Source organism: Callorhinchus milii, unplaced genomic scaffold (genome assembly GCF_018977255.1).
Source record: "Callorhinchus milii isolate IMCB2004 unplaced genomic scaffold, IMCB_Cmil_1.0 Scaffold30, whole genome shotgun sequence".
In the NCBI taxonomy this organism is placed as follows: Eukaryota; Metazoa; Chordata; class Chondrichthyes; order Chimaeriformes; family Callorhinchidae; genus Callorhinchus; species Callorhinchus milii.
The window spans coordinates 2,246,832-2,391,010 of NW_024704771.1; the positions used below are offsets into that span (position 1 = coordinate 2,246,832).

A 144,179-nucleotide genomic window follows, 5' to 3' on the forward strand; every position below is an offset into this window, starting at 1 on the left:
TGTAACTTCGAGAAAGTGCTGCAAGAAATTTGCTGAAGTTTCCAGTAAGTGCCGGAATCAGTTGGAAATGTACATTAAATTGTTCAAATGTGAACAGCCACTCAGACAACAACACGATTACATTTGTATAGCGCCTTTCACGACGGGAGGACGTCCTGAGGCGCTGGACAGAGTACAGCATTTCAGACCTGAGTGGGGTCGGGGGGGAGGGGGAGGGGGAGGGGAGAGGCCGATGGTGTGGTCGATGAGGAGGGTCTTGAGGCGAGACTTAAAGGAGGCTAAGGAGGGGGCGAGGCGGAGTGATGGGGGATGGATTCCCAGAGGTTCGGGCGGAGTGGCTGAAGGCTCTCCCGCCAATGGTGGGCGGGTGGGTCGGGGGACGTTGAGCAGCCAGAGCCGGCTGAGCGGAATTGAATTGGCTAAAGGGAGTACAATTGCCAAGTTTTAAGTCTGCAGATGATACTAAGCTAAGACAAGCAGTGAACGGAGAGGAGGATAGTAGCAGAATATAAGAGGACGTAGACAGAGTGGTAGAATGGGCAGACATGTGGCACATGAAGTTTAATGTGGAGAAATGCAAAGTGATGTATTTCGGGATGTGGGACCTCATAGTTGGTACAGTAAATCTTTGAAGGTCGCAGGACAGGAAGACAAAGCTATTTAAAAATATATAGGAAATACTTGGCTGTATTAATAGGGGCAAAATTCAGGAAGTGGTACTTTATAAAACACTGGTTAGGCCTCAGCTAGAGTTCTGCAGGGTGCAAAGGAAATTTACCAGGTGACATGATTTATACCTCATCAGAAAAGTATGCAATGCAGAGTGTCATGGGCATATTTTTGTGGGCAGATATCTATCGTTGATGAGCTTAATCCTCAAAATATGAGTATGCACAGTACTCTGCAACAAATCACACTCCCTTCCATATTCTGCAATAACATAGCGAAAGGAGTCCTCCCACTAAGTCCTCCCAACAAGGAATCCTCCCACTGAGTCTTCCTATTGAGTCCTTCCAACAGCCGCCATCCCAAAGGCACATTTTCTTAATCTTAAGGATACCTAAGGGAAGATCAAGCCTTCCAAGGAGAACAAAAATGCCACACAAAGGAGAGAAGTCTGAATAAATGAAACTGAAGAACAAAGAACAGCTCAGTTGGACTTCGACACAGAACGACATGATCTCAAAACCTGTACATCATGTTCGAAGGAGAAACTGTAAATGTCATCTACATGGAAGCTTTGCAATAACTCAAAGACAATCTGGATCACATATAAACTCGTCCGGTTAGCATAGCATTGACAATATCTTTCATTGTTGATGAGCTATGACCCATCGCACATGTATGGGAGTTTTGCTTAAGGTGTACATACAGTGTTCGTGGCATGTTAAATGGTTTGTCAGTGCTATCACTGCAATCTACGTTCCATATCGGATCTTTGTTATTATTATAAATTAGAGTTTAATATTTCTTCAGGAGTTTCAAATATTTTATTTTTCATATATAAACCGAGCTGTCTGGGATAGAAAGATAAAATTATTTAAATAATAATTAAATAATTTTAAACACGACTGTGTGTGGGACATTACTGTGTGCAATTGCCTGCTGCGTTTTGCCCACAAAATACATACGCAATCAACTTTCCATTATATTCTGTGAAGGGCTTTGAGATATCTCGAAGGTGTTATCAGGCCCTATATGAAATGCAAGGATTATTGTTATCATTAATAATCATCTTGTGATTCATTGTTTAATTACATAAACAGATAAAAGGTATTAAAATGAATATAGTCATCAAAAGCAATCACAAAGGGAGACACAAGGATTGATTATTATTAATAAGAAAAAACAAGTAAAGCTCTGTGTAGACAGCGGGTTACGAGTGCTCGAAGGGTCTCAGCACCCATACCCCCTCCTCCCACCCTCCTCCCACAACCTATTACCGTCACCTGTTTAAGGGGAGCTGGGAGGAAAAAGCCCTGAGGAAGACCACAGTCAGTCTCCTCAACGTCCCCAACACATGGGCCCCTCTTGCCCTTCACCTAACTTGTCAACGGCTGCTCGTCTGGACATCATGAGCTCTGATTGGCCGATGGACCTCGGAGTCAGTGGTGAAGAGGGAGGAGAACCCATCTTTGATGATGGCACAGAGATCACATCCGTCTTAAGGGGAACAGTCCCACTCATCTCCCCGAGAATATTTTCACCCACCGCTTATCAATCTAGTGAATGGCTGAGGGTTTTCCATCTTATTAAGCTCTCACTGAGCAGATTGTCAGCGGCTCAGAGTTTCCTCCGTCCTCATTATACCAGGGACTGAACAGAGGATAAAGTTTCTCAGTGAAAGTTTGGGTGAAAGTGTGGAGATGAGCCATGTTGTCAGCGTTGTAAAATGACACCTGTCCCCCCTCATAGTCCAGGAACACTCCGACCTTCCCGGGTCTCTCTCTCGGGGTCAGACAGGTACGATGGGAGGTCAGAGCATAATAGACCACACCCATCAGACACACACACCAGACTCCACCCTCTGTGATGGGTTCTTTTCTGTCCACCGACTCTCTGGCTACTCCCACAATCCAGTCAGTCTTGTTGCCCACCTGCACCTCCCAGTAATGTCCCCCCGACATGTAGCCCTCAGATCCCAGCACAAATGGCCAGTTAATGAACCTCTCCGGGATGTCCGGGAGCTGCTGCTGTTCATCTCCAACTCTCACACTGATCAGGTCGTCAGACAGGATGAGCTGAGGATGGGCTGTGTCAGGATCCAGAGTGACTGTAACTAGAGTGAGAATCAGAACATTACTCAGAACAGTGAACCACACTTACAGCTATAAATAAAATAATCTTTAGCATCACACATTACACACTGTGTAATACATCAACATCTCGTGGTAACAGAATCCAGAAAAAAGGTTCACTGTATGTGTGTGTGTGTGTCAGGGGTGGGGGGTGATGTGAGGGTGTGTTTTGTGTGGGGGTGTAAGTGACGGTGTGTGTGTTGGAGGGGGAGGAAAGCGAAGGCCGCGATGTGGAAATGTTGACATTTACATTTTGGAAAAGTAAACCAGTCCTGGCAGCACAAACCTGTAAATTGTTCTTGTTCATGATTTTAGGATCTTGTATAACCATGGATTAGATTTCCCCGGTTGATGGATTGTGATGAACATGGACTACTTTTTCCAGTTTTCCCATCTCTCTGGAGAAAAATTATATTCCTGCACTTTGCATTTGTTGCTCTGAACATTTCCTCAAATCACAAAGGCAGAGTCTGCCTATTTTCCTCTCACCTTCTGATTGAATTTTCTGATATTTCCACTGACCTGTTTTCCACCCAAGAGTCTTATTTGAAAAATTATAATATATTTAACTCTGCAAGACTTTTATAATAATAATCCTTGTGTTTGATACAGTGCTTATCACATCATCAAACCAGAATATACTCTAAAGTGAATTGACTGTGTGATTTATGGGAGAAACATGGCATCCAGTTTGCACTCAGAAGCGTTGCACCAACAGTCCTGGGGTGAGGGATCAATTTTATTTGGGGGATTTGTTGACCAGGGGAAACTCCCTTCTCTTGTCGAGTTCTGCCACGGGATCTTTAATGGCCACCAGAAGAGGCAGACAGGACCTCGGTTTAACATCTCATCTGAAGGACACCTCTGTCAATACAACACACCCCCAGCACTGAATTGGAGCATCAGCTTAGACGATGTGATTCCAAGATCCGATGTGAGATTCTGACTCAGAGGCGAGAAAGCTCCCACTGAGCCCGGCTGACACATCTTTTATCCCTCCAGGATGACTGTGTTCATTCTACATGTCACTGACCAATCCATATCTTATGGACCACTTTGTAACAGAGTGTAACCGATTGCAGGAGTTCCTTTCAGAGTGGACAGTCCCAGTGTTTGACAATGAACGTGGCAGGTTTATGGGAATATTGTGTTCCCAGGTTACTGAGACTCTTACCTGCGTAGGGGTGAACTTTCTCCGCTCTGGAAACAAGAAGAAAGGAGAATTAATCAGTTTCACAGCTGCCGCACACGCAGATGAGGAGTATGTTCATGTTTGAAGTCAATGTACATGAGTGAGTCCATGGAAAGCCACTGCCCCTCACACTGAGAGCTGCCGCTGTGTTCAGCCAATTCACACCAGCCACAGATTATAATGTGTGAGATGCTGATAACTTAATTAGAGTTTTCTCTATATATTAATTATAATCATTGTAATAATTCTTGCATTTGATATAGAGCTTTACCACGTCATTGAGATGTCTCAAAGCGCATCACAGGATTTACTGCTAAGTGAATTGACTGTATTTTGTGAGCGAAACACAGCAGTCAATTGTGCACAGCAGTGTCACACAAACAGACATGGATTGAGTGACCCAAATTATTATTTTAAAAATAATAATAATAATAATCCTTGCATTTGATATAGTGCTTTTCACGTCTGGAGGACTTCCCAAAGCGCCTCACAGAATACACTGTAAAGTGAATTGATTGTATATTTGTGGGCGAACGCGGCAGCCAATTGCGCACAGCAGTGTCCCACACACAGTCATGGATTGAAAATGACCAATTTATTATTGTTTTGTTTTTTTGGAGGGATTATTATTAGGCTCTGTGTGGATTAAGGGAATTTAACCAAGGTTTCGCCCTCTGCCTGGGATTGAACTCAGGTCTCTCACTTGCAAAGCGACTGCTCTAAATTTTGCTTTTAAAGAGATTATTACACCTGGAAAAGTGAAGATTAATTGACAAACAGCCAGGTTCCCACTTATTGCTGTGTAAACAGAGGCACGTGGAGTAAGGAAACTGGCCTTAGGTTTTTCCCTGTTTAGGAATCAAACCCGTGACCTCTCGCTTGTGAGGCGAATGCTCTAAACACTGAGCTACAGGACTCCATAATTCAAAAGATTAGCCAAATCAGCAAGGCCATAATAATGTGCTTGATAGTATTTACTATAAATAATAATATATATCGTAATGTACTTTATGCTTTATTTTTTTCTAGTAGGTCTGAAATTAAGTTATTTCTGGTTAAGTTTGTAATACATTGGAATTAATTTGGTAGTTTTGATTTACTTTTTCTCAGCTTTCAGTGATCAGAAACCCTCCACATGAGGTGATATCACTGGTATATTTCCTTTATAATTTACTTCAGAAATGTTCAAGATCTGAAACCATTTATCAATAAAAATCTGAATTTAATTCAGTTTCCACACTCCACACGCCTAATAATAATCCCTCAAGAAAAAAAACCATAATAAATTGGTCACTTCAATTTGGTTGCTGCTTTTTGCCCATAAATATACAGAATACACTTTGCAGTATATTCTGTGAAGCACTTTGAGACGTCTAGAAGATGCGAAAAGCATTATATTAAATGTAAGGCTTATGGTCATTATTATTATTATTATTACTGTGATAAAGGACTTGTGAGGCCTGAAAAGTGAAGCTGTTTATAAAATTTGACCAGGATTTTGTGGAACATTTTCCAACAAGGAAGGAGGCAGCCCGAGCACTAACTCTCGGCAATGACGGTTGGTAAGAAAGCTGTGTAAGAGAAGGGGAAGTGTACCAATTAATAACCATAACATAACTCGAATTGATATAGAATATATAGAATATATAGAAATATAGACTGTATCTTACAGCACAGAAGGAGGGCATTCGGCCCATCGTACCCGTGACATGTTTTTGAAATAACTACCAATTAGTCCCATTCTCCTGCTCTTACCCCATAGCTCTGCACATTATTGCTTTCAAAGTAAATCTATCTTTTTGGTTCATGCACTACCTTCATCTCAGTCGATTATTAGTATCTCAGGATAAATATTGGGGTTTGTTAACATTTATCTCTCAGTCCCGAAGATTGTGTGAAACACATTTTATGCAACTATTTGGTGTTGAGGTGATCTAATGTCAATGAGATTTCATCACAACAGAGATTGTTGTATAATTTTGCTTACCCAGTCTTTTCTGAAGGTCTGTTGAATAAAAAATGTAAATTGTTAGTATAGACACATTGTTACTACATTGACAAACTGATTATGTATATTCCTGTAGCTCAGTGGTTAGAGCACTCGCCTCACAAGCGAGAGACCTGGGTTCGATTCCCGGTAGTGCGACATGTTGGGCAAGTTTCCTTACTCCACATGCCTCTGTTTACCCAGCAGTACATAGAGACTGGTTGTTAGTGGATTGGTGTATGGCTTTTCCGGGAGTAATAATTCCTTCCAAAAACTATTAATAATTTGATCACTCAATCCACGACTTTGTTGGCCACTACTGAGCGCAATTGGCTGCAGTGTTTTGCCCACAAAATATACAGTCAAATAAATTTGCAGTATATTCTATGAGGTGCGTTGTGACCTCTCGCAGATGTGAGAAGGCGCTATATCAAATGCAAGGATTATTATTATGATGAATACAGTTTTATGTTGAGGGATAATCTACAGGGTGTTTAGCAACCCCAGGTTTTCTTTCTAAAATTAATTTTTATTTTCTAAAACTACAGAGGAGGTGAAACAAGCTATCAGAGATACATATCAACTTGTTACTCCATCATGGTACAGAAGATGTTGCACCAAACTTGGCAACGGATCATTATCTGCCATGAAAATGGTGGAGCTCACTCACTCTCACCGATCCTCTGGACGTCTAAATACAGTTAAACCTCAGCCTCGCCTCCTTCCTTGCTGCCTGCAAGACCCATGTTAAGAATCTCCTCTTCGACCCTGCTTTCAATCACCCTGATTCCCCATGCCATACACCCTCCCCAATCCCAACCCGCAGCTCGGGTCCAAAACTCTGACTATCTAATGCCTTGGGACGTTATCAAGCTACCGGCCCATCTCCAACCTCCCCTTTCTCTCCAAGGTCCTGGAAAGAGTTGTCGCCTCCCAACTGCGCTCTTTCCTTTCCACCCATTCTCTTTTCAAACCCCTTCAGTCAGGTTTCCGTGCTGCCCATAGCACAGAAACTGCCCTGGTCAAGGTCACCAATGATATCCTGACCATCTGTGACCAGGGCTCCCTCTGCCTCCTCGTCCTCCTCGACCTATCGGCAGCATTCGATACGGTCGACCACGCTATCCTACTCCACCGCTTGTCCTCCCACCTCAACCTTCAAGGCACTGTCCTTTAGTGGTTTAGGTCGTACCTTTCTCACCGTCTTCACTTTGTCTCGACGAATGGCTTCTCCTCCACCCCCCGTACTGTCTCATGTGGAGTCCCTCAGGGCTCTGTCCTCGGTCCCCTCCTCTTCACCCTCTATATGCTCCCCCTTGGTGACATCATCCGCAGACATGGAGTTAACTTCCACATGTATGCGGATGACACCCAACTCTACCTTTCCTCCTCTACTCTCAACTCCACGACCACCGATGTCCTGACAGCTGCCTGTCCGACATCGAGTCCTGGACGAGAGACAACTTTCTTCAGCTCAACGTGCGAAAAACCGAGGCCCTCCTGATTGGTTCGCGTCAGCGCCTCCGCACCTCAGGCGCCGACACCATCAGCATCCAAGGCTGCACTCTCCACCTCTCAAAGCCAGTCAGGAACCTCGGCGTTTTGTTCGACCCTGAGCTGTCCTTTCTCCCTCACATCCGCACCACAACTGGCACCGCCTTCCATCACCTCCGGAACATCGCCAGACTACGGCATTACCTCACCCCTCACGCTGCTGAAACCCTGGTTCACGCCTTTGTCACCTCAAGACTGGACTATGGGAACTCTCTCCTCGCCGGCCTTCCCGCCACCTCCCTCCACAACTGCAGGTCATTCAGAACTCTGCAGCTCGTGTACTGTCCCGCACCAGGCTTCCGGAACACATCACTCCCACCCACGCTGGCCTCCACTGGCTCCCCATCCCCCAGAGGATTGATTTCAATATCCTCATCCTCACCTACAAGGCCATTCACGGCCTTGCTCCCTCCTACCTCTCCAACCTACTATCCCCCTACCTACCTGCCCGTACCCTCCGTTCCTCTGGCTCCGGTCTGCTCCAGGTCCCCCGCCCCAACCGCCCTACCATCGGTGGTCGGGCCTTCAGCCTCTCAGCCCCGAGGCTCTGGAACTCTATCCCCCAGTGCCTTCGCCGCTTCCTCCCTCTCCTCCTTCAAGGCCGGTCTCAAAACCTTTCTCTTTGACCGAGCCTTCAGCTCCCCTCTCGACTCTCTTCCCCCTTCTCGCTCCCTCCCATCCCTCCCCTCACCCTGACCATTTCCCCCCTCCTCGCTCCCTCCCCTCCCCTCACCCTGACCATTTCCCCCCTCCTCGCTCCCTTCCCTCCCCTCACCCTGACCATTTCCCCCCTGCTCGGGTCATGACCCAACTGTGCAGCGCCTTGGGACGTCCTCCTGACGTGAAAGGCGCTTTATAAATGGAATCTTGTTGTTGTTGTTGTCCTCTCAACATGAAAGGAGCTACACACATGTAATTTTGTTCTTATTTCAGTGGTACACAATAAAATTAAGGACTTTGAAATACAATCACAATTAGTGTAACAATTGTTTCATAGAAAGTATTTGTTTCATGAAAACAAACAATGTGTGACTTGTAATGGGAGATGTTACTGGTGGGAACGTACCTTTGATTTCTCGATGCTGTTTTATACTGTAGCCGACAAGAACACTCAGCACCATTATGGCAAGTCCTAAGAGCAGTGAGGAAACCATCAAACTCACTGGCATTTTGGGAAAGAAGTCGTCTGTCAAGAAATGTAAATAGACATTTAAAGAAGTGGTGTGTCAGCCTGGCTCAGTGGTAGCACTCTTCCCTCTGAGTCAGAAGGTTGTGGGTTCAAGTCCCCATATCGGGATTTGGAATCAAATAGTCTAAGCTGAAGCTCCAGTGCATTGCTGGAGGTGTTGCATTGTCGGAGGTGCCGTTCTTTGGATAAGATGATAAACTGAGGTCCCCGAGGTCTACCAACCTGGATGATTCAAGGTTTTTTTTCCATTTGGCTTTTAACACTGAGGAGACCTTCAAAATCCTCCCTGACCATCCAGTTACTGAGTGTTGTTAAGTTAATGAATTGTTATTTTTGTACAATGTGAATTTTATCAAATAAAAATGAGTTGTAAACATTACTGACCAATAACATTCAACTCCATCACTGCCTCTTCATACCATTCAGAGTACTCAACGAAGCACGTGTACTCTCCGTGGTCTGACACCCGCACATCTTCCAGTCTGAGAGACACATTGCCATTGATAAACTCCTCCACAAACAGTTGTGTTCTGCCTCTGTAGGTTTCTTTCTGCTTCTGCAGTTGATGACGTCCCTCCTTGTATAAATGCACTGGGGAGTCATATCTTGTCCTGAACCACTTCACTTCCACACCCTCTAGGGGCAGGTCTGTGGAACACTTACAGTCCAGGACAACATCCGAACCAGCAATGGCTGAGACAGGGAGGGCCGGGCCACTGACTGTGAATTTCTCTGTTTAATAACAAACAATGGATAAGTTAGGAATCAACTGACTCAGACAAACTCTGTAATGCAAGATGTCTCCCTCCCGGGTGAGAGAGCGCATTCCATTCCAACAACCTATCTGTGAAATTTCCATGTCTAGATGGGATGCACGGAAATCTCAGCTTGATTTGGATCCTCTTAAACACGGTAATGGGTTTCTGCATGTGTCAGAATCACGGCTGAGCAAAAAAAAGTCACTGTGATATCAATTAGTTCCGACATAAACAATGATAATAATCCTTGAGGGACGAGTTCAGAATACAACAAGTGAGATTAATGATGGTCTTTGTAACAAGAGGAATGTAAATTGAGGTGCTGTCAGGCCTCAACTGAAGCTATGACTTGAGGCAACCAATGTTGAGAAGCTGATCCATGAATTAATCCCTGGGATGAAATGGTTTAGCTGTGTTGAGAGGCTGTTTAGACTTAGATTATATTCCTCAGCACTGAGGATGTTTAAGGGGTGATCTGATTGAGGTGATTCCAACGGTGAGGAGCTATTGTAGAGCTATTGGAGAAAATTCCCTTCACGATTATAAGTGAACAACCGAGTTCCTAGTTATTGCAAGGTAAACAGAGAAGGGTGGAGAAAAGAAACTTGGCTAAAGTTTAGCCCCACCTGGACTTGAATCTTTGAGGCTTTGCCCAACTCCTGGAACATTAGCAGCTGTCAGTGTGTGAATCACACTCACTCCCAGCCGCCACCTTCAGCAGCTCTCCCTTTACCCTCAGCAATTTAACACCAACAAAATCAAACAGATTCAATGTGTTTCCTTACCAGCCAGTGAGAGGGGAAGCGCAAGCCATAGGACCTGAAGAAAGTGTTTCCAGCTCATCCTCTCGGACCTTCACAATGAGATCAGAACTGGTTACAACACAGCAATTCAGATCATACACACAGAGACTTGTGTTTGTATATCTATCTATATTAATCAAGACAAAATGTTTGTGTGAATTTGTCTGCGTGTCAAGCCAATAATGCTAATAACCAATTAACATTGATTATAAGTCATCAGAAAGGTCTTTCAAGTTGGAGTGTCATGGGCATATTTGTTTTGTGGAACACCTATCACTGATGAGCTACATTTAAAAAATACTTTAATTCAGCCCCACAATTTGAGGTGTGCATCGTATACTGCAACACGGTTTTGACAGAGAAAACACACACCATTCCAGAGAGATACATCTACGCTAATGTATTCTGAAACAAAGTTGCATGAGAGAAAACCAGGGGCATTTTTTGGGTGGATCTCCTATCTTTATATCAAGGCTAATAATGTAATATAAATTAGGATAATATAAATTATAATCATATAATATAAAAGTATAATAATATACTATAAACTGCCAGCTGTGGCTCGAGCACCTCCGCACCTACTGCCTCTCCCCTTCACAGGCCAATCTGACTTTTAATCCAAAGTCATCCTGGAGGCAAACAACAATCCAAAGACGCTGTTATCCACCATCCATATAGAAGGTGCTATAGAAGTACAAGTTGTTGTTGTTATAAAGTACAAAAATCTAATATAAAGTACAATGATCTAATATAAAGTACAGTAAACTAATATGAAATACAATAATATAATATAACATATAATAATACTAAAATCCTCATTCCATATTGGATCCTTTGGTTGCAAGTGCAGCTGCAATAGGTTCAGCCGGTAATTAATAAACATGGAAAACATAATTAATAATTGTGTGATCTTACAACATGTATTTACATTTACATACACAGCAGAACAAACTGCATTCTCTGTTGGAATAGTGATCTGACCTCTTTAATTGTGACAGTGAGGCCCCCGCTGGCCCCGTACTGGGGGTCTCCATGAGGATTATTGGGGTGGAAACGTGTTATGTGTTAACTGCTGTAATGTGCTCCTGCCCTCCCCCTCCTCACAGCCGCTCCTTATTCACCCCAACATGGTGCAGGTCAGAGAGGAGCTCCCATTCCCTCCCTCCTCACTTGCCTCCAATTCTCAGCATTTAAACAACAAACTGGGAATAAACTGACTGCAGAGCTCCCGCTTTACTATTGACACAAACCTGACAATAGAGAACCTCTTTTTCATATTTAAACTCCACATCACCAGAGGTGACGGCAAAACTAATAAATCTATGACTGGAATACAGAATAAAATATTTTTTTTCAATCACAGTCTAATGTCATTTCAGGCAACAATTTCTGACACTTACCTGTTGGTGATTTGCCTCAAAGAGAGGAATCTTCACAGGTAAAACTGTATTGATGTGTGACCGGAATTGCATTTGTCTGACTGTCAAATTGTCTTGTGGGAGTTACATCGCAAAGAATGTACAGCACCTAAATAGGCAACTCGGTCAAACCAGTCTGTGCGGTGATTATATTCCACAGGCGTCTTCACCCATTCCTTACTCCCTGAACATTTTGTTTGTGAAATATCCAGTCAATCCACTTTACAATGTGTTCTATGAAGCAATTTGAGGCATCTCAACAACATGATAAGGCGCTACATCAAATGCAAGGATGAACTGTTTCAACTACTTCTTCAGGCAGAGAGTTCCACAATCTCACTACGCTCTGCGTCAATTATTATATAACACACTACTATATATCACACATATATACACTATACACACATATCCTCCCAATGTGAAAGGCGCCATACAAATGTAAACTTGTTGTTATGACACTGAATAAGGAGAAGGGTAAAACATTCCATAAAACATAGATTATGGAAAAGTCCTGCAATTTTCCTGTTTGTGATGACAATAGCTCATCGCTTGTTGTCAGTAACACAAGATTCCTGATCCAAAACCCCTGGTTACACCTTCACATTTCCCTGGAATAATCTTCAATCCCACAGGAAAGGTCCCCACATGACTGATTTCCCAATTCATAAAACAGATCATTTACTGAGTACAGCATTCTCAGAGGCTTCATACATCTGGTTATCCAATGGGTGTGATAGAGTGTGCGAATGAGTGTGAGAGAATACGTCAGTGTGTGTCTCAGTGTGTGTGTGATACACTGTGTTTTAACAACAATAACAAATTACATTTGCACAGTGCCTTTCACATTGGGAGGATGACCCAAGGTGCTGGACAGTCAGGGCTTTCGTCACAAACTGGAGGTCTGTATCAGGATTGGTGGAGGGCATGGAGGGTGGGGTTGGGAGGGTGACTGAAGGTGCGGTCAACGACGAGGGTACTGAGATATGCCTTGAAGGGAGATAAGGGAGAGAGTGAGGTGACCGAACTCTGGAATGGAGTTCAAAAGTGTTGGGGTGGAGAGGCTGAAGCCTCGACCGCCAATGGTGGTGTAGGCCGGCCGGGGGACATGCAGCAGGCCAGAGGCTGCTGAGCGGGGAGCGTGGACAGGTTGGTAATGGGTCAGCAGGTCACAGAGGTAGGAAGGGGCAAGGCCGTGGAGGGCCTTGATGGAGAGGATGAGGATTTTTAACGTTGTCCTCTGGGGGATGGGAAGCAGTGGAATCAAGTGAGGGTGGGGCTGATAGGATTACGGAGCCTGTTGTGTTTCTGGATGATCTGCATCTTATGGAGGCGTGGTCGAGTCGAGATATAATAAATTCAATGGGTGACAGTGTGTCTCAGTCTGCTTTTGTCTGAGTATGAATAGTGGAGACTTGCTGACGGGCTGTGACACAGACTGAATAGACTGAGTGTCAGGATTAATGATCAGTCTCTGCAAACACAGCATCAACATGGGGCAAATTCACCATATTCCCAAAAGGTGGAGACACAAATTGCCATTCCCGTGTCTGAGTGTAATTCACACTGTCTGTGAATGTTTCTGTCTCCAGTTGTTTGGGGAAAGCCTCAGTCGGCCATCTCAGGGGCTGGGCATCGAGTTACACTTGATTGAAGGAATGTACAGATTTACAAAGAATATACAGCACAGAAACCGCCAAACCAGTCTGTGGCGGTGTTTATACTCCACATCAGTCTCCACCCATTCCTTACGCCCACCCATTCCATTCAATTCTCCTCTCCCTCATGCGAAGGTCTCCTGACTATACTTAAAGGGAGTGTCCCAAACACGTGTGCTCATCCCGTGTGTTGTTAACCAGCCTGAAATCCCCATAAAGAGGAGGGTTTGGGGATAGGTTTAGAGGATCCAACTTCCTCTTAAAAACAACAGTCCTATAGCTGTGTGGTTAGAGCACTCGCCTCACAAGAGAGAGATTCCTGGGTGGGGTGAAACCTTAGGCAAGTTTCCTTATTCCACACACCTCTGTTTACCAAGCAGCAATAATAATAATAATCCTTGCATTTGATATAGCGCTTTTCACGTCTTCTAGACATCCCAAAGCTCTTCACAGAATATACTGTAAAGTGAATTGACTGTATATTTGTGGGCGAATGCAGCCAATTGCGCACAGCAATGTCCCACAAACATTTGTAGATTGTGAATGACCAATTTATTATTGTTTTTGTTTTTGGAGAGATTATTGTTCGTGTGTGGAGTAAGGAATCTTGCCCAAGGTTTCGCCCTTCCTGGAACCTGGTAAGTAGGAACCTGGTTGATAGTTGATTGGTGAATCGCTTTCCGGGGGTAAAAGTCTCTCCCACAAGTTAATTTGGTCACTCAATCCACCATTGTTTGTGGGACACTGCTGTGCACACTTGGCTGCAGCATTTTGCCCAACGAACACACAGTCACTACACGTTACAGTATGTTCTCTAAAGCGTTTTGAGAAGTCTCAGCAAACCCCAAAAATGGAGCAGCCGGTGAGGCTGTAGAGAAGCAACAACCGGATCAGAAACTAACACTGGAGCAGAGAGCAACGAGGGTCAGAGGAGGAGGTGGGCATTCAGTGTCTCAGTGCCGTGTTACTCTGTACAGTAATAATAATAATAATAATCCTTGCATTTGATATAGCGCTTTTCACGTCGGGAGGACGTCCCAAAGCGCTTCACAGAACACACTGTAAAGTGAATTGACTGTATATTTGTGGGCGAACGCGGCAGCCAATTGCGCACAGCAATGTCCCACAAACAGTCGTGGATTGAAAATGACCAATTTATTATTGTTTTTGGTTTTGGAGGGATTATTATTAGGCTCTGTGTGGAGTAAGGAATCTTGCCCAAGGTTTCGCCCTCTGCCTGGAATTGAACTCAGGTCTCCCGCTTGCAAAGCGAGTGCTCTATCACAGTAAGGGGCAGAGTGAGTTAAGACAGCTCAGGGTGTGTGTCAGGGGTTGAGGTTTAATCCAGACGAGCTGTTGCGGTGCTGGTGCTGATTGTGCTGTCTGGCAGCTACAGTGGCTCATTACACTGAACCCCCGGCTCGAGGCCGGACCAATGGGGGAGATCCCGTCTGGAGAGCCGGAATTTCCAGCTGAGTGTCATTACAATGTCTGTCCCGGCATTTACTGCTTTATTGCAAAACGCCAATAAATTGTAATTGTTTGAATCCCAGGAACAGAAGATAGTGTATAAGTGATTCAAACAATCTGAGTGACAGTGGGTATCCGCGGCCCCTGTGAAGGCCAGTGGGGATGGTGAGGCGGCTGAGTGTGACAATCTGACTCAATCTGACTCAGTCAGGTGGATGCACAGCTTTGTCACATCGAGGTAGAATTCCTCAGAGACATTCCTTGTTAATGACAGCCCGTAAACTTTTGCATCAATAAATGTACATCATACATTTCCTTACTCCACAAGCCTAATAATAATCCCTCCAAAAAAAACAATAGTAAACTGGTCATTTTCAAGCCATGACTGTTTGTGGGACGCTGCTGTGCGCAATTGGCTGCCGTGTTCGCCCACAAATATACAGTCAATTCACTCTACAGCATATTGTGTGAAGCGCTTTGGGACGTCTAGAAGACGTGAAAAGCGCTATAACAAATGCAAGGATTATTATTATTATTATTTTATTTATTTATTTTTTGAATAATATTATTGTATAATAATGGGAGCAAGTGGAGCCTGGCAAGGACTAGTGTGATGGGGATACTGGGTTTCATGCGGGTGAGTATCCAGATGGCAGAATTTTGAAGCAATTGTATTTCTGTATGGGGAGCTGGGGAGACCTGCCAGGAGGGCATTAGCGTAGTCCAGCCTGGAAGTGACTAAGGTGTGGATCAGGGTTTCCTATGTGTCGTTTGTGAGATACAGACAGAAGTAGGCAATGTGGCGGAGGTGGAAAAAAGTAGTACTGGTCAGGGAACAAATAGCTGTGTGGCAGAAAGGAAAGCTGGGGATCAAACCTGACACCAAAGTTGGGCATCTGTATCCTCTGGTTACCGACCCACCCGCCAGAAGAAACAGTTTCTCCCTATCTACTCCATCAAAATCCCTCATAATTTGGAACATCTCTATTAAATCAATCCACGTCATTTTAAACCACAGTAACTTTCAGCAAATGATTCTATTCCTCAAATTACACGACAACATCCATCAGGAGAAGCAAGGAAAAGGTGAATCTATTGCTCTGTCTGTAATAGTGTTACTGCAGCAGCAATTTGGCTGCCACATTTCGCCCACAAATATACAGTCAATTCACTTTACACTATATTCTGTGAAGCGCTTTGAGATGTCTAGAAGATGTGAAAAGCTGCATACCAAATACAAGGATTATTATTATTATTATATAAATCTCCCCTTAACCTTCTCTGCTCTAAGTAAATCAATGACACCTTCTCTCGGCTCTCCGCATAACTTAAGTCTCTCATCCCTGATATCATTCTGGTAAATCTCCTCTGAACCCTCTCCAAGGACTCGACATCCTTAAATAAACATATCCGAACTATAGTGGGAACCTTCTCCATATGTTTGGAGGCTGTTCCTGCCCGAGACAATTTGACTTTGTCAGGATTATTATTGTTGGTTTACTCTGAACATTGGGGTCATGTTTCCCAGTACAACACCATTATCTGCCGGCAGTAACGCGGTACTGCAGGTTTATATATTTAACGCTATCTGTGGCCTCACTGTCATGTTAATCTACAGTAACTTTCAGAAAATGATTCTATTCCTCAAATTACACCACAACATCCATCAGGAGAAACAAAGAAAAGGTGAATCTATTGCTCTGTCTGTAATAAAGTGTTACTGCAGCAATTTAAAATATTTCATTTTTCAGTCAATTCACTTTACATTATATTCCTTGAAGCGCTTTGAGACGTCTCAAAGATGTGATGAAGTGATATATCAAATGCGAGGATTATTATCTGTAAATAAACATGAAATATCTGTCTGCCAAAATGCAATAACTGATTGACATGATTTATACTTCATTTTAAAGATCTTGCAATGTGGAGCGCGTTGGGATGTCCTCCTACGTGAAAGGTGCTACACAAATGTAATCTTGTTGTTGCCATGGACATATTTTTTGGGGAATCTCCTATCATTGATGAGCTTAAGCAGCAAAATATGAGGTGTAAATGGTATTCTGCAACAAAACCACACACCATTCTATATTCTGCGACAAAGTAGCAACAGGAGTCCTCCCAACAAGTTGTCCTCCCAACCATGAGTCCTCGCATAGGAGTCCTCCCAACAAGGTCTCCTCCCACTGAGTCTTCTCACTCATTCTTCCCAACAGGAGTCCTCACAATAATATATTTTCTTAACCTTAAAGATGCTTAAGCGAAGAACAAGCCTTTCAAGAACAAATACAAATTCTATGAGAAGAGAGAACGTGAATTAAATGAAACTGAAGAACAAAGAACCACACAGTTGGATTTCGAAGGAGAAAGCCATGATCTCAAAACCTGTACATCATGGTCGAAGAAGGAAATACTGCAAATATCATCTATGTGGAAGCCTTGCAATATCTCGAGGATCTACTGGATCACACAGTAAACCGCTTTGGTTAGCGTAACTTAGATAGGATCTTCTATCATTCATCAGCTATGACCCATTGCACATGTATGGCGGTTTTGCTTAAGGTGTACACACAGTGGTCAAGGCATGTTAAATGATTTGCGAGTGCTATCATTGAAATCTACATTCCGTATTGGATCGCTTGATTGCAAGCAAAGCTGCAATGGGCACACTATTATAAATTAGAGTTTAACATTTTTCAGGAATTTAAAATATTTTATTTTTCATATACACCTGTCCCCTCTCAAAGTTGAGGAACACTCCGATCTTCCTGGGTCTCTCTCTCTCTCTCTGTCTCTCAGGGTCAGGCAGTTATGATGGGAGGTCAGAGCAAAATAGACCACATCCATCAGATGCACACACCAGACTCCACCCTCTGTGACGGATTCCTTTCTGTTGACAGACTCTCTGGCTACTCCCACAATCCAGTCAGTCTTGTTGCCCACCTGCACCTCCCAGTAATGTCCCCCCGACATGTAGCCCTCAGATCCCAGCACAAATGGCCAGTTAATGAACCTCTTCGGGGTGTCTGGGAGCGGAGGATGGGCTGACAGGATGTAACAAACATTTTACAGTCAGGATGAGCTGAGGATGGGCTGTGTCAGGATCCAGAGTGACTGTAACTAGAGTGAGAATCAGAACATTACTCAGAACAGTGAACCACACTTAACAGCTATAAAATAATCTTCAGCATCACACATCACACTCTGTGTAAAACATCAACATCTTGTGGGAACACAATCCAGAAACCCGTGTGTGTGTGCGCCAGGGGTGGGGGGATGATGTGAGGGTGTGTTTTGTTTGGGGGGGTGTGAGGGTGTGTGTGGTGGTAGGAGGGGGGGGGAGTATGTGAGGTAGAAATGTTGACATTTACATTTTGAAACATGAAAACTCTCCTGGCAGCACAAACCTGTAAATGATTCTTTTTCATGATTTTAGGATCTTGTATAAACATGGATTAGATATCCCTAGTTTCTGGATTGTGATAAACATGAATTATTTCTCCCAGTTTTCCCATCTCTCCGGAGGAAATGATATTCCTGCACTTTTTAGTTGTTGCTCTGAACAATTCGTCAATTCACAAAGGCTGTGTCTGCCTGTTTTCCTCTTGCCTTCTGATGGACTTCTCTGATATTTTCACTGATCTGGTTTCAATCAATTGTTTTATTTGAAAAATTATAATATATTTAACTCAGCTAGAGTTTTCTAATAATAATCTGTGTGTTTGATACAGTGCCATATCACGTCATTGAGATATCTCAAACCATGATATGCTGTAAAGTGAATTGACTGTATAATTTGTAGGAGAAGCACGGCATCCAGTTTATATGCGGCAGTGTCACAACAGCCCTGGAGTCAAAAAAAAACATTTATTTGGGAGAGTGGTGACCAGGAGAAACTCTCTTTCCTTTTCAAATTCTGCCACGGGATCTTTAATGGCCATCTAAACAGGAAGACGGGACCTCGATTTAACATCTCATCTGAAGCATGACAACTCTGACAATACAACACCGCCCCAGCTCTGAATTGGAGCATCAGCTTAGACTATGTGATTCCAAGGATCCAATGTGAGGTATTCATAGAATCGTACAGCACATATAGAGACCATTCGGCCCATCGAGTCTCTGCCGGCTCTTTGAAAAGAGCAATGTAACGTCAATCCCACTGCCCAGCCCTTTCCGCATAACTGTGCACAACCATCCTCCTCAAATACCCGTCCAACGCATTTTTGAAAGTACCGCCCTTTCAGGCAATGTGTTCCAGATTCGCACAATTCTCTGCGTGAAAAAATTTCTTCTCACCTCCCCTCGGCTTCTTTTGGAGACTATTTTGAATCTGTGACCTCGAGTCACCGACACACAGTGGAAACAGTTGTTCCCTTTCTAACCTATCAAATTCCCTCATGATTTTGAAGACCTCTATTAGGTCTCCTCGTAACCTTCTCTGATCCAATGAGAATATTCTCAGCCTTTCCTTATAATCACGGTCCCTCATTCCTGGTACCATTCTTGCAAATCTCCTCTGCACCCTTTCCAATGACTTAACAGCCTTCCTATAGTGTGGTGCCCAGAACTGAGAACTGAGGCTTGTAGACTCTTGTAGTCTATGCTCCTATTTATAAAGCCTAGTATCCCATATGCCCTTTTTACAGCTTTATGTACCTGTCCTGCTATCTTCAAGGATTATTTACCTGAACCCCCAGGTTTCTCTGTTCTTTTACCCCCTTTAAGATTCACCTAACCTATATTGCCTCCCCTCATTCTTTCTTCCAAAATGCATTACCTCGCATTTCTCCACATTCAAAATCATCTGCCATGTGCCTGCCCATTTTATCATTCTGTATATATCTTCTTGCAGTTGGCCACTATCCTTCTCACTGTTTACCACCCTACCTAACTTTGTTTTGAACCCAAATCCTACTGACTCAGAGGCGAGAAAGCTCCCACTGAGTCAGGCTGACACATCTTTTATCCCTCCAGTATTACTGTGTTCATTCTACATGTCACTGACCAATCCATATCTTCTGAACCACTTTGTAACAGAGTGTAAATGATTGCAGGAGTTCCTTTCAGAGTGGACAGTCCCAGTGTTTGACAATGAACGTGGCAGATTTATGGGAATATTGTATTCCCAGGTTACTGAGACTCTTACCTGCGTAGGGGGCGAACTTTCTCTGCTCTGGAAACAAGAAGAAAGGAGAATTGATCAGTTTGACAGCTGCCGCACACGCAGATGAGGAGCATGTTCGTGTTTGAAGTCAATGTACAATGAGAAAGTCCATGGAAAGCCACTGCCCCTCACACTGAGAGCTGCCGCTGTGTTCAGCCAATTCACACCAGCCACAGATTATAATGTCTGAGATGCTAATGATGTAATTAGAATTTTCTCTACAAATTAATTATATTAATAATAATGATCCTTACATTTGATATAGAGCTTTACCATGTCGTTGAGATGTCTTAAGGCGCTTCACAGAATATACTGCAATATATAAGTGAATTGACAGTATATTTTGTGGGTAAAACAAAGCAGCCAATTGCACACCGCAGTGTCCACACACAGTCATGGATCGAGTGACACAAATGATTATTTTTCGTTTAAAAAAATTATTACCCCCAGAAAAGCAATAATCAATTGACTAACAACCATGTTCTTATTTACTGCTGGGGAAACAGAGTCATGTGGAATAAGGAAACTGGCCTACGGTAATGCCAATTTGGATTCAATCCCATGTTCACTAGCTTACGAGACAAGGGCTCACGCTACAGGACTCCACATTTCAAAAGGTAAGCAGAATCAACAAGGCCATAATAATGTACTGTGATAAAGGACTTGTGAGGACCAAAAAGTGAAGGTGTTTCTACAATTTGACCAGGACTTTCTGGAACGTTCTCCAAAAAGAAAGGAGACGGCCCTAGCACTAACTCTAGGCAATGACATTTGGAAAGAAAATTGTGTAAGAGAATGGGAATGTGCACCATACAATAACTGTAACATAACTAGAATTGATACAGAATCATTATATCTTACAGCACAGAAGGAGGGCATTCGGCCCATCGTGCCTGTGATATCTCTTTGAAAGAGGTACCAATTTGTCCCATTCCCCTACTCTTACCCCATAGCCCTGCACATTTTTGCTTTCCAAGTAATTATTCAATTCTCTTTTTGCTTCATATACTACCTTCATCCCAGTCCATTACTAGTGTCTCAGGATAAATATTGGGGTTAATTAACATTTATCTGTCGCATGTGTGTGACACATTTTATGCAAGTATTTGGAGTTGAGGTGATCTGATGTCAATGAGCTTTCATCACAACAGAGATTGTTGTATAATTTTGCTTACTCAGTCTTCTCTGAAGGTCTGTTGAATAAAAAAATAAAAATTGTTAGTACAGAAAAATGATTACTACAGTGACAAATTGATTATGAATGGTCCTGTAGCTCAATAGTTAGTGCACTTGCCTCGCAAGCAAGAGACCTGGGTTCGATTCCTGGTAAGTTGAAATATTGGGCAAGTTTGCTTATCCAGCAGCAAGTGGGAACCCGGTTGTTTGTCGGTTGGCGTATCACTTTTCCGGGGGTAATAATTCCTTCCAAAAACAATTTGGTCACTCAATCCATGATTGTTTGTGGGCCATTGCTGAGTGCAATTAGCTACTCTGTGTTGCCCACAAAATATACAGTCAATTAACTTTGCAGTTAATTCTGTAAGGCACTTAGAGATATGATATGATAATAATCCTTGTATTTGATATAGGACTTTTCTCGTCTTCGAGACATCTCAAAGTGCTTCATAGGATAGACTGTAAAGTGAATTGACTGTATATTTGTGGATGAAATGTGGCAGCCAATTGCGCACAGCAGTATCCCACAAACAGTCGTGGATTGAAACAACCAATTTATTATTTTTTTTGAGGGATTATTATCAGGCGTGTGGAGTAAGGAAACTTGCCCAAGGTTTAACCCTGCCAGGAATCGAACCCAGGTCTCTCGTTTGCAAAACGAGTGCTCTAACCACTGAGCTACAGGACTCCAGATGTCTCGCAGACGTGATAAGGCTCTATTCCAAATGCAAGGATTATTATTATGAAGCATTACGTTTTGTGTTGAAGGATAGTCTACAGAGCGGTTGCAAAGTCATGTTAGCCCCACAAGTTTTTTTTCTTACAATGAATTTTTCTTTTCTGAGACTACGGAGAAGCTGAAACAAGTTATCAGAGATATATTTCAACTTGTTACTCCATCATGGTACAGAAGATGTCACCCCGAACTTGGCAACAGATCATTATCTGCCATGAAAATGGTGGAGCTCACTCACTCTCACCGATCCTCTGGACATCTAAATACAGTTAAACCTCAACCTCACCTCCTCGCCGTACATGAAAGGTGCTACATAAGTGTAATTTTGTTGTTTTTGTGGTACAGAATAAAATTACGGACTTCAAAATACATTCACAGTGAACAATTGTTTCATAAAAATAAGTTGTTTCATGAAACAATGTGTGATTTGTAATGGGAGATGTTACTGGTAGGAACGTACCTTTGATCTTTTGGTACTGTTTTATACTGTAGTTGACAAGAACACTCAGCATTATTATGGCAAGTCCTAAGAGCAGTGAGGAAACCAGGAATTCCACTGGCGCTTTGGGAAAGACGTCGTCTGTCAAGAAATGTAAATAGACATTTAAAGAAGCAGAGTGTCAGCCTGGCTCAGTGGCTTTTCCTTCTGAGTCAGAAGGTGTGGTTCAAGTCCCCAAGTCAGGATTTGGAATCAAATAGTTTACAACAACAACAACATTATATTGTGCAGAGTCTTTCACGTTGGGAGAATGTCCCAAGGCATTGGACAGTGTACAGTATTTCAGATCTGAGCTAGATTCAGGTGGGGGAGAAGGGAGGGGAGGGGAAAGAGGGTGGCTGATGGCATGGTCGAAGAGGAGGAGGCGCTCTATAAATGGAATCTTGTTGTTGTTGTTGTTGAGGGTCTTGAGGAGGTACTTGAAGGAGGCTAAGTAGTGGGCGAGACGGAGTGATTGGGGATGGAATTCCAGAGGTTGTGGGCAGAGTGACTGAAGGCTCTCCTGCCAATGGTGGAGCGTGTGAGTCGGGGGACGTTGAGCAGGGCAGAGCCGGCAGAGTGGAGGGAGCGTGCGGGTTGGTAGGGTGTTAGGAGGTCACAGAGATAGGGTGGGGCGAGACCATGGAGGGCTTTGTATGTGAGGACCAGGATCTTGAACTGGATCCTCTGAAGAATAGGGAGCCAATGAATTCGGGCGAGAATGGGGAAGATGGGGGTCACGGAGTTTGGTGCAGGAGAGGACATGGGCTGCAGAATTCTGGATTATCTGCAGCCTGTGGAGGGAGGTGTTATGAAGGCCGACAAGCGGGGAGTTTGCATAGTCGAGCCTGGAGGTGATGAAGGCATGAACAAGAGTTTCAGTGGCCTGAGGGGTGAGGTAGTGGTGGAGTCGGGCGATGTTATGGAGGTGGGGAATGGTAGAGTGGTTCATGGCTTGGATGTGGGTAGAAAAGATAGTTGAGGGTCGAACAAGACACCCAGGTTCCTGACTGGCTGAAGGTTGATGCGGCAAGAGCCTGAGGTGCTGAGCCAATCAGGAGGGCCTCAGTCTTGTTCACATTCAACTGTAGGAAATTTGCCCTCATCCAGGACTTGTTGTCTGACAGGCAGTCTGTCAGGACAGCAGTGGTCCTGGAGTTGAGGGTGGAGGCAGAAAGATGACCCCATGTCTGTGGATGATGTCACCAAGAGGGAGCACGAAGAGTAAGCTGAAGCCACAGTGCATTGCTGGGGGTGTTGTATTGCCGAAGGTGCCATCCTTCAGATAAGATGCTAAACTGAGGTCCTGATGTCTACCAACCAGGCTGGTTGAATGATTTATTTCTATTTGGCTTTTAACACTGAAGTCCTCTCTGACCATCTAGTTACTGAATGTTGTTAAGTTAATGAATTGATAATCTTGTACATTGCAGATTTCATCAAATAAAAATGAGTTCTAAACATTACTAAACAATAACGTTCAACTCCATCACTGCCTCTTTATGCCATCTGGTGTACTCAATGAATCCTGTACTCTCCATTGCCTGACACCCGCACATTTTCCAGTCTGAGAGATAAGAGGAATGTAAATTGTAGACATTATACAAAGTGCTTTTAGGCCTCATCTGAAGCTATGACATGAAGATTGGGAAGAAGCTGATTTACGAGATCTTTAGAAATCTTTAGCTGCTGATTCACAAAGATTAAAACTTGGGAAGAAATGGTTTAGCTGTGTTGAGGATGATTAGACATAAGTTACATTCCTCATCACTGAGGAAATTTAAGGGGTGATTGAGGTGTTTCAAATGGTGAAGGGAATTGTCAAGCTATTGGAGACAATTCCTTCATTATTATGATCGAACAACAACTGCTACGTAAACAGAGGAGGATGGAGAAAGAAAGCTTATGTCAGGTTTAGCTCCGCCCGTACTTGAAACCTTTGAGCCTTTGTTCATCTCCTGGAACATTAGCAGCTCTCAGTGTGTGAATCACATTCATTCCCAGCCACCGCCTTCAGCAGCTCTGCCTTTACCTTTAGCAGTTAAACCCCAACAGAAATCAAAGACATACAATGTGTTTCCTTACCAGCCAGTGAGAGGGGAAGCACAAGCCATAGGACCTGAATACAGTGTTTCCAGCTCATCTTCTCGGAACTTCACAATGAGATCACAACTGGTGATAACACAGCAAATCAGATCATTACACACAGAGATTTGTGTTTGTACATCTGTCTATACTAATAAAGGCAAAATGTCAGTGTGTGTTTGTCTGTCAAGCCATTAACGCAATGACTGATTGACGTAGAGACATAGTTATATAAGGTCTTGAAAGTTGGAGTGGCATGGGCATATTTGTTTTCAGGATTTCATATTGTTGATGAGCTATATTTTNAAAAATGTATTACTTAAGCCCCAAAATATGAGGTATTCACGGTATTCTGCAACAAAATTTTGACTGAGAAAATCACACACCGTTCTAGAGAGATTCATCTATAACTAATATATTTTAAAGTAAATTAGCGACAGAGTAAACCATGGACTTATTCTAGGGGTATCTCCTATCATTATATAAAGTATAATAATATATTATAATGTATAATAATATAATTATATAGTATAATAATATGAAAGTATAATAATATACTAAAAACTGTCAGCTGTAGCTCGAGCACCTCTGCACCTACAGCCTCTGCTTTCAAAGGCCCAAACTGACTTACTTCAAAGGCATCCTGGAGGCAAACAACACTTCAAGATGCTGTTTTCCACCATCCATCACCAACTCTGTGCACCCCCTCAAGTCCCCTCTATCCTCACATCAAATGCCAAGTGGAATAAGGTCCTAGACTTCTTTGCTTCAAAAATTGAAAACATCCATTTGTTTGCATTGGCCTGCGTCCTCGCCAATCCCCCAACATGTCCCCTTCCACCTCACCCAGACCATCCACACTGTCTCCTTCCTTTGCCACAGCTCCTGCCACTCCCCCTTCCTTACACTCCTTTGCCCCCATTTCTACCCCCTCCCTCTCAACCACAATCACCCAGATGAAGTTCACCATCTGCTGCCTCAAACCCTCTCCATCCAGCTGCTGGTTACTCAACTCCCCCTTCTCTCATCCTGCTGGCAACATGGTCAACCAGTCTCATTCCTCAGGCTGTGTTCCACTCTCCCTAAAAAGGCACTGTTATCCCCTCCCCCCCAAAAATCCTGAATCTCTCTCGTCTTTCATACTGCTGTCTGATCTACAACCTACCCTTCCCTGCCGAAGTCCGGGAATGCATTGTTATAGGTCAAATTCGGTCAAACCTTTCCCCCCCATTCACTCTACGATCCTGCAGTCTGGTTTCCGCCCTGCACACAGCACAGAGACAGCGCTTGTCAAAATCACAAAAGACATTCTCTCTATCTGTGACCAGGGCTCTCTCTGCCTCCTCGTCCTCCTGGATCTCTCTGTCACATTTGACACAGTCAACCATGCCATTCTCCTCCACCATCTCTCCTCTCTCATCTACCTTAGAGACCACACTTGCAAGGTTTGAGTCCTACATAATGAACTGCCTCCATTTCATCTCAGCAAATTGATTCACGTCCCACCCCTGCTCAGTCACCTGTGGGATACCCCATTGCTGCATTCTTTCATTACCTATATGCTCCCTCTGGGCAATGCCATCCACTGACATAGGGTAAACGTCCACACTTATGCAATGATAAACAAATTTACTTTGCCTCTTCCAGTACCAACTCCAACTCCAGCTTGTTTGGCACACAGTAAAGCCTGGATGAGGGTAAACTTCCTGCAGCTAAATATGAACAAAATGGAAGTCATACTCCATGGTGCCCATCAACGCCTTCACTCCTGTGGATCTAAGCTTCTCAACCTCTCTGAGCTCTCCCTCAGACTCATTGAACCAGTGCACAATCTTGGTGTTCAGTTTGACCCCAACTATCCGTCCTCACCCACATCTGATCCCTGACCAGGACCAACTTCTACCTCAGCCACATTACCCACCTTTGGACCATACCTTAATAATAAAAAAAATCCTTGCATTTGATAAAGTGCTTTTCATGTCTTCTTGATGTCTCAAAGTGCTTCACAGAACAGACTGTAAAGTGAATTGACTGTATATTTGTGGGCGAAATGCAGCAGCCAATTGTGTCCCACAAACAGTCGTGGATTGAAAATGACCAATTTATAATTGTTTTATTTTGGAGGGATTATTATTAGGCTTTGTGTGGAGTAAGGAAACTTGCCCAAGGTTTCGCCCTCTGCCTGGAATTGAGTCCAGGTGTTGCGTTTGCAAGACAAGTGCTCTAACCACTGAGCTACAGGACTTAACCGAAATGCAGCTGAAAAACTTGTGCATTCGTTTGCCAAATCCAGCTTGGATTACTCCAAAATACTCCACATCGGTCTCCCCAGCTCCACCATTCAAAAGATCCAGCTCATTCTTCCGAATGCCGCCTGCATTCTGACCTGGACCAAAGTCTATATCAACATCTTACCAGTTCTGGCCAGGCTCCACTGACTCCCCATCACTGAATAGATCAACTTCAAGAGACTCACACTCATATTCAAACTCATTCACTCCGAGCACCTCCTTACTTCTCCGGCCTCCTCACTGCCCAATCCACCACCCGGTGTCTCCGCCTGACTGGCACTGGTCTCTTGCTCATCCATCGCACCCTTCGCCCCACAATCGGAGGTCGCACTATTGGCTACTACTCTATGAAGCTCTGGAACACCCTCCCTCAATCCCTCCATCTTGACCATTCCCCTTTTTCAAGTCCTGCCTGAAAATGTTCTTCTCTTACCGTGCTTATGGCCAGCTACCATCCCCACCAACCACCAGTTTGGAGTCAGGCGTCGCCACTGTTAAGCGCTATGAGATGCTACCCAGTGTGAAGGGCACTATATAAGTGCAAGTTGTTGTTGCTATAAAGTATAATAATCTAACACAAAATATAATAATATAATATAAAGTATAATAATACTGAAATCTACATTCCATATTGGATCCTTTGATTGCAAGTGTAGTTGTAACAGGTACAGCCGGTAATTAATAAAAGCGGAAAATATAATTAATGATTCTGTGATCTTATAACATGTACTTTGCATTTACACCCACAGCAGAACAAACTGCCTTCTCTGTTGGAATAGTGATTGGGATCTTTAACTGTGATAGTGAGGCCCCCCCTGGCTCCGCAGTGGGGGTCTCCATGAGGTGGTTTGGGGAAGAAACATGTTATGTGTAACTGCTGTAATGTGCTCCTGCCCTCCCTCTCCTCATAGCCGCTCCTTATTCACCCCAACATGGTGCAGGTCAGAGAGGGGCTCCCATTCCCTCCCTCCTCACTTGCCTCCAATCCTCAGCGTTTAAACAACAAACTGGGAATAAACTGACTGCAGAGTTCCCGCTTTACTACTGACACAAACCTGACAATAGAGAACATTTATTTCACACTATCTGTACCCATTGCAGCTTCGCTTGCAACCAAAGGATCCAATTTGGAATATATATTTCAGTGTTACCATCACATTTAAAATGCCATAAACCTTATGTGCACACCTTAAGCAAAACTGCCATACATATGTGATGAGATTGTTCAGGTCATAGCTCATCAACGATAGGAGAACCCCCCCCCGCCCCAAAAGAATATACCCATTCCAGTTTCTCTGGATCTACATTCTTCCATGCAAGACCTTTCCGATGAGGTATAAATCTTGTCTATACGTCAATGACTTATTGGCAGACAGATACACAAGACATTATTATTATCACAGACAGACGTTTCGTCTTCATTAGAATGTATTTCTCCAGAAGGGTGTGCGATTTCCACTGTCGCTTCTTTGTTGTAGAATACCATGCATACCTCATATTTTGTGGCTTATTTAAAGCTTTTTTCAATATAGCTCAATGCGAGGAGTTGCCTCCCCAAAAATATGTAATGACACTGCCCCATGCAAGACCTTTGCAATAAGGTATAAATCATGCCTCATCGTCAATCATTTATTGTGTTCTTGGTGGATACACAGACAGACATTTTGTCTTTATTGGTATAGAATTTAACTCCACACCATCACACATAAAACTGAAACCAGTGAACTGTATAACGCGAATAAGAGTAAAGTTATGTAATTATTTTAATGATAAAATAATATTTAATTTCAGGAAGCAATTTCTGACACTTACCTGTTTAAGTTTGGCATTGAAAGACAAGAATCTACACTCTTAAAAGTAAACAAAACATGTGTCTGTGATGGCGATGTCCAGAGTCTAATCTTGCTTTCAGTTTCTGTGGGAATCACATTTTAGACACGCAAGCAGGGAAAGCGCAGTTCAAATTTTACCTATAAAATAGAGTGAAGAAACATCCTGTGATCTTCACGTTAATGTTGATTGTTGTTCATCATTTGCTATCAGAAAGTAATATTCCTGCTCTGAGACCCTGGTTACACCCTCACGTTTCCCTGAAATAATCTTCAATCCACAGAAAAAGTGATTGATTTCAGGTTAATGTGTAACAGATCTGTATGGTTGGAGGTGTTTGCTGAGGTTGGGAGGGGAGAGACCGAGGAGAGCTTTCAAGGTGAAACAATGATCTGAAACTCAATCAGCTGAGGGTGGGGATGGGGATCTGAGCTGAGATAGAGTGATAGGTTGGCGGAGCCTGGAGTGAGAGAGGATACAGGTGCCGGTATTAACAACACCGTGACCATCTCTGTATGATCAAGACAGAATCGAAAACCTCGATCTATTAAAACAGCACTTGATGTTGTCGCAGAAACAGAATTTTAAAAACAGAATATAATCTATTGTAAACATAACATAACAAACTCACAATTCCTGTTTCAAAGCACTTTATTTACAGGCACAGTTACACTGTGTCCCCGCTCTGGCAGCCTGTATCTACAGGATGATGAGTTGATACCTATATTGGGGCGTGAGCCTCAGCTGTTCCCCCAGATTCCACATATCGTACACATACATATACACAACAACAATAACTCGATATAGCGACCTTCATGGAGTGTAGCATCCCAGAGCACTGCACAGTGGTGGAGTCTGACAATAAGCCACGGGAGAAAGAGAGGGGAGGCGACTGTAAGCACGATCAAAATGGGGAGGTCATTGGGTGGGATTTCAAGGAGGGGAGTGAGGGAACTAAGTGGAGGGATTGAGGGAAGGAGTTCCAGAGGCTCAGAGTGTAATGGCTAAAAGCACGGCCACCAATGGTGAGTGGAGGTCATGAGGGACAGATAGGCTGGGGCCAGCTGAGTGGAGGCAGTGGGTGGTGGAGTGAGGGGTAAGCAGGTTGGATAGGTAGGGAGGTGCGAGGGAATGATGTAATTTGAAATGCATGAGAGGATCTTGATGTTGATCTGTTCAATGAATGGGAGCCAGTGGAGTCTGGCAAGGACTGGTGTTTCATTTGGGTGAGTGTCCGGAGCGGGCAGCGGACGGAGTTTTTATTTAATTGAATTTTGCGTAGGGTGGAGATGGCAAAACCAGCGAGGAGGGCATTGAAACAGTCCAGCTAAGAAGTGAAGAAGGTGTGGATGAGGGTTTCAGCTGCATCAGTGAAGTATGGACGGCAGTGGGCAATATGGCGGAGGTGGAATAAATGGGTCCTGTTCAGGGAATGAATGTGTGGTAGAAAGGAAATACAGATACAATACTGTCTGGTATCAGACACCACCTCATCTTTGTACTGGGTGTAGGTGGTAATATAATAATAACCTTTGTATTTGATAAAACAACAAGCAGTGGGAAAGCTCGGCAAGCTTTGCCTGAAAGGATGGTTTAAGCTGATTCAATAACAATGTTTAAGAGAAAAGTAGGGAGGACAAATATGCAGGGCTATCAGGAGAGAGCGGGGGGTGCGATTGATTTGGAAGCTCTTTTCAAAGAGCTGACACAATGGGCCAAATAGCCTCCTCCTGTGCTGTATAATGTATGATTCTATAGCTATGCAGTTTTATCTATTTAAACTCCAGCAGTTATCCCAATGCACATTCTGGGTTCCCCCGGCCTTGGTTCTTGCCAACCTGAGCCTAATACTTTCCGGAATTAGGTAAATAGGATGTGTCCCTCCAAGGAGAGAGTTCACATTGCATTCCAACAATCTATCTCTGGGATTTCCATGTGTAGATGGGATGCAAGAAAATCCCAGCTTGGTTTGGTCACTCTTAAGCCTCTCAGCCTGAAATGATCTTCCAGGATTCCTGCACTGATAATCTCCAGTGCCCAAAGCTGGGAAGGTGCGTGTGTGGATGTTGTGCTGTTTGTCACAGCCTTTGTGCTTCTTCTCTGCCCAGTTTTCCTCCTTCAGCTGCTCCGAACAGTACGTGAAGTGTGTGGTGTTGGTGTCGAGTCAGACTGTGTGTGTGTGTGTGTTTGGCTTCACCGAAGAGCAGAAATGTGCGTGAGCAAGAATCACAATGACATCTACACCCCCCCCACAACTGGTAAGAGAATCTATACTAAGGACACCATACTATAGGAAGGATATTAAGGCATTGGAAAGGGTGCAGAGGAGATTTACGAGGATGGCACAAGGATGGTACCAGGAATGAGGGACCGTGATTATGAGGAAAGGTGAGAGGTTAGGATTATTCTCATTGGAGCAGAGAAGGTTACGAGGACCTAATAGAGGTCTTTAAAATCATGAGGGCATTTGATAGGTTAGAAAGGGAAAAACTGTTTCCACTGGTGGGTGTGTCGGTGACTCGAGGTCATATATTCAAAATTGTTTCTAAAAGAAGCCGAGGGGAGGTGAGAATTTTTTTTCATGCAGCGAGTTGTTCGAATCTGGAACGCATTGCCTGAAAGGGATGTCGAGGCCGATTTGTAACTACGTTTAAACGCGGTGGACGGGTATTTGAGGAGGACGGGTGTGCAGGGTTATGTACCCCATGGGGTCGAGGAGAGAGTGAAGGCAGGGAGGGCAGTGGGAGAGAAGGACAGAGGGGGGATAGCGGATAGAGGGGGTTGGGAGCAGAGGCATAGAAGGGGGTGGGAGGAGAGACATTTAGAATGGAGGGTGAGGCTTGGGTTGGGCGGCAGCAAAAACGTACACACAGAGACCGGGAGTGAGCGACCAGGGGGACGGCATCAGCCCTCAGGCTTAGCCTCCCAGGTCATGGCTGGGATGGCAGTGGCAGCGGCTGCCAGGCCATTGCCGTTGTTGGTCATTATTTTTTAACTGTGACGTCACGCCGGTGTCACTTTGTGAATCGTGCCCCCTCTCCTCACTTACCTTCCCACCGTGCTCTCCCGACTCCTCACTCCCCGCGCTCTCCTGACTCCGCTCCCGATTGAGTGGCTCCTCACCTCGCTGGGCTTTATACCTGCAGCTCGGCCTCGGGTCCGCCCCACGCTCCGCTGAATCCACTCCCGACAAAGGATGTACAGCACAGAAACCGCCAAACCAGTCTGTGACGGTGTTTATGCTCCACATCAGTCTCCACCCATTCCTTACTCCCTCCCATTCCATTCAATCCTCCTCTCCCTCATGCGAAGGTCTCCTGACTGTGCTTAAAGGGAGTGTCCCAAACACGTGTGCTCATCCCGTGTGTTGTTAACCAGCCTGAAAGCCCCATAAAGGGGAGGGTTTGGGGGATAGGTTTAGAGGATCCAACTTCCTCTTGACAACAACACAGTCCTATAGCTGTGTGGTTTGAGCACTCGCCTCACAAGAGAGAGATTCCTGGGTGGGGTGAAACCTTAGGCAAGTTTCCTTATTCCACATACCTGTTTAAGTAAGTACGAACCTGGTTGATAGTTGATTGATGGATCGCTTTCCGGGTGTGATAATCTCTCCGACATGGTTAATTGGGTCACTCAATCCAGCACCGTTCGTGGGACACTGCCCTGCACACTTGGCTGTAACATTTCACCCACAGAACACAGTCACTGCACATTACAGTATGTTCTCTGAAGTGTTTTAAAACGTATCAGCAAACCCCAAACATGGAGCAGCCGGTGAGGCTGTAGAGAGAAGCAACAACCGGATCAGAAACAAACACTGGAGCAGAGAGTAATGAGGGTCAGAGGAGGAGTTGGGCATTCGGTGTCTCAGCGCTGTGTTACCTGTGTGGTCTCTGTACAGTAAGGGGGAGAGTGGGTTAAGACAGCTCAGGGTGTGTCAGGGGTTGAAGGTTAGGGATGTGTGTATCAGAGGGTGAGGGGTGTGTGCAGATTCTGTGTAATGATTGGACGTAAAATAATAGCATCACATGATTTATTGTAAATTGAGGCAGTATTTTGCAAGTTAATCCAATATTTTGGACAATAATATCCACTTGAACAGACACAGACGTGACCTCGGCTTAATGAAGATACAGCTTCTTGGGTGACTGTTAGTGAATGAGAAATGTTACAGATTATAAAAGCTGTCACTGAAAATATACATTGTTTATACACAGTGAGACGCGGCTGCTCACTGGACAACACAGCACCTGTTTATAGATATAAAAGTGATTTGGGAGATTTCAGTGAGATTCTGAGCACAGCCCCGACTGTGAGACTGGGCATTGCTGGAGAGAAAGATATCAGCGATATATATCCCTGTCTCAGAGCGTGTGAGTCACACACTGGATGGCAAGTCAGATTCTCTCAACACGAGCACAGAGACGAGCTGGCGATGAGCTTTACACAGATGGCTGCAGAGAGGACCGCAGAAATTTTAAAGATATCTATTTTGGTGTCAGACTCAGTCCGGCTGGTTGTGAATCCAGGATACCCGGAGTCCTGTTAGTGGGGTTTACTGTATTGATGCTGGAATGTGCAGTTGCCGTGTTGTGGCTGCTCAGTGACGATGGCCACAGATGGCTTTCCCGGCACAGGATACAATGTGGAGCTGACGTCTCCCAGGGAGACCCCACTCAGCTCCACCCTTCACTTCCCGTCACAATCTCAGCTCAAAACTGGAGCAACAGCACAGAATCAAACACTCGGCACCATCCAAACCTCATGGAAAAAACAGTCAAATTTTCCTCCTCATTAACCTGTCACCGGCAGATTGTCAGAGGCTCAGAATCAAACATGGGATGTAAAAGAGGATAAAGTTTCTCAGTGAAAGTTTGGGTGAAAGTGTGGAGATGAGACATGTTGTCAGCGTTGTAAAATGACACCTGTCCCCCCTCATAGTCCAGGTAAACCCCGACCTTCCCGGGTCCCACTGTCAGGGACAGGCGGGTACGAGGAGACGTCAGAGCCTCATAGGTGCCGCTCCCCAGCTCCACCCCACAGACCCCACCCTCTGGTGTCCATGTGATTGGTTGTTTCCTGTTGACAGACTCTGTGGCCAATCCCACAATCCACATTGTCTTGTTGCCCACCTGCACCTCCCAGTAATGTCTCCCTGATGTGAAGCCCTCAGATCCCAGGACACAGCGAGATCCATTAAACCTCTTCGGGGAGTCAGGGAGCGGCTGCTGTTTGCCTCCGTATCTCACACTGGTCCGGTCCTCAGACAGGATGAGCAGGGGATGGGCTGTGTCAGGATCCAGAGTGACTGTAACTAGAGAGAGAATCAGACCATTAATGTCAGACACATTTACAATTATAAATAAGATTATCTTCAGCGTTGTCACCGGGAGAGAAGCCTTTGTGTAAATCATCGACATCTTCTGGGAATAGAATCCAGCATAAAGTCTCACAAAGTGTGTGTGTGTGGATGGGACGGGATATGAGGGTGTGTGGTGGGGCTTGATGGTGTGTGTGTGTGTGCAGGATGTGTGTGGAGGGGGTGCGGGTGTGTGTGGTTTTGAGGATGTGTGTGGGGGGGATGTGAGAGTGTTTGGGGGGGAATGTGTGGGTGTTTGGGAAGATGTTAGAGCATATATGTTGGGTGGTTGTGAGGGTGTGTCTGTGGGGGAATTTGACGGTGTGTTTGGGGGGGGATGTGAGGATGTGTATGGGGAGGGGAGGCTATTGAAATATATTGACTATCATCTCTGCATAAATTGCTATACTTCAAACAGCAACCGAATGTTCCAGAAGGTTTGATAGTTAAATGGTTAAAGGTAGCTTTTCGGGGCCGGTTAAGGTCAGCTGCTGATTAAACGGCTGCAGTCTTAATACCTACCTCTCTCAAGGCTGAGAAGCAAGGAGACTGTGAAAGGCTGGACAGAAGTTGTCCATATCTTTCTCCTTATCAGATATTTTCTTATGCGAAAGAGCTTACACAAAGATCGCTAGCAGTCTGTGAAGGCCATGGGGTCTGTCTCGGTGACCAGGGGAGGTGAAGTTAGAAACACATAATAATAATAATAATCGTTGCATTTGATATAGCGCTTTTCACGTCAGGAGGACGTCCCAAAGCGCTTCACAGAACACACTGTAAAGTGAATTGACTGTATATTTGTGGGCGAACGCGGCAGCCAATTGCACACAGCAATGTCCCACAAACAGTCATGGATTGGAAATGACCAATTTATTATTGTTTTTGGTTTTGGAGGGATTATTATTAGGCTCTGTGTGGAGTAAGGAAACTTGCCCAAGGTTTCGCCCTCTGCCTGGAATTGAACTCAGGTCTCTCGCTTGCAAAGCGAGTGCTCTAACCACTGAGCTACAGGACTCCACATAGTTGGAGTACTGTAGAGGGTTAGCCAGTGCAACCGGTATTAATTCTATTGTATCTATGTATGTGTCCAGGGGACAGGGCATTTACCTCCAGTAAGAAAGTGAAAGAGGAGGAGTGGTCGACAGCAGCCAGAGGGAAGACAAGGATAGAGATCAGATGGTCGTTGTCCAGAGTCATCGGAATGGGTAATATACTTTGATTCTGTAAATACTTATATTTGACTAATTCTACAATAAAACTTTGTTACACCATTTTGGATTGTTGAGTCATATTTCGAACTCAGGAAATCCCAATGTGAGAGTGTGTGTGTGGGGGGGGGATGTGAGAGAGTTGTGTGTGTGGGGGGTGAGTGTGTGTGTGGGGGGGGGATGTGAGAGAGTTGTGTGTGGGGGGTTGAGTGTGTGTGTGGGGGGGATGTGAGAGAGTTGTGTGTGGGGTGATATGAGGGTGTTTGGTGGGAGATGTGAAGATAAGTGTGAAGGGGCATGTGAGGGTATGTGGGGGTGTATGTGAGGGTTTGTGGAGGATGTGAGTGTTTTTGGAGGAGTTTGCACATGTATTTGTGGGGGAATGTGAGGGTGTGTGTGGGGGGATGTGAGGTGGGTGGGAATGTGAGGGTGTGTGGGGAAAGGATGTGAAGACTGAGTGTGGAGGATGTGAGTGTGTGGGGAATTGATGTGAGGGTGTGTGTGAGGGAGGTAAGTGAGTGTGTGGGAGGGAGGTGAGTGAGTGTGTGTATGAGGGAGGTGAGTGTGTGGGGGGGGGGTGAGGTGAGGGTGTGTGTGTGGATTTGTGCGACTGTGTGGGGGGAATATGTGGTTGTGTGTGGGGGTAATGTAAGGTTGTTTGTGTGGGGAAGTTTTGAGGTGTGTGTGGAGAGCTTAGTGAGGGTGAATGTGGGTTTTTGTGAGGGTGTGCAGGGAGGGATGAGAAGTTATGGGTGGGGGGCATGTGAGGTTGTTTGTGTGGGGGAGTTGTGAGGGTGTGTGTGAGGGATAGTGAGGTTGTGTCTGGGGTAATGTGAGGGTTTTTTGTGGGGGAGGGAAATGAGTGTGTATGGGGTGGGGGGATGCGATGGTTTGTGTGGGGGATTGATAGTGTGTGTGGGGGGGTGTGAGTGTGTGTGGGGAGTTGTGAGAGTGTGTGGGGGTGTATGAGGATGTGTGGGTTGCGTGATATTGTATGTGTGGGGGATGTGAGGCTGTGGGTGGGATGAGGGATGTGAGGGTATGTGGGGGGATGAGAGGGTGTGAGAGTATGTGGAGTGGGGATGTGAGGTTGTGTTTGTGTGTGGATGGGATGTGAGTGTGTGCGGGTGTGTTGGATGTGAGGGTGATGTGAAAGTGTGTGGGGAGGTTTGTGTGAATTTGTGTTTGTGTGTGGAGTATGTGAGGGTGTTGGGGGATATAAAGGCGGGTGTGAGTGTTTTGGGGAAGTGTGCGGCTTCTGTGTGAGGTTGTATGTATGGGGAACGTGAGCCTGGGATAGTGGAGAGTGGAGATGAGGGTATATTGGGGAGATGTGAGTATGTGCGCATCGGGGTTGTGAGTGTGTGAGGTGGGGATATGAGAGTTTGTGAGTGGGGGGATGTGAGGTTGTGTGAGGATGTGTGTGTTGGTGAGTGTGGGGGTGTATGGGGTGTGTGTGTGGGTGTGCAGGGATATGAGGATGTTTGTGGGGGATTGGCTGTGATGGTTTGTGTGTGAGGGGATGTGAGGGTGTGTGTAAGATGATGTAAGGGTGTGTGTGGGGGGTTGTGAGGGGTATGTGTGTGAGGGTCTGTATGTTGTGGGGGGTGATGTGATTGTGTGTGGGGTGGTGGGAGTCACTGTGTTGGATGTTGGTTGTTTGATCACTCAGACTCTTACCTGCACACTTGCAAATCCTTTTCAAACCTGGAACCAAGAAGAAAGAAGTGATCAGACCTTTGGCAGTTCCTAACAAAGTCACACTCCCTCCCTCTCTAACTCCCTTTGTCTCCCGATGCCTCCCTCTCTCACTCACTCTCTCTATCTCTCTCCCCTCCCTCCCTCCTCCTCTCACTCTCTCCCTCATTCCCTCCTCCTCTCACCTCCCTCCCTCTCTCAATCCCGTTCTCACTCCCTCCCCCTCTCACTCCCTCCCTCCTCCTCCTCCTCTCACTCCCTCCCTGCCTCTTCCTCACTCCCTCTTCCTCTCACTCCCTCTCTCATTCCCTCCTCCTCTCCCCACCTCGCTCCCTCCCTCCCTACCTGCCTCATTGATACTCGCTCATTCTCTCTCCTACATGTGTGTATATCCATAAGCCAATGTTGTCTGGGGGAAGACAAGGGAAAGCTAAAGCTGTGAAATAGACCAATGTTTGGAGTTAAACAGCCTGTAATAATTCATGGATTAGATTATTGAAATTTACAGCGCACAAGGAGACCAATCACCGTCCAGTCTATATGGGCTCTCAGAGCAAAGTGTTCATACAACAGCTGCCCTGCCCATACAACAGCTGCCCTGCCCATACAACAGCTGCCCTGCCCATACAACAGCTGCCCTGCCCATACATCAGCTGCCCTGCCCATACAACAGCTGCCCTGCCCATACAACAGCTGCCCTGCCCATACAACAGCTGCCCTGCCCATACAACAGCTGCCCTGCCCTTCAAGCCTCTATCCCTCATATACCTGTCTACCTCTTTTTCTACTTCCCCTCCGCTCCACCATTGGAAATCGTGCATTCAGGCACAATACCCCGAAACTCTGGAACATTCTCCCTCAGTCCCTCTGCCTTGCCCCCTCACTCCCTTTTTACAAGTCCCACCTGAAAACCTTCCTTTTCGACCGTGGTCACCGCCCACCAACCCCGCCACCACACCGGCTCGGAATCAGACTCCACCTCTGTTAAGCGCTCTGAGAAACTGCCCTGAGTGGAGGGAACTATATATGTGCAAGTTATTGTTGTCCTATAATAATAATCCTCGTATTAGATTTAGCTCCTCATAAGCATTTTACTGGATTTACTGGAGAGTGTAGTGACTGTATGTTTTGTTGGCAAACTATGTCTCCTTTGTGTGCAGCTTGTGAATGAGATTAATCACAATGTGAGATTGTTATTTTATTCTGATGACTTACCCACTCTCTTTTCAAGATCTAGAGGATAAAAAACAAAACCATTAGAAACCAATCCCAAACCAGTATTATTTAATGGTCAGTCTAAATGTTTACAACATTAACAGTTAGAGACTCCACAAAGTGCAGCTCAGCACAATTACAAGAGGTTCGAATTACAATAAAATTGACATTTACACAGCACCTTCCACAGCGGAGGACATCCCAAAGTACTGACAATGGGGTCTGAGGTCTGAGCTGGGGGTGGGGGCCGGGATGGGGGCGCGGGGCGTGGAAGAAGAGGAAACTTAACTGAAAATGCAGAATGCAGTAGGTCATGAGATGGGCCTTGAAAGAGGTGAGGGAGGGAGCGTGGGGTGGGGGATGGGAAGGATTTTTGGATTGAATTCCAGAGAGTGGAGGCAGAGAGGCTGAAAGCCTGAGCTGCTGACGGTGGGCAAGATAGGATGGTGACATGAAACAGGCATTCAGGTCACTGAGTGAAGGGAAGGGCCAACTGCTTTATAGAACTTGTACATTTGTACACAAACAGTAACAAGTGTTGTGATGGGAACGTACCATTGATCTCTCGGCGCTGTTTTACACTGTAGCCGACAAGAACACTCAACACCATTATGGCAAGTCCTAAGAGCAGTGAGGAAACCACCAAACCCACTGGCACTTTGGGAAAGAACTCGTCTGTCAAGAAATGTAAATAGACATTTAAACATCTATTCTCATATCAAACAACAATTACCTTCATTTACCCCAAAGTGACTGTATTACACACAATAGCTCAGTATCTGTCACAGGCTTGAGTCAAAGTGAAGTCCTGGTAGTGTATTGGATGGAGCACTCGCTTCACATCCGGGTTAGATTCCTGAACAGGGTGAAACATTAGACAAGTTTCCTTAATCCATATGTCTCTGTGTACCTAGCAGTAAATAGGAACCTGCTTGTTCGTTGATTGGCAGATCGCTTCCGGAGCTATTCCATAAAAAAAACAATAATAATTTGGTCACTCAATCTGCGGCTGTTTGTGGGACACTGCTGTGTGCAATTGGCTGCTGAGTTTCCTCCACAAAATACACATTCAATTCACTTTATCTTATATTCTGTGAAGCACTTTGAGATGACTCAGATACGTTATAATGCGCTATATGAAATACAAGGATTATTATGTACTTTTACTGGGGAGAGAAATGTCCAGGTGCTGTGAGCAGAGAGGAAACCAGTTTGGAGAAAGTTATACAGGAAATTATGTGAGAGGAAGCAATGGAGCTTCGAGGATACAATTCATCCCAGCACTTTGGAGAGGAAATGCAGGTTGGAAATGGCGCAACAGCTAGAGATTTTGTGAGGAGTTCAGTGAAAGTTTAATTGAAGAGAATAAATGGCAGCATTTCTGAAAGAGAAATACCATGCCAGAGGAAAGGAAATCATTCCTAATATCTATTTTATTTCAGTTTACAATTGTGATTTCTGGAAGAACCTCTAACCTTTATTGTCTAGTAACAGAAATCAGAGACCCCAAAGAGAAGTGGAAAAGGACATTGGAACAAATGTGAAGCATAATCCCAACACATTCTTCCAATGTTATAGCAACAAGAGGGTAATCGGGGAACAAGATAAATCCAGAGGATCCAAAGTGTACTGAAGGGGCTGAACAGGAGATACTGAATGTATTAAATGACTACATTTTGTTGTTACTCAAACAGGAAGGTTCTGTCCAACAGAGCTGTGATGACAGAGCCATACCTGGCAACTCATGAACATAAGTGAATGGAAAATTGATGAAAACAATAAATAGCAGAAATAGTTGGAAGATGACCCCAGTGTAAATGTCTGTGTTAAACCCGACCTTCAGAACGCTGAACTTGTGTCCTCTTGTCCTGCTGCCTCCATGTGGAAGTCCTATAACTATGTCCTATTCCCCAGCTCAGATCCAAATTCCTGATGGTAAAGCACCTTGGGATGTTCTCTCAGTATGAAAGACGCTTTACAAATGTCATTTGTTGTTGTTGTTGTTGTTGTCCTGTAGCTTCTCAGCTCTTAAGTTGGAGTCTTCCCTTCACTGTGAGGTGGATCAGGCAATATTTGTTTCTTCTGAAGCAATGTTGGCTGTGAGTTATGAAGTACGACAACAACAAGAACTTGGATTTATATAGCACCTTCCATACCGGACGGCGTCTCAGAATGCTTTACAGTTACGGATCCCGGGACTGAGCCATGGGGAGTGGGGGGGGGAAAGGTGACCAAAGGCGCGGTCGAAAAGAAAGTGTCTCTTCAGCAGAGACCTGAAAACGGGAAGGGAGGGATTGAGACAAAGGGAGTGAGGAAGGCAGTTCCAGAGCTTGGGGCATAGTGGCTGACGGCACGGCCATTGAGGGTGGAGCGGAGGACTCGGGGGACGAAAAGGAGGCCAGACGCGGAGGAATGAAGGCATGAAGTATTGACTCATTCACAAGATAATCAGCAGTTTGAAAGGTTAGCAGGAAGGGTGGGTGAGCTGAGGTCATTTCAGAATTGATTTCAGTTTGTAATGAAGATTAATTTCCTTCAAAGCCCTCAAAGCTTTTCCCTATCTCTGTGATCAGCTAACTCCATATTTCTGCTCCAATTCTGTGAAACACCATTCACATTCCCTCCATCTCGCTCAGTTGCTTTACCTCCTTCAAGACCAACCTTCTTTGACCGTGCCCTCAGTCACCCTCCTACTTCCACTCTCCCTGCCCTCCACCCATCATGATCCCAAACCCCAGCTCGGGTACAAATCCTTGATTGTCCAGCACCTTTGTTAGCGCCTCTGACGTTCGGACATCCTCCCAACATGAAAGGCAATTTACAAATGTAATTTGTTGTTATTGTTGAAGATGGTGAGTTTGGTATTTTGAAAGGATGAACTCAGATGGACTGTATCATCCAGACTGAGGTAATTTTCACCTCATGTGTTGTACAAATCTGCATCATATTTATCAGACTATTGATAATAATTCAGTGTATTTACTGACCTGAGATTTGGAGTTTTGCTTCTTGTTCATTTTCTGAATTGTGAATCAGACACCTGATCTTGTTGGTTGAATGGATTATTTCTATTTGGCTTTTAACACTGTAGAGACCTTTAGAATCCTCTCTGACAGTCCAATTACTGAGTGTTGTTAAGTTGTTTCCCTGATCATCAAACCATAGAACCTCTGGTGCTGGGAACCATCCACTGGATTCACACAGCAGCCTCACACCATCACTGTGCTGCCCATCAACGTGAATCCAAGGCTGTCTGCCAAGAACTGGAAGAGACAGTAGACGTGAATCAGGCAATATTTATATCCGGGACATTACAGAGCAGTGACCGCACTGAAGGCCTGTTCACAACATTCTGAATACATTTACACCAATGATAACTTGTTCTTGTTTCTATAAAGTATTGTATTTTGAACATAACATTAACAAATACTGAATTTTGTACACACAGATTATATGAAATAAAATGAATTGTAAACATTACTGACCTGTAACTTTCAACTCTATCAGTACATCTTGATATGATCCGGCGTACTCAACAAAACATGTGTATTCTCCATTATCTGACACCCGCACATCTTCCAGTCTGAGAGACACATTGCCATTGATAAACTCCTCTACAAACAGTTGTGTTCTATGTCTGTAGGCTTCATCCTGTTTTCTCAGTTGATGTCGTCCCTCCTTGTATAAGTACACAGGGGAATCGTAACTTGTCCTGAACCATCTCACCTCCACACCCTCTCGAGGCAGGTCTGTGGAACACTTACAGTCCAGGACAACATCTGAACCAGCAATGGCTGGGACAGGGAGGGCCGGGCCACTGACTGTGAATCTCTCTGTTCAATAACAAACAATGGATTGTTACAGTTAGGATTTTCAGTCACACTTACTCAGACAAACTCTGTCAATAGACACTCACTGAGATAATAATAATGCTTGCATTTGATATAGCTTATAGATAATTATTTGGGAAGCACAAGTTTGCAGAGCTATGGGGAGAGAACAGGGGACTGGGATTGATTTGGATAGCTCTTTTAAAAGAGCTGGCACCCTGGGCTGAATGTCCTCCTTCTGTGCTTTATATCTCTATAATTCTATGATGAATCTATGGTTAGCACGTTGCCAAGAAGTCTCAAAGATCTTCATAGGATATATGGTAAAGTACTGTGACTGTGTATTTTGTGGATGAAAGGTGGCAACCAGTTTTCGCACATGATTGTCCCACAACTAATCATGAATTGAGTGACCCATTTTTGTATTTTGGAGTAGTGACAGCATGGATGAGTTTTTCAGCAGCCTGTGAGGAGAGATAAGAGGTGGAACTGGGCAATATTGTAGACGCGGGAAAGGCAAAATGGGTAATGGCATGAATGTGGGGTATAAAAGACAGTTGAGGGTGAAACAGGATACCAAGTTGCTGTACTGGAAGTGGAGAGTACATCCATGAATAGTGATGCTGTGAGTGCCTGAGGTGCAGAGATGCTGACGGGAACCAAGGAGGAGAGCCTCGGTCTTGTCGACATTCAACTGTACGAAATTGGCTCTCATCCAGGCCTTGTCTGACAGATTATCCATCAGGACAGCAGAACTGGAATCGAGGGTGTAGGCAGAAAGATAGAGTTGGATGTCATCCGTGTACGTGTGGAATTTAACCCCATTTGTGTGGATGATATCCGTAAGCAAGAGCATGTAAATATTAAAGAGGAGAGGATGAAGAAAAGAGCCCTGAGGAGCATCACATGTGACAGTGCGAGAGTTAGAGGAGAAGTCATTGGTGGAAACAAAGTGGAGACGATGGGAAAGGTAAGAATGGAACCAGGCAAGGGCAGAGCGGTGATGGTGGAGCTGAGAGGAGAGGCACTGGGAAAGAATAAGAGTGGTCAACACTGTCAAAAATAGCGGAGAGATCAAGAAGGATAGAGAGCCCTGGTCACATATAGACAGAATGTCAGTTGTAACTGTGACCCTGTACCATGGACAGAAACCAGATTGGAGAGATTCTCCCTTTACCTTCAGCAATTTAACACCCACAGAAATCAAACACATGTAATATTCTCACAAGACTCTGTGAAGAAATAATAATAATAATCCTTGCATTTGATATAGCGCTTTTCACGTCGGAAGGACGTCCCAAAGCGCTTCACAGAACACACTGTAAAGTGAATTGACTGTATATTTGTGGGCGAACCCGGCAGCCAATTGCGCACAGCAATGTCCCACAAACAGTCATAGATTGAAAATGACTAATTTTATTATTGTTTGTTTGCTGATCTCACTTATAACCAGGTTAGCTACAATTTCAGATTTTATGTTCCTTTGTTTTCCAAGAAGGAAATGTTGTCCACTATTTAGCTTGACAATTCCCTTCACTATTTAAGCATCTCAATCAGATCCCCCTTCAACCTAATCAGCTCTGAGGAATATAACCGATGTCTAACCAGCCTCTCAACACAGTTAAAACATTTCATCCCAGGTATTAATCTCATGAATCATTTTAAGAATAGCGGAACTCCCTTCTCACAGAATCATACAATAACACAGCACAGAAGGACATTCGGCCCAGCGAGTCCATGCCGGTCTTTGAAAGAGCTAATGTCTTAAAATCTCAGAGCTTTTAAAAAAAGCATTTGGTCACTCAATCCAAAACTGTTTATGGGGCACTACTGTGCAAAATTGGCTGCCACAAATCTGCCCACAAAATTTTCCTCAATTCTGTGAAATGCTTTGAGATGTCTCAGCAATGAGATGAGGCACTATATCAAATGCAAATATGATTGTTACATAAATTCCTCACTTTTATATTCCTCTTTATAAAGACCATCATTAGTTTCACTAATTACTTTATCAACCCAAAAACAAGATTTCAGTGATTTATGTATTTGGAACCTAAATGCCTTTGCTCATCTCCTGGAACATTAGCAGCTCTCAGTGTGTGAATCACACTCACTCCCAACCACCACCTTCAGCAGCTCTCCCTTCTTCAGCAATTTAACACCAACAGAAATCAAACAGATTCAATGTGTTTCCTTACCAGTCAGTGAGAGGGGAAGCACAAGCCATAGGACCTGAACAAAGTGTTTCCAGCTCATCCTCTAGGACCTTCACAATGAGATCAGAACTGGTTACAACACAGCAAATCAGATCGTTACACACAGAGATTTGTGATCAAATATAATTGATAAAATATAAAACATAATTAATAATTCTGTGATCTTACAACATGTTCTTTGAATTTACACCCACAGCAGAACAAACTGCCTTCTCTGTTGGAATAGTGATTGGGATCTTTAACTGTGATAGTGAGGCCCCCCCTGGTCCCGCACTGGGGGTCTCCATGAGGTGGTTTGGGGAAGAAACATGTTATGTGTAACTGCTGTAATGTGCTCCTCCCCCTCCCCCTCCTCAGAGCCGCTCCTTATTCACCCCAACAAGGTGCAGGTCAGAGAGGGGCTCCCATTCCCTCCCTCCTCACTTGCCTCCAATTCTCAGCGTTTAAACAACAAACTGGGAATAAACTCACTGCAGCAGCTCCCGCATTACTATTGACACAAACCTGACAATACAGAACATTTAACTCACACTAACTGTACCTGTTGCAGCTTTGCTTGCAACCAAAGGAGCCAATCTGGAATGTAGATTTCAGTAATAGCGCTGACAAACTTTTTAACATGCCATAAACACCTTAAGCAAAACTGCCATATATGTGTGTTTAGGTCTTAGTTCCTGTGACCTAAACACATCAATGTAGAAGCTCACCGTCGAAAAAAGATATCCTCATAACACTTCCCTTGGCAAGACCTTTCTGATCAGGTATAAATCATATCTTTATTTCAATGCGTTATTGGCAGACAGACCCACAGACATTTTGTCTTTATTAATATAGAAAGATGTATTTCTCTTGAAGGCTGTGTGAATTCCTCTGTCACTACTTTGTTGCAGAATACCATGCATACCTCATATTTTGAGGCTTAATTAAAGCATTTTTAACATAGTTCATCAATAGAATATTTCCCCAAAATATGCCCATGACACTCCCCCTTGAAAGTCCTTTCCAATGAGGTATAAATCGTGTCTCTACGTCAATCGATTATTGTGTTCTTGGTGGACACACAGACAGACTGACGGACATTCTGTCTTTATTAGTGATTTTTTAAACTCCAGATCAGCGCACTTAATAGTGAAACCAATGAATTATATACTGGAATAACAGTAAAGTTAAGTCATTATTTTAATGGTAAAATAATATATCATTTCAGGACACAATTTCTGACACTTACCTGTTTAAATTTGGCATTGAAAGACAAGAATCTGCACTCTTAAAAATAAATGAAATGTGTGTTCGGGATGGCGATGTCCAGAGTCTAATGCTGCTTTCGGTTTCTGTGGGAATCACATTATAGTCACACAAACAGGGAAAGGGCAGTTCAAATTTTACCTACAATAGAGAGTGAGGAATAATCGTATGGTTTTCATGTTAGTGTTGATTGTTGCTCATCACTTGCTGTCAGTAACTAACATTCCTGCTCTGAGACCCTGGTTACACCCTCACGTTTCCCTGGAATAATCTTCAGTCCCACAGAAGACATCCCACGTGATTGATTTCCAGGTTAATGTGTAACAGATCTGTATGGTTGAAGGAGATTGCTGAGGTTGGGAGGGGAGAGACTGAGGTGAAACCATGATCTGGAACTCAATCAGCTGGGGGTGGGGAGCCAGGGAGCTGAGCTGAGATAGAGTGATAGGTTGGCGGAGTCTGGAGTGGGGAGGGCACGGTTGCAGTTATAACACCGTGACTATCTCTATATGATCAAGGTTGAATTGAAAACCTAGATCTATTAACACACCATTTATTTACAGGCACAGTTACACTGTGTCCCCATTCTGCCAGCCTGTATCTACAGGATGTTTAGCTGATAAAACAGATGTGATTGGGGCAGGGAGTTTCATTTGGGTGAGTGTCCGGGCAGCGGGCGGAGTTAATAATAATAATAATTGTTATTAATTAACTGAATTTTGAGTTTGGTGGAGATGGCGAAACCAGCGACGAGTTCATTTAAATAGTCCAGCTGGGAAGTGAAGAAGGTGTCGATGAAGATTTCAGCTGTGTCAGTGATGTACGGACAGTGATGGGCAATGTGGCGGAGGTGGAATAAAGGGGTCCTGGTTAGGGAATGGATGTGTGGTAGCAAGGAAATACAGATACGATGCCGGCTGGGGTCAGACACCACCTCACCTTTGTACTGGGTGCAGGTGGTAATATAATAATAACCTTTGTATTTGATAAAGCAACAAGCAGCGGGAAAGCTCGGGAAATCTTTGCCTGAAAGGATGGTTTAAGTTGATTCAATAACAATGTTTAAGAGAAAAGTAGATAATTATTTGGGGAGAATGAATTTGTAGGGCTACGGGGAGAGAGCGGGGAATAGGATTGATTTGGAAGCTCTTTTCAAAGAGCCGACACAGACACAATGGGCCAAATAGCCTCCTTCTGTGCTATATAATTTATGATTCTATAGCTGTGCTGTTTTATCTGCTTAGACTCCAGCAGTTACCCCAATGCACAATCTGGGGACCCCCGGCCTTGGTTCTTGCCAACCTGAGCCTAGTGAGAGATCTTCCAGGATTCCTGCACTGATAAACTCCAGTGCCCAAAGCTGGGAAGGTGTGTGTGTGGATGTTGTGCTGTTTGTCACAGCCTTTGTGCTTCTTCTCTGCCCAGTTTCCCACCTTCAGCTGCTCCGAACAGTATGTGAAGTGTGTGGTGTTGCTGTCCAGTCAGATTGTGTGTGTGTGTGTGAGTTTGGCTTCACCGAAGAGCAGAAAAGCGCTCAAGTGAGGGGCACAGCGACATCTATAACCCCCCCTAACTGATAAGAGAATCTATACTAAGATACTACGAAATGTCTATGTAAGTGTCTGTCTGTCAGTGTATCCGACAATCACACAATAACCAAATAACGTAGAGACATGATTTATACCTCATTGGAAAGGTCTTGCTTCTGGCAGTGCCATGGGCATATTTTTTTTGGGGAGCCATCAATATAAAATAATCACCGATAAATCAAATAGGGAAGTCAGAAGAAACCTCTTTACCCAGAGAGCTGTGGGAATGTGGAACTTGCTACCACAAGGAGTAGTTGAGGCGAACAGCATAGACGCATTTAAGGGGAATCTAAATAAGTGCATGAGAGAGAGAGCAATAGAAGGTTATGCTGATAGGCTTACCTGAGGAAGGGCAGGTCATGTGGACAATAAACATTGCATAGACTAGTTGGGCCGAATGGCCTGTTTCTGTGCTGTATGATCGATGTAATTCCATGTAATTATCTGTAACAATAAATAACAAACAATAAATATCAAAGTTGATTTCTACACTACACCTGTATTCCTCACAACACCACATGCACGCAGACATTAACTCCAGATGGTTAGGTGTGCTTGAAGACCTAAAGATCTTTACTTTCGATCGTGCTTTCGGTCAACTCTCCCCTCTCCCCTTCTGGCTCGGGATCAGACTCCAGCACTGTCAAGCGCTCCGGGATGCATGACCCCGAGTTACACAGATTATAAAAGATTACACTGAAAATATACATTGTTTATACACAGTGAGACGCGACTGTTCACTGGAGAACAACATGTCACCTTGTTTATAGATATAAAAGTGATTTGGGAGATTTCAGTGAGATTCTGAGCACAGCCCCGACTGTGAGACTGGGCATTGCTGGAGAGAAAGAGATCAGCGATATATATCCCTGTCTCAGAGCGTGTGAGCTCACACACTGGATGGCAAGTCAGATTCGCTCAACACGAGCACAGAGACGAGCTGGCGATGAGCTTTACAAAGATGGCTCACGTTTTGCTCCCACACATTGGGTGTCAGGTTCCTCTGATGCTCTGAATGATGTTAATCCAGACGAGCTGTTGCGGTGCTGGTGCTGATTGTGCTGTCTGGCGGCTACAGTGGCTCATTACACTGAACCCCCGGCTCGAGGCCGGACCAATGGGGGAGATCCCGTCTGGAGAGCCGGAATTTCCAGCTGAGTGTCATTACAATGTCGGTCCCGGCATTTACTGCTTTATTGTAAAACGCCAATAAATTGTAATGTTTGAATCCCAGGAACAGAAGATAGTGTATAAGTGATTCAAACAACAGTGACAGTGGGTATCCCCGGCCCCTGTGAAGGCCAGTGGGGATGGTGAGGCTGCTCAGTGTGAGAGGAGAGCTGAGCCTGTGTGAGGCTACACAGCGAAGACCATCAAAAATTTAAAAAATATCTATTTTGGTGTCAGATTCAGTCCGGCTGGTTGTGAAACCCGGATGCTGTTAGCGGGGGTACCGTATTGATACTAGAATGTGCAGATGCCACGTTGTGGCTGTGTTTACACTGAGCATCAGCCACTGAACCAGTCCCGACAAATAGAGCAAATATTGTATAAAACAAGTAACAGAAACTGCCGTTAATCCTCACACCTCCTCCAGTGAGGAAATGTGCACAAATCTCACCATTAACAGTGAGACCACCAGTCACTGCCCCCAACACAGGCACCGAGACACGGGGCAGAGCAGAGCCCCGGCAATGCCGACACTGACAGATCCCACAAATACAGAGAGACAGAATCCTGATATATTCAGACCAAATAAAACATGTAGAAAGAAGAGTGTTCCCACAAAAAGAAATGTGACAAGAAAGAATGGAATGTTTTGTGTCAGGAAACAGGGAAAGGAAGATCTTGGAGTCAGTGTTATATTGAGTTGACTGTTGTACAAACATACATACATACATACATACATAAATAAAGCCATCTCACTGTAACAAACAAGCTGATCTCATTGTACAGAACAAACTAAACTCATTATATTTTTTAAGAACGATCTGAAACAGAAAAACCCTGCAATTTTACTTACTGTCTCACACCACAGGCCACCGAAACCCTCATACACTCCTTCATTACATCGAGGCTCGATTTTCCAAACTCTCTGCTTGTTGGTCTCCCCAACTCCTCCCTCCATAGACTACAGATCATCCAGACCTCTGCAGCCCGTGTCCTCTCCTGCACTCGGCTCCGTGACGCTATCAACCCCATCCTCGCCCGACTCCATTGGCTTCCCATCACACAGAGGATACAGCTCAAGATCCTGATCCTCACCTTCAAAGCCCTCCATGGCCTTGCTCCCCCCCTACCTCTCTGACCTTCTAACCCCCTCCCATCCTGTTCGCTCCCCCTGCTCAGTGGGCTCTGGCCTGCTTCACGTCCCCCGCCTCGCTCACCCCACTATCGGGGGGGGGGGCCTTTCACCACTCTGCCCCCACCCTCTGGAACTCCATCCCGCAGTCCCTCCTTCTCACCCCCTCCCTCACCCCCTCCAAGACTCACCTCAAGACCCTCTTCGTCAACGTAGGTTTTGATCTCCTTGCTTTGCCCCCTGCCCTCCACTCTCCACCCCGCCCCCCTGGATCCCCAGCTCGAGTCCATAACTCTGTCTGTCCAGCGTCTTGGGACGTCCTCCCCACGTGAAAGGCGCTTTACAAATGTAATTTTGTTGTTGTGATTGTCACAGTGAATTCAAGTCATTGGCGTATTTCCTACCTGGAGTCTATTGGTGGATCAAGTGGGCGCAGGGCCCGGGGGAGAGTCAGGCAGAGAGGGGAGAGTTAGGGACAGTGGGGGAGTCAGGGACGAGGGGAGAGTTAGGGACGAGGGGAGGAGTCAGGGACGAGGGGAGAGTTAGGGACGGGGGGAGAGTTAGGGACGGGGGGGGGGGGAGTCGGGGGCAGAGAGGTGTTCAGTAGAGTCTAAAGACACACTGAGACCTTCTGCAAAGTTATAGCAGCAGATTTTTCGGTTTATTTCCTGCAAGAACCGCGGAAAGAGGGTAAGAGAGGTGGGGGCTGCGGCTGAGCTCTTACATGTGCTTTTCTGTCGCTTTCTCACGGTTTCCTGATCCAATAAATGTTCTCTTTCACATCTCACAACCTATGGATTTATCCTAACTATCCATCCGCAGGAGCGCGGGTTACATTTTACTTTCTCTCTCACACAGTAACATTTTACTTCCTCTTTCACACACAGTTACACTTTACTTTCTCTCTCACACACAGTGGTAAATTTTAGACTGTCGTACAAACATATACTTTCAAATAAATATATCTATTCAAAAATAAAGCCATCTCACTGTAATAAACAAACTGATCTCATTGTACACAACAAACTAAACAGATTATATATATTTTTAAAAATGATCTGAAACCGAAAAACGCTGCAATTTTACTTACTGCGTATGTGAGCCTCGATGACGGATCAGCAGTTTCTGCCCCTAATTCCGCCCACAGCCAATGGGTGACTTTTATTTTGTTTAAAGTCCCCTCGTTTCTGCGGTCAGAGCTGTGACTCATCTCTGTTGTGACTGTCAGTGGGAGGTAACAACCAGAGTTTGTTTCAACTGAAGAATTATGAAACCTCACACAGTGACTGAGCTCAGTCACTAACCTCACACAGTCACTGAGCTCAGTTACTAATCTCACACAGAGACTGAGCTGAGTTACTATCCTCAGTCTGGTGATTTGGAAGGACATCGCAAAGGTACGAAAATTGTTGGAATTGGGCCAAATGTCCCCACTTCTAACACAGCGTTAAACAGCAGTTTATTAGCCCTTCATTCTAAGTTTACCACTCCCAGTTTTACCATGACAATTTCCTGGTCAACAATTTAGCTGTTGTTGGGAAATTGTTGTGCGCTAATTGGATTCACAAGGGCACTCTGGATATATCCCTGGTACCCGTGTACCCAGTCCACCCCTGACCAAGGACCCATCGGTGCCTATTCAGATGGGTGTTAAAGAACCTATAACACTGTTCGAAAATCAAGGAAGTTGCTCTTGGTGTTCTGGCCAACAATCCCACAGACAGAGTTATTCACTCCATTGTGGTTTGTCAAACATCACTGTGCACACGTTGGCTCCTGTGTTCACTTACAAAACACACTTCACTGTGAATCCTGTGAAGTGCTTTGCGATGTTCTCCTGACATGAAAGGCACTTCTCAAATGTAAGGTTATTATTGTTGTTTTACTGTGAACATTGGAGTGAAGTTTCCATGTACAACACCACTATCTGCCGGCAGTAACACGGTACTGGAGGTTTATATATTTAACACTATATGTGGCGTAACTGTCATTTTAATCCACAGTAACTTTCAACAAATGATTCTATTCCTCAAATTACACCACAACATCCATCAGGAAAGACGAGGAAATGTTTAATCTATTTCTCTGTCTGTAATAAAGTGTTACCGCAGGAGTTTAAAATACTTGATTTTTCATACTTTTACCAGAATATATACAACTATACCGGGAAGGTCTTCAATTATGTGGAGAGACTATAGAGGCTGGACTTTTCTCCTTAGAGCAGAGAAGTGGAAATTTAATTGAGATGTTGAAAATTATGAAGGGTTCTGATAGAATAGGGAGAAACTGTTTCCTCTAGTGGGTGGTTTGGTAACCAGAGAACATAGATTAATAATAATTAACAAAAGAACTAGAGGGAAGATGAGTAGAATTTTTCAAGCTTTCCCACTGCTTTTTCAGCTAGGACAACAACAGCAACAACAAATTACATTTGCACAGTTGCATCCTTCACGTCGGGCGAACGTCCCAAGGTGCAAGACAGTCAGGGAGTTGGACCTGAAGAGGGTGTTGGGATCAGGAGTGATGGAGGGCAGAGAGAAGAGGGAGGAAGTGGAGGGAGGAATGAGAGGGCCCGAAGAGGGAGGTGGGGAGGGAGTGGTTTTAGGAAGGACCGAGTTAGCAGATTGTAATGAAGAGGTGTATGAGTGTTTTGGCCGCCTGAGATGTGAGGCAGTGGTAGACTCGGGCAAAGTTGCGGAGGTGGGGTAAGTCAGAGCGGGTCATGACACAGATGTGGGGGAGAAAGGACAGTTGAGTCGATGAAGGTGCCTCAGTTCCTGACTGGCTTGGTGAGGTGGAGTGTGCTTGGATAATGTTGCTGTCAGTGCCTGAGGTGTGGAGGCATTGGAGTGAGCCAATCAGTAGAGCCTTGTTCGTGCTGACGATCAACTGCAGAAAGTTGGCGCTCTTCCAGGACTTGGTGTCCGACAGGCAGTCTGTCAGGACATCATAGACCTGGGATTGAGGGTGGAGGCTGAGAGATAGAATTGGGTGTCATCCACATACATGTGGTATGATGTAAAGTGAAACTGGGTGTTGTGGCTTCGGAGAGGGGGGACGGTGATCCAATTTTTGGTGACGAAGAGGATGTCAATGTATTTGACGACAATTAGTTCATGGATGTTAAGTGCTTTACTGGAGAGGGATCGGACATTTTGTAGGGTGTTTGGAGGGGACAGATTGCCGAGGAGTTTGAAGGATTGCGTGGTGGGGGAAAGGAGGAGAATTAACAGGAAGAGAGGGAATGTGAATTGAGAGATTAAAATCCGTGATCTGGGACCCACAGACCTTGTAGGGAAAGTGGGGGGATGGGGCTGTCAGGGTGACTGCTGGACAGCCAACGGCTTGTACCATAATGAGCCCGGTGGAGAATTCCCTGGAGCACAGGGAAGCTGTGGGATGGGCCTGGATGGAGAGGAAGCCGTGTGGGCGATAGGAAAATAGAAGCGAGCGGGAGTAACGCAGGATGTGCGACAGGGATGGGGGCATTTTGGGGATGGCAGCTCAGGTCAGGGAGCGGATCCGGGGCGTTGGGAACAGCGCTCATTGTTGGAAAGACAATTATGAGAAGGTTTGATAGAGAGAGAGGAGAGAGGACTGGAAAGGGAAGGATCGCTGTGAAGAGGGTGGAGTCGATTCCCACATTTCGTTGCAAAAGGCACCTCCACCTCTTGGAGCAGCTCAGCCCAGGTCCCAGACACAAAGTGCAGCCAGTGACAGAGGCTCAGGTGGGTAACAATGGCGGGGGCTGGGAGCCACAATGCATCGCGCCAGAGAAAGCCCTCTATCTCAAGCGCTGGGCATCTCCACGCATGCGCTGCTCCGGCTCTGCAGCGCTCGGCAAAGGAACGGGCAGTGCGCGTGCGCGGAGCCATGCAGAGATAGAGCGCTTTCATCCGCGCAGTGCATTGTGGCTCCCGGGCACCGCCATTGCTGCTGTCCATTCCGGTCAGTGTCAGCAACACAAACCCCCGCACAGGCGGCGCTTCCTCTTGTCCCCGTCTCACACCCTCCCTCTGTGGAAATGTCATGACTATTATTATTATTACCTTCTGATCCAGGCCCAGGGGGAAGATCACAGCCACAAAACTCCCAAACAAGCATTCTGCTGAATTCTGGGTCTGGACACAGCCCCAAAGCCTGAGAGTGACAGCGGTTTGTGGGAGTGAGCGGTGGAGGGGGACATGGCCGGCAGAGAGCAGGACCAGAGCTTAGCAGAGGATCTCACTTGCCCCGTTTGCCTTGACCTGTTCAACGATCCGGTTTCTCTGGTTTGCGGCCACTATTTCTGCCGCTCGTGTATCGCAGGCTGTTGGGAGAGGCAGGAGGCTCATTCTGCCCGGAGTGTCGTCGGGCGTGTCCGGGAAGGGAGCTGAGAGCCAGTCGACCTCTGGCTAATCTGTCCGAAAGAGCTAGAAATCTGTCTGGATCCGAAACGGGGAGAAAGGGAACATTGTTGTGGTGATCATCGGGAAGAGCTGAAGCTGTTTGGTGAAACAGATAAGAAATTGATCTGTTTGATGTGTTTCTTTTCTCCCGAGAGACAGAATCACAAATCGCACAGCGTCATGTCGGTAGACAAAGCTGCTGAGATCTACAAGGTAAACAAGGAACAGAGTCTATAACTTGACTGCTGTTCTCTCTTTCTTTCACCAGCCGAGTGTCTGAAACACACTGAAGCCCATTGCTGAGCTTAAGAGAATCCTGAATATTGCCGTGTGTCCCCAGAGCGATGCACCCTGCTACAAATTCTGTAGAATATTAGGCATTAGTTGGCAAGAGCTAAGGCTTTGGTATCCCAGAGTATATGTCGAGATAGCTACTTAAGTTTAACCAGGTAAACGGCGTCACTGGTCATTGGGAGCGCTGTCTGACAGGCTGCCCCCTGCGTGTTCTCTCTGCTCACACTGATACAGTTAGAGATGTGTTGATTTCCATTTTGATTGCAGGAAAAACTGAAATCATCTTTCAATTTGGTTCTGAAGAGAAAAGACGCTGTTCTTCGAGCTGAATTTGAGCAAAAAGAGAGGATTTCTGCCGTGAAAGTAAGTTGCTGTGTGATAGGAGTCGTCCGCAGTCTCACCTCTGAGTTGGAAAGTTGTGGCATTTATCCCCACTACGGGCTCTCAGTCGTGTTTCTCTCTTTACCGTGTGATGTCTGGGCTCTCAGTCGTGTTTCTCTCTTTACCGTGTGATGTCTGGGCTCTCAGTCGTGTTTCTGTCTTTACTGAGTGATGTCTGGGCTCTCAGTTGTCTCTGCCTTTACTGTGTGATGTCTGGGCTCTCAGTCGTGTCTCTCTCTTTACTGTGGCCCGTTGTGATGTCTGACGCTTCATTTTACAGAAACAGGCGAGCAGTCTGCAGAACAACGTCACGGCTGAGTTTGTTAAAATGCATCAGAGCCTCAAAGACACAGAGCAGCGTGTAATGCGAGAGTTCAGAGAGCGAGAAGAGGAGATTTTACAGCGAATGGAGGAAGCTTTCTCAGGGTTTGAAGAGCAGTTAAAATCTATTGACCGAGAATTAGCAATGTTACAGAACCGAATGGATGAACATGACTCGGGATCCTTTCTGAGGGTACGAAAAAGAGATTATAATATGATAATAATTCTTGCATTTTATACGGCACCTTTGACCTCTGGAGAAGTTCTCAAAGCGATTCACAGAATCCACTGTAAAGTGTAGTGACTGGACTTTGTAGGCAAATGCAACAGCCAATTTCCGCAGCAAAACAGTCCCCAAAACAGCCTTGAAGTGAACGACCAACTATATTTGGGAGAAAATCCCTTCACATTTCCAATCGTTTCTAGGATCTTTAACATCCACCTGAACAGGTGCAGACAGCACCTCGGGTTTATGTCTCATCCAAAATACATCTGACAATGCTGTGCACCTCCCAACTCTGTAAAACTAACAACGTAACAGAGTGAATTTCAGCTCAGCCCTTACATTCACCTACAAAACACACATTCCCTACACTTTGTGGTAAATCCCATGAAGCGCTTTGAGACGTCCTCCTGACGTGAAAGGCTCTGTACCAAATGCAAAGCTCCTTCTTCTTATCTTGGGTAAAGCTCCCCGAGCGAGCCACCGTGTGGAGATTATTCCACACGCTGAGGGTTACCTGGCTGTGAACTCTGACCTCTCTGTATTTTGTTTCACTTCAGGAGGAAGCTTCTCGGAAGATCAGGTCTGACCTAATATTTCACTCATTAATGTCAAAGCAGTAACCACGAGATATTCATGTTAATCTGTTATCTTTGCAGCATCAGTGAAGTCTGAATTGAGCCGTCAGTGGTACAAGGAGATCTGACTTTGGCAATACCCAAAGGGCTTTTGCAGCTCACAGTGTGGAGAGAAATGATCAACATGACCAGCCTTGGTAAGCAGATCCTACATCATCCCGCACCGTAAAGCCCTCACTGGGCGGCAGATGCAGAGTTGATTTGATCAGCAGTCGTGTGTCTATCACATGTTTAAACCCATCACCGCGCTTCAGAGTCTCCAAACCAGACTGAGTTCCGCAAACGTATGTCACCTTTGCATGGAAGTTTCCCTGTATCTGGAATGGAAACTATTAGTCAGAGGCTTGTAAGAGCCAAGGCTTGGGGACCCCTGATAGGGTGTATTGGTTGGGATAACTGCTGATGTTTAGCAGCAGTGCAGGCGCAAAGGGCCGAAAGGTCCATTTCCACCCAACACTAGATTTGAAGGTCTGGAGATCCGCTGAACTTCAGCATTGCTCACCATGTTCACCAGTGTCCTGACTGCAGGTCTCCAGGAGCTCATACACAGACAGAGAGAGACACAGGGACAGGGAGAGTCAAACACACGGACAGAGACACACACACACACACACACGGATACAGTGAGACACACATAGGGACACAGAAAGACACACACACACAGGTAGAGAAAATCACGCACACCGACAGAGACACAAACACACAGACAAAGAGAGAGAGACACACACTCGGGGACAGAGAGAGACGCACTTTTTCACAGTGAATGACTTTCTATTGGCCCGGCCCAGGAGCCAGGGTGGCTGGCCTGCCATCAGCAGCCACTTTTGCAAAAGGAAAATTATTCAGTGTTTATATTAATCTCTCCACAATCAACAATCGCTCACTGTGTTATTTCTCTCTCTCAGCTCCGGCCTCTCTGACGCTGGATCCTGACACAGCTCATCCCTGCCTCGTCCTGTCTGAGGACCTGACCGGCGTGAGAGTCGGAGATAAACCGCAGCAGCTCCCTGACTCTTCGAAGAGGTTTAGTAAATATCTCTTTGTCCTGGGATCTAAGGGCTTCACATCAGGGAGACATTACTGGGAGGTGCAGGTGGTCAACAAGAATGTGTGGACAGTTGGAGTGGCCAGAGAGTCTATCAACAGGAAACAACGAACCACATGGTCACCAGAGGGTGGGGTCTGGGCTGTGGAGCTCGGGGGCAAGGGTTTTGAGGCTTTGGCCTCACCTCCCACCCACCTGCTTCTGACAGTGATACCTGGGAAGATTGGAGTTTACCTGGACTATGAGGGGGGTCAGGTGTCGTTTTACAACGCTGACAACATGTCTCATCTCCACACTTTCACTAACACTTTCACTGAGAAACTTTATCCTCTGCTCAATCCTGGGTATTATATTTCAGGGAAAAATTCTGAGCCTCTGATAATCTGCCGGTCTCAGGATAAACCTGTCTCAGCCTGGCTCAGTCAGTAGTGCTCTGGCCTCTGAGTCTGATGGTTGTAGGTTCAAGCCACATGTTGGGGACTTTACACTCATTGCGCTCCAGTGCATTTGTGATGGTATTAGTGGGGCCTGGATGGGTCGGTTCAACAACAGCGACTTGCATTTACGTAGCGCGCGCTCACTCTGGGCAGTCGGTATCTTGTCTTGCCTGGCGTTCCACTCTCTGAATTATTCCCGCATTTTTCATGAGCGGCAGCGCACGCGACCAAAGGTATAAACACTGGGTGATTGAGGCAGGCACAGCTGTATCCTGGTTATAAATTACACAACTAATAATATAAAAGCCACCAGCTAACCCTCCCAGCTCAACCTGCTGGGCAGGAAAGCACTGACTGCACTGTATAACTGGCAGCCAAACAAAGTAAATATACTTTACTGAATTCTGTGAGTGTTTTAATGTTAACCGGTCAGTGAACATTGCTTCAAGTGAAACAGCATTATCAGGTATTATTATAAGGTGTCGGTGAGCTGCTCCGCTCGGCAGGAATGGTGTTCGGGTAACCTGGGACACCTCTTATATTGGACAAAATGTCCAACCAGCAGCCACCCTCCCCACCCACCAACTGGTCCATCTGATAACCAGCTTCCACTGTAATTGTATTCAATTCTGTTGATACCTATTTATACCCATTGACTGTTCAACAACATTTCCTTTTACTACTCAAACCCAAATAATCTTCAAATACTATTGACACTATTGACATCCAATCGTCACCACAGATAACCGACGCCATCTCCTCCTCCTCGTGTGAAGCTCTTCCTGCGGGAGGTAAGACAGCAGCTGCCGGGACTCGCTCCTCGAGCACTGTCCGCCCTTCCCGCACTTGTGTGGTGTGTGCGGTAAACCAGTGACCCCCAGGACCCGCTGTGTGTGGCGGCCACTGTGTCCCTTCACACACTTCCCGCCTGTGGCAGGTGGTCAGACCGCGGCTCTCAGGCCCAGAGCCGTGTCCGGAGCCACTGCCTCCCGTTCCCGCTGTGTGTGTCAGTCTGTGTGAGGGGCGGTGACGGCTCCGCTGTCCTGTCACAGCCTTTGTGCGGCTTCTCTTCCCCGTTTCCCGCCTTCAGCGGCTCCCACCGGTGTGTGGAGTGTGTGGTGTCGGTGTGCGGTCACTGTGTGTGTGTGTTGGGGTCCGGGGGGGGAGCGCGGGGTCGGTCCTCCGCTCCTCACTTACCGACTCTCGCGCTCTTCTCGGGTCCTGACCCCCAAAGCGCTGTCACGCGGTGTCGGCACATGCGCACTGTTCCCGCCGCTCTCCGTCTCTCGCGGCCCCGCCTTCCCGCGCGTGCGCGCTGTGTCCCGTCTCCAACCGTCACTCGTTCCCGCGCTCCCGCGCTTTCCCGCCCGGGACCAGACTCGGGAAGGTGCGCATGCGCGGGGGGAGGGCGGGAACATTCCAGAAGCGCCGAAGGGCAGAAAAGTGCTCGAGCGACGGTCCCTCTGACACCTCCGCCCCAACTGGTGAGAATATGGTATAAAGTCACTATAGTCAACAGCAATGGCACATATACTGTTATATATATTACATATTCAGTGGGAAATCCTTTCATAGAAGATCAAATCACTTATTGTATTTAATGACATTAAATACATTATTATTATCTGTGACTATCAACAGCTTCACATCAAAGGGGTTTTCTACACCAACACCGAGATTCCCAACTCGGCGGCCGTGTGGCCATGAGCCCCGGGGGGGGGGGGGGGTCAGGGGGTGAGGGTCAGGGGGTGAGGGTCAGGGGTGTGTGTGTGGGGGTGAGGGTCAGGGGTGAGTGTGTCAGGGGGTGAGGGTCGGGGTGAGGGTTAGCGGTGTGTGTCGGGGTGAGGGTCAGGGGTGTGTGGGTCGGGGGGTGAGGGTTAGGGGTGTGTGTGTCGGGGGGTGAGGGTCAGGGGGGTGTGTTTCAGGGGTGAGGGTCAGGGGTGTGTGTCAGGGTGTGAGGGTTAGGGGTGTGTGTGTGTCAGGGGGTGAGGGTTAGGGTTGTGTGTATTAGGGAGGACTGGGGGGGGGGTTCTGCTCAGCTTGAACTTGTCCAGGAGGTTTTGGTCCTTGGTCACGGCTCTCTCGCCCTCGTGCACTTCCACCAATATGCCGGGCTGGTTGTCAGAGTAGGTGATGAAGACCTGGGTCTGTTTGGTGAGGACGGTGGAGTTCCTCTTCATGAGGGTAGTCATCATGCCTGGCATTTGATATATTGCCTTATGTCTTCGAGTCATCTGAAAGCACTTGACAGGATATACTGTAAAGTGAATTGACTTTGTGTTTCGTGAGAGAAATGCAGCAGCCAATTGTGCACAGCAGTGTCCACAAACAGTCATGGATTCAGTGACCAAATTACTATCATTTTATTACCACCAGAAAGTGGTCTGCCAATCGACTACTTAATGCTTGGTTAGCAATCACTTGGAGAAAGGAAATCTGCCCGCCTTTTGCCCTGCCCAATAATCGATCCAAGGTCCTCTCCCTTGCAAGGCGAGTGCTCTAACCACTGAACTGCAGGACACCNAAAAAACTCTTATTGCCTTATCATGTTGTCAAGATGTCTCAAAGCGCCTCACAGAATATATTGCAAAGTGAATTGACTGTATACTTTGAGGGTGAAACACAGCAGCCAACTGTATACAGCATCGTCCCACAAACAGTTGTGGACTGAGCAATCAAATTATTCTTTTATTTATTTATTTTTTGAATAATATAATTGTATAATCATGGGAGCAAGTGGAGCCTGGCAAGAACTGGTGCGATGGGGGACTGAGTTTCCTATGGGTGAGTATCCGGATGGCAGAAATTTTAATTAATTTTATTTCTGTATGGGGGAGATGGGGAGACCTGCGAGGACTTGACATCCTTAAATAAATATATCTGAACTACACTGGAACCTTCTCCATATGTTTGGAGGCTGTTCCTGCCTGAGACAATTTGTCTTTGTCAAGATTATTATTGTCGGTTTACTGTGAACATTGGGGTGAAGTTTCCCAGTTAAAAACACTATCTGCCGGCAGTAACGCGGTACTGCAGGTTTATACATTTAACGCTATCTGTGGCCCCACTGTCATGGTAATCTACAGTAACTTTCAGCAAATGATTCTATTCCTCAAATTACACCACAACATCCATCAGGATAAATGAGTGAAAGGTAAATCTATTTTTCTGTCTGTAATAAAGTGTTTTATTTTTCAGTCAATTCACTTTACATAATATTCTGTGAAGCGCTTTGAGGATAAAATTCAAAATCCTTATCCTTACTTTCAAAGCCCTCCACGCAAAATATATATGCAAACAACTTTACAATATATTCTGTGTTGTGCTGAGACGGCAGGTGGTGAGGCCTAGAGGATCTCACGCCCCCCTCCAATCTATTACCATCACCTGTTTAAGAGGAGCTGGAAAGTGCAAGCCCTGATCCCTTAGGAGGACCACAGACAGTCCTCCCAAACGCCCCAACAGACAGGCCCCTCTTGCTCATGAGTCAGTGAGAGCCGGGCCTCAGGAAACAGTGGAAGATGTAAGCGGGGATGCCCGAAGGTTCGGTCGATGAAAGTTGGGCGAGGTTGGTTACAGACGGGCACTGGCAGGGCAAGAAATTTCAAACCTCCCGCCAGTACATCAGGTGCGAGAGAGGCCATGGGCGGATGAATAAGTGGCGGTGAGTGACCGGTGAGGCGAACGTTCAGCAGATTCAGGCGCGGAGGCGCCATTTCAAATTCCCCACTGAAACGCGGCCGAACTCGCTGACAGACATCACATCCAGGTGCCATTTTCAAATCAATCCGTGTAACCCGCTGTCATTACACCCCCCCTCAAAAACCGCCCTCCATCCCTCTAATCTCTCACAAACATACCACTCCGCCCTCACCTCCGCCAAATCGTTCTTCTACTCCAAGATAATCTTGGAAGAGAATGAAAACCCCAGGCTCCTGTTCATCAACACCAACTGGCTCCTCCACCTGCCCTCCCACACCTCGCCCATTCTCTCCTCAAGCTCTGACTGAGAAGCGATGCTGGATTTCCTCAAATCAAAAATCCAGGGATCCATTCAGCTGCCTCCACCTTCCCAACTGCCCTCCCTCCCCTTCTCCCCCACGCGCCCACACACTCTGACCCCTACCTAAAAGCTCCTTCCACATTTTGTGAACCTGTCTCCCCCGCCTCTCTCATCACCAACATATCCAGCTTGAAACACATTAACTTGACCCCCCATCCGCATACTTCTCTTTATCTTCCAGTTCCACTTCCTCGCTCCTCGACACTCCAACACCATCAATTGCTCCCTATCATCTGGCACTGATCCCATCCTCCAAAAAACAGCTACAATCACCGCCATCCTGAACAAACCTTCCCTGGACCCATCCCTGCTTTCTAACTACCGGCCCATCTACAACCTTCCTTTTCTTTCCAAGGTACTTGAAAGTGTTGTTGCTTCCCAGCTTCGTCCTCTCCTTGCCTACCAGTCACTTCACGACCCCCTCCAATTGGGTTTCCATGCTATTAGGAGCACAGAAACTCTTCTGGTCAAGCTGACAAACAGTATTTTGTCTGTCTGTGACCAGGGCTCCCTCTGCCTCTTCATCCTCCTTGACTTCTCTACTGTCTTCGATACCATGAACCACTCCATCTTCCTCCACCCCCTCTCCGCTCACCTCAAAATTCAAGGTTCTCCCCTTGAATGGTTCAGTGCTTATCTCTCACATGATCTTCAATTTGTCTCCGCCAAAGGTTTCACTTCCAGCCCCCGCACAGTCTCATGCTGTGTTCCTCAGGTCCCCACCTGTTCAATTTCTATGTGCTGGCACATCATCCACATGTATGGGGTCAACTTCCACATGTATATAGATGACATCCAACTGTATCTCTCTGCCTCCACCATCGATTCCAGGACAACTGATGTCCTGACAGATTGTCAAACATCAAGTCCTGGATGAGAGCCAGCTTTCTCCAGCTGAATGTCAGTAAGATCAAGACCCTGCTGAATGGATTGCTCCAGGACCTCCGCACCTCAGGCACTGGCAGCATCAGCATCCAAGGATGCACACTCCACCTCACCAAGTCAGTCAGGATAGCTGTGTGCCTTCTTCAACCCTCAACAGTCTTTTGCCCCCCATATACATGCAATGATCCGCTCTGTCTTTCCCCCACCTCTGCAACATTGCTTGACTCCGCAACTACCTCAACCATCAGGCCACCAAAACCCTCATACATGCATTTGTTACCTCAAGGCTCGACTACAGAATCTTGTCACCCTCCTCCACAAGCTGCAGATCATTCAGACCTCTGTAGCTCGTGTCCTCTCCCGCGCCAGGCTCCCTGACCCCATCAACCCCACCCTTGGCCAGCTCCATTTGTTCCTCATCCCTCAGAGGATAGAATTCAAAATCCTCATTCTCAGTTTCAAGACCCTTCACGGCCTTGGCCTGTCCTATATCTCTGACCTGTTGACTCCCAAGCTGTCTGCTCCCTCTACTGATCCAGTTGTTACCTCTCTCTCCAGCCTCACAAGCTGCTCCATGTTTAAGGTTTTCTCTGTGGAGTCTCATTGATTTCCCATCTCCAACCTACCTTCTTTGCCAAAGTCCTGCAACACAACAACAACAAGATTCCATCTATAGAGCGCCTTTCAAATCGGGAGGACGTCCCAAGGCACTGGACAGTTGGGTCAGGACCCGAGCAGGGGGGAAATGGTCAGGGTGAGGGGAGGGAGTGAGGAGGGGGTAGAGAGTCGAGAGGGGAGCTGAAGGCACAGTCAAAGAGAAAGGTCTTAAGACCGGCCTTGAAGGAGGAAAGGGAGAAAGCGGCGAAGGCACTGGGGGATAGACTTCCAGAGCTTAGGGGCTGAGAGACTGAAGATCTGGCCACCGATGGAAGGGCGGTTGGGGCGGGGGATGTGGAGCAGACTGGAGCCAGAGCAACGGAGGGTACGGGCAGGTAGGTAGGGGGATAGTAGGTCGGAGAGGTAGGAGGGAGCAAGTCTATGAATGGCCTTGTAGGTGAGGATGAAGATCTTGAATTCGATCCTCTGGGGGATGGGGAGCCAGTGGAGGCGAGCGAGGGTGGGAGTGATGTGGTCGCGGTGTCTGGTGCGGGACAGTACACGAGCTGCAGAGTTCTGAATGACCTGCAGTGTGGAGGGAGGGCCGGGAAGGCCGGCGAGGAGAGAGTTCCCATAGTCCAGCCTTGAGGTGATAAAGGCGTGGACCAGAGTTTCAGCCGCGTGAGGGGTGAGGTAGTGCCATAGTCTGGCGATGTTTTGGAGGTGATGGAAGGCGGTGCCAGTTGTGGTGCGGATATGAGGAAGAAAGGACAGCTCAGGGTCGAACAGAACCCCGAGGTTCCTGAATGGCTTTGAGAGGTGGAGAGTGCAGCCTTGGATGCTGATGTGGTCAGCGCCTGAGGTGCGGAGGCTCTGACGTGAGCCAATCAGGAGGGCCTCAGTTTTGCACACGTTGAACTAAAGAAAGTTGTCTCTCGTCCAGACTCGATGACAGACAGGCAGCTGTTAGGACATCGGTGGTCGTGGAGTTGAGGGTAGAGGAGGAAAGGTAGAGTTGGGTGTCATCCAAATACATGTGGAAGTTAACCCCATGTCTGCGGATGATGTCACCAAGGGGGAGCATATAGAGGGTGAAGAGGAGGGGACCGAGCACAGAGCCCTGAGGGACACCACACGAGACAGTGCGAGAGGTGGAGGAAAAGCCGTTTGTGGAAACAAAATGAAAACGGTGGGAGAGGTACGACCTAAACCACTCAAGGACAGGGCCTTGAAGGTTGAGGTGGGAGGACAAGCAGTGGAGGAGGATAGCGTGGTCGACCGTATCGAATGTTGCCGATAGGTCGAGGAGGACGAGGAGGCAGAGGGAGCCCTGGTCGTAGATGGTCAGGATGTCATTGGTGACCTTGACCAGGGCAGTTTCTGTGCTACAGGCAGCACGGAAACCCGACTGAAGGGGTTCGAATAATGAATGGGTGGAAGTTGGAGGGGGAGTGACCGCGTAGCGGATTGCCTTGATTTTGGATTCAAGGAAATCCAGCATCTCCTTGCAGTGAAGGTTGGAGGAGATGACCTGCGTGGGGTGGCGGGGGCGACGTAGGAGTCAGGATGTGGTAGAAAACAGAAGCCTGGGGTTGTTCTTCGCCTCCAGGATTTTGAGGAGGTCCAGCCAGATTTGTCGGTGGACCGTTAGGCCAGATTTGAGGCAGGTGCGTTCAGCGGCCTGCACCTGGCTCTTCAGTGAGCGGAGGTGGGTGGTGAACCAGGGGGAAGAGCGAGAGTAGGAGACAGTACGGGAGGTGATGGGGGCAAGAGTGTCGAGTGTGGAGGAGAGGGTGTTGTGGAGGAGGGTGAGAGCAGAAGAGGGGTCAGTGAGGGTTGAAGGCCAGAGGAAGAGGTGTTCAGAGGACTCCAAGGCAGCGGTTAGGGATTGTGGGGGTAACTTCTTCCAGGGGCGGTAGAAGATGGTGGTGGGTCTGGTGGACGTGGGGAGGGGGGTGGAGGTGGTGAAGGAGATGAAGTGGTGATTCATTGCTGCAGATCAACTTCAGTCACACCTCTCCCTCCATTTCCTCTTTGAGCCCCTGCAGTCTGGTTTTTGACCTGCCCAATCTTATCTTAGCAAATGGTTTCTCCTCCCGCCCAGAAACGCGGGTACCCCAGGAGTCCATCCTTGGCCTTTTTCTTTTCCTTGTCCATATGCTCTCTCTGGGCGATGTCATCCACAGAATGGGGTAAACGTCTACATGTATGCCGATGAGACACAAGTCTACTTGCCTCCTCCAGTACCAACTCCAGGTCCCCCGATGTTTTATCAGCTTGTCTGACAGACATCAGTCCTGCGCGTCTGAACTCCTCAACCTCTCTGGGTTCTCCCTCAGACTCTCTGAACAGTGTGTAATCTGGGCGACTGGTTCAATCCCCAGCTGTCCTTCCTCCCCCACAGCTGGTCACTGATCAGGACGGCCTGATTTCACCTTCGCCACATTGCCTGCCTTCAACTGTACCCTATCACAAATGCATCCAAACCCCTCGTGCATACGTTTTTCATCTCCCGCTTGGATTACTCAAATGCACTGCTCGCCGGTCTCCTCAGCTCCACTATTCAAATGATTCAGCTCATTCAGAACTCTTGCCACCCGCATCCTGACCCAGACCAAACTCTGCACCAATGTCTCACCAGTTCTGGCCAGGCTCCACTGACTCCCCATCACTGAACGGATCAATTTCAAGATCCTCACACTTGAGTTCAAATCACTTCACCCTCTGGCACATACCTGCCTCTCCGACCTCCTCAACTCATCAAACCACCACTCAGCACTTACGTTCGACTGGCACAGGCTTCCTGCTCGTCCCTCGCATCCTGCGCTCCACCATCGGAGGTCGCGCTTTCAACCACTATGCCTGGAAACTGTGGGTCGCTCACCCTCAGTCTCTCCGCCTTGCCCCCTCTCTACCCTTTTTCTAGTCCCCACTGAAAACCTTCCTTTTTGACTGTGCTTACAGATCTTCCCCCACCTCAACCCGACACCAACACCTAACCCCACCCTCCGACCCCCCTCCCCCCCCTCCCCCGGCTTGGAGTGAGTCAGGCTCTGACACTCTTCCATACCATGACACCTTTGCCTTTCTCCCCATCATTAGCCAACTCTGCCACTGTCTTTCACCGCAGGCCACTGAAACCCTCATCCAGGCTCAACTGTGCAAACTCCCTGCTTTTTGGCCTCCCCTACTCCACTCTCCACAGGTTGCAGATCATTCAGAACTCTGCAGCGCACGTTCTCTCCCGCATCAGGCTCCGCGAGCCGATCACCCCCATCCTCGCCCGGCTCCACTGGCTTCCCATCCTCAGAGGATACAAGTTCAGCATCCTGGTCCTCAACATCAAACCCTCCCTGGCCTCGCTCCTCTCTACCTCTGTGACCTCCTAACCTCCACAAATCTGTCTGCTCCCTCCGCTCAGCAGGCTCTGGCCTGCTCTATGTCCACCTTGTCCGTCCCACCATTGACGCATGGGCTTCAGCCTCTCTGCTTGCACACTCTTGAACTCCATCCCTCAGTCCCTCCACCTCACCCCCTCCCTTGCCACCTTCAAAACACTCCTCTTCCACCTTTCCTTCAATTAACCTTTGATGCCTTCCCTCTCTGCCCTCCACCCCTCCTTATCCCAACCACCAGCTCGGGTGGGCAGCCCTAACATTACAGCTCCTTGAAACTTGCTGACGTGAAAGGTGCTGCGTAAATGTAGTTCGTTGTTCTTTGGTGTATCAAAGGGTTAGGGTTAGGGTATGTGTATCAGAGGGTGAGGAGTGTGTGTAGATTGTGTTTCATCATTGGACATAAAATGACACAACATGATTTGTAAATTGATCCAATATTTTGCAAGTGAAAGACAATAGTTTGGATATTAATATTCAGTTGAACAGATACAGACGGGACCTCGGTTTAGTGAGGATTAAAGATCTCGCTTCTTGGGTGATTGTTACAGTGAATGAGAAATGTTACAGATTATAAAAGCTGTCACTGAAAATACACGGTGTTTATACACAGTGAGACACGGCTGCTCACTGGGGAACAACATGTCACCTTGTTTATAGATCCCAAAGTGATTTGGGAGATTTTAATGAGATGCCGTCAGAGCCTCATCGACCCCATACCACACCCCAGACCCCACTCTCTGGTGACAATGTGACAATGGGAGATGTGAGGGTGTGTGTGAGAGGGATGTGAGAGTTTGTGTGGGGAAATGTGTGGATTGTGTGTGGGGGGATGTGAGGGTGTGTGTTGGGAGGATACGAGTGTGTGGGTGGATGAGAGGCTCTTTCGACCACATTAACCTGTCACTGGGCAGATTGTCAGAGGCTCAGAATTATACCAGGGATTGAACAGAGGATAAAGTTTCTCAGTGAAAGTTTGTGTGAAAGTGTGGAGATGAGACATGTTGTCAACGTTATAAAATGATATCTGTCCCTCTTCATAGTCCAGATAAACTCCGACCTTCCCGAGTCTCACTGTCAGGGGCAGGCGGGTGGGAGGTGAAGACAGAGCATCATAGCTCTTGCCCCTCAGCCTCACCCCCAGACCCCACCCTCTGCTGACCAAGTGATTCGTTGATTCTTGTTGACAGACTCTGTGGCCAATCCCATAATCCACCATGACTTGTTGCCCACCTGCACCTCCCAGTAATGTTTCCCTGATGTGAAGCCCTCAGATCCCAGGACAATGGGATACAAACTAAACCTCTTCGGGGAGTCAGGGAGCGACTGCTGTTTGTCTCCGAGTCTCACACTGGTCCGGTCCTCAGACAGGATGAGCAGGGGATGGGCTGTGTCAGGATCCAGAGTGACTGTAACTGGAGGGAGAATCAGACCATTAATGTCGGACACATTTACAATTATAAATAAGATGATCTTCAGCGTCGTCACCGGGAGAGAAGCCTTTGTGTAAAACATTGACATCTCCCGAGAACAGAATCCAGCAGAAAGGCTGACAGTCTGTGTGTGTGTGTGTGTGTGAAGGGGGATGTGAGAATGTGTGTGTGGGTGGGGATGTGGGGGTGTGTGGAGGGGTTGAGTGTGTGTGGGGGAGGGGATGTGATGTTGTGTGGGTGATGTGAAGTTGTGTGGGTGATGTGAGGGTGTGTGTGGGGGGATGTGAGGTTTTGTTGGCAGAGATGCAAGGATGTGTGTGGGGGCATGTGATGGTGTATGTGTTGGAGGTGTTGAGGGTGTTGCGGAGGTTTGAGTGTGTGTCTGTTGGGGCGATGTGAGCTTGTGTTTGGGGCATGTGAGGGTATGTGTGATGGGGGAGGATGTGATGGTGTGTGGGAGCTTGATGGTGTTTTGGGGATTGGTGGGATGTGAGCGGGAGATGTGGGTGTGGTGAGGGTATTTGTGGGGGTGTGTATGGGTGTGTATGAAGGTGTGTGGAGTGTTTGATGTTGTATGTGTGGGGATGTGAGGTTGTGAATGGGAGGGGGGGATGTGAATGTGTGAGAGGTTGTGTTTGTGAGGGTGTGTGGGAGGATATAAGGGTGTGTGTGAGGGAACTTGGAGGTATGAGTTTGAGTGCATATGAGAGTGTGTGGGGTGTATGTGATGTTATATGTGTGGCGGATGTGAGGCTCTGAGTGGGATTGGGGATGTGAGGATATGTCGGGGAGGTGTGAGGATGTGTGAGGTGAGGATATGAAGGTGTGTGGGGGGAATGTGAGGGTGTGAGTGAGGCGGGTGATGAGCATGTGTGTATGTGGGTGAATGTGAGCGTGTGTGAGGTTTTGTATGTGGGGTGGATGTGAGGTTGTGTGGGTTTGCGAGGGTGTGTGTAATGGTGTGTGGGGTGGGGGGGGTTGTGATTTGAGGGAGACTGTATGGGTGGGATGTGTGTAAGTGTGACGCGGAGTGTGAGCGTGTGAGTTTGGGGTGATATGTGGGTGGTTGAGGGTGCGCCCGGGGATGTGAGGGTGTGTGTGAGGTAAATATGAATGTATGTGTTGGGGGGGGTGTGAGTGGGGGGAATGTGTTAAGGTGTGTGTGGGGGGAATGTGGGTGTGTGTGGGGGATGTGGGTGTGTGGGGGGATATGAGTGCGTGTGGGGGTGGAAATAGGTGTGTGTTTGGGGGGGATGTGAAGTTGCGTGTGGGGCGATGTGGGGAATGTGAGGCTGTGTGTGTGGAGGTGTGAGGGTGTGTGGATGTGACAGTGTGTGCGGGTGATGTGAGGGTATGTGGGGGGTGATGTGAGGGCGTGTGTGTGAGGCTGGACGTGAGGCGGTATGTGTGGGAGGGATGTTGAGGGTTTTATGGTGGGGTTGAGTATGGGTGGGGGAGGGGATGTGATGTGTGGGGAACGTGAGGGTGTGTGGGGGAATGTGAGGGTGTCTGGTGGCGATGTGAGGGTGTGTGTGTATCGGGCAATGTGAAGCTGTGGGTGGGGGAGATGTGAGGGTGTGTGTGAGGGTCTGTGTGTGGGGTGGATGTGAGTTTGTGTGGGTGTGTGTGAGAGTGTTTGTAATGGTGTGGGGGGGGAGGTGATTTGAGGGAGACTGTGTGGGTGGGATGTGTGTGAGTGTGAGGCGGAGTGTGAGCCCGTGTGTTTGGGGTGATGTGTGGGTGTTTGTGTGGGGGGGTGTGTTTGCTTGTGTGGGGTTTGTGTGAGGATGTGTGTGTTAGTGAGTGTGAGGGTGTATGCTGTGTATGTTCGGGGATATGAGGATGTTTGTGGGGGATGGGCTGTGATGGTGTGTGTGAGGGGATGTAAGGGTTGTGTGAGGGGATGTGAGGTTATATGCGTGTGGGGGGATGTGTGCGTGTGGGGGATTTGTGCGTGTGGGGGGATGTGTGCGTGTGGGGGTTGTGTACATGTGGGGGGATGTGTGCGTGTGGGGGGATGTGTGCGTGTGGGGGGTTGTGCATGTGGAGGTGATGTGTGCATAGAGAGGTGATGTGTGTGAGGAGGGTTGATGTGTACGAGGGGATTTGATGTGTGCGAGGGGGATTGATGCGTGTGGGGGGGTTGATGTGTACGTGGGGGGGAATGTGTGCGCCGGGGGGAATGTGTGCGCCGGGGGGAATATATGTGTGAGGGACGTGGGTATGAAAGTCTATTTTTTTGGGGGGGGGCAGGGTGATGTGACTGTGTATGGGGTGGTGGGGAGTCAGTGTGTTGGATGTTGGTGGTTCGGTCACTCAGACTCTTACCTGCACACCTGCGAATCCTTTTCAACACTGGAACCAAGAAGAAATAAGTGATCAGATCTTTGGCAGCTCCTAACCAAGTCACACTGCCTCCCTCCCTCTCCCTCACTCTCTCTAACTCACTCCCTCCGTCTCTCACTCCCTCTCTCACTCCCTCCGTCTCTCCTTTCCTCTGTCCCTCTCTCCTTCTCGCTCCCTCCATCTCACTCCTCTCACTCCCTCTCTCTCCCCCATCATCTCTCTCTCCCTCCTTGTCTCACTCCCTCCATCCCTCCTCTTCTCACACCCTCCTCCTCTTATTCCCTCCTGCTATCATGCCCTCCCTCTCTCACGCCCTCCCTCTCACACCCTTCCTCTCTCAAGCCCTCCCTCTTTCTCTCCCTCTTTTTCTCCCTCCCTCCCTCCCTCCCTCATTGAAGCTCACTCATTTTTTTTCCCTTTTAATGTGTGTATGTTCACAAGCCAATGTTGTCTTCGGGAAGAGAAGGGAAAGTTCAAGATGTGAAATAGACCAATGGTTGGAGTTAAACAGCCTGTAATAATTCATGGAATAGAATCATTGAAATTTACAGCCCAGAAGGAGGCCATTCACCATCGAGTCTATATGGGCTCTCAGATCAAAGTGTTCATACAACAGCTGCCCTGCCCTACAACTAAACCCCTTCAAGCCTCTATCCCTCATGCACGTACTTATCTACTTCTCTGTCTACTTCCCCTCTGTTCCACCATTGGAAATCATGTATACAGCCACTTCGCCCTTAAATTCTGGAATACTGTCACTCAATCCCGTTGCCTTGTCCCCTCTCTCCCCCTTTTCAAGTCCCAACTGAAAAGCTTCCTTTTCGATCGTGTTTACAGTCACCTCCCACCCAGCCCCCCCCCCGAAAAAAAGGCTCTTTATAATACACAATATAATAATAATCCTTGCATTTGATATCTGCCACTATTAAGCACTCTGAGACGTTATCCTGAAAGCTGGGTGCTGTATAAGTGCAAGTTGTTGTCCTATAATAATAGAGTTTTCTGGAGAGTGCAGTGAGTGGGTATTTTGTTAGCAAACAAATACAACAACAACAACAAGATTCCATTTATAAAGCGCCTTTCACGTCAGGAGGACGTCCCAAGGCGCTGCACAGTTGGGTCATGACCCGAGCAGGGGGGAAATGGTCAGGGGAGGGGAGGGAGCGAGGAGGGGGGAAATGGTCAGGGTGAGGGGAGGGAAGGGAGGGAGCGAGGAGGGGGCAGAGAGTCGAGAGGGGAGCTGAAGGCTCGGTCAAAGAGAAAGGTTTTGAGACCGGCCTTGAAGGAGGAAAGGGAGGAAGCGGCGAAGGCACTGGGGGATGGAGTTCCAGAGCCTGGGGGCTGAGAGGCTGAAGGCCCGACCACCGATGGTAGGGCGGTTGGGGCGGGGACGTGGAGCAGACCGGAGCCAGAGGAACGGAGGGTACGGGCAGGTAGGTAGGGGGATAGTAGGTTGGAGAGGTAGGAGGGAGCAAGGCCGTGAATGGCCTTGTAGGTGAGGATGAGGATCTTGAATTCGATCCTCTGGGGGATGGGGAGCAGTGGAGGCGAGCGAGGGTGGGAGTGATGTGGTCGCGGTGTCTGGTGCGGGACAGTACACGAGCTGCAGAGTTCTGAATGACCTGCAGTGTGGAGGGAGGGCCGGGAAGGCCGGCGAGGAGAGAGTTCCCATAGTCCAGCCTTGAGGTGACAAAGGCGTGAACCAGGGTTTCAGCCGCGTGAGGGGTGAGGTAATGCCGTAGTCTGGCGATGTTCCGGAGGTGATGGAAGGCGGTGCCAGTTGTGGTGCGGATGTGAGGGAGAAAGGACAGCTCAGGGTCGAACAAAACGCTGAGGTTCCTGACTGGCTTTGAGATGCACTTTTACTGCACCTCAATGTCCTTATGTCTGTTTTGTGTGAAGCATGTGAATGAAAGATATCACATTTAAAATTGTTATTTTATTTTGATAACTTACCCACTCTCTTCTCAAGATCTAGAGGATACAAAACAGAACTGTTAGAAACTGATTTCTGAATCCAGTATAGTTTAATGGTCAGTCTACATGTTTACAACATTAACAGATGTTAAAGTGCAGCTCAGCACAATTATAGGAGGTTTGAATTACAATAAAATTTACATTTACACAGCACCTTCCACAGCGGGGGACATCCCAAAGCACTGACAATGCTGGGGTCTGAGCTGCAGGTGGGAGCCGGGGTGGAGGGTCAGCAGAGGGAGATGGGAATATTAACTAAAAAAGCAGAATAAATAGGTCATGAGATGGGCCTTGAACGAGGTGAGGGAGGGGCCGAGACAGAAGGATTCTTGGATTGAGTTGCAGAGAGTGGCGGCAGAGAGGCTGAAAGCCTGAGCTGCTGATGGTGGGGAGGATCGGGTGGTGACATGAAACCGGGGTCACTGAGTGAAGGGAGAGACCAATTGTTTTATAGAACTTACACATTCATACAGTAACAGTGTTGTGATGAGAGATGTTACTGATGGGAACGTACCTTTGATCTCTCGATGCTGTTTTACACTGTAGCCGACCAGAACACTCAGCATCATTATGGCAAGTCCTAAGAGCAGTGAGGAAACCACCAAACCCACTGGCACTTTGGGAAAGAACTCGTCTGTCAAGAAATGTAAATAGACATTTAAGTATATATTATGATGTCAAAACAATAAATATCTTTATTTACCCTCAAGTGACTGTATTACACACAATAGCTCAGTAGCTGTCACGGGCTTCACTCAAAGTGAAGTCCTGGTAGTGTATTGGATAAAACGCTCGCCTCGCATGTGAGAAGACACGGGTTAGATTCCCAGGCAGAGAGAAACATTAGACAAGTTTCCTTACTCCACATGCCTCTGTTTACTTAGCAGTTAAGTAGGAACCCGCTTGTTCATTGTTTGGAAGATCGCTTTCCAGGGCTAATAATCCCATCAAAAAATACAATATAATAATTGGGTCACTCATCCGTGACTGTTTGTGGGACACTGCTGTGTGCAATTGGCTGCCGTGTATCACCCACAAAATATACAGTCAATTCACTTAGAGTATAGTCTGTGAAGCTCTTTATGATGTTTCATTCAAACACGTGATAATGCACTGTATCAAATCCTACAATTATTATTATGTACTTTTCCTGGGCAGAGAATTGGGGTCTTGGAGCTGAAGTGGCACTAAAGGGATGTGGTTGTTAAGGGAATGTCAGAATAAAATCCATTCTTTGTGGCCGTCCCGTTAGTCCAGTCCCTGAGAGCCAGACTCCAAGGGTGAATGTATGGATAAGGAAAAGAAAAGGAACAAAGATGGAGCTTTGAGGAACCCCCTCTGTGAATATACTGGGCAGATGTGAAGCCATTGGTAAGATAAAGTGGAGATGCTGGGAGAGACAGGCATGAAACCAGCAAAGTACAGAGGATGTGAGGTGAATCAGGGAGGAGAAGTGGACAAGTGTGAAAGGTGATAGAGCGATAGAGAAGGACAAAGAGACACAGGGAGCCCTAGTCATCAACAGAGAGAACATCTGGTGTGACTTTGTCCAGGGCTCTCTTGGTGCTGTGGGCAGGGAGGAAGCCAGTTTGGAGAGAATTTTACAGGAAATGATGGGAAAGGAAGGAATGAATCTTCAAGGCTACAACTCATCCCAGCACCTTGGAGAGGAAGGGCAGGTTGGAAATGGGGCAACGGCTAGAGAGACTGTAAGGAATTCAGTGAAAGTTTAAGTTGAAGAGCGTAAATGGCAGCATTTGTGAAAGAGAATTGCCATGCCAGAGGAAAGGAAACCATTCCTAATATCTATTTTATTTTAGTTTTCAAATGTGATTTCTGGAGGAACTTCTAACCTTCAATGTCAAGTAAATAGAAATTGGAGACCCCAAAGAGAACATTGGAACAAATGTAAAACAGAATCCCAACACATTCTTCCATAAAAATAGCAAATAGAGGGTAATCGGGAACAAGATAAATCCATAGGGATACAAAGTGAATTGAAGAGAAGGCTGAACAGGAGATAGTGATGTATTAAATGACCACATTTGTTGGTAATCAAACAGACAGTCACTAACAATGTGCTGTCCAATATAACAGTGATGACAGAGCAATACCTGGCAACTCATGAACCCGAGTGAATGGAAAATTCATGTAAACCATAAATAGAAGCAAATAATTGGAAGATGACCTCAATGTATATGTCTGCCTTAAACCTGACCTTCAGAATGCTGAACCTGTGTCCTCTTGTCCTGCTGCCTCCATGTGGATGTCCTATAATTATGTCCTATTCCCCAGCTCAGGTCCATTTCCCTGACAGCCCAGCACCTTCGCACATCCTCCCAATTTGAAAGATGTTTTACAAATGTCTTTTGTTGTTGTCCTGTAGCTTCTCAGCTCTTAACCTGTAGTCTTCCCTTCACTGTGAGGTGGATCAGGCAACTTTTGCCTCTTCTGAAGCAATGGTGGCTGTGAGTTACGAAGTGTTGATTAATTCACAAGATAATCAGCAGTTTGAATAGGTTAGCAGGAAGGATGGGTGAGCTGGAGTACTGAAATCAGAATTGATTTCAGTTTGTAATGAGAATATTCATTGGCTTCAAAACCCTCCATGGCCCTGCTTCTCCTGATCTTTGTGATAAGCTAACTCTGTTTCTGCCCCAGTTCTGTAGAATTCCATCCACAGACCCTCCATTCGCTCAGTCACTTGTCTCCTTCAAGATCCACCTCTTTCACCGAGCTTTCATTCATTCATTCCTACTGCCACCTACCCTGCCCTCCATCCCTCCTGACCCCAAACTTCAGATAGGGTCCAACATGGGGTGGACCTTTGTATAGTGTGTCTCACACTGGGACATCCTCCTGGCATGAAAGGCACTTTACAAATGTAATTTGTTGTTCTCAAACCACATGCTGAGTTTGGTATTTTGAAAGGATGAACTCAAGTGGACCGTATCATCCAGACTGATCGAGTTTTCACTTCATGTGCTATACAAATCTGCATCATATTTAACAAACAATCATTAATATTTCCTTCTTGTTCATTTACTGACCTGAGATTTGGAGTTTTGCTTCTTGTTCATTTTCTGAATTGTGAATCAGACACCTGATCTTGTTGGTTGAATAGATTATTTCTATTTGGCTTTTAACACTGTAGAGACCTTTAGAATCCTCTCTGACAGTCCAATTACTGAGTGTTGTTAAGTTGTTTCCCTGATCATCAAACCATAGAACCTCTGGTGCTGGGAACCATCCACTGGATTCACACCGCAGCCTCACACCATCACTGTGCTCATCAACGTGAATCCAAAGCTGACTGCCAAGCCCTGGAAGAGACAGGAGACGTGAATCAGACAATATTTATACCCGGGACATTAAAGACCAGTAACTTTACTGAAAACACGTTTACAACATTCTGAATAAATTGACACTAATGAATTGTTCTTGTCAATATAAATTATTGCTTTTGGACATAACATAAACAAATAATGAAAATTTGTATACAGAGATTACATTAAATAAAATGAATTGTAAATGTTACTGACCTATAACATTCAACTTTATCAATACATCTTGATATGATCCGGCGTACTCAACAAAGCATGTGTACTCTCCGTTATCTGACACCCGCACATCTCCCAGTCTGAGAGACACGTTGCCATTGATAAACTCCTTTACAAACAGTTGTGTTCTATGTCTGTAGGCTTCATCCTGTTTCCTCAGTTGATGTCGTCTCTCCTTGTATAAGTGCACAGGGGAATCGTAACTTGTCCTGAACCATCTCACCTCCACACCCTCTCGTGGCAGGTCTGTGGAACACTTACAGTCCAGGACAACATCTGAACCAGCAATGGCTGGGACAGGGAGGGCCGGGCCACTGACTGTGAATCTCTCTGTTCAATAACAAACAATGGATAGTTAGGATTTTCAGTCACACTGACTCGGACAAACTCTGCCAATAGACAGTCACTGTCCTTGCAATAATCCTTGCACTTGATATATCTTATAGATAATTATTTGGGGAGGACAAGTTTTCTCAGCTATGGGGAGAACGTGGGAGTGGGATTGATTTGGATAGCTGCTTTGAAAAGTGGGCAGGAACACAATGGGTCAAAGGTCCTCCTGTGTTGTATAATTCTATGATTCTCTGAGGATTTTTTTCAATTTCAATGGATAGAGTTAGGATTTTCAGTCCCACTGGCTCAGACAAACTTGTCAACAGACGTCACTTAGATATCAATTTGTTTCTGATATAAAGTAGAAGTCACACTTTTACAGCTGCAATAGAACTGACATTGGCAGTAAATTCATCTGGATCTTATAAATAATAATAATAATCCTTGCATTTGATATAGTACCTTATCATGTCTTCTCAAAAGCGCTTCGCAGAATATATTGTAGAGGGAATTAACTATATTTCATGGGTAAAAAGTGGTTGCCAATTGCACAGAGTGGTATCCCACAAGCAATCGTGGATTGAGTGACCAATTTATTATTTATGTTATTTTAAGGAATTATTACCCCGGAAACCCGATCCATCAATTGACTAACAACCAGGTTCCTACTTAGGGGAGCACAGCTTTGCCTGGTTCCAATCCTACTTTTCCCACCGTTTGCACTTCATTTTCATCAACAGCTTCACCTCTAGTCCCCGCGCTGTCATGTGTGGCATCACTCACAGCCCTGTCCTTGGTCCCCTCCTCTTCAATCTATACATACTCCCTCTCGGTGATGTCATCCTCAGGCAAAGGATCAATTTTCACGTGTATGTGGATGAAATCCAACTCTATCTCACCACCTCCACCATTGACTTACAGGACCGTTGATGTCCTGGCTAATGATCTGTCTGACATCAAGTCCTGGACAAGAGCCAATTTCCTCCAGCTCAATGGAAGACAGAGGCTCTCTTGCTTGGCTCCTGCAGCAGTTCCTCACTTCATCTAATAATAATAAATAATCCTTGCATTTGATATAGCGCTTTTCACGTCGGGAGGACGTCCCAAAGCGCTTCACAGAATAGACTGTAAAGTGAATTGACTGTATATTTGTGGGCGAACGCGGCAGCCAATTGCGCACAGCAATGTCCCACAAACAGTCGTAGATTGAAAATGACCAATTTATTATTGCTTTGTTTTGGAGGGATTATTATTAGGTGTGTGGAGTAAGGAAACTTGCCCAAGGTTTCGCCCTCTGCCTGGAATTGAACTCAGGTCTCTCACTTGCAAAGCGAGTGCTCTAACCACTGAGCTACAGGACTCCACATCTGTTGAACATTATCACTATTCATGGCTGATTCACATCTCGGCTTGACTATGCCAACTGCCTGCTCACCGGACTTCCCAGCTCTTCCCTCCACAAGCTACAGATTATTCAGAACTCTGCAGCTTGTGTCCTCTCCCACACCAGCCTCTGGGAATTTATCATCCCAGTTCTTGCCCAGCTTCACTGGCACCCCATCCCTCAGAGAATCAAGTACAAAATCCTCGTTCTCATCTTTAAGTCCTTCCAGAGTCTTGCTCCCCCCTACCTTTCTGACCACCAAATCCTATATCAGCCTGTCGGCTCCCTCCGCTCAGTGAACACTGGCCTGCTTCAGGTCGCCCGCACTTCCAGCACCACCATTGCCAATCAGGCATTCAGCATCTCTGCCCCCACACTCTGGAATTTTGTCCAACAATCCCTCCACCTCATACCCTCTCTTGCCTCCTTCAAGTGTCCCTTCTAAAGATCTTGCTCCTCAATTGTATCTTTGGGCACCTTCCCACCCACATCCCCTGCCGTCCACCTCTCCTGACCCGACTCCCAGCTCGGGTCTAAAAACCCCTGACTGCCTAGCGCTCTGGGACATTTTTCCGATGTGAGGGGCACTGTACAAGTGTAATTTGTTTTTGTTATTGTTGTTGCATTGTCAGAAGTGCTGTCCTTCTGATGAGCCATTAATTTGAGGTCCTGTCTGCCTGTTTATGTGTCAGTAAACATCCAGTGGCTCTACTCGAAAAGAGAAGGGAGTTTGCTACGTTCACCTGCACTTCACAGTGAGAAATGCTTTGAAATGTTTTGATTCTATATTCTCACAAGACTCTGTGAAGAAATGTTTGCTGATCTCACTTATAACCAGGTTAGCTACAATTTCAGATTTTATGTTCCTTTGTTTTCCAAGAAGGAAGTGTTGTCCACTATTTAGCTTGACAATTCACTTCACTATTTAAGCATCTCAATCAGATTCCCCTTCAACCTAATCAGCTCTGAGGAATATAACCGATGTCTAACCAGCCTCTCAACACAGTTAAAACATTTCATCCCAGGTATTAATCTCATGAATCATTTTAAGATTAGTGGAACTCCCTTCTCACAGAATCATACAATAACACAGCACAGAAGGACATTCGGCCCAGCGAGTCCATGCCGGCTCTTTGAAAGAGCTAATGTCTTAAAATCTCAGAGCTTTTAAAAAAAGCAATTTGGTCACTCAATCCAAAACTGTTTATGGGGCACTACTGTGCAAAATTGGCTGCCACAAATCTGCCCACAAAATTTTCCACAATTCTGTGAAATGCTTTGAGACGTCTCAGCAATGAGATGAGGCACTATATCAAATGCAAATATGATTGTTATATAAATTCCTCACTTTTATATTCCTCTTTATAAAGACCATCATTAGTTTCACTAATTACTTTATCAACCCAAAAACAAGATTTCAGTGATTTATGTATTTGGAACCTAAATGCCTTTGCTCATCTCCTGGAACATTAGCAGCTCTCAGTGTGTGAATCACACTCACTCCCAACCGCCGCCTTCAGCAGCTCTCCCTTTACCTTCAGCAATTTAACACCAACAGAAATCAAACAGATTCAATGTGTTTCCTTACCAGTCAGTGAGAGGGGAAGCACAAGCCATAGGACCTGAATACCGTGTTTCCAGCTCATCCTCTAGGACCTTCACAATGAGATCAGAACACAGCAAATCAGATCATTACACACAGAGATTTGTGATCAAATATAATTGATAAAATATAAAACATAATTAATAATTCTGTGATCTTACAACATGTTCTTTGAATTTACACCCACAGCAGAACAAACTGCCTTCTCTGTTGGAATAGTGATTGGGATCTTTAACTGTGACAGTGAGGCCCCCTATGGCCCCGCACTGGGGGTCTCCATGAGGTGGTTTGGGGAAGAAACATGTTATGTGTAACTGCTGTAATGTGCTCCTCCCCCTCCCCCTCCTCAGAGCCGCTCCTTATTCACCCCAACAAGGTGCAGGTCAGAGAGGAGCTCCCATTCCCTCCCTCCTCACTTGCCTCCAATTCTCAGCGTTTAAACAACAAATTGGGAATAAACTGACTGCAGCAGCTCCCGCATTACTATTGACACAAACCTGACAATACAGAACATTTAACTCACACTAACTGTACCTGTTGCAGCTTTGCTTGCAACCAAAGGAGCCAATCTGGAATGTAGATTTCAGTAATAGCGCTGACAAACTTTTTAACATGCCATAAACACCTTAAGCAAAACTGCCATATATGTGTGTTTAGGTCTTAGTTCCTGTGACCTAAACACATCAATGTAGAAGCTCACCGTCGAAAAAAGATATCCTCATAACACTTCCCTTGGCAAGACCTTTCTGATCAGGTATAAATCATATCTTTATTTCAATGCGTTATTGGCAGACAGACCCACAGACATTTTGTCTTTATTAATATAGAAAGATGTATTTCTCTTGAAGGCTGTGTGAATTCCTCTGTCACTACTTTGTTGCAGAATACCATGCATACCTCATATTTTGAGGCTTAAATAAAGCATTTTTAACATAGTTCATCAATAGAATATTTCCCCAAAATATGCCCATGACACTCCCCCTTGAAAGTCCTTTCCAATGAGGTATAAATCGTGTCTCTACGTCAATCGATTATTGCGTTCTTGGAGGACACACAGACAGACTGACGGACATTCTGTCTTTATTAGTGATTTTTTAAACTCCAGATCAGCGCACTTAATAGTGAAACCAATGAATTATATACTGGAATAACAGTAATGTTAAGGCATTATTTTAACGGTAAAATAATATATCATTTCAGGACACAATTTCTGACACTTACCTGTTTAAATTTGGCATTGAAAGACAAGAATCTGCACTCTTAAAAATAAATGAAATGTGTGTTCGGGATGGCGATGTCCAGAGTCTAATGCTGCTTTCGGTTTCTGTGGGAATCACATTATAGTCACACAAACAGGGAAAGGGCAGTTCAAATTTTACCTACAATAGAGAGTGAGGAATAATCGTATGGTTTTCATGTTAGTGTTGATTGTTGCTCATCACTTGCTGTCAGTAACTAACATTCCTGCTCTGAGACCCTGGTTACACCCTCACGTTTCCCTGGAATAATCTTCAGTGCCACAGAAAACGTCCCACGTGATTGATTTCCAGGTTAATGTGTAACAGATCTGTATGGTTGAAGGAGATTGCTGAGGTTGGGAGGGGAGAGACTGAGGTGAAACCATGATCTGGAACTCAATCAGCTGGGGGTGGGGAGCCAGGGAGCTGAGCTGAGATAGAGTGATAGGTTGGCGGAGTCTGGAGTGGGGAGGGCACGGTTGCAGTTATAACACCGTGACTATCTCTATATGATCAAGGTTGAATTGAAAACCTAGATCTATTAAAACACCATTTATTTACAGGCACAGTTACACTGTGTCCCCATTCTGCCAGCCTGTATCTACAGGATGTTTAGCTGATAAAACAGATGTGATTGGGGCATGGAGTTTCATTTGGGTGAGTGTCCGGGCAGCGGGCGGAGTTAATAATAATAATAATTGTTATTAATTAACTGAATTTTGAGTTTGGTGGAGATGGCGAAACCAGCGACGAGTTCATTTAAATAGTCCAGCTGGGAAGTGAAGAAGGTGTCGATGAAGATTTCAGCTGTGTCAGTGATGTACGGACAGTGATGGGCAATGTGGCGGAGGTGGAATAAAGGGGTCCTGGTTAGGGAATGGATGTGTGGTAGCAATGAAATACAGATACGATGCCCGGCTGGGGTCAGACACCACCTCACCTTTGTACTGGGTGCAGGTGGTAATATAATAATAACCTTTGTATTTGATAAAGCAACAAACAGCGGGAAAGCTCTGCAAACTTTGCCTGAAAGGATGGTTTAAGTTGATTCAATAACAATGTTTAAGAGAAAAGTAGATAATTATTTGGGGAGAATGAATTTGCAGGGCTCTGGGGAGAGAGCGGGGAATAGGATTGATTTGGAAGCTCTTTTCAAAGAGCCGACACAGACACAATGGGCCAAATAGCCTCCTTCTGTGCTGTATAATTTATGATTCTATAGCTGTGCTGTTTTATCTGCTGAGACTCCAGCAGTTACCCCAATGCACAATCTGGGGACCCCCGGCCTTGGTTCTTGCCAACCTGAGCCTAGTGAGAGATCTTCCAGGATTCCTGCACTGATAATCTCCAGTGCCCAAAGCTGGGAAGGTGCGTGTGTGGATGTTGTGCTGTTTGTCACAGCCTTTTTGCTTCTTCTCTGCCCAGTTTCCCGCCTTCAGCTGCTCCGAACAGTATGTGAAGTGTGTGGTGTTGGTGTCCAGTCAGATTGTGTGTGTGTGTGTTTGGCTTTGCTGAAGACCAGAAAAGCGCTCAAGTGAGGGGCACAGTGACACACCTACAACTGTCCCCTCCTCCCCGCCTCCCTAATTGGTAAGAGAATCTGTACTAAGTCTGTGTGAGTGTCTGTCTGTCAGTGTATCCGACAATCACACAATAACCAAATGACATAGAGTCATGATTTATACCTCATTGGATAAGTCTTGCAGCTGGCAGTGTCATAGGCATATTTTTTTGCCCATCGTTAATTAGCTATATTAAAAAATGCTTTAATTAAGCCTTATATATGAAGTATCCATCGTATTCTGCAACTACATAGCGACAGACGAAAGCACAAACTGTTCAGAGAGATACATCTATACTCTGCAACAAATGTATGGCTTTCTTCTGGTAGTCGTGGGAGCCGTGTCCTCCCATGTGGGACAGACAACAACAACAAGAACAAGATTGCATTTATAGAGGGCCTTTCACGTCGGGAGGACGTCCCAAGGTGCTGGACAGTTGGGTCGGGACCCGAGCAGTGGGGGAAATGGTCAGGGTGAGGGGAGGGAAGGGAGGGAGCGAGGAGGGGGTAGAGAGTCGAGAGGGGAGCTGAAGGCTCGGTCAAAGAGAAAGGTCTTGAGACAGAGAGACTGAGGGAGAGACAGAGAGAGAATCTGAGAGCAACAGCGAAATAGACAGAGACTGAAATAGTGAAAGGGATAGAAAGAGAAACAGAGAGAGAGAGACACTGAGATAGACTGAGATAGTGAGAGACAGAGAGAGAGAGTGAAACTGGGAGTGAGAGATTTGGAGAGAGACTGAGCGACAGACAGGGAGACTGAGAGAGGGAGACAGAGAGAGACCGTGAGACAAAATATATTAAAGGAGTCCTCCAACAGGAGTCCTCCCAGATGAGTATAAATAAAGATTAAATATCTGTCTGTGTGACTGTCTGTATGTCAATCTGCATTCCATATGGGATCATTTGGTTTCAAATAAAGCAGCAACAGGTACAGCTAGTATAATATAAAGACAAAAAATCAAATATACACTATATGATATATATTACATATAAAGCAGGGAATCCTTTAATTAAAGAATAAATCACTTATTGTATAATAAATGACAATGAAACACATTATTATTATACTCCGGGTTCAAATATTATTGGACTCTGGGATCAAAAGTACAATTTCTTAATTTCTTGGATGACACCACATTGGGGGCTGCATTTAATACTAAGGAGGACCGCAACAAATTACAAGACATTAATAAACTTGCTGAATGGGCATTTAATTGGCAAATTCATTTCAATATAGATAAGTGTGCGGTGTTACATTTTGTTAGGAGGAATAAGGAGGTCATATACTGCCTGAAAAATAAGAAACTGAATGGGGTTGAGGAGCAAAGGGATCTCGGGGTACAGACACACAAATTGCTAAAAGTAGCGACGCAGGTTAACAAGATCATAAAAAAAGCAAACCAGACATTGGGGTTCATATCTAGAGGTATAGAAATGGAAGCAGGGAAGTCATGTTAAACTTATATCAAACCTTACTTAGACCACACTTGGAATACTGTATACAGTTCTGGTCCCCGTATTATAGAAAGGATGTAGAGGCACCGGAGAGGGTGCAAAGGAGATATACAAGGATGATTCCAGAACTGTAAGGTTATAGCTATCAGGAAAGGTTGGACAAGCTGGACTCTTCTCTGGTAAAGAGAAGGGTGAGGGGTGACCTAAAAGAGGTCTTTAAAATAATGGAAGATTTTGATAGGATAGACCTAGAGAAGATGTTTCCACTTGAGGGGAGACCAAAACCAGGGGCCATTGATATAAAATAGTCACCAATAAATTAAATAGGCAAGTCAGAAGAAACTTCTTTACCCAGAGAGCGGTGGGAATGTGGAACTTGCTACCACAAGGAGCAGTTGAGGCTGATTGCAAAGATGGATTTAAGGGGAAGCTGGATAAATACTTGAGGGGGAAAGCAGTAGAAAGTTACACTGATAGGCTTAGTTGAGGAAGGGCAGGAGGAGGGTCATGTGGAGCATAAGCACTGACATAGGCCAATTGGGCCGAATGGCCTACTTCTGTGCTGTACGTTCAATGTAATTCTATGTCATTATCTGTAACAATAAATAGGTTTATATCAAAGTTGTATTCTACACTACACCTGTATTCGTCACAACACCACATACATGTAGACGTTTTCCTTAAGACTAAAGATCTATAGTTTTGATTCGGGTTTCGGTCACCTCTCCCCTCCCTCTCCCCCTGTATCAGGATCAGACTCCAACATTGTCAAGTGCTGCGGGACACTGCGCCATGTGAAGGGCTATATAAATGCAAGTTGTTGTTGTTTGTGTGTATTGGGGAGCGTAGATTGGTATAATGATTGGACATAAACTAATGATATCACATGACTTATTGCAAATTGAGGCAGTATTTTGCACGTGAATGTCAATATTTTGGATACTAATATCCAGTTGAACAGACACAGAGTGGCCCTCGGTTTAACGTCTCCAATACATGGCACTTCTTGTGTGATTGTTACAGTGAATGAGAAATGCTACAGATTATAAAAGATGACACTGAAAATACACATTGTTCATACACAGTGAGACGCGGCTGTTCACTGGAGAACAACATGTCTCCTTGTTTATAGATATAAAAGTGATTTGGGAGATTTCAGTGAAATTCTGAGCACAGCCCCGACTGTGAGACTGGGCATTGCTGGAGAGAAAGATATCAGCGATATCCCTGTTTCAGAGCGTGTGAGCTCACACACCGGATGGAAATTCAAAGAGTCTCTCAACATAAGCACAGAGACGAGCTGACAATGAATTTTAATAATAATAATAATCCTTGCATTTGATATCCCCCTTATCATGTCTTTGAGACATCTCAAAGCGCTTCACAGAATATACTATAAAGTGGATTGACTATATTTTGTAGGCGAAATGCAGCATCCAATTGACGCAGCAGGATCCCACAAACAGTCATGGAATGAGCGACCAAATTATTGGTGGTACTTTTTTGAAGGAATTATTATCCCTGGAAAAGCGATCCCCCAATCGATGAGATGGTAAAGGGATTTATAGGGTAGTTACAGAGACGTTATTACCCCTGGTGTTGTCACGTCTCGCCAATCAGAGAACGTTTCCTTTATCCCTACCCGTTGTTTCCTGCCTCTCAACCAATTACCAAGCCATGTCACAAGTTTATCTCTGACACCGTGTGCTTCCATTTTGACTAATATCAAATGCCTTCTGCAATCCACATAAACAACATCCATAGACACTCTTATCCACCATTTTAGTGACTTCCTAAAAATGTTAACTGAATTAATCAGACACAACCCACCCTTCCTTCACAAACCCATGCTGAATCTCTATTACTAGCTCATATCTGTTCAAGTGTTCAGTCACTCTATCCCTGATGATGGATTCCAGTATTTTTCCTATAACTGATGTTAAGCTGACAGGTCTGTAGTTTCCTGGTTTTTCTCTCCCTCCCTTCTTAAATAAAGGAGTGACATTCACAATTTTTCAATCTAAGGGCACAATTCCTGAATCTAGTGAGCTTTGGAAAATTATGACGAATGCATTTCCAATTTTCTCTCCTTTTTCCTTTAACATCCTGGGGCGGAAACTACCAGTTCCCAGAGATTTGTCTATCTTGAGTCTCTTTAGTTTCTCCAATACCATTGTTTTATTGATATTAATTTTATTAAGTATTTTTGTTTCACTTATTTTTAGGTTCCCCTCTATGGCTGGTATTTTATCCTCATTCTCTTCTGTAAAAATGGTAGCAAAGTATTAATTTAACAAGTAAGCCATTTCCTTATTTCTATTATAGTCTATTATAGTCTTTAACGGACCCGTATTCCACTTGACCATTCTCTTTCTTTTAATATATTTATAAAATCTTTTACTATTGCTTTTAATAATCATTTTTTCATACTTCCTTTTTGCTCCTCTTATTGCTTTCTTCCATAGAATTATACTGCACAGAAGGAGGCCATTCAGCCCATTGTTTCTGTGTTGGTTCTTTGAAAAGAGCTATCCAATTCAATCCCAATTCAACTTGACTCACATAGAGTAGCATCTCAGAGTGCTTGAATTCCAGGCTTCTGGTCTTGGATCAGTATTGTTCACAGTCAGAGGGTCAGTTGGGAATTTGAGAAAATGCCAAACAAAAAGCAAATCTCCACAATTCAAAAAATAATAAAAAATGGAATGGGTGACATAAATTTATCTTTCCAATCGATGTGTAAAGGAACTAATTGTCAATGGTTCAGAGTTTTTTCCATCCAGATTAAACCAGGGACTGAAGAAAGGATAAAGTTTCTCAGTGGAAGTGTGGGTGAAAGTGTGGAGATGAGACATGTTATCAGCGTTGTAAAATGTCACCTGTCCCCCCTCATAGTCCAGGAAAACTCCGATCTTCCTGACTTTCACTTTTAGAGGCAGGCGGGTCCAAGGTGAGGTACCAGCCCAGTATTCATTTCCATTTCTCAATATCACAGTCCAGTATCCAGTCTGTGGTGTGGCTGTGATGTCTCCTTTCCTGTTGACAGACTCTCTGGCCACTCCAACATTCCACGCAGTCTTGTTGCCCACCTGCACTTCCCAGTAATGTCTCCCTGATGTTAATCCCTCAGATCCCAGGACACAGACCCAGCGATCAAACCTCTCTGGAGTGTCTGGGAGTGGCTGCATTTGGCCTCCAAGTCTCACACTGGTCAGGTCCTCAGACAGGATGAGATTAGGATGGGCTGTGTCAGGATCCAGAGTGACTCGAACTTTAAAAAAATAGAAAATGTGAATCAAGCTTACATAAAAAATTACATTAAGAATTTATATTGGGAATTATAAGTTCAGCCAAAAGTTTTAGAGTTGAACAAATTGAATAAAATTGAATATCTCAATTAAAAAAATCCCCAAATACAATTAAGCTTTAATAAACTGAAAAAAAACCAAAAAACAAGCTGATAATTCACAACAAAACATTGGCATTTTCTGTCCATTGTGTCCATGTCACTGCTGCCTCTTTTCCTAAAGCATCCTTTCTTTTATTAATTCCACTTTCAAACTCTCCCCATAATTTTAAATATTTTTAATATTCAGGTAATTATTCATTTCCCTTTTAATATTGATTCAGGATCAACAGTAGCTTTAGTAATGAATTCCAAACCCCTATAACTTGTTGAGAGAAAAATCCATCACAAACTCTCCCATACATTTTTTGTTGACAATCCTGAAACTGTGGCCTTTGAGCCTGATACTCCAACTAAAGGAAATAGCTTTCCCCTATCAACTCTGTTATGTCCCTTCACTCTATTACATTCCTTTTGAATTGCATGTCCTCTACTCCAGAAGAAAACAAACACATTTGACTATTTTCTCTTCACAGAGACCAGTCACTGGCGGTAGAGATTCCTCCCACTCAAGTTCCTGTTAACCCTGTAAGCCAAAGCCCTAGTAGGGTGGTCCTAGCTGGGCAAGCAGACAGCAATATCAATGGCAAGCTACGCGGTTTTAGCTGATTAGACTCCAGCAGTTACCCCAACACACACTATTGGGTCCCCAAGCCTTAGCTCTTGCCAACCTATGCCTGATACTTTCCAGAATTAGGTAAGAGGGATGCATCCCTCCAAGGAGAGAGAGGTCAATCCATACAAACAAATATCTCTGTGGAATGGATGGAATTCTCAGGTTGGTTTGGACACTCTTATACACAATGATGGGGTTCCACATGCATCAGACACGCAGCTGACCAAAAAAAATCATTATTTAAATGTGTGTGTTCTGAGGCTTCTCTCATTGAATTGATTCACAAATTATTTTTGAAATGAACAGATTACTTGGGAGAAAGAAAAGGATCTGAGTTTGTAATTGCAGATCAGTGACTCTCATTTGCAGCTGGGTTGAATTTGGTGTAAAGTGTGAATCACCAAAGAGAGATGGAGATTTGAATTGCTTGTGACTGAAGTCGGAGCAGCAAACCCTCAGTGGATTGAAGCAAGTCTGGCATCTGGCACCTCCCCATAGAGGAACCTTCTGCCTTGTGTTATCGACAGCTGTAAACGGGGTCTCTGTGGGGCTGAACTGGCTCCATGGTGACATGTTTGTCAACAGAATGTCGGGAATCGAGGCTGTGACGTCTCTAGTTCAGTTCCTGAGCCAGGTGCAGCCGCAGTATTCCAGGTCACTGCTGATAACAGCACATTGGCAGGACTTGGAAGGGCAGACCAGTCACTGGGGGCAGGGAGTCATCCCACTGAGCTCCTGTTAACCCTGCAGCCAAAGCCCTAATGGTCAGGGTGGTCCTAGCTGGACTAGCAGCAGGAGGCAAGCCAGACGGTGCTCTCAAAGGCAAACTATGTGACTTAGCTGGTTGTGAGGTGAGGGGGAAAAGGAGGAGTGGGGGAAACACATGGTGTATAAACATAGACTGGCTGAGCGGAATGATGTGTGTCTGTGCCTCTCACTCTATATAATTACCTGCACAACGGGAAAGCCTTTTCATCTCTGAAAAGAAAAAGGAAAGGTTTTTGAAAACGCTCAGCATCACTGTGAATGTTTAGATGAACATCATTCAGCAAAACTGGCTCAGTCTGTAACTCTCGTCTCTCAGTCATAACAATGACTCAGAGCTCCACATCAGTTACTCTGAGCTCGAAGACTGGGCTGACCATCCATTGCAGCGCTGTAGGAGTGTTTCATTGTCGGAAGTGCTGTCCTTCAGGTGAGACGTTAAACCGAGTTTCAGTCTTCCTGTTCAAGTGGGTGTTAAAGATCCTTTGGCACTATTTGAAAGTGAAGGGAGTTGCTCTCTCCTGGTGTTCTGGCTGACAAACCTCCAGAAAAAATTGGTCATTCATTAGTCACTAAAAATTAGTCACTTCTTGGTTATTTATGGGTCATTGCTGTGTGAAATTGGGCTAATTTGTTTACCTGCAGCCACAGTCATTCCAATTAACTGTATTCTGTGAAGCACTTTCACATCACTTCCTCCTGATGTGAAAGGTGCTGTACCAAATGTAAGAATTTTATTATTAATAATAGCCATAATCACATAATAATATGCACAGATAATTGGATAATAACTAACAACTCAGGGAGACAATTCAAAGGGGATTGAATTGATACTGTAAGCTTCAACATAATAACTACACATGAAATATAACCTTGTCAGATATAGAACTGAGAATTTGCTGAGTTGTCAGCAAATGATATCATGTAAATTGAGTTTCAGTTGATTATTAGACCTATATTCACTTTCCCAACTTTATTTAGTTCATAACAACAGCCTCTAAGCGCTTTGGGATGTCCTCCCGACGTGAAAAGCGCTATATCAAATGCAAGGATTATTATTATTATTATGCAGCGCCTTTCATGTAGGAAGAGCATCTTGAAGCACTTTTAATAAGTTGGGATGGAATGGCAAAACCACAATGTGACAATTATCACTGGTAACATAAGATAACATACAACAATAACAACAAGATTCCATTTATAGAGCGCCTTTCACGTCGGGAGGACGTCCCAAGGCGCTGGACAGTTGGGTTGGGACCTGAGCAGTGGGGAAATGGTGAGGGGAGGGAAGGGAGGGAGCGAGGAGGGGGTAGAGAGTCGAGAGGGGAGCTGAAGGCACGGTTGAAGAGAAGTGGATGTTCAGCCACATAACATAACATGTTCAGCCACATAACATAACATGTAGGAGCAGGAGTAGGCCATTCAGCCCTTCGAGCCTGCCCCGCCATTCAATCAGGGGTGATCTTCCAATCTAACTCCAGATAATAACATAACCCTGCATTATTCCCATATCTCTTAATCCATTTTGCAATAATAAATCTATCTATCTATCTCAGTCTTGAATATATTCAAGGACTGAGCAAAAACAGCCCTTTGGGGTAGTGAGTTCCATACATTCACCACCTTTTGAGTGAAGAAGTTCTTCCTCAACTCAGTGTGAAAGGGCTGCCTCTGGTTTTAAGGTTGTGACCCCTGGTTTTAGTTTCTCCAACCGGGGGACACAATCTCCCACTCTCTACTCTATCATGCCTTTTGATGATCTTATAGGTTTCTATAAGGTTCCCCTCTAATTCTTCTATATTCTAGAGAATATAGACCCAAATTGTTCAGCCTATCCTCGTAACTTATCCCCTTCATCCCTGGTACTAACCTAGTAAATCTGCGCTGCACCCCCTCCAAGGCAAGTACATCCTTCCTTAAATGAGGAGACCAAAACTGCACACAGTATTCCAGGTGTGGTCTCACCAGAGCCCTATACAGTTGCAGCAAGACTTCCCTACTCTTATACTCTAATCCTTTCATAATGAATACTAACATACCGTTCGCCTTCCTAATTGCTGCTGCACCTGCAGACTAACTTTCTGTGATTGGTGTACAAGGACACCCAAGTCCCTCTGGACGCTAACACATTCCAATCTCTCCCCTTCTAAAAAAATAACCGGCTCTACTGTTTTTGCTACCGAGGTGGATGACTTCGCACTTCCCTACATTATACTTCATCTGCCACTTACCTGCCCAGTCACCTAACCTATCTATGTCTCGCTGTATTTTTGTAATGTCATCCTCTGTGTTTACACTTCCTTCTAGTTTTGTGTCATCTGTGAATTTAGATATACTAGCTTTGATATCTTCATCTAGTCGTTGATGTAGATGGTAAATAGCTGAGGCCCAAGGACTGATCCTTGTGGCACTCCACTAGTCACATCCCGACAATCCGAAAAGGATCTGTTTATCCCTACTCTTTCTTTCCTGCCCATTAACCATTCCCCAATCTACGTTAATATGCTCCCCCCAATTCCATGGGCCCTTAACTTTTGGACTAACCTTTTATGCAGCACCTTATCGAATGTTTTCTGGAAGTCCAAATAGACCACATCCACTGATTCACCCTCATCTAGTTTACTCGAAATATCTTCAAAAAACTCTTATGAGATTTGTCAATCATGACTTCCCTTTTGTAAAGCCATGTTGACTTGGCCTAATTATATTGTGCCCTAAATACCGCACTACCACATCCTTAATCAATGATTCTAAAAATTTTTCTATAACTGATGTGAGACTAATTGGCCTATCATTCCCCATCTTTTCCTTTCCACCTTTGTGTGACATTTGCGATCTTCCAATCCATGGGGACTGTTCCAGAATCCAAGGAATTTTGGAAGATCGGACATAAGGCCTCCACTATTTCATAAGCTCCTCTTTTAAAACCCTGGGATGTAAGCCATCCGGACCAGGGGATTTGTCGCTTTTTAGTGCTAACAGTTTCCCAGCACCAATTCTCTACTAATGAAAATTTCCCTAAGTTGCTCCCTGTCCTTATCCCTTTGGTGCATCTCTATTGTTGGTAGACTTGTTGTGTCTTCTCGGGTGAAGACAGATGCAAAGTACCCATTCAGGGACTCTGCCATATCCTTATCCCCGTTACAACTTCTCCCGTCTCTGACTGTAGTGGACCTACATTTACCCTCACGAGCTTATTCCTCTTAATATATTTCTAAAAGCTTTTACAATCAGACTGAATGTTCCTCGCTCGCTTACCCTCATACTCTTTTTTCTCGCTCTTAATGAGTTTTTTAGTTTTTTTTTTGCTGGTTTCTAAAACTCTCCCAATCTTCAGATTTGCTGTTTTTCTTAGCAGTTTTATAAGCTTATTCTTTTAATTTGATGCTTTCCCTAACTCCTCTAGTTAGCCACGGATGAATTGCTTTCCCTCTTATTCCGCAAGGGATTATGTAACCGTTGAGAATTTTGCACTACATCCTTAAATATTTACCACTGTTGGTGGTACATTTTTACCTCTTAATCTTATTCTCCAGTCTATTTTACCTAAATCTTTCCTGATACCTACAAAATTAGCCCTATTTAAGTTTAGAATACTTGCCTCGGATTTAACTATATCCCTCTCTAACTTAATGCCGAATTCAATCATATTGTGGTCACTCTGCCCGAGAGGATTCGTAATACCTACACTGCCAACTTGCCCTGTTTCGTTACACAGAACAAAGTCTTGGATGGCTTGTCCCCTAGTTGGTTCCTTGGCGCGCTGCTCTAGAAAGTTATCGCTCAACATGCAATGAACTCTTCTTCTGACCTACTTTTGCCGATTTGGGTTTCCCAATCTATGTGGAGATTCGAATCACCCACTATTATCGTTTTACCTTTCCTACATGCTCTACTGATTTCTTGATTAATATCCTGTGCTATATTGTGATCACTGTTTGGGGGTCTATAAACCAAATGAATGAACCACAATGAATATCGCACTTTACCATCATGTTAACATATTTGACAGTACAAGCAAATATTTATAAAGTTGGTGGTCGGAGATGAAATGTGTTGGTTATCATTTAATCACAACATTCAAATGTTATTTAATTTTGCTGACTTACCCAGTCTTTTCTGGAGATCTATTGGATACAAATAAAATTATTAGGATAATCTCAAACGTATTCTTAATACTATATTATTTTGAAAGAAGTTCTGCATATTTACAATTTTAACCAAACCTGTGAGAAATACAGATCAATAAAATCATAGAATTGTACAGCACAGAAGGAGGCAATTTGGCCCATCATCTCTGTGACAGCTCTTTGAAAAGAGCTATCCAATCAGTCTCACTCTCCCGCTCTCTCCCCATAGCCCTGCAACCTTATTCTCCCCAAATAATGATCTACTTCTCTCTTAAAAGTTGTTATCGAATCGGCTTCCACCACACTTTCAGACAATGGATTCCATATCCGAACAACTCGCAGTTGAAAATTTTTTTCCTCACCTCCCCTGTGTTGCTTTTAACAACTATTTTAAATCTTTGTTCTCGGGTTACCGACCCACCCTCTAGTGGAAATAATTTCTCCCTGTTCACCTTATCGAATCCCCTCATAATATTGAAAACCTCTATTATGTCACCTCTAAACCTTCTCGCTCCAAGGAGAATAATCCTAGCTTCTCTAGCCTTTGCTGATAACTGATGTCCTTCAATCCTTGTACCATCCCAGTAAATCTCCTTTGCACCCTCTCCATTGCCTTGACATCCTTCCTAAAGTGTGGTACCCAGAACTGAACACAGTACTCCAGGCCTAACCAGTGTTTTATAAAGGTTCATCATAACTTCCTGACTTCTGTATTCTATGCCCCTATGTATAAAGCTTAATATTCCGTATACTTTTTGAACAGCTTTATCTTCCTATCCTGTTACCTTCAAAGAGTTACTTATATGAACCCCCTGATCTCTCTGTTCCTTCACTCCATTTAAGATTGTACCATCAGCTTATATTGCCTCTCCTCATTCTTCCTCCCAAAATGCATCACTACATATTTATCCACATTAAACTTCATCTGGCATGTGTCTGCTCACCAGTCTGTTTATCTCCTCTTGCAGTCACTGTTTATTGCTTTTCCTGGCTTAGTGTCATCTGCAAACTTGGAAATTGTACTCTCTATACTGAATTCCAGGTTATTTATATAGATCAAAAACAGCAGTGGTCCCAATACTGTCCCCTGGAGGACACCACTGCACACTTCCTTCTAGTCAGAAAAACAACCGTTCACCATCATTCTCTGCTTTCTGTCCACCAGTTAGATCTGCATCCATGCTGCCACTGTCCCTTTAATATCGTGGGCTTCTATTTTGCTTACAAGTCTCTTAAATTGCCTTTTTATCAAACACCTTTTGAAAATCCATATAAACTACATCAACTGCCCTATCTTCAACCACCTTCTCTGTTACTTCATCAAAAAACCGTATCAGGTTTGTTAGACACAATGTGCCTTTAACAAATTGACTGATGGCTATCCTTTATTAACCCATATTTTTCTAAGTGAAAATTTATTTCTCCCAAATTATAGTCTCTAGAAGTTTCGCCACTACTGACGTTAGGCTGACTGACCTGTAGTTCCCGGGTTTACCCTTCTGCCCCTTCTTTTACAGGGGACTAATATTTGGCAACACCTCGGTGTCCAAGAAGAATTGAAAGATTGTGGCCAGAGCCTCCGCTATTCCAATACTTACTTCCCTCAGTAATCTAGGATGCATCCCATCTGGATCATCTAACTTGGTCCCAAATTGTCCCCACCCTAACTTTGACTAATCTTTAACTCTTTATTTGTTTACAAAATACCTTAGGGTTACCTTTGATGTTACCCACTAACCTTTGTTCATATAATCTCTTTGCTCCTCTTATTTCCTTTTGCAATTCTCCTCTGTACTTTCTATATTCTATTCGATTATCTTCTGTATTTTGTTCATGATATTTATCATCAGGCTCCTTTTTCTGTTTTACGTTAATCCCAATCTCCTTAGTCATCCAGGGAGGTTTGGATGCCCTAACTTTCCCATTTTTGGGAATGTATTTGTTCTACCTCTGAACCAGCTCTTCATGAAGATTTCCCATTGTCCTTTAGCTGATTTATCTGCCGATCTTTCTTTCCAGTCCACCTTGGCTAAGTCCCTCTTTAACTCACTGAAATTAGCCTCTTCCAGTTGAGTATCTTCACCTTTGATTGTTCCTTGTTCCTTTCCATAAGTGCTCTAAACCTAATGATGCTGTGATCACTGTTGTCCAGATGCTTTCCTACCGAATCCTGGTCCACTTGCTCCACTTCATTCCCCAGAACTAGAGCCAGTATTAATATCTTCCTTGTTGGGCTGGAAACATACTGATCCAGAATGTTATGCTGCACACATTTCAGGAATCCTTCCACCTCCTTGCCCTTTACCCTCTTATTGTGCCAGTCTACGTTAGTATAATTGAAGTCCCCCATTATTACTACTCTACTGCTTTTTCATCTTTCTGAAATCTGCTTGCAGATTTACTCATCTATCCCCTTCCCACTATTTGGTGGTCTATAGTATACACAATACAATTACACAAATTTTGCACTGTAAGTTTGTAATCACATTTCTTTGAAAAATACTTTGTTATTGGTTTTCAACAAATTAGCTGTGATATCTGAAGTAAGAATTTCTCTGAAAAATGCTGCTTACTTCAGAATGATTTCTATCATGTCTTACAATCTCTGGCACCAAACTAATACTATGAGAATTGCCTTCACATAGTTATCCTAAAATAAATATCAGTATAACAGCTGTGTATTATAGATCACCGAATGGTTCCCACATTCATCTAAAACTACTGCACATTTTATTCATAAATCTTGCATGAAGTATATTGCATTTCACATGAAACCACATGAGTTTTATCATTTGTGATCTTTTTGTTATCAGTACATACCTTTAATCTCTCTGTGCTGCTTTATATTGTAAGGCAAAACAAAACTCAGAGCCACTGTGACAAGTCCTAAAAGCACTGAGGAAACCACCAAATTCACTGGCACTTTGGGAAAGAACTCATCTGTCAAGAAATGTAAATAGATGTTCATTGATAATGATAATAATAATCTACACATTTGATATTACTTTGGTGTTACATCTCTAAGTGCTTTACAGAGTAAAGTGCAGGACTCTATTTTGTGGGCAAAACATGGCAGCCAGTTGCGCACAGCAGTGTCACACAAACAGTCATGGATTGAGTAACCAAATTTTCGGGGGGACAGATTATTACTCCCAGAAAACGATCCTCCAATTGACCAACAATCGTATTCCTACTTAATGATAGGTAAGCAGAGGCATTTGTGTGGAGTAAGGAAACTTGCCTAAGGTTTCTTCATGCCTGGGAATTGAACCCAGGTCCTCCTGCTTGTGAGGCCACTACACTAAGGAAATCCTTTCATTCTGATATCAAACAACAAATCGCCTTCAATTCATTACTCAACACTCTTTGCTGAGATCTTGTAAGTTACAGAAATCTGTATCATATTTATCAGACTATCATTAGTAATTCAGTGTAAATACTGACCTGATATATGCAGTTTCCCTTCTTGTTCATTTTCTTCATTGTGAATTAGACACCTGATCTTGTTCGTTGAATGGATTATTTCTATTTGGCTTTTAACACTGTAGAGACCTTTAGAATCCTCTCTGACCGTCCAGTTACTGAACGTTGTTAAGTTGTTTCCCTGATCATCCAACCATAGAACCTCTGGTGCTGGGAACCATCCACTGGATTCACACAGCAGCCTCACACCATCACTGTGCTGCCCATCAACGTGAATCCAAGGCTGACTGCCAAGGCCTGGAAGAGACAGGAGTCGTGAATCAGACAATATTTATCCCCAGGATATTACAGTGCAGTAACTTTAATGAAAACACATTGACAACATTCTGAATAGATGATATTAAATTACATTCATTTATAATAATAATAAACCTTGCATTTCATATAGCGCTTTTCACGTCGGGAGGACGTCCCAAAGCGCTTCACAGAACACACTGTAAAGTGCATTGACTGTATATTTGTGGGCGAACGCGGCAGCCAATTGCACACAGCAATGTCCCACAAACAGTCATAGATTGAAAATGACCAATTTATTATTGCTTTTGGTTTTGGAGGGATTATTATTAGGCTCTGTGTGGAGTAAGGAAACTTGCCCAAGGTTTCGCCCTCTGCCTGGAATTGAACTCAGGTCTCTCACTTGCAAAACGAGTGCTCTAACCACTGAGCTACAGGACTCCACGGCACTTTATGTTATTAAAACACATGTAGTTTCACCCACAAAATACACAGACAACTACACAGTGAATTCACTTCACAGTACATTCTGTGAAGCACTTTAAGATGTCTCAAAGATGCGATAAGGCGTCATATCAATTGGAAAGATTATTATCATTATCATTACTTTGGAATGTAATTATCATTAAAGTGGAGTCCTGTAGCTCAGTGGTTAGAGCACTCGCCTTGGAAGCGAGACACCTGGGTTCAATTCCAGGCAGAGGGCGAAACCTTGGGCAAGTTTCCTTACTCCACACAGAGCCTAATAATAATCCCTAAAACAAAACAATAATAAATTGATAATTTTCATTCAATGACAGTTTGTGGGACACTGCAATGCTCAATTGACTGCCGCGTTTCGTCCACAAATATACGGTCAATTCACTTTACATCATGTTCTGTGAAGCGCTTTGAGCTGTCGAGAAGACATGAAAAGCACTATATTAAATGCAAGATTGTTTACAGACTTTTCTTTGTTTATAATGTATTTCAAACACAGAATAACATAACGATTGTATTTACACACCATTACCCCCCAAAAAAATGAGTTGTAAACATTTCAAACCTATAACTTTCAACTCCATCACTGCCTCTTCATACCATCCAGCGTAGTCAATGAAACATCTGTAGGTGCCATTATCTGAGCCCCATACATCTTTGAGTTTGAGAGATACATTGCCATGAATGAATTCCTTTTTAAAAAGTTCTGTTCTGTGTTTGTAGGCTTCTTCCTGCTCGCCTGTCTGATCGCGCCCCTCACTGTATAAGTGCACAAGGGAGTCAAATCTTGTCCTGAACCATCTCACCTCCACACCCTCCAGGGGAAGGTCTGTGGAACACTTACAGTCCAGCACAACATCCGAACCAGCAATGGCTGGGACTGGGAGGGCCGGGCCACTGACTGTGAATCTCTCTGTTTAATTACAAAAGAAAGGGGAAAAAAGTTAGGATTTGCAGAATGGCACTGGTACAACTTCCTGTAACTCAGTGGTTAGAGCGCTCGCCTCGCAAGAGAGAGGACCTGGGTTTGATTCCCATGCAGAGCGGTATGTTCGGCAAGTTTCCTTACTCGACACGCCTCTGGTTACCTTGCAGTGAATAGGAACTTGGTTGTTAGTCAATTGGCTGACCGCATTTCCGAGGGTAATAATCCCTCCAATAAATAAATAAATGAAATTGTAATAATTTAATCACTCACACCATGACTGTTTTGGGAATTGGCTGCCTCATTCCAACCACAAAATATACAGTCAACTTACTTTGTAGTATATTCTGTGAAATGCTTTGAGACATCTTAAAGATGTTATAAGGCGTTATATCAAATGCAGGATTTATTATAAATATTAAGGTAGAACATCAGCAGCTGTCAGTGCGTGAATTTCGCTCACTCCCAGCCACGGTCTTCAGCAGCTCCCCCTTTACCTTCAGCAATTTAACACCAACAGAAATCAAAGACATAAATGTGTTTCCTTACCAGTCAGTGAGAGGGGAAGCACAAGCCATAGGACCTGAATACCGTGTTTCCAGCTCATCTTCTCGGATCTGCACAATGAGATCACAACTGGTTACAACACAGAAAATCAGATCGTTACACACAGAGATTTGTGATTATGGATACTAATAAAGTAGCAGATACTTTGAAGTTACAGAGACACAAAGAAGCCTCAGCGTAGGCCAGATGGCAGGCCTGAGGTTTGGTAGTGCAGTGGTGGGGTTTGGTGGGGAGATTCTGAGGTCGCATCCATGTATGAGGCACGCAGGACACTGAGCGCCATCCAAGGTGCCTACAGCCTCCACGATTGCATTATTTTAGGTCGCAGTGATCAACCTATGGCCTGTGGGCTAGAAATGTCTCATGGGGCCTTCAAGAAGCAGCCCTCTGAACTCCACACTCCCATCACCCCAGTCCTTGCCAGGATCCACTGGCTCCGTCACAGAACAGATCAATTTCAAGATCCTCTCACTCTACAGATCCCTTCAAACCCTGGCACTTCCTTGCCTCTCCAACCTGCTTTTCTCGCAATGCCACAACCCATCACCTCCACCGGGCTGGGTCCAGCCTCCTGCTTGTCCCTTGTGCCCTCCATTCCACCATAGGCAGCTGTGTATTCAGCCACTGCACCCCCCAACTCTGGAACTCTCTCCCTCAGTCCCTCCACCTTGCCTCCTCTTTCCCCATTTACAGACCAGCTCTGAAGACCTTCCTCTTCTGCTGTTCCAACGGTCCCCTCCCCCCGGCTTGGTGTCAGGCTCCACCACTGTTAAGCTTTCCGATAGCTACCCTACTTGAACTCCGAGCTATAAATGCAAGTTGTTGTTGTCGACATCGGTCCATGTTTGATGGTAATGTGTTTTCATTTCTTTCTTATTTTGTTCACCAACCATAAAGGATTGTGGATTGTTGTTGTTCAGTTGTTCTCTTGAGAGAATAAATTTGTGTATCCTCAACTGTGTCTGTGTGCCCACATCAGCCTGGCTTGCGGGCTTCCTGGTTGCAGTATCTTGTGATCTTGTGACTCATCTTTCACTTCCCTTCCCAACCGCCCACCCACAGTTTGGAAGATGTTGTAATCACCCAAGAATGGGTCCATGTCATGCAAGCGTTTACAGTCACAGCTTCTTCCTCAACTGGAAAGCACAAAAACACAATTCCAAAGCTGAATAACAAGAAAAAATGTTCAACAGAAAACAAGAAATCACAGAGTGATTGCAGAATAACAGCAATTTACAAGTAAAAGTACATTTCACACTGGGCCATTGACCCCCATTAAGCACGTGCTCTGAATAATCATTGCAAGTGGAACCTATCCACTCACTGGCAAACTAGAACAGAAATAAAATATGACTGGGGATTTGTCAGCTAAATGAACATTTCCAGATTGAAAGTAAAAAGCACAAACTCTGATGATGCACTGGCTTGGAATGAAGAGGCCGATCGTGAGGTGAGTGAAGCCAAGAGAGAACACCCCCTTCTCCCAGCAAGGTACAGCCCTCCCACACACAGTGTGATCTGAAAGTCTCTCTTACCTTCCTTTCCAGTCAGGATCAAGTTGAAAGATGTTTCTATGGCAATTGGCTGCCGCGTTCGCCCACAAATATACAGTCAATTCACTTTACAGTGTGTTCTGTGAAGCGCTTTGGGACGTCCTCCTGACGTGAAAAGCGCTATATCAAATGCAAGGATTATTATTATTATTATTATTATTATTGAGACAAAGTGGTGGAAGCAGCCACAAGAGGAAATATATACACAGGATTTCACTTTTCAGTATGTCAGTGCCAGTGTAGTGACAGATGATAATAATAATCCTTGCATTGATATAGCACCCTATCACATCTTTGAGACATCTCAAAGTGTTTCACAGAATATACTGTAAAGTCAAGTGTCTATATATTCTGTGGGTGAACTGCAGCAGCCAATTGCACACAGCAGTGCCCACAAATAATAATAATAATAATAATAATCCTTGCATTTGATATAGCACTTTTCACGTCGGGAGGACGTCCCAAAGCACAGTCTGGATTGAAGTGACCAATTTTTTTAAAGGAATAAATTATGTGCAAATTGATTAACAACAGGGTTCCTACTTACGGCTACGTAAACAGAGGCATGTGGAGTAAGGAATTTGTCCAACATTTCTCCCTGCCAGAATCAAACCCAGGTCTCTCGCTTGCGAGGCGAGTGCTCAAACCACTGAGCTACAGGATTCCATTAATTCCAGTCTTTGTGCATTACCTGATGGAGACCCAACATCCAGTCAGCAAGAGACTGCACGGAGAGTGTGAGAGAGAGAGAGAGAGACTGCATATAATAAATGACGCCATTTCACTTTGGAAAATCATAATAGAGTTCATGCAAAATAAAATAGTTTCAAAGGATTGTGATAACCTTATAGTTCCCTCGTACATAAAACTGAATTGAAATAACTAACTCTACAGACAACAAATTGCATTTATATAATAAATAATAATATAATACAATAATCCTTGCATTTGATGTAATAATAATAATAATCCTTGCATTTGATATAGCACTTTTCACGTCGGGAGGACGTCCCAAAGCGCTTCACAGAACACACTGTAAAATGAATTGACTGTATGTTTGTGGGCGAACGCGGCAGCCAATTGCGCACAGCAATGTCCCACAAACAGTCGTAGATTGAAAATGACCAATTTATTATTGTTTTTGGTTTTGGAGGGATTATTATTAGGCTCTGTGTGGAGTAAGGAAACTTGCCCAAGGTTTGGCCCTCTGCCTGGAATTGAACTCAGGTCTCTCGCTTGCAAAGCGAGTGCTCTAACCACTGAGCTACAGGACTCCACGATCGCTGGGTTGGGGGTGGAGGAGGGAAGATAACTGAAAGCACAGTCAAAAAGGAAGGTCTTGAGATGGGCCTTGAAGGAGACAAGGGAGAGGGTGAGATGGAAAGGCTCCAGGATAGAGTTCCAGTGGATGGGAGCAGAGAGAATGAAGGCCACTGAAGGTAAAGCAGACGGTCCTGGGGATGTGGAATAGGCCAGTATTGGCTGAGCGGAGGGAGCGGACAGGCTGATTACATTTTAATAGATCACAGAGGTGGGAAGGAGCAAGACCGCGGAGGGCTTTAAATGTGAGGATCAGGATTTTGAACTCTATCCTCTGGGGGATAGAGTTCGAAATGGAGGCAGTGGAGCTGCACAAGGGCGGGGACGATGGGGTCATGGAGCCTGGTGCAGGAGAGGGCATGAGCTGCAGAGTTCTGAATAGTTGAGGGTCAAACAAGATGCCCAGGTTCTGGACTGGCTTACGGAGCTGCAGTGTGTATCCGTGAACAGCGATTCTGTCAGCGCCTGAGGTGTGGAGGTGCTGATGGGGACCGAACAGGAGAGCCTCGATCTTGTCGACAGTCAAGTTAGCTCTCATCCAAGAATTGATGTCTGACATTCTGCCAGGAAAGCTGTGGTCCTGTGGTTGAGCGCAGAAAGTGACAGGAAGAGAGGGGGAGTGGGTGGTAGTCGCCCCTTTACCTCCGCCGCTGCTGTATAGTTTTTGAAGGGAAGGGCTCTTACCGTGAATTGGGTGCGGAAGCATTTTACATTCCAGTGGGGTTTAATATGCTGTTTGGGTGAATTGGGCAAAAGGGTCTTTACATTCTCCTCTAGAAAGACACGTTCAGGTGTGAGGCAATAAAATCATTTATTGGTAACAAAATCACTGGTTGCAATATTTATTAAATATTTACAGGGAATATTACATAGAATTGCACAGACTGTGCAAAAGAAAACAGGCCATTACGATTAACTCCTGCAGTGGGTGATTGTTTTTATAGTCCTCAGGAATTCTCTCTCTCCCATATCCCTCTATTCCCTTCTCCCTCATGTATGTAAATATGAGAAAGGTCAAACTGAATTAAAACAATGCAGTAAACCAAAAATATGATACTAAAAATATATATATTCTAATCCTTGCATTTGGTTTAGCATTGTATCACATCATCAAGATGTCTTAAAGTACTTCACAAGGTGTAGGCGAAACAAAATACACCGTGTTTACATAAAGTAATACAAAGATGCACAGCAGCTGTACTGTACTGGATTATTAATTCAACTAGTATTACTCTTTGCATTGATACAGTGCTAATTATCTCAAAATATCTCAAAGTGTTTCCAAGATGTTTTACTATCAAGTTGCTGGAACACACTCTCTCTATCCCTCAGCCCCTTGCCCCAACATCCTTTTTGAGTGTCACCTCCCCCCACCTCGGCACCACCAGCTCGGAGTCAGACTCCGCCACTGGGAAGTGCTCTGAGATGCTACCCTGTGTGGAGGATGCTATATAATGGCAAGTTGTTATTGTGTCTTACATTTAAAATGTTCTGATTCAAATTGATATCCTTGAAATCGTTTTACTTGACAGGAATATGCTTGAAGTCATCCATACTTTATGAATGGTTTCAGGTCCCGGGTGTCAGCCTGAGAGCTGGGAGCACTCTCACTTCTTGGTAGGTTCAAGGTCCAAGTCAGGAAATTTTAGCTCATAATCCAGGCTAACTGACACTCCAACGTAGTGTTGGGGGGAAATGCTATATTGTCGGATATGCCTTCATTTGATGCCCTCCCTACTCCTGTTCCTATGTTCCTATATTCCTATGAGACATTAAACTAAAGTCCCATCTCCCTATTAAGGTGAAGGTTAAAGATCCCATGGCTCTAGTCAAAAAGAGAAGAGCTTTTTCCAATGTCCGAGCCAACGCTCCCCTAGATAAAATTGGTCACTCACCCCATGGTTGTCCATAACTTGGCTGCCAACTTGCCCCCAATTAAATAGTCACTACATTTTGTAGTAAATCCTATGAAGCACTTTGAGACATTGATAACGTGATAAATGCAAGGGATTATGTTTCTAGAATCATAGAATCTTACAGCACAGAAGAAGGCCATTCGGCCCATCGTGTCACCTCCTTGAAAGAACCACCAACTAGTCCCACTCCCCCATTCTAACCCCATAGCCCTGCAAATGTTTCATTTATCAAATACTGATATAATTCCTTTTTGAAAACCTGCTGTCGAATCTGCTTCCACAGACTTTCAGACAGTGCATTCCAGATCATAACAACATCTCCTTAGCTTTACATTGCAACAAACACAGCTTGTTTAGCTTCCTATACTAATGATTGTAGTGACGTGTTCCCCAAAGTTACTGGTATAATAACTCAATTTGATTCAGACAATTGCACACAATTTCTTCTGTCAACTCCGACCACTTTACATTTCTCTGTATTAAGCTGTGTCTGTGTCTCTCTGGTTATTGCTGATTAAGCTGTCTGCACAGTGACAGAATGATTAATGCTACAATGCAGGTCCAATGATGAAAATAACACCAAACAATCTGAGTGTTGACCAATATTATGAATGGGACATTCAGTTTGAGTCGATGGAATTTTCTTCCTTATTATACTGTCATCGCACAGATTGTCAGTGGCTTGGAGTTTTTCCCATCAACATTAAACCAGGGACTGAAGTAAGGATAAAGTTTCTCAGTGAAAGTGTGGGTGAAAGTGTGGAGATGAGACATGTTATCAGCATTGTAAAATGTCACCTGTCCCCCCTCATAGTCGAGGAAAATTCCGATCTTCCTGGGTCTCTCGCTCAGAGGGCAGGGAGTAGGAGGTGACGTACCAGCCTCATATTCATTCCCATTTCTCATAGTCATTCTCCAGTATCCAGCCTCTGGTGCCAGTATGATTACCCCCTTTCTATTGATGGACTCCCTGGCCACTCCCACATCCCAGTCAGTCTTGTTGCCCACCTGTACCTCCCAATAATGTCTCCCTGATGTGAAGCCCTCAGATCCCAGGACACTGACACAGGAATCAAACCTCTCTGGGGTGTCAGGGAGCAACTTCTGTTGGGCCCCCAGTCTTACACTTTTCAGGTCCTCAGACAGGATGAGCCGGGGATGGGCTGTGTCAGGATCCAGAGTGACTGTAACTGGAATCAAAAACACACATAATCCTAATCCAACACTGATTTACATTTTTAAACATAGATTTATTCATAGATTCATAGAATGTTATGACACAGAAGGAGGCCAGTTGGCCCACCGAGTCTGTGCCGGTTCTTTGACAGAGCATCACTTTCACTAACCCCAATTACCAGCTTTCTCCCCATAACTCTGCAAACCCGTCTTCTCCAGATACCTATCCAGTTCTCTCTTAAAAGCTGTTATCGAATCGGACTCCACTGCCCTTTCGGGCAGATCATTCCAAATTCGAACAACTCGCTGAGTGAAAAAATTTCTTCTAACCTCCCCTCTGCTTCTTTTGGTAGATATCTTAAGACTGTAACCATGAGTCACAGTTACACCTAACAACGGAAACAGCTTTTCTCTATCTCGCCTGTCGAAACCTTTCATGATCTTGAAGACCTCAATCAGGTCCCCGTGTAACCTTCTCTGCTCTAAAGGGAAAAGTCCTAACTTCTCCACTGTCCACATAGCTAAGGTTCCCCATTCCTGGTATCATTCTTGTGATCTCCTCTGCACCCTTTCCAGTGCCTTAATGTCCTTCCTGAGGTAAGGTGCCCAGAACTGGACGCAGTACTCCAGCTGAGGCCTAACCAGTGTTTTGTATAGATTAACCATAACCCCTACTCTTATACTCTAAGCCCCTACTAATGAAGCTCAGTACACCAAATGCCATTTTTACTGCCTTATCTACCTGCCCCGCTACCTTTAATGATTCGCTTACTACAACACCCAGATCTCTCTGTACGCTCACCCCCCTTAAGATTGAGCTACCAAGTCTATATTGCCTCCTATCATTTTTCCTACCTAAGTGTATCACCTCACACTTACCCATATTGAAATCCATCTGCCAATGTCAGCCCATTCCACCATTCTGTGTATGTCTGCTTGCAGTTAGTACAGTCCTCCTCACTATTTACTACCCGACCTAACTTTGTATCATTTGCAAACTTGGAAATAGTGCTCTCTGTGCCCAAGTCCAGATCATTAATATATATTAGAAAGAGCAGTGGTCCCAATACCGATCCCTGGGGGACACCGCTGCACACCTCCTTCCATTTCGAGAAGCACCCATTAACCACCAACCTCTTTCTGTCACTGTCACTGAGACAGTTCTTAATCCAAACTGCCACTTAATACCGTGGGCCTCTAATTTTTGTATTAATCTCTTATGCGGTACTGTGTCAAAAGCCTTTTTGAAATCCATGTAAATAACGTCCACCGCATTTCCCTCATCAACCCTCGCAGTTGTTAGAATTTACACTTTTTATATAATGTTAGAATCATAATAGATGTTGTGAATGGGTTAATTTTAAGTTAAGTGTGGGCAGTCATGGGATAGGACACATCTGGTTTTCTCTGTTTTTGAAAGAATAACATACAGGGGCAGGGGGTCGCCTCTTATCAGTAAATGACAACAAGCCCACAGAGCTAACGGTCCAAGGTACCAGTCGACACAGGATCTCGACTGAGCAATAAGTCGCTAGATTCTGACAGGGCCAACCGACAGAAGGCAACCCCCAAGAATAGCAATTAATGAGCAAGTTGCTTAAACTAGAGGGCCTTGGTACCATCCCGGGATACTGATAAGAAATAACCAGTCACTTAAAAGGAATGTACTAATGATCCCACACCACAAAATAATGAGCACCAGATACAGTGCTAAACTGATCAATCCTCTATCTTAGACAATTAGATCAGATAACGGGGGTCTTAAGGACAATGTATATGTGTGCTGAGGCACGTACACCCCATGAGATGTTCACGTGAACCCAGCATGATCTTGGCCAGGTGACCTAATGTCCGCACCATGATTGGATGGACACAAGCTTAAGACACTGTGCCAGACCAAGATCAGTGCGCGCCCAGGACAGTACCCACCGTGGATGGAAGACTGAGAGCTAGAAGACAGAAGTAGACGACCACGAGGAGGAATTATGCGGTAGTATTGTTCTGTTAGTAAATTGATTGATTGTGCTTACTTGCCCACGCCCATCGGGAACTTGGACGGATCCTGGAGTTTAATAAACACTACTCTGGTTGCAAACAGTGATTGTGTTTGATTGGAACTCGAAAAGAAGATTTTATTTTCTAACACAGTCACCTCTTCAAAAAATTCTATTAGATTTGTTAGGCAAGATTTGTCTTTAACAATCCATGGTGGCGGTCTCTAATTACCTCATGTTCCTCTAAGTAGAGATTTATTTTGTCCTGGATTACAGTCTCCAGTAGCTTTCCTATTACCGAAGTTAGGCTGACTGGCCTGTAATGTCCGGGCTTGTCTTTCTGCCCCTTTTTGTAGAGTGGGGTAACATTAGCCACTCTCCAGTCTCTTGGCACCACTCCTGTGTCCAATGAAGATTGAAGTATAATAGCCAAAGCCTCCGCTATTTGAACCCGTATCTCCCACAGCAACCTTGGGTCAAACCCATCTGGTCCTGGTGACTTATCAATTTTGAGCCCAGTCAATCTTTTCGGAACTTCCTCTCTGTCTATAGTAATCTGATCTATGTCCTCTACCCTCTCATCCAATACTGTGGCATTTGGGGCATCCATTTCTGTTGTGAAGACAGATGTAAAGTACCCGTTCAGTACATCAGCCCTGTCCTCTGCCTCCACAACAAGATGGCCGTCATTGTCTTTGATTGGCCCCACCCTACCTTTAACTAACGTTTTTTCCTTTATGTGCTCGTAAAATATTTTAGGATTCCCCTTTATGTTACCCGCTAACCTCTTCTCATGTGATCTTTTTGCCTGTCTTATCACTCTTTTATGATCACTCCTGCAGTCTCTATAGTATCTTGCGTCTTCCAATTGTCATACGCCGTCTTCTTCTTTTTCATCCTAGACAGAATATCCCTGGTCATCCAGGATGGCTTGGTTGTCGCACATTTCCCTTTTGTGTGAATATATCTATTTAGACCTTGAGCTTTCATATCTTTGAAGATCTCCCATTGCTCATGAGTCATTTTACCTGCTCATCTTACTTGCCAGTCCACCAACTCTTAGTCCCTTTTTAGCCCATCAAAATTAGTTCATCCTTAACTGTACTTTGTCCCTGTTCATGAGTAATCTAAATCTAATAATATTATGGTCACTGTTACCTAGATGCTCCCTTACCGAAATCTGTTCAACCCCTATTTCATTCCCCAGGACTAGATCCAGCAATGCTTCCTTCCTTGTAGGACTGGAGACATACTGCTCATGAAAATTTTCCTGTACCCAGTCTATGAATCTTTCTCCTGCCTTGCCCTTAGCGCTGGTATTTTGCCAATCTATATTGGGATAATTGAAATCCCCCATTATCACAACTCTGTTCGCCTTACATCTGTCCGTGATCTGGTTGCAGATCTGCTCCTCTATCTCCTTCCTACTATCTGGTGGTCTATAGTAAACCCCTATCAGTGTAACCACTCCTTTCTCATTTCTTATCTCTAACCAGATGGATTCTGTTGTTGGACCCTACAGAGCCGCATTCCTTTCTACAGCTATAATTGTATCCTTAACTAATATTGTCACCCCTCCTCCTTTTCTTCCTTCTCTATCCTTCCTGAACACATTATTTCCTGGAATATTTAACTCCCATTCCTGTCCTGGCTTGAGTCATGTCTCGGTTACTGCCACCACATCGTAAGCCCCTACGCCAGTTGAACCTGGTGCTCATCAACCTTATTCCCTCAGCTACGTGCATTTAGGTACATGCATTTGAGGAAATTGTCCGCTTGTACCTGCTCTACACTTCCCACTTGTCTTTTTCCTCTAATCTCTAATCCATTGTTTATCTTTGGATATCCATCCCCCCTCAACACTAGTTTATTTCCATCCCTACAGCATTTGATAATCTCTTGGCAAGGAAGCTCACCCCTGCCTTGCTTAAGTGCCGCCCATCCTCAAGGTAAAGATCCCACCTCCCCCAGTCATGGTCCCAATTGTCCAGAAAACGGAAACCTTCTTTTGCGGAACATTTCTCCAGCCAATCGTTCATGCGCCTGATCCTTTCACTGTGGTGTCCCGTTGCCCGAGGTACCAGGAGCAACCCAGAGATCACCACCTTGGATGTTCTGGACTTGAGTTTGCTCCCCAGCTTTTGATACTCGTCCTGAAGCATCTCAGCCCTCTTCTTACCAATGTCGTGGGTCCCCACATGGACCACGACTTCTGGACATTCTCCTCCCCCCCCCCGAAAAATCTTGTCCATGTGCTCTGTGAAGTCCTCTACCCTTTCACCAGGAAGGCAGCAAACTATCCTTGCCTCACGATTCTGATTGCAGAAGATCCTGTCAGTGCCTCTTACTATATAATCCCCTATCACAACTGTATTGCCCTTGTGAACCATGCCCTTGTCCTGTTGGACAGAATGTCCACTGCTGTGCTCACGAGAGGCTTCCACGCTCTCGATAGCTAATGTTGAGTACCGATTAGAGACTGGTACTCTGTTGGGGGTGCTCTGCCTTGAACAAGCCCTCTTCTTGCCCCATCACACTGTCACCCAATCACTCTTAGCATGAATGAAGGGTGGCTGTGTGTTGGGCTCCCCTGGGAGTGGTCCTTTTCTTGAAGTCTGACCTCCCGATAGCTCCAGTACCCTTCTCTCATTGCCCCTATACAGCGATGGGCTGCTATAACTGAGTCCTAGGGGAATGAGAGTCTCCACCATGCTGTCCAGGAAACTCTCACTGTCCCTGATGGAGCACAGTGTCTGCACCTGAGACTCCAGCTCAGCTATTCTAAGTTGGAGCTTGCTCAGTTGCAGACATTTGCTGCAGATGAAGTCACCCGGGCTCAGGTTGCCCTCCATCAACTCCCACATACCACATTCCTCGCACATCACCTGCCAGGCCATTATCTATCTCCTCTTACTTCCCCTTAGGAACCAGCACCTAATTCCCACTCTCACCAAATTCCTGCACGCTCTGGCCTCACCTCACTCCAGACATAGCTCACTCTCGGTTCTCTGCTCGAGTGAGGCTCTTGCAGCTATCTCCTATTTATATTCTCTGGGTGCAACCAGTTTCTGATTGCTCAACAGTAATTTGGAATTAACACCTAATCAAGTGATTAATCAATAAGTTACTTGTTATTGGCTCGGCCTAGTTAGCCCCAGCTGCTCATATGTTTACTTGATTTGAAACAAATAAAACACAATAATTCGGCCCCTTTCATTTCAATTTTTTTTACAAACAGATTTGTTTTAAACTTAATGGAACTGAAAGCAACAATTGTGAGTCATTGGAAAAATCTGAAAGTTCCCCATTTGTTAGTTTGTTCCTATATCTGAGTCTGAAGGTTGTGGGTTAAAGCCCGGCGAGTAAGGAATTTGAGCTCATAATCTACTCCAGTCCAGTGCTGGGCATATTCTCCATTGTTGGAGGCTCATCTGTAATCATTAGAATATACAGAAACAGACCATTTGGCCCAACTGGCTATGCCGGTGTTTATGCTCCACATGAGCCTCCTCATCCCCTTCCTCAACTAAGCCTTCAAGCATAACCTTCTTTTCCTTTCTCCCTCATGTACATATCTAGCTTTTCCTTAAATACATATATGCTATTTGCCTCAACTCCTTGCGGTAGCATGTTCCACATTCCCACTTCTCTCTGCGTGAAGAAATTTCTTCTAACTTCCTTTTTTGATCCATTTGAAACCATTTTATATTGATTGCTTATATTGTCAGCTTTGACTATGTAATTCCACGTTCCCAAATAAGGCTGGAACCCACATTTCTGACTCAAGAGCTGAGAGTTCTCCCTCTGCACCAGGCTGACACACGCTAACTCAAAGCTCAATCTGTGTCTGTTCAGATGAAGTTGAAAGATTCTAACTTTCTATTTGAAAAGAGAAGGGACTAAACCGATACACGTACAGCCTCTGGAACAAGAGAATGGGCTACTCTTCACACACAGCACTGGCCCCCGAATTCTTCCATCTCTAAAAAACCTCACCGTCTGGAACACCATGCCACAATCCCTTTGCCTCGTTCCCTCCTTTGCCACCTTAAGACCCTCCTCTTCAAACATGCCTTCAGCCAGCATCGTACCTCTACCCACTCTGCCCTCCACCCTCCCTAATCCCAACCGCCCCCTTCCCCATCCTCCCACCAATGCTCGTATCCTAATCCCTGACTGTTCAGCACCTTGGGACGTCTTCCCGATGTGAAAGACGCGCTATAAATGTAATTTTTTTGTTGTTGTTCAGTGCCTTGGGACATCTTCCCGACATGAAAGGCACTTTATAAATGTAATTTTGTATTTTGTTGTATAATTATATGAAACTTAATCTGCATTTTGTTTCCAGTCATTTTTATTGATTTCCAATATAGGAACCTTATATCTCGCTTCTTTCATTTTTCAAACTAAGCATTTGGAAATCTGCTTCCAATTCTGAAATCTGGGATGATCAACAAGAATGACCCATGTAAAGCTCATATTTTTAAATTCATTTTCACTTAGTTATACAATGTTGAATAGAATCATAGAATTATACAGCACAGAAGGAGGCCATGAAATTATTCCCACTCCACCACTCTCTCCCCATAACCCTGAAAACTTGTCCTCCCCAAATAATTATCAACTTCTCTCTTAAAAGTTGTTATGGAATTGGACTGTCGATCAGGGAGGGGGCGGAGGAACGGGGAAGAAAGGGAGGAGTCAAATCATGATTGATTGACAACCTGGAGCCGCTTGTGGTTGGGTGGAGCCTATCCATTCACAAGCAGCTCTAGGCTGTCAATCACCTCGGAGCTGCTGCTGATTGGTTCACTTCCTGTCCAATGGACATGGCAATGGGAGGGAGGAGGGGCCAATGGTGTTCCTCTGCTGGGTGGGAAGAAGTAAGGTAACTTCGGTTAACCTCAGGCACCTCATAAGATGGACAAAATGGCCAGCCCCAGTTTAAGCCGCTTCCACTGTATTTAATTGTCTACACCTTTACCAACTAAGCTACCTGGGGCCTTTGGATAATTTTTATCATGTCACTTTATTCCGATTTATGGATCGTATTTATGAATTTTAAAATTGATGAGATAATTTTGTAAGTTTAGGGAGTAAGAAGCTTTTTGCAGTTATTTCCACTGTGAGCCATTAATACAGGGACTCTTACCTGCACAAATAAGCATCCATTCCCACTCTGAAGAAAAAGGAGAAAGGGACAGATGATTAAATCTTCAGGAGGAATCAAGAACAAAGTTTCAGGACAAGTCATTCAGCCCATTGTACTCATTCCCGCATTTTACAAAACCATTTAATTTATTTTTCTCTTTGCTTTTCTCGATTTCCCTTAAATACACTTCTGCCGAAGGATCCTTATATTTCCCTTTTAAGCATAATATAACAATTCTGTATCTAAGACCTTCTAGTACTCTGTGTTTTGCTTTCTTACAAGTCTCTATGTAAAGAAATGTTTTCTGATTTCACTTCTAATTGGAACAGAACTAATTTTTGGACTATGTCCCCAGAGTAACTAGAAATCCCCCTATCTATCTGGCCTATTATTTTGAATAACTCAATCAGATCACCACTTAATATACACTTAATCTATTAATCACCGCAGATACTACGTGCCAGTTACCTTAATATCAGTAGTAATAATAATGATATTCCTTATTTGATAGAGGGTCTTATTCTGTATTCAGGAGATCTCAAAGCGCTTCACTGAATATACTGTAAAGTGAATTGACTGTATAATTTTTTGGATGGGACGAAGCCGCCAAATGCGCACAGCAGTGTCCCACAAACAGTCATAGATTGAGGTGACAAATTTATTATTCAGTGGTTAGAGTACTTGATTGATTCCCAGTAGGGCGAAACATTAGGCAAGTTTCCTTATTCCACACGATTGTTAGTCAATTGGCAGATCGTTTTTCCCGGGAGTAATAATTCCTTCAAAAATTATTAATAATGATATATCTCTAACACGTGATAAGGCGCTATATCAAATGCAAGGATTATTATATTATTGTTTTCAGGTGGGTGTTAAAAAACGAACCCATGACATATTCAAACAGAAGAGATTCTCTTGGCCAACAATCCCCCAAATAAACACTTTCGGATGTTCGCATGACATAAAAAGTTCTGTATCAAACATATTGCTATTATTATTAAACAAGCTGATGAACAGAAGGAGCCATTATTGGCTCCTTCTTAAGCTTAACTTACCCACTGTTTTCTGAAGGCCTATTGGAGAAATATAAAATGAAGGTAGCATTAGGTGCATTGCTTCCCAATCTATTTGCTGGTACAATTGGGCAAAAGAATACAGGCAGAAGACAAAAACAAAATAGATACAAGATTTTCCAAAGAGAAGCAACCAAGATTAATTTCATGCACGTGAACTGCATATTTTAAATTCATATTAAAATTAAATACATATTAAAATCCACTTAAACCGAGTAATGGTGTGAAAGAAACCCAACATTTTTAATATGTATTGTAATACCCAAACCAGGGAAAATGGAACTGGAGGTAACCATTTTTTTTTGGTCAGCTGGTTGTCTGACACATGCGGAAACCCATCACCATGCTTAGGGTATCCAAACGAAGCTGAGAAATGTAATTGCATCCCAATTACACATGGAAATCCCAGAGACAGATTGTTGGGATGGAATGCACACACTCCCTGGAGGGACACATCCTGTTTACCTAATTCCAAACAGTATTAGGTGCAGATTGGCAAGAACCAGGGAGTGGAGTCCTGTAGCTCAGTGGTTAGAGCACTCGCTTTGCAAGTGAGAGACCTGAGTTCAATTCCAGGCAGAGGGCGAAACCTTGGGCAAGTTTCCTTACTCCACACAGAGCCTAATAATAATCCCTCCAAAACCAAAAACAATAATAAATCGGTCATTTTCAATCCATGACTGTTTGTGGGACATTGCTGTGCGCAATTGGCTGCCGCGTTCGCCCACAAATATACAGTCAATTCACTTTACAGTATATTCTGTAAAGCGCTTTGGGACGTCTAGAAGACGTGAAAAGCACTATATCAAATGCAAGGATTATTATTTTATTATTAACCACGGTTTGGGGGACCCCAGAGGGTGCGTTGGGGTAACTGCTGGAGTCTAACCAGCTAAAACCCCATAGCTTGCCATTGATATCGCTGTCTGGCAAGCTTTCCTGCTGCTTGTCCAGCTAGGTCCTTTGGCTTGCAGGGTTAACAGGAGGTTTCCTGCCCCCAGTGACTGCTCTGCCTTTGCAGGTCCTGCCAATGAGCCACGCGGGCTGTGCTGTCATATGTCATATGTCATATGTGGAATACTGTGGACCTACCTGGGTCAGGAAATAGTCTCGAGACTGCCACAGATCACTGGCTCAATACCAACATTCTGTTGCCAGGCAAGTCACCTTGGAGCCAGTTTAGCTCTAAGGAGACCCCATTTACCTCCTATCCATAAAGGATAGGAGGTAATTGGGTAAGTAATTAAATAGCAGACAACTAATGGCACACATAATAATATTCCTTGCAATTCAGTGTCTTATCAAGTCAAAATGTCTTAAATTGCTTCACAAGATTTCTTCTGTGAAGTAAACTAACTATGTAATTGTACAAAATTGAGATTAATCTACCTGTGCATGTTAGGTCATTAAACTGTTTACTTGGATACAATGGTGTCCATTCTTCGGATGGTTTTGCCTATAACATATACAGTCAATTCACTTTACAGTATATTCTGTGAAGCGATTTGAGATGTCTCAAAGACATGATAAGGCGCTATATCAAATGAAGAATTATTATTATTTATATTTCTCACAGCGATTGGAACATACCTTTGATCTTGTTGCGTTGTTGCATATTGCAGTATAAGCTCAGAACAAAAACTACTGTGAAAATGGTGAAGAGCATCAAAGAAACCACCAACCACAAGAGATCCTGGGAAATACATCATCTGAAAAGTAAAAATTCAGCGAATAAATTTTGAGTTTGACATTAAATCCAAACAAATGTGATTAATTTCTCAACTAGAATTATCCAGGTAGATTTTAGATAGTTCTTATTCCACTTTCAGCTGATGACTTCGGGTAACTATGTACTGTTAATGAAATGAATGGAAATATGCCTAATTTTAGTTAGATTTTATGAATGTAAGTGGTGGTGGTGGATGGAATCGTCCAACCAGCAGTTGGACCATGTTCCCAACATGGAAGGTACTATATCAATTCAACTTGCTGTGGAATGTGCTAACACATGTACAGAGAAGCATCATTCATTCTCCACATTCTACACTACACACAAGTATTCTGCCAATACAACAGGTTGTAGTTAGAAAGAGATATCAATCTACCAGTTTATAACACAAGTGAACTTTCGTCACCTTTAAAGCTGAGTATTAAATATTGGTTACAGATTAATTTCTTGGTTCAGCTAACAGCAGAATGATTTACATGTCGACACACCTGCGATTTGGATTCTTCCTTCCTTTTCTTTCTTCATTAGACTATTGCTGATCAGACACTTAAACCTGTTGCTGGAATCTTTTGTGATATTGAGGGAGGTTCGGACATTCACAAAACCTTCAGGATTCTTTTCTTCTTTCGTTTGACTTTGTGCCGTCAAATTGACTCCGTTTCCATCCAGCCACAGAATGTCTGGCTCAGGAAACCATCCCTCGGACTCGCACACAAGACGTATACCTCCACTGTAGTATCCTTGCATAAAAACCCAAGGCTGACTGCCAAGAACTGTGAGATGAAATACACGAAACCACTCTAAATCACAATGAAAAGCATTCAAAGTAAGTTCTTTTTTGGGGATCACTTTGCCTAAGGTTCTCCAAACCAGACTGAGAATTCCATGTGTGTTTGCTGCCTACACATAGAGATTTCCAGACATTCTTCAGTCCATTTAAACATATAGTGTAACCAAATATGCTTCTTTATCACGTGAATTTGGTTACAATGCAATGTAATGGTCCCCATTCACTACACACATCAAACAGCATGAAGTGACATTGGAGGCAACCTGATAACTTGGAAGTCAGTCATTTTTCGTTTAGTTCAGGAGTTGAGCTGAGAGGCTGCTGAATGGACAGTGAAACCAGCAATTGATCGATCACACCTTGCTGTAGCACAGGCTGGGATTTCAGGGCTCCCAACCATCTTGCTATAAATGGAGAACCACTCTAACACCTAAACTTTCGGGATGAGAAATTATAAGTGAGGAGAAACACTCAGTCGGCGCTTTTTCCACTGAAGCAGAAGAGATTGAGAGAGAACATGAAAGAGTAAGATTTGAAGAGGCATAAGACAGGTAGAGAGGGAAAAACATTCCCATCAACACAAACAACAACAAATTACATTTGCCTAGCACTTTTCACATCAGGAGAACATCCCAAAGCATTGGACAGTCAGGGATTTCCACCCAAGCTGGTGGTTGGGATCAGGAGCGGTGGATGTCAGGGGATAGGGATAGATGGGTGATTGAAGACACGGTTGTAGAGGAGCAACGTGAGACAGGTTTTGAAGTAGGCAAGTGAGGAGGAGAGGCTGTGGGATGGAGTTCCAGAGGGTGGGGGTAGAAGGGCTGAAGCTCCACTCGCCAATGGTAGTGTGTACGAGGCGGGGGTGTGAAGCAGGCTGTAGCCCACTGAGCAGAGGGAACGGACAGGTCATTAAGGGGTTAGGAGGTCACAGAGGTAGGAGGTGGATCAAGGCTGTAGAAGATTTAGTGACAAGATGTCACAGTTTCAGGGGAATCAGAAGACAAGTTACAGGTTAGAAGGAATTTCTTCACTCAGAAAGCTGTTGGGGTTTGGAATTCTTTCCTTATACTGAGGTTGGGCCTGAGTTCACGCGCTCTGGGATGCTCCCCTGTGTGAGGGACTATATAAATGCAAGTTATTGTTGTTCTTGGGTCAGTTGAAAGGAGAAATGAAGAGCAAAGGAATGAAAATGGAATTAATAAAGAAAAAAAGAGACAAAAAGAATAAATTGCATGTATACAGTAGAGCACCTTTCAGGTTGGAAGGACCTCCCAAAGCATTTCAAACACTGATTGGGAGCCAGAATTTGGGGAGGGGGATTTGGAGCATATCCAAACGAGCTGTAGAAGAGACAGATCCTAAGGCACAGAGGGAGGAGTTATGGAGGAACAACTGCAGATGGAATTCCAGAGGGTGGACCATGATCTGATGGTTGGGGGGGGAGGGGGGGGGTTTGTGCAGGAAACATGAATATGGGGAAGTCACGGAGATAGGTACAGAGATTAACACGTTTAGGTTTGGCCTGGGATAATAGTGCATATCACAAGTGAAAGAACAATACAGATGAGATTGTTGAATAATGAGTGAATAATAATAATATTTATTATTAATATTATTTTAATTAATGGCAGGATGTTACAGATTGAATTTATTCTTTAGTTCATTTGTGATGAATCAATAGCTCAGAGGTCATTTAAAAATGATTTTTCTGAGCCAGAGAGTCAGCAAAACTAGCAACAAATAGTAACTGTTCTGCTAAAAATTTCATTAGAAAACAGAGTGACAATAATGAGTGGACTGGAAGATAGGAATTGACAGGAGAAGGATGTTGCATCTACTGTTAGATACAAACCTTCTTTAATGAACAGTATCAAAGGGAATGGTTTGAAAGGCTGCAAATGTTACCATCATTGAGGAGAAATTCCACCTGGATCTAGATTTCCTCTATTCATGAAGTATTTTAGAGCATTTGCCAATTGTTGAATTCAGTTTTAACCTTGGGAAGAATTTTCTGTCATTTCTTAAAAGAAACGTACAATCTGCAACACTGCATCAATACAATAAGTCTTGATCCAGGGAGATTTTCTCTTATACAGTCTAAAGTCAGGAGGAAAAGAACACTTTGAAGGGACATTTATAAATGTTACTTACCCAGAACTTGCAATTGAATCTTTGCCTCTTCATACCATCCCTCATAATTGATAAAACATGTGTATATTCCGTTATCTGCCACCTGTACATCTTCCAGTCTGAGGGACATGTTGCCATTTATAAACTCTTCTACAAATAGCTGTGTTCTGTCTCTGTAGGCTGTATCTTGTTCCGCTGTCTGATCTCGTCCCTCACTGTATAAGTGGACAGGTGATCCGAATCTCGTCCTGAACCATCTCACCTCCATACCCTCTCGTGGCAGGTCTGTGGAACACTTACAGTCCAGGACAACATCCGAACCAGCAATGGCTGGGACAGGGAGGGCCGGGCCACTGACTGTGAATCTCTCTGTTTAATAACAAAAAAGGGAAAAAGTTAGAATTTGCAGAATGACACTGACACAGTTTCCTTTAGCTCAGTGGTTAGAGCACTCGCCTCGCAAGTGAAAGGACCCGGACTTGATTCCCAGGCAGAGCAAAACGTTGGGCAAATTTCCTTACTCCACGTGCCTCTGTTTGCCTGACAGTAAGTAGGAACCCGGTTGTTAGTCGATTGGCAGATCCTTTTCTCAGGGATAATAATCCCTCCAACAAATAAATAAATTAAACGATTTTCAGTATCACATTGACTTAGACTACAGAAACTCACTGGGATCATGGAATCACAGAATATTACTTAAATAGATATTTGGGGAGGACAAGTTTGCAGGGATATGGGGAGAGCGCGGGGAGTGGGATTGACTTGGACAGCTCTTTCAAAGAGCTGGCATGGATATGATGGGCCAAATGGCCTCCTTCTGTACTGTATAATTCTATGATTCTATGATTACAGCACAGAAGGAGGCCATTTGGCCCATCAGCCTATGCCGGCTCTTTGAAAAAGTTACCCAATTAGTCCCACTGGCCTCTTAACCCACATCATTGCATATTTTTCCTTTTCAAGGACTTACCCAATTCCCTTTTGAAAGCTACTATTGAATCTGCTTCCAACACCCTTTCAGGGAATGTATTCCAGATTGTAACAATTCTCGAGGTAAAAAAATTCCTCCTCATCTCCCCTCTGGCTCTTTTGTCAATTATCTTAAATCTGTGTTCTCTGGTTACCGACCCACCTGCCAGTGGAAACAGTTTCCTGTTTACTCTATCAAAACCCCTCATAATTTTGAACACTTCTATTAAATTTCCCCTTAACCACTACTCTAAGGAGAACAATCCCAGCCTCTCTAGTCTCTCTATATAATTGAAGTCCTTCATCCCTGGCATCATTCTGGTAAATCTCCTCTGCACCCTCTCCAAGGACCTGACATCCTTCTGTAAGGAGGTATCAATAAATTCTGACATAAAATGGAAAAGGACCTTTTACACCCACAACAATAAGCTAATATATTACACTTGAGTATTGTGTTTGCTGGTAAATAATAATGATAATAATACTTGCATTTGATATAGCACCTTATCATGTCTTAGATGTCTCAAAGTGCTTCACAATTTATATTGTAAATTGAATTGACTCTATATGTTGTGGGCGAAATGCGGCAAGCAAATTACGCACAGAAGTGTCCCGCAGACAGTCGTGGATTTTAGGACCAAATTTCTTTTTTTTGAAGGAATTATTATCCCCATAAAAGCAATCTTCCAATCAACTAACAACCAGGTTCCTACTTATTGTTAGGTAAACAGAGGTGTGTGTGAGTAAGGAAACTTGCTCAAAGTTTTGCCCTGCCAGCATCAAACTCAGGTCTCTTGCCTTGCAAGGCGAGTGCACAGTCACTACAGTTTTACAGAAACTCTCCGTGAAGCTCTTCGAAAGACTTGGACATGCGAAGACTCTGCATCAAAAGCAATGATTATAGATGCAGGCATTTTTTTAGATTATTATTTTTTTCAACATTCTTTAAAAGATTGAGTTTAACAAGATTCAACAAAGCTCTCAAACTGACTGTTCACGTTATCATGTCAGAAGCATCTCGCTGTAGCCATACCAGTGCAGGAGAACAAGAAGGCAAAGTTCAGGGGCTGTGAAGGGCAATTTTGTAAAGGCATTTTTTTAAATATAAATTTAGTGTCCGATTAATTTGTTCTAATTTTCTTCTCAGCAAAAAGTGGCTCTCTGCGCCCGGTCTGTCACCCTCAGCCAATCATGCCCTTGCCAGTTTTTTTAAGAGCCATCCTTTCAATCCCATGTACCCGTCCTTTCCCCCCGTTACCTCTGAGCTTACTGCTTTTTTGGTATTTATCTCACTGTATTTTGAAGGCCAATGTTGTTACTGCCTCAAGCATCGCTCCTGGCAGGGGATTCCATATCCTAACCACTCTGCGTGTGAAAATATTTCTCCTCACCTCTCCATTCGCTTGTTTGCTTATGATCATAAATTTATGCCCTCCATTTACATGAACGATGATGACTTGGGCATCAATTTAATGAGGGTGATCAATGGGGTAACCAGCAACTGTGGAACTGAGAGCAGTGAGCATATTGTGGGAGTTGTTGAGGATTAGAAACATAATTGGTCACACTTTTTTTTTCAAAAAGATAAAGCAGATACAACGGATTTCCTTACCAGCCAGTGAGAGGGGAAGCACAAGCCATAGGACCTGAATCCAGTGTTTGCAGCTCATCTTCTCGGACCTTCACAATGAGATCACAACTGGTTACAACACAGCAAATCAGATCATTACACACAGAGATTTGTGATTATGAGCAATAGATAAATCGTTTCAATGGGCACTTGGCTTTTAAAGCAATTTATAATAATAATAGCATTTGATATAGCACCTTGCCATAATTTTACTAATTGTTTTATCTCTATCAAATAACCTCAATTGCCACTTTCTCAGTTACTGCAAATCTCAATTGTCCCTGACTTTGCTCCTTCTGAGCCTATTCTGTGATGTGACGATTTATGTAGTTACAATCAATCGAGATCAGATTACTAGGAATGATGGATTTCAAATATGTGCAGAGACTAGAGAAGCTGGGATTGTTCTCCTTAGAACAGAGAAGGTTGAGGGGAGATTTAATAGAGGTGTTCACAATGTTGAGAGGTTTTGATAGAATAGATAGGGAGCGGGGGGGGGAGGGGTTAGTATCCAGGAGCCATAGATTTAATATAATTGGCAAAAGAACCAGAGGGAAGACAAGGAGAATATGTTTTTACCCAGAGAGTTGTTTCGGTGTGGAATGCACTGCCTGAAAGGGTAGTGGAACCAGATTCAATAGTAGATTTCAAAAGGGAATTGGCTACGTACTTCAAAAGGACAATTTTGCAGGGTTTGGGGTAAGAGTGGGGGAGTGGGACTAGTTGAATTGCTCTTTCACAGAGCTGGCACAGGCATGATGGGCTAAATAGCCTCCTTCTCCCTAATTCTCTGATTAATCAACAATAAAACACCAGGAATTCACTCCTCAGTCTTTACAATATTAGGGCAGAAATCTCTCAGTGATTACACAAGCTCTTTTTCTAATATAAGAATGAGCTTTTAATTTCCAAATGTAAAATGAACATCGTATATTCTGTGAAGACATGAAGACATGCTATATCAAATGCAGGTATTATTATAATATATCACATTACAAATACAAATATACATTCACTGATTTTAAAAGTAGTAATTAAAAGAATTTTAAAAAATAGAAAGGAAAGTTTACTGATAATCTGTTTTGCTTTGTAAAATGGTACTTTTCCTTCACAGAATTAAAACTAAATATTGATTCTGATAAGTATTTCTTTTAACAATAAACCTCCCTACATATCCGAAAAGCTTACACCCCAACTCCACCACCCACCGCCTCGGCTTGGCTGGCTCCAGCCTCCTGTTTGACCTTGGTCCTCTCCCCTCCGCCATTGGTGGCCACACCTTCAGCCACTATGCCCCGAAACTCTGCAACTCTCTCCCTCAATCCCACCGCCTTTCCCTTCCCTAACCAGCTTCAAATTCTGTTCAAAGGCTTTTCTTTTTGATCATGCTCACAGTCACCTCCCCCTTCCCTCTCCCCATGGCTCCGGGTTAGAATCCACTACTGTGAAGTGCTCCGGGACACTACCCCCTGTGAAGGGCACTACATAAATAAGTTGTTGTTATATCTCTCTCCCGTGGTTTGTTCTCTGATGTTTAGACCTGTTGTTCCTTGTTCTCCTCAGGTCTCTGCAGATAAACAGTTCACTTCCAGAGCTCTGCTCAGACGAGGCAAATGCCTTGATCTTAAAAAATCATTGATTCGAGTTACGGGGGAGACTTAAAGGTTGATTCAATTCGAGGGGTAAAAGGACTTGGCTGTTGTCTATGAGACCATCACTGGAAATTAACAGTATTTTCATTTGTGACATTAATTCATAAATGTGAGCAACACAAGTTCACCTAGCAACGAGGAGGCTCCCCAACCGTCTCTCTCCTCTCTCTCACTCTCTCAATCTCCTTTCCTCCTATCTCAGTCATCGCTCTTTCTCACTCCCTGAGTCCTCTCTCAACAACAACATGCACTTCTATAGCACCCTCCATGCAGGTTAGCATCTCCGAATACTTAACAGTGGTGGAGCCTGACTCTGAGCCCGGGGGGTGGGGGAGGTGAGGTAGCAATAAGCACAGTTGAGAAGGAAGGTTTTCAGGTGAGACTTGAAAAAGGGGAGCGAGGGGCCAAAGTGGAAGGATTGAGGGATAGTGTTCCAGCGTTTAACAGTTTCCTCCTCTCCCTGGTCCCAGTCGTCTCTCTCTCTCTTCAACACTCTCAGTCCTGCCTCCCTCCCTCCCCCTCTCTCAGCCCCTTTTTCAAGCTGCTCTCTCCCCAGCATCACGGAAGAGAAGTTTGGAAGTGAATGTGCAGCAGACATGGCACACACCCAGGAAAGGGTCCTGTCACAAAATGTTTTCTGAATCTCATCTGTCACATAATGGAAAGAAAAAAGATATAATAGTATAATAATCTTTGCATTTGATATTGCGCTTTATCACATCTCAGGCATCTCAAAGCACTTCACAGAATATACTGTGAAGTGAATGGATTGTATATTTGTGGGCGAAACACGGCAGCCAATTACAACAGCAGTGTCCCACAAACAGTCTTGGATTGAATTGACAATTTTTTTTAAAAGGAATTTTTACCCCTGGAAAAGTAATCCACCAATCGACTAACAACCGGGTTCCTATTTACTGCCCGATAACCAGAGGCGTGTGGAGTAACAAAACTTGCCCAACGTTTCGCCCTGACGGGAATCAAACCCAGGTCTCTTGCTTGTGAGTCGAGTGCTCTAACCACTGAGCTCCACAAAATGGCTGGAACATAGTGAGTGATCATTACCCACGACAGAGGCAGCCACACTGAAAGTCTGTATCACAGAAGCTTAGGAGCAGCAACATGACTGGGGATTTCCCTGGGAGAGAGATTGAGAGAGTCCACACAAAGCTGCCTGTCAGGAGATATTACCACCGGCTGCTTCACACAGAGAGTTTAATAATAATAATAATAATAATAATATTTGCATCAGATATAGCACCTTATCACGTCTTCAAGATGTCTAAAACACTTCACAAAACATATTGTAAATTGAATTGACTGTATAAGATCTATCATTAAAACACTGGCACTAAAGAGGAACCAGCCATTATATTCCTCTGAACAAATTAACATTTCCAGTCTGAAAGTAAAAATCACACACTCGGATTAAGACACAATGTGACATGAAAGTCTCTCTTACCTTTCTCTTCAGTCAGGATTAAATGATTTAAAGTGGGGACAATAGCTTTGATGAATGCAGTCAACAGAAGGAATCTTAGTTTCACTTTCACTCAATGTATTATTTCCATCACGGGTCCGAAACACAGACTGTTCAGTGCCTTGGGGCATCCTCCCAATGTGACAGGCATTATACAAATGTAAATTTGTTGTTGTTGTTGTCACCCTTTTGATCTGACACATCCAGAAACTCATACAATATAACACAAATTTACATTTAAACAGTACCCTTCATGTTGAGAGGGCGTCCCAAAATCCTTAACATTACAATAAAAAATGACATTAGCAAGTGCTTTTCACATTGGGAGGACTTCCCAAGGCGCTGGACAATCCTGACTTGGCACCCGAGCTGGGGGGAGAGATTATCAAAAGTGCACTCAAATTACATTTGCACAGTCCCTTTTTGTCCTTCTTATTACTTTCTTTGTATCCCTTTGATGCTTTTTATAAGTCTCCCAGTCCCCTGCATTTCCACTTTTTCTTGCATTACTGTATAATTTTTCTTTTAGTTTAAGAACGAAACACTCCCTCTATCCTTCTGCCTCGACCCTTCCTTCCTCATTTTCAGATCATTTCCTCTTCAACCATGCTTACAGTCACCACCCCCTCCCCCCAGCTCCTTCATCAAGCAAAGAGGAGACACCCCCAATCTCTCTCTCTCAGTCCTCTCTCAACTGTCTCAGTTATCGCTCTCTCCCGTCCTCGCTCAGTCCTCTCTCTCCCCCTCTCCCTCAGTCCCATTTCTCAGAGAATTCAGTACAAATTCTTACCTTCTAGGCCTTCCACAGTCTTGTTCCCCCCTACATCTCCAACCACATAATCCCATATCAGCCTGTCTGCTCGATCAATTCAGTGGACAGTTTTAGGTCACCTGCACTTCCCACCCCACCATTGATGGTTCCAGAGTGTGGGGCATTCAGCATCTCTGTCCCACACTCTGGAACTCTATCCCACAATGTCTGCCTCAATCCCTCTCTTGCCTCCTTCTAATCCCGTCTGAAGACCTTCCTGTTCGAATGGGCCTTTGGCCACTCCGAGCATGTGTGTCAATAATAATAATAATAATCCTTCCTTTTGATACAGCATCTTATCATATTGTCGAGAAGTATCAAAGCGATTCATAACGTATTGTGAAGTGAACTGACTGTATATTTTGTGGATGAAACATGGCAGCCATTTGCGCACAGCAGTGTCCCACAAACAGTCACGGATTGAGTAATCAATTTATTACTTTTTTTGAAGGAATTATTACCCGCATGAAAAGCGATCAGGTTAGGTGACGAGATGGCCTCTCCGACATGACAAGCCTCGCCTGAGCCGCGTGACCAGAGGCTCAAGTGAGCTCTGTATCTCCACTTCCCCTGGGTGAGGACAGATCACACACCTCAGATCAGAAGCCCTGCAATATTAATCCCGACCAGCTGACCGTATGTTAAATATAGATGGGCTTCACTCCTCCCTGTACAACCCCAACCTTTGAACAATTGTACTGTTAGATTTACTCCCTTCATTGACTTATAAAAGGAAAATTTTGCTCTTTATGATACAATACTCAGCATAATAATAATAATAATAATCTGTGGATTTGATACATCGCCTTATCCCATCGATGAGACATCTCAAATCGCTTCACAGCATATACTATAAAGTGCATTGACTGCAGATTTTTGGTGGTGAAATATGGCAGCCAATTGCGTTCAGCAGTGTCCTACAAAGGGTCGTGGATTCAGAGACCAAATTATTATTTTAATTTATTTTTGGAAGGTATTATTGCCCCCAGAAATGTGATTGCCTATCGACTAACAACCAGGTTCCTACTAACTGCTAACTAAACAGAGGGGTGTGGAGTAAGGAAACTTGCCTAAGATTTTATCCGGTCCTGGAATCGAACCCAGGTCCTCTCCTTGAGAGGTGAGTGCTCTAATCACTGAGCTACAGGACTCCACAAACATGGACTGGACTCCACAGACTAAGAGACATAGGCTGTACTCATAAATCAAATTACACCACTATGAATCAATGGGAACTATATATATTGTTTGGGACACAACATGTCAAGGGATTGCCAGGATGGTGGAAAGCGAACAAGATGGAACTTGCTTTACTTTGTCCAGAAAATTCTTATGTTCTTATAAAAAGAAAGATAAAGAAGAAATGGAAGATTAATAAAGCTTGTATGTTTAACTCCCCCCTCTTCGGTAATAACCCTCACCGACCCGATCGCACAATATCCCTGACTGTTCAGTGCCTTGGGACATCCTCCCAACATGAAAGGTGCTAAAAAAAATAAAATTGTATTCTATTCCCATAAACGAGACATGGAGAATCACAAGGAAACTGAAGTAAAACCACTTCCATGATAACGTGTTATAACCGTCAGATTCTCAGAATCTCTGAGTGTTTCCTGCAGTCATTCGCACTGGGACAGTGGGAATGTCCATCACGACCTTCCTCTGTGTGAGAGAAACTAAGGAGAACTTCACTTCATCCTGGAATTAAATACAAACAGTAAAAAAAACTTGATTAAACATTAGAACATAAGAAATGCAAGACGAAAAAAGACAAAGGTCCATCTAGATCGCCTTCCAACTTCCCGGAGGTCACATGCACATATGTCCTATATACTATTTCCCATAATGTTATTTCCTAAAAGAAATCTATCTAATCTGAAGTATCAACATTTCCTGCTTCAACCGTCTATCTAGGGAGCCTAGATTCATTATTCACTCACTGAAATAGTACTTGCGTAGATTCATTCTAAATTTACCTCCCTTCAATTGCACACCATGTCCTCTGGTTTTACTATTCTGGACAAGTTGAAATAGCCTGTGATGATCTGTATGGTCTAGCAATTTTAGAATCTTAAAGGCAGCAATCATGTTGCCTCTCAATCTTCTCTTTTCCAGTGTGAACAAACACAACAAAAATAAATGACATTTGTATAGAGCTTTTCACTCAGGAGGACGTCCCTAGTCACCGGACAGACGGAGATCCACACCCTGGTTGGGAACAGGTGGGGTGGAGGGTGGGGAGGTCAGGGGTAGCTCTCTCCAACAGAATCACCAGGGCACGATTAACCCTCAGGTTACTTTTACCAACAACTTGTCAACATTCAGGACAAGTTTATCTCCTGTGTTTCCCAGCTCCCTGATACAGGATTGACAGCAGATGTGGCCACACTGCAGGATAACAGGATCAGTAAACACATTCAGGCAAACAGGACAGTTTAACTCCTCAATCCAGCTCTGATCCTGGTGTCTAGAATGAAGTCGAGAATGGAACTGTGAAGAGATTGATATGTAAACGGGGCAAAGTTCATTCCGGTGTGGGCGAGGAGACAGAGTGAGAAGATAACAAACCCAGAGACTGTGACATTGGCTACAACAATCTCGATCTCTCCATTGTACTCTCCGCTCCACCATTGGAGGTCACCCATTCAGCCACAATCCCCCAAAACTTTGGAACACTCTCCGTCAATCCCTCTATTTTGCCCCCATCTCACCTTTTTCAAATCCCACCTGAAAATCTTCCTTTTCAACCATGCTTACAGTCACTTCCTGCCACCCCCATTCCCCCGCACCACTGACCAGCTTGGAGTCAGCCTCCATCACTGTTAAATGCTCTGAGATGCTATCCTGCATGAAAGGCACTATATAAGTGCAAGTTGTTTTTGAATTGATGATTACGTATACATTTCCCTATTGGGGACTGGTCCAAATATTTTCCAAGCAATGATGGAGTTAATCATTGGAAAGGAAGTTGAGGATTATCTGTAAAAAAAAACATGGCCATCATGGGTTCAGAAAGTGTCGGTCTTGTCTGACCAATTTTATAGACTTTTTGAGGAGGTATCAGCCCAGTGTGACCTTGGGAAGCCATGTGATGTAGTGTATATAGATTTCTAAACCTTAATACTATGAAGTATTTCTCCACTCAGATGGGTCAATCTCGTGCCCTTGCCCCCGAAGAGATTAAATGTTTGATACTGAAATACAGACGTAATCGAAACAAAGAGCATTGGAATTAACGTTTTATTTGTTCTGATCTGGAATGCATTGTCTGAAAGGGTGGTGGAAGCCAATGTGATAACAACTTTCAAGAGATGTTGGCAGATACTTGGGAAGCATACATTTGCAGGGCTTTGGGGAGAGATCGGGAGAGTGGGATTAATTTGGATAGCTTTTTCAAAGAGTCGGCACATACAGATTGGGCCGAATAGCCTCCTTCTATGCTGTATAATTCCACAATTCTATGAGTTCAACTTATGGTTGATTGGACTAGACAAATATAAGGGAGAGCTTCAGGTTTCCTTGACTGTTCTGCTTCCAACAATTGCTGGAAACTCCTTTTCTTATCTTCTACACTAATAAAATGACAATGTCTGTCTGTCTGTGCTTCAACAAGGATCTCAGTAACCGAATTGACATGGAGACATAATTTATACCTCATCGGAAAGGATTTACAACTGAAAGTGACCTGGGTATATTTGATTTTGAGTCTCTCCTATGATTCATGAGTTATGACTTAAGATGTATTTCAGTTTTCTGTTTTTCGCTTCCGTTACACCTGGTGGCCGCCGAATCAAAGTGGCGCTGTGGCATCGTGCAGTTACAACTGCAATCACTCCAACTCTCCCTCCCACTCGCACTCTGACCTCTCCATTCACAGTCTCCTACTCTGTACCAATGAGCCAAAGCACAAGCTCAAGGAACAGCACCTGATTTATCTGGTGGGGACCTCACAGCCTCAATATTGATTTCAACAATTTCACACCATAACAACTCACCTTCCCCTTCCCCATCTTCTGTGACCATAAGTACATCACCTGAGTCCCAGACATACCTTCTCTCTCTGGTCTGCCAATGTTGTTGCAATTTTCCCCTCCCCTTTATTTTGCAGATTAAAACCTCTATTCCCCTGTTTGGTTGCAACCCCCACACCCTTTGTTTTGCATCATTAACCCTTCTTTAACCCATCATCCCCTGTCCTCTATACCATTTTCTCCTTTGTCTTCCTTGCCCTGCCTCCCACCTGTCTGTTAGCCCTTAGAAACCTCTCCCTCCCAACATGACCCAGTTCCTGACGAAGGATCATGGACCCAAAATTTTGACTCACTTTCCTTTCTCCATAGGTGCTGCCTGATCTGTTGAGTGTTCCCAGCAACTTCTGTTCTAGTTAGACCTGGCGACCGCTGAGTCAAAGTGGCACTGTGTCACACAGCACTTTAGTATGTACACGCACACTGCAGTTACATCTGGTGGCTGCACTGGCTGACCTTGGCGCTGTAGCATCCTGCGACACAGAGCACACATGTAACCAATCGGCGGAGGGAACAAAATAAGGGACGCAGACAAAGCTAAGCCATGGCAAAAACAACAAAAAATTACATTTTTAATGTGCCTTTCATGCCGGGAGGACGTTCCAGTGATTATAAATTAAAGATTTATATTCATTAGTATAAAGGTACCTAAGTGAAAAGCAAACCTTTCAAGGATAAGTAAAGATGCTGGACAAAAGAGAGAAGACCCTTTAAATGATCCTGAAGAACAAAGAAGTACACAGCTGCACTTCAATGCTGAAAGGACTGAAACAGCGTGCCAAAATAAGTTGCCCACTCGAAGAACAGAAGGGCCAAAATGAGTCCTTCCACAGGAGGCCTCCCAGATTAATATAGATAAAGATAAAATGTCTGTCTGTGTGTCAATCTACATTCCATATTGGAATCCATATTGCAAGATTCCTGACTGACTTGGTGAGGTGGAGTGTGCATCCGTGGATGCTGATGTTGCCACTGCCTGAAGTGGTGTGAGATATAACACCTGAATGTAGGAATGGGGCCAAGGGAGTAGGTGGTCGGTTTCATGCAGGTATTAGTGGTGGTGAGAGAGGAGTGGGAGACAGTTTCAAAGGTGTGCATGGAGAGACGGGGTGGGTTGAATGGGTGGGAAGGGTGTGGTAGATGGAAGAGCAGAGGCAGCTGAGCGGATCCGCTTGACTTTGGATTTGAGCAAGTCCAGCATCGCCTCTCAGTTGGCATTGGTGATGAGGATGGGCAAGGCATGAGAGGTTCGACAAGAGTGGAGGAGAGGGAGCTTAAAGAAGAGTGAGCGAGGTGGATAGGTCATTGTGGGAGGAAGCCCAGAGGGGATACAGTTGAGATCACTACAAGGCAGCCAAGAGAGAGGGGGGAGATTTGTTTTTTACCACGCGTGGTAGGAGATGGAGGTGGGTTGGGTGGCAATGGGGATGTGGATTGAGGAGTTAAGGGAGATTAAGTGATGGTCTGAGATTGCTTTGTCGATGATGGTGAGGTACAAGATAGCAAGGCCCTGAGTGATCACCAGGTCGAATCGTATACAAGAACATAAGAAATACTTGACAAAAAAGCCCAAGGTCCATCTAGTTCACCTTCCACCTTCCTGGCGGTCACTTGCACTTATGTCCTGAGCTACCCATGTTGTATATCCCATATTGTTATTTCCTAAAAGAAAACTATCTAATCTGTGCTTGAAAGAGTCAACACTTCCTGCTTCAACCGTCTCCCTTGTCTGTTCCACAAGTTCACTATTCGCTCACTACAATTTTTTATGCATTCTGAATTTACCCACCCCCACCTCCCTTCAGTTGCGGGCAATTACCTCTGGTTTTACTATTCTGGACAAGGTGAAACAGCCTGTTATGATCTATGTTTTCTACTCCCTTTATAATCTTCAAGACAGCAATCATGTCACCTCTCAATCTTTCGCTTTTCCAGCATGAACATACCCAATTTACCTAGTCTCTCCTCATAGTGCAGTTCTTCCATTCCCTCAATCAATTTTGTTGCCTTCTGTTATTTCTCGACTTCTACAATATCCTTTTTGTACTGCGGCAACCAGAGCTGTACACAGTACTATAAATATGGCCTCATCAATGAATTATACAGTGGCAGGATTACCACACTATTTCAGCTTGCTATTGATCTTTGGATGAATCCCAACATCTGAAGTGCTTTACTCACTGCCACAGATCATTGTTGAGAGCACTTCAATTTATTGTTAATCAGGAAACCCAGGACCTTTTCATTTTCCATACATATCATTTTGCTTCAGTTCAAATAATAGTCCCTTACAGTATTTTTTGTCCCCATGCATTTTGGAAGAAAGAATGAGGGGAGACAATATAGGCTGGTAATACAATCTTAAGAGGGATGAAGGAACAGAGAGACCTGGGGTTCAGGTAAATGAATCCTTGAAGGTGTCAGGACAGGTAGATAGAGCTGTAAAAAGGGCATATGGGATACTAGGCTTTATAACTAGGGGCATAGAGTGCAAGAGACAGGAGGTTATGATTAACCTTTATAAAACACTGGTTAGGCCTCAGTTAGAATACTGCGCCCAGTTCTGGGCCCCACACTATAGGAAGGATGTTAAGGCATTGGAAAGGGTGCAGAGGAGATTTACGAGGATGGTACCAAGAATGAGGGACCTTGATCATGAGGAAAGGCGAGAGAGCTTAGAATTATTCTCATTGGAGCAGAGAAGGTTACGAGGACCTAATAGAGGTCTTCAAAATCATGAGGGGATTTGATAGGTTAGAAAGGGAAAAATTGTTTCCACTGGTGGGTGTGTCGGTGACTCGAGGTCACAGATTCAAAATAGTCTCTGTAGAAGAAGCCGAGGGGAGGTGAGAAGGAATTTTTTCATTCAGCGAGTTGTTCAAATCTGGAACGCATTGCCTGAATGGGTGGTGGAGGCCAATTCAATAACAACTTCGAAAACGCGGTGGATGGCTATTTGAGGAGGACATGTTTGCAGGGTTATGGGGAAAGGGTTGGGGAGTGAGATTGACATTACATTGCTCTTTTCAAAGAGCCGGCACAGACTCGATGGGTTGAATGGCCTCTTTTTGTGTTGTATGATTCTATGATTCTATGTGAAGTACTTTATATTTTTCCACATTGAATTTCATCTGCCGCCAATCTGCCCAATTCCAAAGTGTGTTCAAATTCTCCTGTAACCTATTTTGTTCAGCTTTGCAATCTACCCCATTCATTAGCTTGGTGTCATCTGCAACCTCAACCACTGTGCTTGTGACTCCCATTTCCAGATCATTTATAAATATATTAAACAAATAAGATCCCAACAACAACAATAACAACAACAAGATTCCATTTATTGAGCGCCTTTCACGTCGGGAGGACGTCCCAAAACGGCCCCATGTGGTACTCCACTGGTAATAATTTCCCAATCTGAGGACATTCGCTGAACCATCAACCTGCTGAGTTCTTCTGGTCAACCAATTGTCTATCCACTGTGATTTACCTCCACTGATTCCCACTTTCTTTACTCTCAGTACCAGCTTCTCAAGCAGAACTGTATTAAAGGCCTTACTGAAATCCAGACATACATCCACAGCCTTAGCCTTATCAAGTTCCCTTGTCACTTCGTCAAAGTAAATTGGCAAGACCTTCTCTTGCTGAATCCATATTGGCTATCATTTATGATTTTATTTCTGTGCAGATGCGCCATGATTTTATCTTTTATAAGAGTTTCCTTTCTTTGAGCCACAATGGATGTCAACTTCACTGGTCTGTAGTTTCCTGGGTCATTTTTGTTACCTTTCTTAAAAATAGATGTAACATCTGTCTTTCTTCAGTTCCCCGGCACTTCTCCAGTATTCAGTGATTTTTTAAATATTTGTGGCAGAGTTTCTGCGACATTATGAACCCTCCTTCAGTGGCCCTATTTCATTGGTTGTTTTTGTTCTCCTCTTAATGTAACCTTTTTATTATTATCCTTTACATATTTAATTCGAAGCTTTTCTTTGCCAATTTGAGGGCATTTTTGCAGTCCTGTCATGCCTGCTGATATTGAATCTAACTTATATCTGTGCCATTTTCCTTACAGCCCAGAAGGAACATTTACCATTGAGTCTATATGGGCTCCCAGAACAAGGTGTTCATACAACAGTTGCCCTGCCCTATCACTATACCACTTCAAGCTTCTATCCCTCATATATACCTGTCTACTTTCCTGTCTACTATAACGATAATAATCCTTGGATTATTCTATTATCATTGGAGGGATATGAAGCATTGGAGGGATATTAAGCATTGGAGGAATATGAAGTTGATTGAATAATAATAATCCTTGCATTTGATATAGCGCTTTTCACCTCTTGACATCTCAAAGCGCTTCACAGAATATGCTGTAACGCAAATTGACTGTATATTTGTGGGCGAATGCGGCAGCCAATTGCACACAGCAGTGTCTCACAAACAGTCATGGATTGAAAATCACCAATTTTTTTTCGAGGGATTATTAACAGGTGTGTGGAGTAAGGAAACTTGCCCAAGGTTTCGCTCTGCCTGAAACTGAACCCAGTTGTCTCGCTTGCAAGACGAGTGCTCTAACCACTGAGCTACAGGACTCCACAGGATTATTATTATTAGAGAGGCTGAAAGTCTGCCTGCTGCTGATGAAGCAGAGAGAGTGAGGACATGAAGCAGGTGGGGGATTGCTGAGCATAGGGGGTGAGGTGAGGATTTTGAAATTGATCTGTGGGGAAATGGTGGAGCTGAGCAAAGATAATAGGAGTGCGAGAGTGGACTTGGGCTGCAGCTGATGTAGGGATGAGCTGGGGAGTCCAGCAAGCAGAACATTGGCGTAGTCGAGTCTTAACACGATAAATGTGTGGATCAGGGTTTTGGTGCCTGAGGGGAGGAAAGGTGGCAGTGAGGAAGATGACCAATGTTATGGAGGTGAGGAGAGCTCAGCAGGTCAGATCATGGATGTGGGGTTTCAAAGACAGTTGGGAGTCAAACAGAACACTGAGGTTCAATACTGCCTCTGCGACACGACGTGAACATCCATGTAGGTTGACGATGTCAACGTCTGAGTTTACTTTTTAGATCCCATTTATACATCTCTATAAAGAACCCATGAGTCATCTACTCTGAAGACAGAAGAGCTCAAGTTTGTCTTGTGCTCCAGGAACGTCAGAAGGAAATAAACAGATGAATCAATTGGACAAATAGATGGCAGATGAAATTTAATGCAGAAGGTGTGAGGTGATATGTTTTGGGAATTAGCACAAAGCATGAAATTATATAAGGAGTGGAATAGGGATATACACAAAGACCTTTAAAAATGGGAGAACAAGGCAATGAACCACTTTGAACTGGACACATCAGGGTAGGCCATTTTGCTGGTCAAAGAGGATTCTGAGAGCCAAGGTTCACTGACCTCTTCCCACACAGCAGTCATTCCCAATGGATGAGAAGGGTTCAATCAGTGCTGTCTTCAAGGCGATTGACTTACCAGTTGTGATTATTTGGGCTCCGCCCATTCATAAGCAGTTCTAGCTGTCAATCAATCAACGTGACTCCTCCCATGCCCTCGCAATTCTTCCACGGTCCTCCGCCCCCTCACTGATTGATAGCTCAACTCCAGCCACTTGTGAATGGGTGGAGTCCACTCTCAATCAATGCTCCACTCCTCCCATTTCCATCCTGGAGCCGCTATGACTGAATGGAGCTGTTCATGACACAGAAGGTGTCAGTGAGTACACTCTGCAGTGACCAGCACAACATTTTTGCCTGAAGTGACCAGATTTTTGCCGGAATCAACTGCCTTATTTAAAACAGGTAAGAATATAAATGAATTGGGGCCGGGCGTTTTATTCGATTTACCCTGTGTCAATATACAGTGGAAACCCAGTTGCGGTCACTTTGGTAATCCAGCCACTTGGCAACTGTGGACACATCTTCATACTCTCTTTCATTTTCTATGTTAAAAGATACGCCGTCTGCTTCAGTAAATCGGGCACCTCGATCTTTGACAATGGCCCTCGACTGTGGCCGCTGTAAGCCTCTTTACATAGAATTACATAGAATATACAGCACAGAAACAGGCCATTTAGCCCAAATGGTCTATGCCATCGTTTATGCTCCACATGACCCTCCTCCTGCCCTTCCTCAACTAAGCCTATCAGCATAACCTTCTATTGCTTTCTCGCTCATGTACTTATTTAGCTTCCCCTTCTATGTTATTCACCTCAACTGCTCCTCGTGGTAGCAAGTGCCACATTCCCACAGCTCTCTGGGTAAAGAAGTTTCTTCAGACTTTCCTGTTTGATTTATTGGTGACTATTTTATGTTTATGGCCCCTGGTGTTGGTGTCCCCACAATGTAAACATCTTCTCTATGTCTACCCTATCAAAACCTTTCATCATTTTGAAGATCTCCATTAGGTCACCCCTCACCCTTCTCTTTACAAGAGAAGAGTCCAAGCTTGTTCAGCCTTTCCTGATAGGTGTAGCCTTGCAGTTCCGGTATCATTTCTGTAAATCTCCTTTGCACCTTGTTCAGTGCCTCTATATCCTTTCCATAATATGGGGACCAGAACTATACGCAGTATTCCAAGTGTGGTCTAACCAAGGTTCAATATAAGTTCCACATAACTTCCCTGCTTTTCATTTCTATCACTCTAGAAATGAACTGCAATGCTTGGTTTGCTATTTTTATGGCCTTATTAACCCGTGTCGCTACATTTAGTGATTTATGTATCTGTAACCATGGATCTCTTTGCTCCTTTACTCCATTTAGGTTTTTATTTTCCATCCTACCAAAATGTAACCACCTCGCACTTATCTATATTGAAATGCATTTGATAATTAAATGGCCATTCAGCAAATTTATTAATGTCGTAATTTGTTGCAATCTTCCTCAGTATTGACTACACCCCCAAATTTGGTGTCGTCCACAAATTTCTGGACTTCACAAATGGACCGGAGGAAGTTAGGACTACAGCTCCAGGAGCGCAGATCATGAAGGCGAAGTGTTTACACACAGGTCTTACAAGCCATGAGCTTGAGCTACACTTGATCTTCCTGTGCTTGAAAAGAGACGAGCACGATCATAGTGACCTCCCACCTTCTCTGTGCCGTCCTTCAGGAATCAAAGAGAGGTAAGGGGGTTGCAATGTAGTGCGTGTATCGGGGGGTGGGAGGGGTGTTGGTGAGGGGGGTGTGTGTCAAGAGGTGAGGGTTAGTGGTGAGTGTATCGGGGTGAGGAATGTGTGTAGATTCTGTATAACGATTGGACATAAACTAATGATAACAAATGCCTTATTGTAAATTGATCTAGTATTTGCCAAGCGAATGACAATATTTTGGATATTAATATCCACTTGAACAGACAGAAACGTGTGCTTAGTTTAACGTCTCCGACAAATAGCACTTCTTGGTTGATTGTTACAGTGAAAGAGAGATGCTACAGATTATAAAAGATGACACTGAAAATACACATTGTTCATACACAGTGAGAAGTGGCTGTTCACTGGAGAACAACATGTCTCCTTGTTTATAGATATACAAGTGATTTGGGAGATTTCAGTGAGATTCTGAGCACAGCCCCGACTGTGAGACTGGGCATTGCTGGAGAGAAAGATATCAGCGATATATATCCCTGTCTCAGAGCGTGTGAGCTCACACACTGGATGGCAAGTCAGATTCTCCCAACAGGAGCACAGAGACGAGCTGGCGATGAGCTTTACAAAGATGGCTCACGTTTTGCTCCCACACATTGGGTGTCAGGTTCCTCTGATGCTCTGAATGATGTTAATCCAGACGAGCTGTTGCGGTGCTGGTGCTGATTGTGCTGTCTGGCGGCTACAGTGGCTCATTACACTGAACCCCCGGCTCGAGGCCGGACCAATGGGGGAGATCCCGTCTGGAGAGCCGGAATTTCCAGCTGAGTGTCATTACAATGTCGGTCCCGGCATTTACTGCTTTATTGTAAAACGCCAATAAATTGTAATTGTTTGAATCCCAGGAACAGAAGATAGTGTATAAGTGATTCAAACAATCTGAGTGACAGTGGGTATCCCCGGCCCCTGTGAAGGCCAGTGGGGATGGTGAGGCTGCTCAGTGTGACAGGAGAGGGGAGCAGACGGGAGGCTACACAGTGAGGATTAACAGAAATCTTTTAAAACCTATTTTGGTGTTGATCCCGTTCTGACTGAATCTGAATTCCGAATATCTGGAGTCCTGGTATCAGGATCCAGAGCAGGAGCTGAGAGAGACAGAAAAATAATACATAGTGGTATGAGTGAGAGGCTCGTGGAGCAGGACAGTTACAGGCGGGAGTGTGGGTGGGGCAGAGACGATGTGTGGGCAGGGATTCCTCCTCAGGACTGAAATTGTGAGAATCTGTCAGCCCTGAGAGACCAATCTGAGTGAAATCTTGTGATAGAGACAGTTCTCTATTCAAATAACAGCGTGAGATCTTTACATCTTTATCACTGATTCTGAAATAAGAGATGGTTCACATTACAAAGTTAATCTGTTGTGCAGGACTTGGAATTGATAAAGGTTTTGGTCATTCAGTGAGTGACCTGGGTTTGATTCCCAGCAGGGTGAAATGTTGGCCAAGTTTCCTAACTCCACACACAAGCCTGTTTACCCAGCAGTAAACAGGAACTCGGTTGTTAGTCAGTTGGCGGATCGCTTTTCCAGGGGTAATAATTCCTTCAAAAGAAAATAAGAACTTGGTCAGTTCAGTCTATGACTGTCTGTGGGACACTGCTGTGTGCAATTGGCTGCCACTTTTCGCCAACAAAATATACAGTCAATTTGCTTTACAGTATATTCTGTGAAACGCTTAAACATACTGCAAAGACACGATAAGGCCCTACATCAAATGCAAGGATTATTATTATTTGCCGATTCTTGGAGACTATTAGGCGCAGGTTGGAAATGTATGTGTCAGGGTAACTGCTGGAGTTTAACCAGTGATAAAGCCTAGTTTGCCACAGTTGGCAGCTTTCCGCTGCTTGTCCAGCTGAAACCAACAACAACAGATTACTTTGATACAGCACCCTTCACATCAATTTCCAAGGCCCTGGATTGTCATTCAGAACTCTGCAGCTCGTGTACTGTCCCGCACCAGGCTTCGGGACCACATCACTCCCACCCTCGCTCGCCTCCACTGGCTCCCCATCCTCCAGAGGATTGATTTCAAGATCCTCATCCTCACCTACAAGGCCATTCACGGCCTTGCTCCCTCCTACCTCTCCAACCTACTATCCCCCTACCTACCTGCCCGTATCATCCGTTCCTCCGGCTCCGGTCTGCTCCACGTCCCCCGCCCCAATCACCCTACCATTGGTGGTCGGGCCTTCAGCCTCTCAGCCCCGAGGCTCTGGAACTCTATCCCCCAGTGTCTTCGCCGCTTCCTCCCTCTCCTCCTTCAAGGCCGGTCTCAAAACCTTTCTCTTTGACCGAGCCTTCAGCTCCCCTCTCGACTCTCTTCCCCCTTCTCACTCCCTCCCATCCCTCCCCTCAACCTAACCATTTCCCCCCTCCTCGTTCCCTCCCCTCCCCTCACCCTGACCATATCCCCCCTGCTCGGGTCATGACCCAACTGTGTAGCGCCTTGGGACGTCCTCCTGACGTGAAACGCGCTTTATAAATGGAATCTTGTTGTTGTTGTTGTCAAGAGTTTGCACCCGAGCTGGGGTTGGATTCTGGAGGGGTGGAGGCTAAGGGACTGAGGTTGGAAGAGGACTGAAGGTGCAGTGAAAGAGGAGGTTTTGAGACAGACCTTAAAGAAGGAGACCTTGACAACATGTGACAGAGCCCTCAGCCTCTCACTACACCTGCCCACACATCACCCGAAGCTACTTAGTTAATGTACATGTCAAATTGTGCTCAATAGACAGGATTGCGAGTGCATTCACTCCATCCAAGATCAATGTCGATTTTGCCTTTCTTTTTTCAACTCAGGTTTCCTGACCAATAATCCCCCAAATAAAATTGGTAACTCTCTCCATGGCTATTTTGGTGACACTTCTGGTCATTAACTGGATTCACGGGGTCACTCAGGAAATTTCCCAATTTGCCGCATACAAAAACAACAACAAGATTCCATTTATAGAGCGCCTTTCACGTTGGGAGGACGTCCCAAAGCGCTGGACAGTTGGGTCAGGACCCGAGCAGGGGGGAAATGGTCAGGGTGAGGGGAGGGAAGGGAGGGAGTGAGGAAGGGGGAAATGGTCAGGGGGAGGGAAGGGAGGGGGCGAGGAGGGGGGAAATGGTCAGGGTGAGGGGAGGGAAGGGAGGGAGCGAGGACGGGGTAGAGAGTTGAGAGGGGAGCTGAAGGCACGGTCAAAGAGAAAGGTCTTGAGACCGGCCTTGAAGGAGGAAAGGGAGGAAGCGGCGAAGGCACTGGGGGTTAGAGTTCCAGAGCCATACCCAGTCTGCCCCAGACCAAGGACCCATCAGCGTCTATTCAGAGGAGAGAGGATTGAGTTCAAAATCTTCATCCTCAACTTCAAGGACCCTCCATGGCTACCAAATTCCTACCTCTGTGACCCGCTGACCCCATATCATCCTGTCCTTTCCCTCCGGCTTGCTTCACATTCCCCGCCCAGCCTGACCGACCATTTGTAATCGGGCCTTCAACCTTTCTGCCCTCACCTTTTTGAACTCCGTCCCATATTCCTTTGCCTTGGCCCATCCATTGCCTCCTTCAAAGTATGTTTCAAGAACCTCCTCTTCGACCGAGCCTTCAGCCACCCTCCCTACCTTCCACCCTCCCCGATCCCGACCCACAGCTTGGGTCCAAATCCCTGACTGTCCAGTGCCTTGGGCCATCCTCCCGATGTGAAAGGCACTTTACAAATGTAATTTTGGTTTGTATTGTTTTCAGGTGGGTTGTGAAGGTTTCCTTCTTCAAGGTCTGTCTCAAAATCTCCCTCTTTATCATGTCTCACTATGTGTAATTTACTGATTGATGTTGAGACATCGGAAAGGTCTTGCAAGGGGGAGTGTCATGGGCATATTGTTTCTCAGGGATCTCCTATCTTTGATGAGCTACGTTTAAAAAAATATTTAATTTATTTAAGCTACAAAATATTAGGTATAAGTGGTATTCTGTAACAAAATAGTGCCAGAGATATCACACACTCTTGTAGAAATATACATCTATACTAATACAGAAAACAATTCTGACTGTGTGTCTGTCCGCTAATAAGACAACAACCAATTGACGTAGAAATATGCTTTATACTTCATGGGAAAGGTCTAGGGTGTGTCATGGGAAAATTGCTTAGAAGGATCTCAAATTGTTATATAAAGTAAAATAATCTAATATAAAGTATAATAATCCTTGCATTTGATATAATGCTTTTCACATCTTCTAGAGGTCTCAAAGCCTTCACAGAATATACTGTTAAATGAATTTACTATATATTCATGCACAAAATGCACATATATAGTACAGATTATATTAATAATGTGATATGAAGTATAGCAATCCAATATAAAGTATAATTATCTAATATGAAGTACAATGATTTAATATGAAGTATAACAATATAATATAAAGTATAATACTGAAATCTACATTCCATATTCGATGCTTTGGTCACTCGTGTAGCTGCAACGAGTACATCCCTACACTATATCACACATAGCACCCCTGCACTGTGTCAGCTAGTTATTAATAAGTGTAAAGCCACGTGAAAATATTCCCCACGTATTTTGCTTTCTTAATCCCAACAGAGGCAACTCGGGCAATGCTTTCAAATTCAGAACGGTTGAGCAAGGTTTAATGTAAACAGAATCCACTTCAAGGGTTAATGTAATCTCTTCCCAGGCGGGGAATTCACAACATGGAGATCCTTAATAATCCTTGCATTTGATATAGCGCTTTTCACGTCGGGAGGACGTCCCAAAGCGCTTCACAGAACATACAGTAAAGTGAATTGACTGTATATTTGTGGGCGAACGCGGCAGCCAATTGCGCACAGCAATGTCCCACAAACAGTCGTAGATTGAAAATGACCAATTTATTATTGTTTTGTTTTTTGGAGGGATTATTATTAGGTGTGTGGAGTAAGGAAACTTGCCCAAGGTTTCGCCCTGCCTGGAATTGAACTCAGGTCTCTCGCTTGCAAAGCGAGTGCTCTAACCACTGAGCTACAGGACTCCTTGGGTCAGACTATCCAAAGGGGAAGTGAAAAGTCAAGTCAGACCGCGATGGTGAGCAATGAAGTAAAAATAAACAGCGGCTGGAAACCGAGGCTAAATGCAGAGGTTGTGAATGTTGAAGAATAATTGGTGAGTGAGGTTTGGCCTGAATTAGCCTGCCTTCCCCCTGCCACCACTTCTAAGAATGGGTTAAATAAACGAGGAGTCCTGTAACTCTCCTCACAAGCGAGAAGACGTGGTTTCGATTCCTGGGCAGGGAGAAATGTTTGGAAAGTTTCCTTACTCCACACACACACCTCTGTTTACTGAGCAGAAAGTAGCAACCCAGTTGTCAGGAGTTTTAAAATAGTTTTATCAAACAAATGTGCCATGTTACAAGTTAATAAATTCCTTACTGCTACAAGGATAGACTGAATAGGTTAGGCCTTAATTTGCTTGAGGGGAGACATTTAATGGGGCCCTATGTTTAAAATTCTAAAAGGTGACCATAAATAAGCTGTTCTCACTGGTTGGGGATTACATAACCAGGGGACACAAATATATATACATTTGTCAGCCAAGGTCTGACACATGCGGACACCCAACACAGTGCTTAAGCTGAGATTTGCATCCATCCCACCGACACATGGAAACCCCAGAGATAGATTGTTGGAATGGATTGTACAGTCTCTCCCTGGAGGGACACATCCCACTTACATAATTCCAGATACTATCAGGCGCAGGTTGGCAAGAGCCAAGGCTTGGGGAACCCATAGTGTATGTTGGGGTAACTGCTGGAGTCTAACCAGTTAAAACTACATAGCTTGCCATTGATATCACTGTCTGGCAAACGTTCCCGCTGCGTGTCCAGCTTGGACCATACTACCTGATAGGCCTTTGGCTGTAGGGTTAACAGGAGCTGAGAGGGAGGATTCCCTGCTGATGAACCAGGCCGGGCTGGGCTGCCATGAGCAGTGGCCTGGAATACTACAGACCCTCCTCGCTTAGGAACCGGACTAGAGACCGTCACAGAGGGCTGCTCGATTCCGACATCCCATTGCTAGGCACGTAACCTTGGAACCAGTTCAGCTCCGCGGAGACCTCGTTTATCTCCCCCCAAGGAGGACAGTCCCACAAAATATTAGGCACCAAGTTATACAGTTGGTTTGAGAGATCTGAAGTGTCTGCTTTCAAAGAAAGTTCCTTCAGGATCAAAGGTTGAAAAGATAAGTCCAGTTACTGCACAACAAATCCCGAATGTGGCACTTGATGAGATGCGCTGTTTGAGGCGGGAACTCTGTTTAATGAGGAACTGTGTGAATGGAAACCACAACTTCAACCAACACAATTTGGCAAAGACGATAAAGTAGACGAGTATTTCACGCAATCCTCAGCACCACACGTAATTATTAAACAGCTAATCCTCTGTCTGCTGGCAGTAATGATTTCCTGTTATGAATGACTTGTGAATCCATGTTGCAACCGTGAAAGCCAGTCTTGCCGTCAAAATGCACGTCAATTTGTCTTGTTTTAAGTTCAGCAACAAACAGAGCATGAACTATAACATTCTAATAATAAACCAGATACACTCCTCAGATTAACACAGCTATTAATCCAGCAAACTGCTCCAGTAACCGCCAGCATCAGCAATTGTGGGAAGTTCAATTTATTTACAGAATGTGGTCACCTTGCTATACAGCTGTTACACTGGTACATTGGTTTTGAGGTAAACAATATACCTTTCTGACCAGCCTGACACGGAACTTGCATCAAAGGATATATTTTGGAACTACAACAAATGCACATATCGTATTTATCCAGTGCCTTTCACGTCGGGAGGATGATCCAAGGCGATGGATAGTGAAGAGTTTGCATCTGAGCTGGAGGTGAGAATCAAGAGAGGCAGAGGGCAAAGGGAAGGGAGGATGACAAGAGCAAACTACATGACCAAAGAGGAAGGTCTTGAGATGGACCTTGAAGGAGGCAAGTGAATTAACAATGTTATTTGGGGGATTGTTGGCCAGGACACCAGGTGAGGAAGAGAGAAAAACTCCCTTCTCTTTTTCAAATAATTTCTTCAAGTGAGCAGCAATTCTTCACACGATGAAGAGGCAAAGGAACATTAGTGCAACAAACATGATGTGTTATAACCTAATGGCACAAGAGGCCATTCAGCTCCCCCAGCCCAGCCCAGGCTGCCACAGCTTCTCATCTCCAATATCAGTTTCACAATAATGTTATACACTCTCCTCTCCATTAGATCTCACTCCAGTTCTGTTTGTGGGTTGTGTCTGAGCCACAGATACACAGTCTGGAGATGTTGGTGACACAATCCTCCTCCTGAAGGAGAGAAACAGAAACCAGATGATTAATAGTTGTCCCCACTACAGTGTTACCGACTCCGTACTTACCGAGAGGTCTCTCACATCACAGACTCCTGTGTGTCACTGAAACATACATAGGCGGTGGGTGATAGGAGCAGCCTCCGCGCCAGCGTCAAAGATATCCTCACCCCACTCCCACTGCCCCCCACCTCAGTTTGACCATTGACCCTGTCCCTGTAAAGCACTCCAAGATGTTATCCAATATGAAGGGCATTGTATAAATATAAGTTCTTGTTTCCTATCCACATGTCTCTGTTTACACAGTAGAACACAGTCGTTAGTCGATTGGCAGATCACTTTCTGGGGTGTGATAATCGCTCGAAAGAAAGAAATAATTTGGCCACTCAATCCACAACTGTTTTGGGACACACTGTGCGCAATTGGTTGCCTTGTTTCGCCCACAAGACACACAGACAATTCACTTTATAATATATTCAGTGAAGCGCTTTGAGACGACTGAACAAGGTGATGAGGTGCATATAAAGTGCAAGGTTTATTTCTTGTTACTGCTGTTTTTTAGGCTGACGTGGAGGATAATTTGTTTATCGCCTGTTCAACAAACACTCATGAAGTGATTCAGCAATTGTCTGGAGGATTGTTGGACAGGACAAGACAGTGGGAAGCTGACCTTATCCGAGTGCTTAGTGTCGTCTCAATACCTTTTGCATCTCATTACGTGGACAACAACAACAGCAGCAGAACAACAAGAATAACCCAGTGATGGCTTCCACCTGAAACAGATTGGAAATGTAATTAATAACAACAATAAAACAATAATCCTTGGATTTGATACAGCGACTTTCAGACAGAGAACCTCTCCAAATGCTTCACATGATTTACTGGTAAATTGCAGTGACTGTTTTGTGGGTGAACACGGCAGTCAGTTTGCGCAAACCAATGTCCCACGAGCAGCTGTGAAGTGAATGACTGGATGTATCTGGGGGATTGGCAGCCAGGACACCGAGAGAGAGAAACTCCTTCTGTTTTGCTGCAGGATCTTTAACTTCCGTCTGAACAGGCACAGACAAGACATTAATTTCACAACTCATCCAAAGGACGGCACCTCCAAACAGCACTGAATTGCAGTGTCACCTGAGACAGGAGTCCCAAACCCTGATGCGGGGGCTTCAATCCACAACCTCTGACTCAGAGGCAAGAGTGTGACTGATTGAGCCCGGATGACGCACAATTATACACCAATTAGCCTCCATCCCTCCTGCCCCCTCCCCAACCTTTTGGCAAAGATCAAGTGTAGCATCTATAATAACAATAATGATCCTTGCATTTGATATTGCACCTTATCACATCTTTGAGACGTTATTCAGGATTCTCTTGAGATGATATTAAGTCGGTAAAGCCAAATAATATTATTAAAATCAGCGGTATTGTAACATTACAATACATTTACGCAATCAGCACAATTGAGATCATATTACCTGATCCCAGCTTCTGTTGCAACTCAGTCAGTTGCTCTTCTCTGAACCTCTGCCCTAATTACACACTTCCACTTCCTTTTATAACAGTAATATAACTGTTTCGAAAAATGTGGCTGTGTTGTTTCTACACAGCTGTGCTGAAAGCTGGTGCTGCTTATCCTGACCTCTGATCTGTTTTTTTTTACTTCCTCAATCTTGCAATTATAGCAAGATTTTGCTTCCCCACAAAATTAACCAAATCTTGTTTCCATCTACTGCAACGTTAAAAGTACTCCACCCAAGAATGTAAACAACTCCACCCAAGAATGTAAACAACTCCACCCAAGAATGTAAACAACTCCACCCAAGAATGTAAACAACTCCACCCAAGAATGTAAAGAAAAACAGAAGTCGCTGGGAACACTCAGCAGGTCAGGCAGTATTTGTGGAGAAAGGTAAGTGAGTCAATGTTTCGGGTCATTGACCCTTCGTCAGAACCTGTGGTCCAGTCCGTTAGCTTCAGTTCTGACGAAGGGCCGTGGAGTCGAAACGTTGACTCACTTTCCTTTCTCCATAGATGCTGCCTGACCTGCGGAGTGTTCCCAGCGACTTCTGTTTTGGCTTCAGATTTCCAGCACTTGCAGTATTTTTTGTTTTGTCTGTACAAGAATGTTCCTGACTCATCAGTTGCTCACTTTCATCCTGGCATCTAGTCCCTTAAATGATTTTAATATTACTACTAATAGCTTGTTTAATAGCCCTTATACATAACCCCACCATCATCACACTTGAGCAATTATTCTCTACAGTGTCTCTAAGCACTTCACAGAATATACTGTCAAGTGGGCGAAACACAGCAGCCGATTTCATATAGTGACATCCCACAAATAGTCATGGATTGAATGACCACATTATTTATTTGTTTGAACGTTTGGTTTTTGTTTATTAATTTATTTTTGACTGATGAGAGTGTGGTGTGTATCTGCCTAACGCATGGATTGGATTTCCTGATGTCAGGTTGTGTCAGTGTAGGATTGTTCTCTCTCTCTCTCACCTGCTGAGCTGCTGTCAGGGCACAGATCTGCAGTGACTGGTTTGCTGGCTGTCTGGCTGACCGGGTTGTGAGCCACACACGTGTAGCTGTCTCGCTCCCGCCCCGTGACGTTGCTCAGATGTAATGTGGACCCATTGTAGACGACTGTGTTACCAGCAAAGCCCGAGACTTTCTCCCAGTGAAACAGTGGGTTTGTACCGTTGGGAGCAGAGCAGGTCAGAGTGGCAGCTGGCACAGAGCAGTTAGTGGTTACCTTCACCACGGGCTGGGCCACGGGCTCTGAAACACACAATGTCACATCAATGTCAATATCACACAGTAAATGTCATTCTTTACACAACTGTTTGCCGAGTCCGGTGTCCGGCTCATGTGGAAAC

General features: G+C 44.6%; 6 protein-coding genes across 12 annotated transcripts in view; 1 reads left to right on the forward strand and 5 right to left on the reverse strand.

The window, feature by feature from the left end:
* LOC103191230 (butyrophilin subfamily 1 member A1-like) overlaps positions 1-11,790 on the reverse strand; it is a 27,642-nt gene extending 15,852 nt beyond the window's left edge. Inside the window, exons 1-5 of one of the 2 annotated variants that reach the window (XM_042344832.1) lie at positions 11,682-11,790; positions 10,264-10,331; positions 9,105-9,452; positions 8,598-8,717; positions 5,978-5,995 (exon numbers count right to left, since the gene is read on the reverse strand). In XM_042344832.1, coding sequence (XP_042200766.1) covers positions 5,978-5,995; positions 8,598-8,717; positions 9,105-9,452; positions 10,264-10,321 — 544 coding nt within the window. In that variant the 5' untranslated portion in view covers positions 10,322-10,331; positions 11,682-11,790. The remainder of the gene's footprint in view (positions 1-5,977; positions 5,996-8,597; positions 8,718-9,104; positions 9,453-10,263; positions 10,332-11,681) is intronic. The other variant, XM_042344833.1, reaches the window with a different exon arrangement.
* A 20,813-nt stretch (positions 11,791-32,603) lies between these two features.
* On the reverse strand, positions 32,604-50,391 carry LOC103191229 (butyrophilin subfamily 1 member A1-like). Of its 3 annotated transcripts, none has more exons than XM_042344827.1 (10): positions 50,337-50,391; positions 47,287-47,388; positions 45,339-45,441; positions 44,093-44,160; positions 41,550-41,897; positions 41,052-41,327; positions 38,620-38,739; positions 38,065-38,082; positions 36,832-36,858; positions 32,604-33,898 (listed from the first exon to the last, which is right to left on the reverse strand). In XM_042344827.1, the coding sequence occupies exons 4-10, from the start codon at positions 44,148-44,150 to the stop codon at positions 33,387-33,389; spliced, it is 1,359 nt and encodes a 452-aa protein (XP_042200761.1). In that variant the 5' UTR covers positions 44,151-44,160; positions 45,339-45,441; positions 47,287-47,388; positions 50,337-50,391; the 3' UTR covers positions 32,604-33,386. The 3 variants fall into 3 exon arrangements, with proteins under 3 accessions (XP_042200761.1, XP_042200759.1, XP_042200760.1); XM_042344825.1 differs by having other exon boundaries at positions 41,550-41,900; XM_042344826.1 differs by lacking the exon at positions 45,339-45,441 and having other exon boundaries at positions 41,550-41,900.
* Positions 50,392-53,624: 3,233 nt separating this feature from the next.
* LOC121851195 (E3 ubiquitin-protein ligase TRIM39-like) lies at positions 53,625-56,415 on the forward strand. The gene is made up of 6 exons (XM_042344857.1): positions 53,625-53,847; positions 54,196-54,291; positions 54,590-54,823; positions 55,414-55,436; positions 55,513-55,628; positions 56,397-56,415. Exons 1-5 carry the CDS (start codon positions 53,767-53,769, stop codon positions 55,526-55,528), a joined length of 450 nt encoding a protein of 149 aa, XP_042200791.1. The 5' UTR covers positions 53,625-53,766; the 3' UTR covers positions 55,529-55,628; positions 56,397-56,415.
* A 10,320-nt stretch (positions 56,416-66,735) lies between these two features.
* LOC103172224 (butyrophilin subfamily 1 member A1-like) lies at positions 66,736-98,004 on the reverse strand. The gene is given in 15 exon segments (XM_042344775.1): positions 66,736-67,053; positions 67,056-67,328; positions 69,675-69,701; positions 71,649-71,666; positions 72,184-72,303; positions 74,720-74,992; positions 75,212-75,559; positions 78,535-78,595; positions 85,638-86,063; positions 91,692-91,717; positions 94,541-94,660; positions 95,165-95,440; positions 96,483-96,830; positions 97,392-97,478; positions 97,926-98,004. Coding segments are annotated over 15 exon segments (2,727 nt in total). The 3' UTR covers positions 66,736-66,808.
* Positions 98,005-102,512: 4,508 nt separating this feature from the next.
* On the reverse strand, positions 102,513-122,066 carry LOC103191263 (butyrophilin subfamily 1 member A1-like). Its single transcript, XM_042344776.1, has 9 exons — positions 121,959-122,066; positions 118,827-118,894; positions 116,267-116,614; positions 113,811-114,095; positions 113,276-113,302; positions 113,184-113,240; positions 111,576-111,593; positions 110,521-110,547; positions 102,513-103,388 (listed from the first exon to the last, which is right to left on the reverse strand). Exons 2-9 carry the CDS (start codon positions 118,882-118,884, stop codon positions 102,850-102,852), a joined length of 1,359 nt encoding a protein of 452 aa, XP_042200710.1. The 5' UTR covers positions 118,885-118,894; positions 121,959-122,066; the 3' UTR covers positions 102,513-102,849.
* An 18,533-nt stretch (positions 122,067-140,599) lies between these two features.
* The window catches only part of LOC103173245 (hepatocyte cell adhesion molecule-like), a 9,867-nt gene continuing 6,287 nt past the window's right edge, over positions 140,600-144,179 (reverse strand). For 2 of the 4 annotated variants that reach the window (XM_042344845.1, XM_042344848.1), the window contains exons 5-6: positions 143,803-144,081; positions 140,600-141,289 (exon numbers count right to left, since the gene is read on the reverse strand). In XM_042344845.1, the coding sequence (XP_042200779.1) occupies positions 141,213-141,289; positions 143,803-144,081 (356 nt within the window). In that variant the 3' untranslated portion in view covers positions 140,600-141,212. Of the gene's footprint in view, positions 141,290-141,961; positions 142,065-143,802; positions 144,082-144,179 lie in introns of all 4 variants that reach the window. The other 2 variants (XM_042344847.1, XM_042344846.1) reach the window with 2 other exon arrangements.

Coding starts and splice junctions, on each gene's coding strand:
- LOC103191229 (XM_042344826.1), bottom strand. CDS start 44,150: ATGAGCTGGAAACACTTTGTTCAGGTCCTATGGCTTGTGCTTCCCCTC. Junction 41,901..44,092: donor GCTTCCCCTCTCACTGACTG/GTAAGGAAACAC, acceptor TTTGTTATTGAA/CAGAGAGATTCACAGTCAGT. Junction 33,899..36,831: donor AAGGATTTGCAAGTGTGCAG/GTAAGAGTCTGA, acceptor TTCTCTCTCTAG/TTACAGTCACTCTGGATCCT.
- LOC121851195 (XM_042344857.1), top strand. CDS start 53,767: ATGTGTTTCTTTTCTCCCGAGAGACAGAATCACAAATCGCACAGCGTC. Junction 53,848..54,195: donor AAGCTGCTGAGATCTACAAG/GTAAACAAGGAA, acceptor TTTTGATTGCAG/GAAAAACTGAAATCATCTTT. Junction 54,824..55,413: donor ACTCGGGATCCTTTCTGAGG/GTACGAAAAAGA, acceptor GTTTCACTTCAG/GAGGAAGCTTCTCGGAAGAT.
- LOC103191263 (XM_042344776.1), bottom strand. CDS start 118,884: ATGAGCTGCAAACACTGGATTCAGGTCCTATGGCTTGTGCTTCCCCTC. Junction 116,615..118,826: donor GCTTCCCCTCTCACTGGCTG/GTAAGGAAATCC, acceptor GTTATTAAACAG/AGAGATTCACAGTCAGTGGC. Junction 113,303..113,810: donor AGGAAGAATCCAAATCGCAG/GTGTGTCGACAT, acceptor TTTACTTTTCAG/ATGATGTATTTCCCAGGATC.